The following is a 144,179-nucleotide window of genomic DNA, read 5'->3' on the forward strand; positions in this document are numbered from 1 at the left end:
CTAAGCGTTTTACATTGCCGTTTGAAAGAGTTAACAGAGGTGGCATTTCGGATGAACTGCCATTCTGATAATCTCTGAAGCATTATCCTTATGTGGGGTCAAAAAATCGGCGTTAAGTACTAATCGAGCGAATCTGTTCTGTAGCTTCTGTAACCTCGTTATGTAACAACTGGCTGCACTTCCCCATACAACATTGCAGTAATCGAAGTGAGGTAAAATCATGCTATAGTATAACATTTGAAGTATTTCACCCGGAAAATAACTCTTTGTCCTTGAGAGGTATCAGATCGTCCTAGAAATTTTCTGCACTGTGTAGTCAACGTGCTTGGCCCAATTCAAATGACTGTCTATTATCACACCAAGGTACTTAAAATCATGCACTTGTTCAATGGGTTCGTTTCCATGCATCACTGAAAGTGAAATGCTCTTTGTTTTCCGTTTGGAACCTATTAACATAACTTTTGTTTTCTTTGTATTTAATGAAAGAGCATTAATTTTTATCCAACCACTTAGACTTTTCTCATTTCCGTTTGAAGCAGCTCTGAGATAACATTGCCATTCTTCGAGCGGACAAACATGGCTGTGTCGTCGGAATACAAACATACTTTGGTATTACAATCGAAAGGCAATTGACACATATCGTTGATGAAGACGGAAAACAACATCGGGCCCAGGAGTGACCCCTGTGGTACACCTGTTTGAACAGACTTAAAATCCGACAGTACCCCATTGACAGATACGCAGTGTTCCCTTTCGGTAAAGTAACTGGTGAACCATGAGAGCGCACTCTCTGTAAAACCATACCGTCACAGTTTATCAAGCAAAATACTATGACTCACCGAGTCAAAAGCACGTTTAAGGTCAAGAAAACCTGCACCGGTCAGATACCTCTCATCTATATTTCTCAGAAAATAATCATACAGATCAATTAGCGCAGTGTGTGTGTGGAATGCATTGGTCGAAATCCCGACTGCCAGTTACTCAACAGATTATTGTTTTCAAAATAAGTGTACAACTGACCATAAACAAGTTTTTCTAATATTTTCATTACATGAGAGAGAACTGAAATAGGCCAGTAATTAACAACATTCTTTTTGTTTCCACTTTTATAAAGTGGTGTCATCCTTTTTTCCACTCCTTTGGTATACAGCCCGTTCTGAGTGAAATATTAAAAATATACGTCAGGGGTTTGCTTATGAATACTACACCTTCTTTAAGTAGACGTGGGTGAATATCATCAAGTCCTAGGGCTTTATTCTCACTTAGATTTCTCAATGCTTTTATAACATCATCTTCGGAAATATCATCGAGGTGATATTGCGTGTCTGTATATTTTGAACAACTGCTTACAGAAGAAATGGGTCCAGACTCTTTAAGTAAAGAAGTAAAATATTCATTGAATATTATGTTAGCTACATCAACCGGATTGGAGACATCTGTTTCATCCTTTGTCAGTTCAGTCTTGTTTGTTTTCACGTTAGGAATGATCTTTTTCATAACTTCCCAAGTTTTGCTTGAGTTTTCGCTACACAACTTAAACTGTTCATAATAATAACGCTTTTTGAGCTTTCTATTCAATTTGCTCAACAAGTTGCGTTTTCTTCGATATTCTTCCCAGTCATTTGGGTCACCTGTAGCATTAAATGTATTTTTCAAGAAATTTCTCTCTCTTGCGAGATCTATATATTCGTGATTTATCCATGGTGCACTTTTTTTTTGTGAACTGATATTCTAGGGGCATTATCATCACATATGCCTACAAAAGCATCTTTGAAAAATTTCCACAGAAACTCAACATCATTACTATCGTAAAACACGCTCCAGTCAATGCGAGATCCTTCATTGATAAACTTTTCTCTATCGAAACGTTTGAATGAACGAAAGGTGTGAATTTCCGGTACATTCCGGGGCACCTGAGCTTTCAACTGTACATATGTCAAAGAATGATCGCTTAACCCACATGACATTACACCTGAGTTGACATTACTCGATTCTGTGGGCATGAATATCAGGGCAATACATGTTCGACTACTTTTTGTGATACTAGTTGGGGACTTGTAATTGTGTCAGCTGAAGAGAAGAACAAAGACGGGTCATCTTCCTTGACAGCGTGTTCTCGGTAAGCATATTGCAATTAAAATCTCCGAGCAGAACTACATTCCGAGAAATATCAGTTACCTGTTCCAAATTACTTTCTATTTCATCGAATAACTCAATGTCACTGTTCGGAGGACGATAAATAACACCAACAAACCATGACTTATTCGTAATTTTTACTTCAAGCCACATAATCTCAAGTGTGTCAGCCTCTAAATCAGATCGTCTGGCGTACGATATGTTAGATCGAATATAACATCCAATACCACCTCCACTGGAGTTCCGATCTCTCCTTTCAAATATGTAATTGTTTACATCAATTTCAGAATTTGATATAAATTCGTCTAACCATGTTTCGGACATGCAGAATAAATCAAATGGGTTTTCATAAAGATGATGTCTTAAATTATCTATATATTCCCCCTTACACTTCTAATATAGGTTTTCCCGGTCAATTTCATACTTTTGTCATTCAAGTTCCTATTCCGAGCATTCGATTTCACGCATTCCACGCTCGCAGCACTGAATCAGCAATCAAATTCAAAATCCGGTCATTCGAATTCACTATCCGAGCATTCAAATTCACTGTCGGAGCATTCAAATTCACTATCGGAGCATTCAAATTCACTATCGGAACATTCAAATTCACTATCGGAGCATTCAAATTTAAGAGAGGAGCACGCATTTCATCAACGAGCAGTCAAATTCATGTCAAGCTGGCGACGGAATCTCGTCGGTCATTCAAATTCGTAAATAGGCAACCATGTTCCAAATAACTGCATTCAATTTAAAAGAAGTCCTGAATTTAGTTAGTTTGGGGTCGTGTATGCATGTGCTTCTCATTTGGCTTTGAATATATTGGGATTTATGATGATTATCTATTTTGCAGTAGAGGTCCACCTGTTCATTGACAATTTTGAACTCGCACTTAGCAAATAGGAATATACAGGCACATGTCCCTCGGATTGGACATAAAATGGAGGTCCCACGTGCAAGAGAGTACGTAAAAGATCACACTTCATTTATTCATCGCAAAGAGCAGAACATCAAACTGGACCCCATATTATGGAAGACCACCTCTTGCAGCTGAATATGGGTTATCCAGCCATCTTGTTTGATAGAAAACGAAACAAACAAACAAAAATTAGGCACTGTATAGGCCTACAGACGAGCATAATGCGGATGGTTGGTTGACACTTTCGAGGAAAAAAAAACAATTTCGGCTATATTGAAACTGATACTTTAACATTTTATACGGGCTGTTTGTTGTGTATTGCTGTCTTATTGGTTTACTTTTGCGGGACTATGTGAGATCACTGTGTGTCAGTTTGTCTTTAAATTGATGAATTGTCATTATCACGATTATGTGGTTGGTGTTGGGGCGTTGTCAGCATTCAGTATCACCAAGAAATATGATTACTAGTCGTTGTGTTGTTTGGATGCACTGATGATGGCTGATTGGACATTGCAATTTGAAATTTATTGAGATGAAAAACAAAGAATACATGAACAGAGAACAACGTAGAACCTGTAAACAACCATAATTACACTATATGCAAGCCTTTATTGATTGTGTTGGCCCTTTTCCCTTTCTTAAAAGTCTACTTCATTTTCCTCGTGAAATTGATTGCACGAAGTAGGAACTTGATCGCCTAAAAATGAATTTGAACGCTCCAAACAAGCTCATTGGGACTATCACGTGACTATCGCATGAATTTGAATGCACGAGTAGGAAAGTCGGTGCTCGCATTTTGAAATTGAATGCCCAATCGTGAATTTGATTTCACGAAAACGAAATAGAACCCCCATAAATGAAATTGATCGCTCGGATTCTGAATTTGAATGCCCGAATATTTTCGCGTGCGTGCGCTGCGTGAATTTGAATGCACATTAATGAATTTGAGTGACAAAAGTATGAAATTGACCGGGAAAACCTATATTTAAATGGGCGAGTTTCAAACCATTTCCTTTAATCTCAGAAAATAATATATTAGGTTGTATATCTTCACTAAAAATGGGTGATTTACCGTAGTCAGCAGGTTGACAGTCTCTCACAGAGTCATTATCACCATTGTAAAAGGGTAATTCTCGAAAAATACAAATATCACAAATCCAGTCATTATTACTTTGGAATATTTCAAATGGAACACCGCATCCTACATGACACCACTGTGTGCATTGCACGCATAGTATAGCATTCTGGTTGTTTTTAACAGATGATTTGCAAATAATACATGGGAAACGAATTGACATAGTCAAATGATACCTATACAATGATATATGGCTAGCAAAGACGCTCGATGTCACTCAGCGATCGGATGACGACTTTCTTGTTTTCTCTCGCTGTCACTCCGAAGATCTTTCCGTCCTGGGACCAGGTCCACGCTATGCCTTTGCTCTTTCTGGCCGCGAACATGAGCTCCTGACGCTTGTACGTGAGATCTTCGTTGATGAAGATTGAGGTTCCCTTCAGCTTCGATCTCGCCTGGTACACTTTTTGACGTACGTTGTACGTAGAAAACTTGACGATGATGCTTTTCTCCTTCACCGCTCCGCTTGGTGTTTTGTATCTCGGCATGATTCTGTGGCTGCGGTCGATGTCGGCGGGGGAGAAGTTGACGCCCAGACGATCACGGACAAAGTCGCTCACCAATGTGTCTGTGTTTTCTCCTCGATGCTCCTTTATGCCATGGAACCTCAAACAATTTCGGCGACTGTATTTCTCCTGTTCGTCTATGTTTCTGTTGATGTCTGACAAGTCTTTCCTGAGTTGACTCACTTGCTTTTCTAGCTCTCTCACTTTGCTGTCATTTTGCTGAGCGTCCATTTTGATGGCCTCGTACACTTGTTGCGTCACACGTTCAAGTATGGAGTCTGTCACCGCTTTCACTAAGGCCTTCAGCACTTCTTCCGAACAAAGGGCCTCCTTTATCTTTGACTCAATGGTCGACGCGAGTTCAGAGTCCTTGCCCATTGACAATCTTTCGGTCGGCTGACCAGCAGGCACAGCTCTCTCACTTGACGTGGACGTTTGGCCCCTGCTGCCCCGTGCACCCCGCGACCGAGTTGCTGGGCCTCCGTTCTCATCGTCTTTCTTCACAGTGCTCATTTGGTCAATCAGTTTGTCACAAGATATTTCACAAATTTCCTCCTGTAGATAGTCAAATTCAGCTTCAATCATAATGACCATAACAGTCTTATCATGACACCTCACCTGCTTGTGTAATTCCTCAAGGTGTACAGTCTCATAAATATGAAAATAACTCAGGTTTTTTTTTTTTTTGCAGCCTGTGTCACTCGTGTCACTCGCATCTCGTCTTCGAGTGGACTCAAACTCTTCTCCGAGGAATGGCCTTTTGCAAAAATCACCAGAATGATACTTGCGCCCTGAGATAAATACTAAACTTATGTTCCTTTTGTCGGCTTGCATGCACGATATTCTGCTTTGATTAGCTTGTGTTCACGAACTCCAGTGAACAACTAGTCTTCAATTTAAACATCAGTAAGAATTGACATTATGGGCCAATAATGAGATACTATTCCAACATTATTGTGCATCTGCGATCGTTCCATTCGTGCTTATTTTCAACCTCATCCACTCGTTTTGTTGTTGTACTTTTGATTACTTTTGATTTGATTTTTTTTTTCTGTCCGATCAAATATTTAATGGGACCTGCAATTAGACAAGCGTACTTTTACGTAGGCTTCATGTTTCTTTGTCTTCCTTTGGTACCCGAACATAATTGTACCATTGACCATTTTGGTCATTGCATTGATGCTTTTTAGTAAGAGTATTCGTTGCATTGCATTCGTTATTTTGTCACCTTCGTTTCAGAATTATGAAAACAGGTTGAATTAATTAAATCACATGACACGAATTTAGAAAATAACACTACTTGTCTCCAACAGACACATAGATGGTACATGGTAACAACCAATTAACTGGTAGGCCAGTAAGGTTTGTTATTGCGTGTATTCTCTTAAAAATTCTTTTTTGATTTTGATTTCATTAACATCGTGCATTAGTATTCTTTCCAATATAGCACCATCGTTATTTTTATGTATCTTTATGCATAGGCATCTGAATCAATTTGCGATGTATACATGTACCCTCTGATTTGATACAGTTGAGGATATGACAACCTCATGTTAATCTTATGTACAAATTCTCTGTACCGTTATAAAACTTTCATGAAACGCACAATCATCTTGTACTTCAATATTGTCGTTATGCATCATCATATGACGAAGGGCCTGGGATCCGCGGAAGCTTTAAACGGGTAAATACAAACGACGTCCATTGGCGTCATATCTATCTCTTGTCAACACATAAAGCTATAGACATCATCCCCGCTATCATAAGCGTGAGCTCCCTGCTGTTTTTTATACATACATAATATATATATATATATATATATATATATATATATATATATAAGTAACAAAACTGGAACAAAGTTCATGCTGTATTCACCAACGGTTTATTTCTGCCCTTATTCCGCCCTTACTCAAGTGTTGATACTGAGAGAACAATAACAAAATTAAGCCATAACAAATTGCAACCGCTTTATGCATCAATGCTAGGCATCCTAGCACCAGCGCGCATCCTGGCAACAGTGCAATGTTACGTCATAATGAAATGACAATGAGTATAAAGCATACATAAAAAAACAAAACTTGGCACGACTGATACAGAAGTAATTCCTCTGAGGACGAAGCAGTACATTATTCCTTACAAAATTCAACATACACATAAATCAACCTTAATTCTAGTGTATAGATAATCTTTGCATAATCTGAAATTATCATTAATGTAAACATTCGATTTTTTTTTTTACAAATCAAACTGAATCGTCACGCTGTGATGGTAATGTAAAATTTGTACAAGCAGTTTATTGTTCCTTTCAAACTTCCGCATACACATACATTAACTTCCAAATTCTGGTGAATAATCTTTAAATAATCTGAGACTAGCATGACTATGAAACATGTGAAAAATCAATTATTTGTAATTAAACAGATACGTCACAATACGTCTCGGAGTGAAAACAAAACTGGTTCCAAGTAAAAAGAGAGCGTGTTTTGTATATTCAGCATTATATTACTCAATTATAGTGATAAGACCCATTGCACCGGGGTAAACGGGGGAACATACAACAGTAAGCGGCGCACCTACTTGTAAAAAGTTTAGTTCGTGAGCCATGATAGATCTATGTCCATGCCCTGTCCCTGGAAGCTCCTTGTGCGGATGATTGTTTTTAGTTCTTTCATGTGTCTTTCTTCAAAGGCTTCCATGTCCTTGTATAAAATGCAACATTGCAAATCTGTTAGTGTGTGATTTGTGTTGTTGAAATGTTGTGCGACTGGATGTTGTGTTTGACTTCTGATTATGGTGCTTTTGTGGTTGTTGAATCGTTGTCTGAAGTTTGTTGTTTCTCCGATGTAGACAGCCAGGGGACATTGCTTGCATGTAAGGCTGTACACTACGTTCTTGCTGTTGCAGTCCCCTGACGTCGGACGGAGGGTGTGGCCGGATCCAAGTTTGATATCTGCATCTGTGATTAGGTGATCGCATATTTGACATCGATTGTTTCCACATTTATGATTTCCAGTTGGTCTGATTGTTTTGTTGACTTGTGATCGTGTAAGCAAACTTTTCAGGTTGCGTGGCTGTCGTTGTGCATGTAGGGGATGTGCTGTTACCTCGGGGCTAGTGATTGGACTTGTTTGAGCGTTGGCCATTCCTTCCTAACTTCCTTCATGAACTGTTGTGATGTGGGATGATATGTTGTTACAAAAACTTTGTGTGCGAGTCTTCGGGTTTGAGATTATCGTGATGTAGTAAGGATGAGCGTCTTTTTGCTATCGCGCGGTCCCTCCCTGCTTGCACAATGTCTAACGGGTACCCCGCTGCAACGAATTTTTGCCCCAGCTTCAAAGACGCATCCAGAAATTCCTTGTGATCAGAAATGATTCGTCTGTAGCGGAGCATTTGACTGTACACAATTGACCTCTTAGTATGATTAGGATGGAAGCTGTTGTACTTAAGATACGTCTGTCTGTCTATAGGTTTGTGGTAAACTGACGTGTTCAGCTTCCCTCCTTCTTTGCGGGTAGTCACATCAAGAAAGTGTACTTCTGACCTAGAGCTGTCCATAGTAAATTTGATGTCGGGGTGAACCATGTTGAGTTTGGAGTTGAACTCCGACAGCTGTTCGTCAGTATGGGGCCAAAATGGGCGGTCGTCGATGTAGCGGACGAACATGCTAGGTTTTAGAGTTTCTTTCGAGAGGAATTCTTCCTTGAGTACGGCCACAAAAATACTGGCATATGCTGGCGCAAATTTTGTACCCATGGCAGTACCCTGAGCTTGTAGAAAGTATTCATCATCAAATGTGAAGTAATTATGATTCAAGATGAACTGGGCAAGACGACAAATGTCTTCTATGGGCATGTCAGAAGAAGGGTCGTGTTTGGTCAAAAATCTACGCAGTGCATTAACCCCATCGGAGTGAGGTATGTTTGTGTACAGACTGACGACATCCAAAGTGACTAAAGTGCAATTTGGAGGAAGCTGAATGTTGTCGAGTCTATTAAGAAAATCATTGGTATATTTTACATAGCTCTCGATGTTATGTAAGACCCCTTGTAGATAATTATCAATGAAAGTTTTTTTTTTTTTTTTTTTTAATGTATGCTTTATACTCATTGTCATTTCATTATGACGTAACATTGCACTGTTGCCAGGATGCGCGCTGGGTGCTAGGATGCCTAGCATTGATGCATTAAAGCAGTTGCAATATATATTGTTATGGCTTAATTTTGTTATTGTTCTCTCAGTATCAACACTTGAGAAAGGGCGGCGAGACGCTCGAAAATTTGTGTGCAGAAATAAACCGTTGGTGAATACAGCATGAACTTTGTTCCAGTTTTGTTACTTAATAATATATATATATATATATCTATATATATATATATATATATATATATATACATACATATATATATATATATATATATATATATTATGTATGTATAAAAAACAGCATGGAGCTCACACTTATGATCTTTTTATCTTGCCAACACGTGGACAACCTAATTAATATATATATATATATATATATATATATATATATATATGCAGTGTGCATGTGTGTGTATTGGATTGATCTTGCGTCATTTCAAACCAAACACAGCTGTTCAAAGAATTACGAAAAGTTCTTTTTATGTATTTTCATATATTTATTTGCAAGTCGAGGGTCTGAGGTTGTTACCATTTCGAGTTGTACAGATTTATTTGAGGAATTTGCGTACTAAAGCGACTTTGTTTGCAATATCCATCGAGTCTAAGGGTAAGATGTATACTTGTTTAATCTTGAATCCACTATGATTCTGACACAAAGCGCAGGATCTGTCTACATACTCGCTCCAAACAGGCATTAAAAAAAATTCGTCATTCATCTCTTATCCGCTATATCGTCAGAGGCAGGTAAATATTTGAACAAAATGCGTCTTTTCTATGTCCCTCTTTGCTTTTGTTTGTCTCTGAGACGCGGAAGTTCTTACAAACTTGTCCCTATAACCATGGTAACCCTGCTAGTGTCAATCATAAAGGGCAGCTTCTCCTTTTGAGAACTTGCCCTGTCCTATGCAGACTTTTATGATACTGTTTATACGATCTACACATTCCACGCCTTCTCTCTATCTTTATCTAGAAGTGTCAATCAAGCGTCCAAGAATACGTTAGAGACAGTTCTTATTTTCTTTCTATCATGTTCTCCTTATTCTTGTCGTCTTCAGAGTAATCAAAATCCAATGTTTAGAATCGTCTTAGAAACGAAGTGACTAACAGTCACCGTGTGATGAGGTCACGATAACATTCCATTTCGATTGACATTCCCAAAAGGACTTGTACTATCAGTGGATCATACACTTGCAGTAACGTGAGTTAACTTTGCCTATAAGATATAAAGTTCTGACTATACCTCCGTGAATGGCTGGCAATTACGCTATATGATTATTATTTAAGTTAATGTTTGTGGTATTTCCCTCGAGAAGATTAAGTATGCGATACTGAAAAGACTAGACAGAGTATGGATCTATCAACGACGTTTGAGCATGTGTTTTTTGTTCTTCTTAGCTTGTACTGTGTGGTGCTTGAATCTTCGAAGAGTTTGCGGCTGTGAAGGTAATGATGCTTTACTATTCTCCAGCTACATGGTATTTACTAACATTATTTCCCGTTAATTGAGTTCACTGATACATTTGAACAGTCTGCTCGACGGATATCGAAACCTCAAGCTTCTTTACTGTTCCCCAGGAAGGTGTGGTAGGGGTCAAGGGATTGCTTATGTCAATTTAATGCAATCCTTTCTAAAATGCCTTATTGGTAATTCTTCTAAGCATCAGAATAGTGACTAACTCTTCTGACATGCTATTCCATGGACAATCATATCAGCTGAAAATAACTCGGAACAAGTAGTTTAGAAAACAATTTCTCCAGCTTTGAAAAGCAACTACGTGTTCTCATTTTTGTTCTGTGGCAAAACGCGTCAATGTTATGACAGCCATGCAAGGATAATTTTTTATGTTATCCCTTTGCAGCCTGTGACAAAGAGGCAGTAAAGATGCACGTCGCAAGAATTATCCAACTGCAGGCTTCTCCGAACATTTTCAACTATCCTTGGTTCACCTAATTTGTATGATAACCATGCAGCCTTGATATAATATTCTAAAATGATTTAATTATTTCACAAAGTGAGTAAACCCAGGTACAATAACGTTACTTTCTTCCATTATTGTATTTCGGCGGGTCTACTACCCCCGGGAAAAACACCCTCAGGATAATTACCACCAGGATAATTACCCCCCGGACAACTACCCTCCTAGGGCAATTATCCTCTAGTCTAGGGCAATTACCCCCTAGGACAACTACCCCCTCCACAACTACCCTCCTAGGGCAATCACCCCCGCCAATTCCCCCCCTTAGGACAACTACCCACTGGATAATTACCCCCGGATAACTATCCCTTGGATAACTACCCCCTGGATAACTACCCCCGGAGAACTACCCCCTGGATAACTACCCCCTGGATACCCTCCGGATAACTACCCCCCAGATAACTACCACCCGGATATAACTACTCCCGGGTTAACTAACCCAGGATTATTACATCCCCCCCTTAATTACCACGAGGAAAATTACCCCAGGACGATGCCCCCAGGTCAATTACACCCTGGATAACTACCAGCCGGGTGATTGCCCCTCCCCCCGTAACTCTTACCTTTAATAGAAAGAATATTACGACAGAAAAAAAAAAGTTATTTGTATTATTTGTCACGAATCATGGAGATGGCATGCCGATGCCATGCTATTTCATGTTAACATCTTAAAGATTTACGATTTGTATCATTTGTATTTAGGACGATTTATAAGCTAATTTCTCCCTTCTGTATATTTGACTCTATGTTCCTCAAAAACGAAACTGTCCCTTCATATCCTACCTGGCAATCCAGTGAATGTCATTTGCCCTTAACCATAACTATTTTCGCTAAATCTGTATTTTCCTTTTGTGTTCTGAAATTTTGAATTTCTCTTGATAGTAGTATAAAAGACGTTTTAAGTTTGAACATCTTCACCCTTAAATTAAAGATTTTTTTTTTTTTTTTTTTTTTTTTTTTTTTACATTTCAGAATGAGTAATACTTTTTGTAAGCTTAAATTTGTAGTCCCAATTTTTTACCACAATAGTCTGTCGTTTACCACAATTCGACTTGACACTTCTTTATATTGAGGAGCTTATATCTCATGCCTCACGTACCCTGATTTTGACCCATCATCTTCCTCTTCCTTCTCCCTTTTCTCTGTCCACTGTGAAGGTAGTCTCTTCCTGTCATTCGTTCCGCCTTTACTTACCTTTCCTCCTTCCCTCATTACAAGGGAGCATTCTCATGTGTGTTAATGTGTCTGTATGTGTGTACTTAGTCTTTGTCTTACGTTACTTTCTTTGCCTCGTTTTATCAATTTTGTAACTAACAGGTTTTTTTTTTTTATTATGGGTCTGCAGACTACAAGCTCTGCTTTTTAGCAGTCCCCTCAATTTCCAACCATTTTTCTGTACTTCCCTTGAAATTATTAGGAAATTGTATTACGTATTATAATCCATTGGTTGTTTTTTTTTTTTCCATTGCATTGTTGCATCATTAGTATACGTGTATTCAAATGTTGTAATTGTATGTGTTGGAAATGAAATAAACAAAACTGAACTTAATCTGAACTAGGGCTATAATTCCCCCAGTACAACTACCCCAAGATAACAATCCTCTTAAGGCAATTATCGTCAAGCCCAATTCCTCCTACAATGTCCTAGGACAATTCCTCATAGGGCAATCCCCCTCCCCCAGACGACTACTCAGGTTGCTAGGAAAAAAGTCACGGAGTAATCGTGTTATCGCCCATGATTATATCTACTTATATATTTTATATTTATTCAATAAATAATTGAATAGATACTGTATTTCGACAATGCCTATCTATGGAACGCCATTAGGGAAACAATACAAAATTCATTTCACTCACCAACATTTATTTTACTTTTCACAAAAATGCATTTCACTTTTAAATAAAAATTCATTTCACTTTTCACAAAAATGCATTTCACTTTTGAATAAAAATTCATTTCACTTTTCACAAAAATACATTTCACTTTTAGATCTATTTATGCATTTAGTTAGTTAGTTATGCATGTACCTTAACTTGGTTTTCAGTGTAGGTCGAGCCGGCACAGTGGTATGTGAACGATTTCAATTCCATTTTGGCAAGCGGCCGAAAGAAGAACACACATTTCCCCCTTTTTTCTTCTCTTTTTCCCTTTTCCCCCTTTCCCCAATCCTTCATTTCCCACAATTCTTTATTTTTTCTTCCTCTTACTTTCCTTTACGTTTTCCCTTATCGTCTTTCTTTCCGTTCTTCTTTTTTTCCCTAGGTTTTCCCTTTTCCTTTTTGTTTATATATTCTATAAGACAATGAATATTCACAATTTTCCAGGTGATTACCATGAAACACAGTATTTTTGCTTCTTTCTTGGTTTAAATTACAAACCCGTAAGGCATGCAGTGAAATATTTGCGAATAATGCGAGCTGCTTTCTTTTTCAAACAATATTCTCTCTATACAGTGGCCTGAAATCACTTAGAAAAACGGTAGAAATCCCCACTCCTGCAAGCATGAGTCTCTTAGCAGTAAACTGCATACCGCCTTTACCGGTAGATCAAGGCTAATTTGAAATAGAACAAACGTACCCATACCGTACGGTACCCGCCTTTGAAAATGAGTATTGCGATAAATCGAACCCTCTATTCTAGTCCAAGATGCATGCATTATTCAGCAAGTCAGGCGAAGATTCAATTCTCGATGTAGTATGCATATAACGGCACGAGCGTGCATGTGGGTGAGGCTGAGGCGAGGGCCGTCGACTGCTAGCTCGCCTCGCGTCGCTGCCGCGCCGGCGTAGCGCGATAAGTCTAGGTACTGCATAGCCAGCCGGCCGGCCGGCCGGCCGGCCACTCACCTCAGCTCAGTGCTAACAAAGTGCCATGGCACTGTGACTCCTCTCAGACTGGCGCCACCTTTTGGCCGGGAAAAAAGAGGAACTTTTTTTTTTTTTTTTTTTTGATCAGAGTGAAATGGTTTTAGTGCAGTGAAATGGTTTTAGTGCAGTGAAATGGTTTCGTCAGAGTGATATGGTACGCCAAAGTGAAATGATTTTTTTACGGAAAAATGAAATGATTTATTTTTTTTTCTTGAAAAGTGTAATGGATTTTTGTGAAAAGTCAAATGTTTTTGGTTAAAAGTGAAATACATTTTGTGAAGAGTGAAATGAATTTTTATTTAAAAGTGAAATGTATTTTTGTGAAAAGTGAAATGAATTTTTATTTAAAAGTGAAATGTATTTTTGTGAAAAGTGAAATGAATTTAAAAGTGAAATGTATTTTTGTAAAAAGTTTGTTAAAAGTGAAATGAATATTGGCTGGAGTGAAATGAATTTTGTATTATTTCCCTAATGGCGTTCCATACCTATCACTGCCACCAGTTGTGTTTAGGCGTTTCTTCGATGCGATTTTACTGTTATACCGTAAACACTCATTTCAGAATTGCCATGCCGCATCATTGGGCATTAACAACTATAGTATAACCAGGGAGGTGGGAAAAGATTCCCACTTCCTTGGTATGATTACCACAGAACATTACTTCCCTTGACAATTACCCCTTGTTAGAATAAGGCCCCAAACAATCACCCCTCTTACAAATACCCTGCCCCAGGAAAATTACGTTTCCCATTATTATTTTCGAACATCTTTTGTTATTTGAATTGAAAACACACACACACATGTACACACACATACGCACACACCTTTTTTCGGATGAAATGGATCGTATGGTTTTTGTGGAGACCTAACTTCAGGTTTCTAACATCTTTTTGGTGAGATAATTAGAAACCTCTTACGAAATATGAAAGAGCATGTAATTCGAAGAGGGATTCAACGTTTATGTGGTAAAAAATGGTCTTGAAATGGCTGAGATAAAACAGAGCAACCCTAATGAAAGGTGGGGCCATGCACCTTAAGTTTATTAGGATCGATTTGTCTTCTTTGTTTCTGGATGTATCAGCCATTCCAAAGCCTCTTTTCATCATATATACTTTGAATTCCTTTTTGAATGGTATGCTCTGAATGCATACGCTCTGGTTTCTTGGTATCTCGCAAAAAGGTAAAAGCCCAATCCTCATTTTCACCATTATTACCCCTTTAAGTATCAACAACTGAGTGTCCGACTGAACTGCATGCTGTATGTGGTACCATGCTTTGCAATACATCTATACACTAGCTGATAACGAAGGTTCCCTGTATTCTCATTATAAGTAGAAAGGGGAGTTTACCCTTTCGTTACACTGGTGGGAGCGGTGGGGTACAGACTTAAAAAACACGAATCGATTTGACGTAAACACAACTCCGAAATGTCACCAAAGAAGAGAAAGAGCCAGCTAGAAGCTGAATTTAAGGAGCTCCATCTACATCTCGAGGAGACGCGTCGACTGCTAAAGGAAGCGACAAAACACACAACAACGGAGGACCTCGAGGAAGGCGACGTCGAAGAAGTATCGCAGCAACCTGGGTATCACATGTCGGTGCAACTCCCACCCCAAGAACATTTCGATGGCAACGGCAGACCATGGGAAAGTTTCATCTCATCTTTCTCTACTCTCGCGTCTGCCTGTTGATGGGATGACAACGAAAAGCGATTTCGACTCCTGGCCTGCTTGAGGGGAGATGCAGCAGACTTTGTGTTTCAGCAACTAAGCCACGAAGTCGGGCAAGATTTTGAACAGTTGGTAACCGCTCTCAGGGGCAGATTTGCCCATCAGCCATCACCATCGACATTTGTGTCTCAACTGGAGTCCCGGCGTCTCTCTCTCTGGAGGGAACTATCGCTGATTACGCCGCCGATATTGGTCGGTTGACGACTTTCGGGTACCCCACGGCTGACCTAGCGACGCGTGAGACTATAGCGACTCGCCATTTTCTCCGCGGCCGCGGGGATGGGAGCATCAACAGGCAGACGCGAGAGTAGAGAAAGATGAGATGAAACTTTCCCATGGTCTGCCGTTGCCATCGAAATGTTCTTGGGGTGGGAGTTGCACCGACATGTAATACCCAGGCTGCTGTGTTACAATCAAACATTACAATGTTATTTGATTTAAACAAAGATTGGAGATACAAAATTAATTGTATTGTCAGCAGTGTCATGTAAAATGCAAGAATGGAAGCATGACCAAAAAAATGATGTACAATTTTACAAAGGCTGTGTGAAGGAAGACCGCTTAAAGACACCCAGTCGCGAGGATACATGGACATATTTCAGCCGCGGGCGGCAGCACGTAAACTCGCTTCCGAAGTTGCTACGAAGCGAAATGTGTGTGTGCGCAAGACATCCCTAAAGCAATGTATCGCGCTATAGTATCTCGTTTGCTCGCTTGATTGATCTGAGCGCGGGGAGTACGTTTTGTGTAATGTGAATTGAATGTATGGTACGGTACTGTGTGATGCAATGTTCGCATGAGCTATAGTAGCTAGCTGCCTATAGGCAACCTACTTGTACGACTACAGTGTACGCCTTCTCTTCATCGCACCGTCGATCGTCGTCAGTCGTTAACTACACTGTAATCGTCAGATCAGATTATATATAGGTAGGGTGGCCATCATGGACGATGACACATCGTCATGGGTAGCGGATATTACCGCCGAGTTGTCCATTCTGAACGCGGACGATTGGGTCGGAGACCCTGTGTCTTGTGTAGCCCTACTACATATCGACCACCCTTATTGAAACCGACCGCGTATAATTCGCGCACTGAACACTTTAGTACGCACTTCTCTGCGCGCAAAGCACATAAAAATGGATTGGCTTTGAATGTAGATGAGGATGGTGTGGGAAAACGCGATAATTCATTGTTCATTAATGGTTTTAATCAAGGACAAAATTTCAAATGAATATTTTCACCGAATCGTAATGACAGCACAATGTAACGTCTATGGAAGTTTCTAAAAGGCTTCTAAAAAGCTTCGTACAACACGGTGTTCAATACAACTCGGTTTGCGTGCATTGTCAATGCAAAAACAGCGGTCGATCCTATTAACGCGATTTACCGCGGGGAGCTGAAACGAGGCCACGCAAGTTCGTCGGCGATATTTTTGCACTGAAACTTCGAATCGAAAACGGAACAACGGCATTTGATAGAGCTGGATTTTCTCAATCACGTAGGTCAAGTTTTTTACGTGAATTTCAGTGTTAAATATTCTTATCAAGCAGATAAACATTAGGCGGTCGATTAGTAGTAGGTCCAACCATACTTGCCCTGGCGTGTGTAAATTCAGGACGGGGACCGGAAGCGACTGGGACCGGAAGCGACTGTGCCCGTGCAGGGCCGACGGCCACAGTTGCACTGCACAGTGTAACTGTGGCCGTGATAACTATACACAGCCCAGTCGCTGTACATGGTACGTCGAGTTTTCGCATAGCGTAACAGTGTCTGGTCGGGCTATGGCCGTGATAGAAGGGGGCCGTGCACCAACCGACATTAAGTCGAAGTAGGGCCTAAACTAGAATCTATTATTGTTAGATCTTTGAACCTTTAGTTCCCCTGTTTAAACGTTAGAGTTCTACCAGATCTATTGGGTTAGACTACATGTATGATGGAGCTTGCGATAGATCTATTCATTTTTTTAAATTTTTTTTTTTTTGCAAATCCTAAATCATATTCTTGGGGAATTTGCATAACATGATTGATATGAAAAACTTCTCATTTAATGGGACTAATGACATTAAACTGACCCAGCAAATGTCATTTCAATTACGGAATTATCATAATTTGACATAAATGAGAACGCGGAATTATACATAGAAAAATAGGCCTACTTGTCGATCAAACGCAAATGCCCTAAAGTTACTGATACTAGATTAGAAAAAGTCATTCCACTTCAATCACTGATTCATGTGTAGACTTCTACTTACACATCATCTGGATCTGGATTCCTTGAAGTTGTTGACTTGGCCAGCTGGGGTTGCTTGATTGGCGTAAGCCGTGGCAACACAATTCCACCGTGCATGTCGTAACACGAATTTGCACATTCTAAATAAAAATTCCTGCAAAACTGTTCATGCAACTCCAGCAAGTGGAAAGCAAAATTTTCATCGGCACGCTGACACTGAAGCCTCCCCCTCTGGTCTCTTACTTGTCCTCCAGCTAAGAAAACGTCTCTCTGCGTTCTCCACTCGTCGATAGCGTCAAACAAGTAGATACGTTGCCTCGAGTTGGACGGCTGTTTGATCTCCATTGTGAGGTTTCATTACTAAGCCAAAGCCAAGGCTAAGCCGAAACAGTACAGCACTTTTTATTGCAAACAGTACTCGCATACCACACACAATATTGATACTGACATACCGGTACCGACGACTTTCTATCAACTTTGTTATGTTACGATCCGGCCCAACGTACTGTAAGCTGTACGTATAACACATGCAGCTGACGCAGCAGACAACATTGCACGATGAGATCATAACAAACTGCCATATGGCCATATGCATTGCAACTTGCTATACATGAAGCTTAGAGTTTTAATATTTCTTCATCAAAGCATATTTATGAATACCAAATATTAAAAAACGTAATATATGAATAATACATAATATTGTTATATAATATTTTCAGACATTTTTGAATATTATTGCCTAGATTGCTGAAATTGGCACCATAGTGCATATAAACAGAGACTGGAGCCAGATACGTACGTACGTACACCCTACAGCTCTCACTACTTGTTGTGTCGCGGACCGGGAGAGATTTTCATGCGCATGGCTGTTGTGCGGTTTTGTGCATGCACCCATTCGGCCCCATTCGGTAGGTATTCGGAATCAGGGTATTAAAGTACCATTCAGTGACCGGTCGACAACTGGTGTCGAAAAATCGAATATTGCGTGGAAATCCCGTCGCCCGTCGCCTATTCCAACGGAAAAATGAATAAAATATCAACATCCTATTTTCAACTGATATGGAACACAGGATAATGGATTTGCTCTTAAATTCTGTTTTTCGCGTTTCATTATAATGAAATATCAAAAAATGACTCAAAATCCTAGTTTCTGAACATTTCAAAAAATAGGAAATGAAAAACAGGATATCGGTTCGATATTCGTTTTTCCATTTTCCATTTGCAACGAGCGACGGGATATTGAAGACCGCCCCCAACGGCCACTTTATTTCAACACATAAATCAGTTGTAGCGGTTCGGTATTATTCAGCGTCTAGATGAAGAAGACTATACCTTGGCTACGATATGCTACACACCTCATCAAACTATCCAGCAGGCACATGGCGTGTAGCTGTAGCGACGTGCTCTGCTGCGAAACGACGAGTTTGTAGAGACTTCCGACCGTAATTATGCGATATTTCCATCTACTGAAAACCTTTTTCTTCTCCGACTGAAACTGAGATGAACTAAGAAAATAGTTTTAGATGAAATCCTCGAATTTCAACAACTTCACCAATCACAATGTCGGTGAAAACCGTGAGAAAGGAGTTGCGTTTCCTTTGTCACTGTACCAGGACAACAGGGAGAATAGTACCAATCGTAGCTTTTCTTGGGGGGGGGGGGGATGGAACTGGTAAATTATTAAAATGTAGGACCTTCTCATTTCCAAACCTATTCAGCAATTCTATATAATCACAGAGACTCTGTTTTGAATTTGTTTATTATTTATGACCAGACCATTGCGCTACATACTTCGTTCTAAGTTTTTTTCTTTCTTATTATGCAAACATCTAAGATTAGTCTAACAAATTTATAATCATATTCTACACAATGTATACACCAATTAAGTGAAATCCTCTGTTGGTTATGATTCACCTCTTTTCTCACCGCATGTTTCTTTAGCTGCCCCTACTTTTCATGCTTCTCTTTGAAAATCAGCCCTAACTTTAGCTGAAAGGGCAATTTCTTCCCATGAGTGGAAAACGAATAAATAAAATAAAAATAATAAAGAGGAAAACTGTCTTTCTTTGATTATGTATGCGCGCTTGTGAGTTGTCTCGAATTCATTGTTGGACATGTATCTTTGATTGAATCATTTAATATTGTTCTATGGGAAGGTGCTATTAACGGTATGTTACACTGAATTTTCTGTCATGACCAGTCAGGTGGACAGTCCATAAAACAAAATAGAGTGTAGTCTCATGGTCCACCTGGTGGTTACTTCTGGACATGCACCATCACATGAAATTGAAATGAAATGATCACATGAAAAAGCAAGAAAAGAAGGGGCACCTAAAGAACTTAATGGTGAGAAAAGGGATAAATCACAACCAACAGAGGGTTTCATTTGGTGTATGTTTTGTGTATAAATTTGTGAATCTAATCTTAGATGTTTGCACATAATAAGAAAAAATACAGGTGAACATAAAACGAAGTTATTATTGTTATCTTTATTATAATTATTTATTCGACATTTGTAATATAATACAAGTGATAACAGATAAACAAACAAAGCAAACAAATTACTTTAAGGATACAAGATGTCAGGTTTTCCCTGATGGTGAGCTTCCCTATGTTGCCGGGTTGGAAAAAAGCAATCAAACTCAACTGAAGGAAGCACGTCAGGAAGTACTTGAAGACACACACATAAAAAATAATAATAGTAGGTAATAATACAAATAATTTCAAATTGAGCATGTACACCAGGTGAATTATTGTACATAAAAACTAGAAATATCATTGTGGGGAATGGTATTCGTCCCTCCCCCCCCCCCCATAAAAAAGGTCACTCCAGTATACAAAAAAAAAGTGTTATCAGAGTACATCTCTGAAAAAAAAAAACACAAAAACAAATACAACTGCACTGCTAATTAACAATATATTCTTAGCATCCAAATCCTATCCGATGACCCAAAACCTCTGCCCCCATCCCCCCCCAAAAAAAAATCACCGTCAGACAACAAATTCACGATACCAGGTATCATCAACATACCCAAACCATCTTAGATACACAATAGAAATAAAAATAAAAAATGATTTCAAAACCTTAGCTTCGTGTATCGTTAACCTGAGACTCCATGACCCAACGTTTTCTCTATGAAAATCCTTATGCGGTAATACATACACCACTGTGCAATTAACAATGTATATGCACCGAAATTCATAAATACTATTGGGTTTTGTGAAGAATGACCAAAAAAACCCAACAACAACCAAAAAAAAAACAAAAACAGTGAAATACTGGATCAATTATATGTATGTCCTACACATAAAGTCTGAAACCCAGGGACAAAAAGGTTGGATCGGAAACAAAACTAAATATAAATCAATCAATCATAAATCAAAATGTATAAAAAAAATAATCTTAAATTCAATTCAGTTGTACCTACGAACTGAAATATATCACAGTGGTGAATGGTGTTCGCCCCCCCCCCCCTCAAAAAAAAAAAATATATATATATATTCTGTGTGTCATAGCAACCAAGAGCAGTCATATAAAGAGTAACAGCAAAAACAAAATCACAATCCTGGTCCTAGCACATTGAAAAGGGAAACACAACTCCATTCTCACGGTTTTCACCGACATTGTGATTGGTGAAGTTGTTGAAATTCGAGGATTTCATCTGAAACTATTTTCTTAGTTCATCTCAGTTTCAGTCGGAGAAGAAGAAGGTTTTCCGTAGATGGAAATATCGCATAATTACGGTCGGAAGTCTCTATAAACTTGTCGTTTCGCAGCAGAGCACGTCGCTACAAAGAGCTACACCCAGGGAGGTGGGAAGAGACCACAGAACTCTTAAGTTCTGTGGAAGAGACCCCTGTACCGGCTGGATAGTTTGATGAGGTGCGTAGCATATCGTAGCCGAGGTATAGTCTTCTTCTTCTAGACGCTGAATAATACCGAACCGCTACCACTGATTTGTGTGTCGAAATAAAGTGGCCGTTGGGGGCGGTCTTCAATATCCCGTCGCTCGTTGCAAATGGAAAATGGAAAAACGAATATCGAACCGATATCCTGTTTTCCATTTCTTATTTTATGAAATATTGAGAAAATAGGATTTTGAGTCATTTTCCGCCATTTCATCATAATGAAACACGGAAAACAGGATTTCAGAGCAAATCCATTATCCCGTGTTCCACTTTCAGTTGAAAATAGGATATTGATATTTTATTCATTTTCCCGTTGAAATAGCAGACGGGCGACGGGATTTCCACGCAATATTCGATTTTCCGTCACCAGTTGTCGACCGATCACTGAATGGTACTTTAATACCCTGATTTAATCCCCTGATTCTGTTCGCATGCATTATTATAGAATGGGTAGCGAGAATCCTGCAATCTGATTGGTCGAGAGCTATGTGTTCATTTTTACTGGCTGCACGCTGAAGGGCTTTTTACACTTGTGTTTCTTAACCCCGGACTTTCTCTGACCCAGGACTATCGTTAGTCCCGTACCAATTTTTTCAGCTTTTTACACTCGCCAATTAGTCCCGTACTATCTCTTGTCCGGGGCTAAGGAGAAAACTGACCTTTTTACACTCGTCTTTCTTAGCCCCGGACTTTCCAAACCACATGAATATTCATAATTACGCTGTGTACTGTACACGTACACGCACGCACCGGCAGCACTTGATTACCTCGTTTCTGATTGGTCAGTGAGGGTCGCACTTCGTCTCCGTCGCTTAGCCCAGGATTATTTTTTCGTTCTGTTTACACTCACTTGCTTGGCACCGCAATTGCGGTGCTAGCACCGCAATTGCGGTGCTAACCCCTGCTATTTTGCAGGGCCAGATAGTACCGTACTATCGGTGGGGCTAGCCCACTTTGGCAAAAACGAGTGTAAACAGAAAGTGGGCTAAGGATAGTCCCGTACTATCGGTGGGGCTAAGGCCCCCCCCTTAGCCCCACCGATAGTCCGGGGCTAAGCAAAAATTTACAAGTGTAAAAAGCCCTTGAGTCACAGTGGTAAACATGTTATCGCGCACTTAGCAAGTAGCACTTACGCGTACTTGTAACAAAGGTTCGCGCACTAAAGCAAGCGTTCGCGCACTCAGCTTGGCCATGCATCCAGTAAAAACTTATGCATGGCTGGCCATGCATCCAGTAAAAACGGTAAGTACGGGTATGCATGCCCTTTACGGAAAGCCAAAAGGAAATGCATCCAGTAATTTTGTCATCGGGTAACACGATAGAAAACTGGGTTTTTGACAAGAAAATTACCCATTCTATAAATCAAATGACGCACATGTCTTTTCGTGCGTCAGTCGGAATATAGTGTGCATGCGGTAACTATGGAATTTAGCCTAAACCCACTCGGCTTCGCCTCGTGGGCTAAGCATTCCATAGTTACCTTATGCACACAATTCCGACTGACGCACTCAGACCTGTGCGTCATTTGTATACTGACCACCCGAGGAGGTCTGCCACGGAACTCTACACGCTCTGTGTGTAGAGTTCTGTGAGGTCTGCGGCAGCGGCGTGCATTCGCTCTATTCAAATCGGGTTCGAGCAGACAGACACGCTGATTGGTCGACTTTTGCTTCCGAAATCGGGGAGCAAAAGTCGGTTATTCAAAGGGCTAACAAAAGGATGCGAAGCAGATCTCAAAAGGCCCTCGCGCAACCCCACTCAGCTGGGCTCTCTTCGCCATACAGCGAGAGGGCCTTGACAAAAGGCTACCCACCTCCCTGCTCTCAGACCTGAACCAAGCAAGACATGTCTGACTCGTCTCTCTCATGCTAGTCCTCTCCATCTACATACATACACAAAAATACCAACGCTCGTCAACACTCCATCGAGGTCGAAATTGTTCCGGACCTCCCCGGATCTCCCCAGATCTCCCCATATTACCGTGTAGATCCTTGAGGATCCGTGTTTATATGTGACTGGGGCCTAAGCAGCAGTCGAGGAAATGATGGAAATCAACCATAAGTGTGTATGTGTGTGTGTGTGTGTGTGTGTGTGTGTGTGTGTAGGTGTGTGTGAGTCTGTGTGTGTGCGTTTTGGGGTGTCATATCATGGACCTACTATACACATGGACTATGAACGGAGGTCTTTCTTTGATCCGACCTGCATCGCCTGATTAGGCTATGTGCATCCTGATGAGTACATTTAGATGTTTTGACAATGACGACTGTGTACTTGTTCATTGTTACTTACCTCATTTCGTTTTATTTCGCTGAGGTGTCTTTTCAGACTTAATTGGCTTTGGAAAGTCGGGGTCATCCCACGAGACCGACACCCACGAGTCATACGGTCCACGAGACCGACATCAACAATAGGTCCATGAGTCATATAGCCCATGAGTTATACGGCTCACTAGTCATACAGCCCATGAGTTCGACACTACGCACAAAAGGCTCACAAGACCGACAGTATGCAAAAGAGGCTCACGAAACCGACACCAGGCAAAGAAAACCCACGAAACTGACACCAGGCAAAGAAGGCTCACGAGACCGACAGCGCCATCTACATGTCAATTACCTGTACAGGGTGTTCCATGAAGGGGAAAATTACATATTGGCGTCACGCTATCGAGCGAGAGATTGTAACTAATTGAACAGCAGCATGTACATATCAACGATATCAAATAACTATATATTTTTACACGTGTGGCTTTTAGAGGGCAGTTCTGTCACGCTACGGGGAGCGACATTATTATCAATTTATCTCTTAAAAAAAAATATTGTCCTCTTCATGGGGACCCCTCAAAAAAAAAGTGTGAAAAAATAACAGAGGACAAGAACGACGTATGGTTGGATTTTAGATGCCATCGTGCTATTTTTAGATAGACGGTGGACAGGATGTAATTTTTTTTTTGCCTTTTCTTTCTCGCTTCACTAGGTAAGTATTCCTTATTATTAGATATCCTATCCCCCTGCTTATACCCGCCTGCTTAGAGTTCAAATTGTTTTTTTTTTCTGTAACTATAGTGCATGACATTTCAAAGGATGAAAACATTTTTTTTTTTTTATCGCAGCGATTCACCTCGATTTGTGGCTTATATTTGTAAAATAATTTTCCTCAAAACGGTACATTTTTTCATGAAATAGAAAAGCTGTCTTTATGGATTCATCTCCTTTTTCCGAATCCTTAAAGCTATTATTTTAAATTATATCATTTTCTGTGAATTTGTACTAAATCAGCACCTTTGCAGATGACTACTCCTCTTCCATATCATGTAAAACAAGTGTAAGACCCAAAATTGTGTCCTTCTCCCCACTCCTCACTTCTCTCAGTAAATGTCCTTGCAGTGCATTATGACGCAGGACGCACTGGTTTATTTGGAAAGTGGTCAGTCCCCACTGACCCATTCTACTCACCTCTATGTGCCCCTTTGTTTTAGACTTCTGCCTAAACACTTGACCAGTACATTCCATTGTGCTGACGACCACTACAACTGAGTAGTGAGTTCATTCATAAAACCTCATGACCAAATATGGTGTAAGAACTTTCCTCTTCCCAAATTTGGATTGTCCTTCTTAGAAATATCCAGCATATGCATTAGTAAATAATAATCTCCTCTTTCATTTTTATCAAAGATAATATATTCACAAGTTTAAGTATAAATGTCCCTGTAAACCTGTATTCTTGGTTCTTGTTCAGCCGAACTACTGGTTCTGCCAGTCCTCTTGCATCCCGGCAGAGGGTTATATCCGCGATACACTCCAGCCCCGATTGGGAGCACAACAGGGAGTGCCAAGTGTTTTTATTGAGATTGTACTTTCACCAAGTTTCTGTATTTCAACAAATAAAATATACACTCTGGCTGAACTGGACTTTCCTTCTTGTCTCTTCGACATTGTTATCGAAGTTGTGTCATCGTAAATTCTACTTAACTGTTATACGTTAGTAACACCCAGCGAAGTGTTACATTCTGGTGACAACGATACAGTAACACTCGCATGCAAGTCCACGCGTTACCACCAATCATATCTAAAATAAGAGTGTTACACAAGTGTGCATTGCAACATTGACCATTTTGTGAAATATTTTCTTGTAAACTTCATTTCATACCTGGGTATTATTCTAGTTGGTTGATCTGAATGTCCACATTATTCTATTTTATTTTATTTTTCTAAGCAGGTGTATACCGGTATATGTTTTGCGGAAAGGGAAAATAGAGTGTTTTGGCATTTTCGAAATTAATGTTGAAACATCTCATGCACTTTTACTGATTTCTTTTTTTTTAACAAACACTCAAACGCGCAAACACAATTAAAAACCTTGAACAGTTCAGGGGGCGAGGGAGAGCAATTAACGGGATAATCCCCTAGCAACTCTCCTTTTCCATCTCTCATATTTTCCTTATGCCATTATCTGGGCACCCTATACGATTAATTGGTCTATAGGTGGCACTGTTCATCCTGTCGGTCTCGTGGGCCTTCTTTGCCTAGTGTCGGTCTCGTGAGCCTCTTTTGCCTAGTGTCGGTCTCGTGAGCCTTTTAAGCGTAGTGTCGGTCTCGTGGGCTTTGTTTGCATAGTGTCGGTCTCGTGAGCCTTTTGTGTTTAGCGTCGAACTCATGGGCTGTATAACTCGTGGGCTTATTTTACTTGATGTCGCACTCGTGGGATTTATTTACTCAGTGTCGAACTCGTGGGCTGTATGACTTGTGAGCTGTATGACTTGTGGGCTGTATGACTCGTGGGTGTCGGTCTCGTGACGTGCACCCGTCGGTGATGCACGATGAAATTTAAAATGTTATTGTGACGCTTTTCACAATAACAATAAAATTCATTTATAAACATAAAAATGATGCTTACAAGCGAAAGCTCGTTTTACAGAGCTTTGAAAATCGAAAGCAATTGCTAGCAAGAAGAAGCAAAGGTCCCCCCCCCCAAAAAAAAAAAAAAAAAAAAAAAGTGAGGGGCGAGCACCTCTCCCTTCCGCCTGTTCCGCCGGCCCTGGCAAAAGCTTTTGCTCCCAAGCAACGGATACAAGCAAAAGGCTATAGCACAAGCAATTGCTAGTTTTTATGCATACGGCCCATTGCCTATTCCTGCACTCCCAGGATATGATTTTTTAGATAACAGCAGAGGTAACAGAATGGGCAGAGGAGTTGCTTTATACGTCAAGCAAACCTTGATTACGTCATTTTATACTAGTGGATTAAATTGTATGAATGGAGTTGTTGAATCACTTCTGATAGAAACTAAGGCCCCCATAATAAAAAAATATAATTGTGTTGATAAGGTATAGACCTCCTAATTCAAATACCCAAGATCTCTTTTTATTACTTACAATCTTTACTACCTAATCCAATAAATGTTAAGATTGCTATATAATGGGAGATGTTAATGTTGACTTACCTAAGTTTCAAAACACAAATACTGCTCAATCTTTTCTTGATGTTATGATGTCTACATCTTTTTTACACCTTAATAACCAAACCTACTCGAGTAAGCAATCATTCAGCAACTGTCATTGATAACATATTTTGCAATGTTAATCATTTCACGTTTCTGGTATTTTTTTTATCAAGTTTGTCAGATCAGTATCCCATTTTCATTTACATTACTCTTAACCATGAGATTATTTCAAATGCCCCTGTGTTAACTTTCAGGAAGAACGCTTCATAATAAAGCTAGATTACCAGAGCAAATTGGTCTGATATGTATAATATATATATATATATATATATATATATATATATATAAATATATATTACCAACTCCTAATCCTAATTCTTGTTTTGTTTTGTTTTTGTTTTTTGCTCTCTTACATAGAAATTAATTAATGGATATCGTTCAGAATTTGAAAAAAAAAACAACAAAAAAAAAACGATGGGAATGATGGCATTGATATATATATTTTTTTTTTGGGAAAAAATATTTTTGATTATATTGTTGACCCGCTGGTACATTTGATCAATCTATCCTTAAAGGGAAGATAAACCCTAAGAGCAATGTGGATTGAGTGAAAGCAGCAACATTAGTAGAACGCATCAGTGAAAGTTTGAAGAAAATCGGACAATCGATGCAAAAGTTATGAATTTTTTTGGTGTTGGAACCGCTGGATGAGGAGACTACTAGAAGTTATGACGTATGAGTGGACAACAATACAAAGAAAATATAAAGAAAATGCTACAAAAATCAATTTTTCATGAAAATTACAAATTCCGTCAACTTGATACTGACATATGTTAAGGGTAGCAATTATTCCCCCTGCTTTCTGAAAGCGGTTAGTCAAGTGCTCTTCCATAATGCTAGAAAAATGAATTTTTGTTGAATTTCCTTTATATTTTCTTTGTATTATTGTCCTCTGATACGTCATAACCTCTAGTAGTCTCCTCATCCAGCGGTTCCAACATTAAAACTTTAAAAATTCATAACTTTTGCAACGATTGTCCGATTTTCCTAAAACTTTCACCGATGTGTTCTACTACTGTTGCTGCTTTTACTCAATCCACATTGCTCTTTGGGTTTATCTTCCCTTTAAGTAATGGAATTGTCCCAATGGCTATATGACATTTTCTAAGGTAATTCCAGTTTATAAGAAAGTGGATAGGGGATATGTTTGTCATTATAGGCCTATATCCTTACTTCTATTTCGAAATTGTTAGAAACATTGTTTATTCAAGGGGTAGGTGTTCAAGACTTTTGGAGTTTTTAGATACTCATAAAATCATTTCTGATTATCAATTTGGTTTTCTACCAAAATCTCAATGCATCCCATGAAATCCTTACCTTCCCTGACAAAGTTTCAAAAGCCATTGATAAATTTTACCACACTATTAGAGTTTTCCTGGACTTCTCCAAAGCCTTTGATACCATCGACCATAATATACTTCTCCATAAATTACTTTATTATGGTATCAGGGGAAAGGCATTGGAGTGATTTAAGAGTTACCTTATACTAATCGCAAGCAATATGTACTTATCAATAGTTATACATGTGTTTTGTAAACCGTCAGTTATGGTGTTCCTCAAGGAAGTGATGAAATTGCTATACCCATCATGAATATTGTAGAATGCGGCAGACAGTTGAAACTGAAGTTGGAAAGACATTCTTGTTTTGTTTTATTTTCTATCTGTAGGACTATATTTCGACAAATTTCAAGGGGTATATAACAGAAATGTATTAATGTGAGATCAAATCTTGCGAATGCCAGTTATCATATAACCGGAATTAAATGGAACTGCACAACATCACAAAAATGCAAACGGATGCTAGCTAGACCAAACGTTATCAACAACACTCATCATGATGCTAGCCAGCTCCAGGCCATACCCAGTTACGAAAACATCTCGGTATACCACGCAAAGTAGACGGATACAATGTATTTGGACAAATCTATTTGCAATTCAATTTTATATAACATAATTCTGCTTTATACGCAATTACACAGATGTAATTTCCCGATTTTTGGAGACCGTTATCCCGCTTTCCCCATCAAGTCAGGTCATCATTATGAAGTGTAAATAATGCTATTAACTCGGACATCGAGCGAGGCTCAGGGTTCGATATTGCCCAAGGCCCCCATGTACATCGCTAATCCGATATCGGTAATTTTCGTTTTCAAGCAAAGTGTAGAAGTTCTGAGAACGGCGTAGAAAAACAGTTGTTTATCGCGTTTCATCGACATGTAGAGGATAGACATATGCAACGAAGACGGATTGCTTTGACTGATAATTTCGCCATGTGTGTATCTGGATAATGTTTAATTTGCTGTAAAATCAAATTGAGTCTCAAATAAACGCATATACGGCCCACTACAAACTGAGCGTACAGCACACATAATTCTTATCTTCATTTTATGCTATCCATGCGCCAGGTCCCGACTTTACTAGCCACTAGAAGAATCATCTGCTTCCTCAATTTTCACTGACACTGATCTACTTCAAGTTGTGGTCTACTGCAGACTGTCATCATGGCAAGCTCCGGCTCCTTGGTATTTTTCTGCAACGGTATAAAGGTAAGCTTTTGTATTATTCAGTGTTGTATTGCTGATACGTTTTGCTGTACAATGTGTAAAGGCAATGTAGAAAAAAAATACTCTGTTAACAACTTATGTTTATGTATATTATGTATGGCACGAACAGTGTATGTATATGTGCATGTACATGTACAATGATAATCAAGATACCAATAAATCAAATCAAATCAAATCAAATCAAATCAAATTCTGACATTCGGAATGATAAAGACAAAGATGCTCTATAGTAGAGGGTCTTTTTTGTTGCAGTTTTATTGGTCGGGTAAGGAGTTCCTGGAGTGCTGGCGGGCAAAAATAGCTATACAAACTCCCTGCCCAACAGCCGAACTGGCTATATATATATATATATATATATATATATATATATATGTATATATGAATTTATTTATTTATTATTATTATTATTTATTTATTTATTTATTTATTTTTTTTTTTTTTTGGGGGGGGGGGGTTGTTACCATATATATTTGGTAGACCCAAGTATAAAGATTGCATATGTGAATACCCGGATTTAAATATGTGAATACCCGGATTTAAATCGCCGTTATTTGAGGGTCAGCCAGCGTTACACGATGCGCTGATTTGTCTTCTTTGAATGAATTTTCGGTGTGGTAGGTATGCTATTTTTTAGGACCGGAAAGCAGCGGCGTTGAGAGGGAAGTAATATATAGGTGCATAAAATATTGGGAGTACCGAGTTACGATTACTGTAGGTCAGTTCATATAAGTAGTCTACGCATGATTAAAGTCACATAATAGACATGACACGTAGACGTGTGTTGAGAGGAGGGGGAACATTTTTCGTATTGTGTGCCCACCAGTGGTGATGATAGTAGTACATTCGTGCAAACCGGACTTTACCATGCTGTTATCGAAGGAACAAGTTCCCACCCTTTTTCCGTTATTTTAGATTAATTAAACTCACGCTTTGTGAAAGATTGAGTATAGGTGGAGGAGAAGTTGGGTAAAACGAACGCTCTAACTTTTAGAATAAAAAGAAATTCCCTACTGAGTCTTCCTCCCCCGCCCCCCCCCCCAAACTAAAAAATAGGAATTTGCTAAAAATACGAATACCTTTCTCTACAAATCATATTTATTAAACCAGATATGCTACCAAACTTTATATTTTTGTCATTCATCAAGTAAGTGCTACATTATTTTTGATCAAATTGATTTTGGGTAAAGATAGTGGTATAGTCAAAGTACGATTGGAGACACATGTATCAACGATATTCTTGTTAAAACTGGAAGGAAGTAATATTAGGAAATCCTGGTATCTCATAGTTATTCAATAGATATCATTAATGGTGGCAGTACCGACTTGTGTTCATTATATACAAAAGAAATAGATACTATATTATGTATAAATCATTATCATTCATGTAAATATTCTGGTGCGCCTGCAGATAACTGAGGAAAGCGTCGACCCGGAAATGTCGTTGCTGACGTATCTTCGAACAAAACGTATCCTTTTGAATTCTTGAGTAAATACGTGCACTGTGCATTAAAATCATGTAGCCGCAGTTTTCCTAGTCGGCCATTTATTTCCCTCGACAACTCTCCAATATTCTGCCCGTGAAATTGCTTATATTTCATCAGTAAGCGCAAAATAGACGCAATTGTCAATTATCCTAACATTGTTACTTTGACACTTTGCAATCTTCATTTTGATCGTTCACGCAATCTAATATGATATGAATATAATTATGATACAACATGACATGGCAACATACGTTATGATCCCGCACTGTCATTTAATTGAGCCAACTTACTTTCGCCTGAAAGAGAAATCTAGTCATTGGTTTAGTATATAACATCAAGAGTGATCTTGTCAACGTTGCTCCCATGCTGTGAATGTGCTACTGTTAAAGTTCGGGTCAGTACCGTTTGTGGTATAAAAATGTCATGGGTATAAATGTCAGGGGTAAAAAGGTCAAGGATGAAACTGTCAGGGGTTATATCAGGGGAAATGTCGGGCGCATAAAATGTGGCCGGTAGAAAGTTCAAGGGTAAAAATATAGTGGAAACTGTCAAAGGTAAAAATGACAGCGGATAAAGTGTTAAGGGGAAAATGTCACACACAAATAATAGCAAAGGTAACATTGCCAGGGGTACAAAATATCATGGTAAAAAGTCAGGGATAAAATGCTGAGGATCACATGACAATCATGCATCAAGGGAGACCACGTCTCACATTAAGCAGAGATCACTGAAGTTTACGCTTATACCTTGATATACCGGAAATATTACTTCCCCGACGACAGTGTGCTATCATATTTTTAATGTTTATTCCACAGCTTCATCATTTTTTTTTTGTTTAAATAATGACTTGCTGTCAGATCTCATCTCAAAAGACTATAGGTTTCATGAGGCTTGCAAACAAACAAGTTTGCTTTTATTTGAATATTAATGTATGTAGGCCTATATGTATATATCTGTATATTATATCTTGTGGGGCCACTAAACGTTGATCACGGGCCACTAAACTTTCTCAGATTTACATATCGTATTTGCTATCTTGATAATTGTGTCTTCATTCAAGAAATATGAAAACAAAATGAAATGAAATAGAAAATGCCCACAGTGCGCTCAGTCATTGAACAAAGCAAATTTGTGGAAAGCATTCTTGGAAGCAATTAAACAATAAAGACATCGAAAATAGCCTTTTCATTTGTTTATTTTGCAATCACCGTCCTGTTTTGCAATAACTATACAACAAGAAAAGTTCATTATGTTTGCAGTCCTGGGCTAAGTAAAATGTTGTGGCGTTAGGAATTTGAACAATTTGCAAGAATATCCACTTGATACACTTTAGGTCTATTTCATCTTCTTTGAATAAAAACAATGAAACATAAAGAAGGGCTTAAAGAGTTTCCATAACGACTGCACCGGGCCTTCTTAACAGTACGACTAACGGGATCCCACGCCGGGTGCGGACAGGGCGGCTGCGGTGCATGCACAGTGATGGTGTCTTCTGTTCATCCCAAGACAAAAGTCATAAAGTAAGCAAACTGATGTTAATATCAAAACAATACGAATCAACACAGAATACGGTTTTCCTTGATAGATGGTTGCGTTTGGCATCTATGTTTAAGGTTTCCGCATGCGATGGCCTAATGAGTTTTCGCAACGTTGTTGATATTCATTCTATAACATTATTGTTTAAATGTTGAAGTCCATTCTGTCAGAGTGTCACATGCATTCTGGTATCAGGAAATAAATTTAGATGGCCCAGAGTTCTCTTGGATTGTGTCATTCTTTCTTCACTTTAAAGCCGGAGATTAGAGTAAAAAAAAATCACTGACCAAGAAATGAATTTCATTTAGGTTTTCAGTTCAAACGAATGGAAAAGTGCGATGCTTCACGTCATCTCACTTGCATAATGTGGTAGCGACAGCTTTCCGTGTTACCTGAAAACCTTTCAATCTTAGTTCTCCATGATATTTCTTCCATTGTCAGATTAAACATTTCGAGCGGCGTTTGATTCATGTAAATTTGTATGCAATGTATGTACTAACTGGGTGTGAGGATGGTGATTTTGTATTATGTATTGTGATGGTTTATATAAGGTGTTTTTCTTGTGGAGTTGCTGTCTGATATATTTTTCTATTTGTTTACTATTCTTTGATTTACTTGTTGCAATCAGAAATATAGAAACGAGCAGTCCAATAAGGCGATTTATTAACACATCGATTGTGACCTGCAAGTATGTTAAAATGAGTCATATGCAATCGGTGGTAGAAGGCTTAACAGTGCACCACGTATTCTTTCTAGGGTATGTGCGTAGCCCTGAAAGGGCCTACCCAATCCCGACGTTTCGGTAAGAACTGACAGTACTATACAGCTGCAGAGACTGCCGTAAGCCTCTCTTAAAAAGGAGATTTTTTCCAGCTGACCCATGTTTCAAACTGAAATTTACAAGATGAATCATGACTGTGCGGCGGCGCTCGATTATGAACGCGTGATTCAGTAACGTACCCCTATACATGTTACTTCATTCTGCAATGAGACGCGAGTCCATTCAATTCAATTCAATTATTCACTGAAAACCAGACATAATCACAGTGATGAATGAACATGAAGCAAATGAACATGAGTTCCCAAGAAGCAGGGCTTGTGAGTGGGGCCCATTATGAATGGACTTCTCGATCCCAGCTGAGCAGCAAAGAGACCCGCAACACGTAAACATGCAATTATAAAAAAAAAAAAAAAGAAAAAAAAATCCAACTACCGCGCAGAGTTCCAAGAATAAGCAGATCACAGGGCCAGCCAGCCGAGCTCGAGAAGTATACATGAACAACATGGCAATATACAAAGCTTAAAAAAAAAAAAAAGTAGCAAGGTTTAATGTGCAGTGCGACCCAATAGAAAGGAAACTTGATTTATAGATGATACATACCAGTTACCTCCTGACATCATGAAGATCACCAGTTATTTTCCTCTTCCGTCACATTATGTACCAGAAACGAGTTTTGAACAATGTAAATCCTCCCCAGTAAAGAAATAAAGTTCCTTGGCAAGATATATCAATGCATGAGTTTCCCTCTTCATGGGACACAACATAATACATTTATATACAGATGTACGAGGGGAAAAAACCCCCTGAAACTTTGAAGATAACATGAGTCCCCCCTCCCCGCTGAGATTATCAATAATATAAGTCTTAAAACTGTTACCCCATGCAACATTACAAGTATAGGTAAGGTAAGGGAGAACAATACTGTTAAAAAGCTTAATTAAGACCTTCCGAGTTATTACTTATTACTTACCACACCAACACCTCGAGAAATTTTAGTGCATATAGCATCTGTATTGGGTTTTCAGGTCGACATTCGTCAATAATAACACCAGGAATTTCACATGCTCACTTCGTGCAACACTGTGATCACCCACCTTCAGGAGATCAACATTGTTAGGAATTTTCTTACCTCTGGATCTAAAAATAACACAATTTGTCTATTGAACATTGAGCAACAGCTTGTTTACAACAGCAGTCAAATATTTTTTTTTTTTGATTTCAGCATTTGCAATGGCCATTAGAGTATATTTCTACGGGATAACAAGAAACTATAGTATCATCCGCAAGTAGTGAATAAGAAAATACATTAGATGAATTGATATGAATTAAGAATAACAAAGGGCCAAGCACTGACCCTTGTGGTACACCATACTGGGTGACAGTAGTCTGGGATTTGACACCATTAACCACAACAAATTGAGTTCGATGAGACAAATGATTTTCAAACAATGATAATGCTACTCAACGAACACCATAGTGCTCAAGTTTACTCAGATGGATAGAGTGGTCAATGTGTCAAATGCCTTTAATAAGTCCAAAAAATTCCTAAGCAATACTTATGTTCATCAATGGACTTTACAAGAGAATTTAACAGATTAAAAACACTCATGCTTGTAGAAAAGTGTTTCCGAAAACCAAACTGCTGAGGAATTAAAACATCTTGTTTTAACAAGAGATCATTTAAACGTTGGTAAACTATTTTCTCCAAGATCTTGGAAAAGATTGGTAAAAGGGCTGTCGGTCTATAATTACAAAATATTCTTATTATCATCCTTTTTGTACACAGGTACTACCTTGGCTACTTTAAGCTTCTTGGGAACAACTCCCTGCGATGTATCAGTGATTTGTCTATATATCACACAGGGGCACCGCAAAAAAAAAAAAAAAAAAAAATGAAAGCATTCTTTGACTAACTACCCTAGGGGCAATATCATCAGACCCACTTAACTTTCCTGGCTTAAGGTTGAAACAAGTTTTGAGATTTCAAAAATGGATGTATGGACGGAAGGAATTTCACTGCCCATTTTAACTGGCACCCCAATAAAATATTCATTAAAGCAGTCAGCCTTCTCCTTGTTTGTAGCCAATAAACTACCTTCATGGAACATAAAATTTATCTTGGGGAAACATTTCTTTTTTTAGCTCGCCCTAATATAATATCATTAATGTGCGACCATGTCTTTTTTATATCTCTCACAGCTTCCCGAAACAAGTTCTTATTTTTATAATCGACATACTTTTTCTTGTTATCATCAGTCGGTCTTTTAGTCTAAATGCTATAAAGCTTGTGTTTACGATTTATTAACTTTATACAGTGATTTTCTTCCTATCTGATTCAGTTTGGCACATGCAAAATAATGTTTGTGAGTGGTGGCATTGAACATGAAATCAAAGGCAATACGACTGCTGTGACTCTATCTTTTGACCTCCATGTGTACCCCCAAAAAGGTACAAGAACTGGAGTTATTCAAGCAGCTGCTAGTTTTCTGTGGATCCACAAAAGAATGCCACGGGTGCATTATTGCCTCTGATAATCGGGTTCGGCCATCATTCTGAACAATTTCGAGATAAAAATAAACGCTAACATCGGGTGCATTTTGCTTGTTTGTATTCATTATATTAAATGAAACTTTACTTAATCATAATGCATTTACAACAAAAGTCTATCCCGTTCAAAAATAATAATTATGTACAAAAGAGTAAATCTGAGCTGTGTGTTGTTAAGGTGTTTGAAATTGTACCATCCTGGAAAGTTAATCTTATCAATTTTCCAAAAATTTCGTACAAATGAAACTGATATGGTATCATGCTCAAGTACAGTTCCTTAAAAATTGATACGTCAGATAAGTGTCTAGACATGTCATCTTTCGTAAGGAGGGATGATGAAACGTAATAGTTATCATCATGAAACAGCTTCCTTTGAGAGTGGCTGGTTATTATGCAATCTGTTATCTTCCTACCTGTGAGGCAGATCCAGTTTGGCACGTACTGCAAATATCATATATATATATATATATATATATATATATATATATATATATAGTGTGATGATGCTGATATTCCTACCGTGCGCCTCTGTCATCTTAAATGAAATTATAGTTGAGACAATGTAGATAACAGAAGATGTCGCATGAAACCGGCAGAGTTGTGAAGCTTTCGACCGTGGTCTTCCTCAGCTTTAATATCTGTTTGTGAAACGAATTATATGTTTTTGAGAATAACAAATCTGGAGTCATAAATACAATATATCAAATATAAGTTGAGCATGAGTTGATAGTTACATGGCATACTTGGCAATATTTTTTGGCACTTTGCAACACATTCAACAATGTGTAACTGTAAATAAGTATATAGTGAGTATATGTAGCATACAAACATATCATACAATAACAATTATCAAACATATATCATAAATAAACTAAATAAAATAATTACCTACATCCAGGCAACTCAAACGTCTGCTTAGCAGGTAATTATTTTATTTAGTTTATTTATGATATACGTTTGATAATTTTTATTGTATGATATGTTTGTATGCTACATATACTCACTATATACTTATTTACAGTTACACATTGTTGAATGTGTTGCAAAGTGCCAAAAAATATTGCCAAGTATGCCATGTAACTATCAACTCATGCTCAACCTATATTTGATATATTGTATTTATGACTCCAGATTTGTTATTCTCAAAAACATATAATTCGTTTCACAAACAGATATTAAAGCTGAGGAAGACCACGGTCGAAAGCTTCACAACTCTGCCGGTTTCATGCGACATCTTCTGTTATCTACATTGTCTCAACTATATATATATATATATATATGTGTAGTGGCTGCATCGAACATGGTATCAAAGGGAACAAGGAAAAGTAGAAATTACGCGGTGCGTAATATATGTCCCCGCCGGAAGTAGCATTTAGTAGCAAAATGTACAATATAGGTAAAAAGATCAAGGTCAAAGGTCAAAGAAGTCAAAGGTCAAAATTCTATGTAGAAGTTTTGAAGCCCTCACCTAGTGCCATCACATAAAGCAAACGGAATCGAAATCGGGTTAGAAATGGCGAAGGAGTAGCATTTTGTAGCCAATGTACAATATAGGTAAAAAATCAAGGTCAAAGGTCAAAGAAGTCAAAGGACAAAATTCTGTGTAGAAGTTTTGAAGCCCTCACCTAGTGCCACCACATAAAGCAAACGGAATCGAAATCGGGTTAGAAATGGCGAAGGAGTAGCATTTAATAGCAAAATGTACAATACAGGTCAAAAATCAAGGTCAGAGGTCAAAGAAGTCAAAGGTCAAAATTCTGTGTAGAAGTTTTGAAGCCCTCACCAAGTGCCATCACTTAAAGCAAACGGAATTGAAATCGCGTTACAAATGGCGAAGGAGTAGCATTTTGTAGCAAAATGTACAATTTAGGTCAAAAATCAAGGTCAAAGGTCAAAGAAGTCAAAGGTCAAAATTCTGTGTAGAAGTTTTGAAGCCCTCACCTAGTGCCATCATATAAAGCAAACGGAATCGAAATCGGGTTAGAAATGGCGAAGGAGTAGCATTTTGTAGCCAATGTACAATATAGGCAAAAAATCAAGGTCAAAGGTCAAAGAAGTCAAAGGTCAAAATTCTGTGTAGAAGTTTTGAAGCCCTCACCTAGTGCCATCATATAAAGCAAACGGAATCAAAATCGGGTTAGAAATGGCGAAGGAGTAGCATTTTGAAGCAAAATGTACAATATAGGTCAAAGGTCAAGGTCAAAGGTCACAACTGAAATTCTTTATAGAAGTTTCAAAGCTCCCATGTAGTGCTATCATATAAAGCAAACAGAATCAAAATCGGGTTAGAAATGGCGAAGGAGTAGCATTTTGAACATTTTGATCACACACGGACGCACGGACGGACGCACGGACGGACACACGGACGGACACACGGACACACGGACACACACACATACGGAGCCCGTTTCATAGTCCCCTGCTCGAACTCGTTCGGCGGGGACAATAAGACTATATGCGACTTCTATCTCTTGAACCTCCTTCACTCTAAAAAAAAAAATCCGGGTCAGAACTGACCCGAAACTGGGTCCGTTGGGGTCACACACCGTTCCGGGTCAAAAATGACTTGGAATTTGGTCATGAAGAATGGGGTCACCCTGACCCAATTCATGACTGGATGGGGTCATATCTGACCCAATTCTTTGTCATTTCTGCCCCTGTGTAGTAGGCGATTATGTCCCCCCTGGAGAAACACTCCGGGGGACCAAATCTCCGTGTCAGATTTCAGGATTTTATGTCCTAGGATGAAATATCCTGCTTTCAACCGCCGATAATGTCCTACTTCTTTTTAACACTGTCAGGCGATAGTGTCCCTACTCCCATACAATTAAATCTGCCAGCAGCGACAGCGCCAGCGACCGATATTTACTGCGACAGTACAGGACATTAAGTCGAAATTTAATCATTTTAAATCTACAGATCAAGTGTTGTCTGTTTGATATCCATAATCGTATCTATTAATAGTTGAGTGAGAGTTCTGATGTAATTTGGATAACAGAATTACACTTTAAAACCAAATATTAGTGTTTGATTCCAGACATACGTGGTGACTAAGTTGCTACGTTCTACATAATACTCAGTCCCATACATTCCTATTTTTGTAGGGCAAGAAAATCGGGTGCACGTCACGAGACCGACACCCACGAGTCATACAGCCCACAAGTCATACAGCTCACAAGTCATACAGCCCATGAGTTCGACACTAAGCCGACAAGGCCCACGAGACCGACACATTACGCGCCGTGTTGTATCTGTCGAACTCGTGGGCTGTTTTTACCTAGTGTCGAACTTATGGGCTTTATTTGCCTAGTGTCGAACTCGTGGACTGTATGACTCGTGGGTATCGGTCTAGTGGGATAACCCCAAGAAAATCGTCCTGTTATTAGTATGTACACGTGGTATCACTTGAGTATGTTTGTGTGTTAGTAACTGCACTGTCTGATGCTTACACTTGGGGGAGGGGGTGGGGATGGGGGTGGGCTCAAAGTTAACCCCAACCCCCACCCCACTACCACGCGAATACAGTTCTAGCGTATCAACTGCAGTGTTTCACAAGTTCTATGTCTGCATTCTCTGAATCCCACCATGGGTATACCTTTCGTGAACTTCTTTTTCTTATTCTTTTTGATAATAATGAGAATATAGTGACTATTTTATATAACGCACATATTCACCTTTCGGTGACAAAGGTGCTTCAAACAAGAAAGAAAGAAAGAAAAAATATACAAAGCCTACGTGTACACAACATGACAACAGGGAAGTAAATGACAACCAAATAAGGAAATATACCTGATAAAGAACACAATTTCCTATTTATCATAGATTGAAGTTATAATGTATAATCCTCAATGTGAGAGGAACATTAATTTGAATGCTCCTGTAGATGAAAGTTGGCGCAGTGGAATATGTCACTGATTCCATAGTTTGCATGATCCCATAACTGAGAAAGCACATTCCCTACCCATGTTGAATTCTGGGATTTTGAATGGACAGTGCATCTAACATATACGCTTCATCTCCGCTTCGGTGTATTTGGGAATCCATATGAATCCATATAGGTATATGCGGGGAAAGAGAGTGAACTGAATTATGCACTAACAACAGAATCTTAGAAACTAATTATCATTCTTTTCTTTTTTTTTAAACTGGCAGCCAATTAAAGAACGGAAGATTGGTGATATAACTATGGAATCATCTTTTTTTTTCTTTTGTTTTCAGTGAAAGTTAAAAGGCGGAAGGCATAATTTTGGAATTCTTGAAGATTAAAAAAGAAGATTGTGACATCTTTCGATATTACAAAGCAGCGAATTCGAAAAATCTAAACGAGAAAATATATTTAAAGTCAAAAGAAAAGCATACCACCTGCGGATTAAGACAAAATTTTTCTTTATGAAACTTGAATTATGCATCTGCATGTATTATCTAACATTACGCTGAACTTAAATTATATGACTTCGAAAAGACACCTCCTGGTCTCTCACTCTCTTATAACACCTTTAGATTACGGACTGTTTTTGACGGAATGATGTAAAATTGCTACCGATATGAATATGACATAATTGAAAATCGATCTTACTTTGCATGTCATTTCAATCTATTATGAAAAATTAAGATTCACCATCATTCAGCTTAAGATCATTGGATGCAAACTAGATTTTCAGGTCTTGGAAACATTCTTCAAGTTTTGCAATGGCGGATGACACGGTAATTGTAGTAGTTTTAAAGACACCAAAAATTTTACAAGCATGTATATCATCTGCATAACAAGTATAACTAATACAATGTTTGCGAAATATAATTTACTGATTTATTGCCTATAGGTAAAAAGCATAACGAACCTCCCAACAATACCCTTTGGTACAGCAAACTTGTGCAGTGGCTTTATGACCAGAGGTAAAATCACCAATTATTTTCATTCTGACGTACCACTGAGATCGTTCAGAGAAATGGGACTAACCAATCAGGGACGGTTCCCTCAATACCCAAATATTTCAGCCTTTGAGTCTGAATAGTGTAATTTACTGTGCCATGAGCTAAGCTCATGCCAAGCATGATAACAGCAGTGACATTCCCATTATCCAATTCTCTGCACACAATAATGTATGTTAAATTGACTAACAGTGTTTCCACATTATTTGACCAAGCTTGTAAGCAGATTTAAATGGATTAATAAAATAAAAATCAATCTTGCAGATATGTTGTCAATTCTGAGAAAACAACCTTTTCAAGCAGTTTACTCAAGAAGAATAAAAGTGAAAGTAGACGGTAATCTTTGAGAAACTCCAAATCTAAACCTTTTTTTTTTCCAAAGTTTGACAAATAGTAACTCTTTTACAATCCGGTGGGACTACAACTTATCTCAGGCTAGCATGTATGATTCTTATGATAACGGGTATATCAAAACTGTGCTACACTTCTTTACACTACACCAAATTTGTTGGGATTGGATCGATTTCACATGATTTGTTTGGTGAGTTCTATCTCATTAGTAGTGACATACTGTAACTCACCCAATTCTGACTTGGTCTCACAGATAATGTCATCTGACTGTACAACGGAAGTTTGGAAACATTGTTGAATTGCTAGGATTTTATCAACAAAATAATGATTCTCAGGCTCAGTCTAATCACCACGAATGAGGTATTTTGGTAAAGGAAGTCGCTGTTTTCTGTGAAGTTAAGCTATAACAACTTTATACAATTTCTTTAGGTCTTTCCCACAATCCGTAATTTTTTTGAATGACAATTTGACAAAGCAGCCTCAATGAAGGCATTTACACATTGTTTTTGAGTATGATACATCCACTTGTGAATTTCCAGTTGTGTGGACCGTTACTTTCTTTTTATTGTCTGCGAAGTTTTACTTGAACTCTTTCTGGGGTATGGCACCATTCAGCGTTGGTAAATTGTAACCCTGAGCCATTTCTCAGCAGTACGGTACTGTTATTGTTATAGGGTACAATCGTCGACAACCAATGGCTAGTAATTGCTGCATGGGTATAGACATAGGTCCCCGTTTTTCGCTCAGTGCATATTGATATTTCACTTCATTTCATTTTACTTCAGTCTCATGACAATGTATCGTTACTGTAAATATACAGTTATTGTAGTTCACTCTGTTCAATCCATGATTGTTTTGTTTACATGATTCTGTCACTAAAGAGAGTGAAATGTACATTATGTTATTGTCGAAAAACGGAAATACATTTGAATTGAATTTAATTGATTTAAAAATGGATAGCATGCATGCTCATAACGGAGAAGAAACAAGGGATAACTAATCTTCCCGAATTCTGAGAACAAGGCCATATTCAGCTCAATCCTTTGTCATTGCCATGTATCACATAAGACAAAGATTGGGACTGTACAGTATGTAAAGAAAAAAAAATACAGTCAAATTTTTGCATCGATAACACACAATACAGGTGTATGTTAAAATACAACATTTTAGCTCTATTTTGCTGAAAACCCCGTTCAGTTTGGTTAAGCGGTCACAGAGAAATGTAGATTGTTGTAAAGCATGTCGTGAGTCTGATTCTTCCAAGTTTAGCACTCGATGCTGTTGGAACTGCATGTGTAAACACAATGGACAGAACTTGGAGGGAAGGGATTCCTGACACGCTCTACAAACAAAAAGGAAAAAAAAATCTTCATTTCTCTTTGATCACTGAAGCAAATTGAATTGAGGTTTCTGTCAGATGAGAGCAACGAGATATAGTTTCATACCTTGAAATTGTGTTTGGATTGATTCACTATTTTTAAAGTTGCGGAGGGTGTATACCGTTGTAATTTTTTGGGTGACATAACGGTATGTGTAATTGTCATTGTTACACTGCGATTCGCAATGCAGTGGAGCAAATACGACATATAACCCTCATCTGGACAAAAATCAGATCTATGAGCTAAGTCACTATAGCTAAGATACTCATAGGCTACTTATCTTCCTTACCATGCTGGATCATGTATATTGTAGGTGACGCAATGGGCATGAAGGGATATTTACTTGTTTTCATCAAGGCATTTGGTGAAAATGATATGCCAAATATTTGAAGGCACAAGATACAAAATGAGAAAATTGCTGATTATCTGCAATTTGAAGGATATATTTATTGTGTATCATAATATTATGACGATTTTTAAGAACTGGCATTGGCGGTATGTCCTAATAGACCGATTCCGTAATGTATTCATGCATGTTTTGATTAAAATAAACGCAAGATATATATACCCCAACCACAGAGCTTGCCAGAGACTTTCCCTACCTCGCAAAAACTTATTGAATTCCTCCCTATGGGACTTCATGGAAGGTAACAGACGAATGAAAATTCATGTTTCGTTGGATGTAGGAAAGAAACATCGTTGATTATAAAACATTACATGCAGGAACGGTCTGTTGATACACAGGGAGGCCCTACTAGATAGTGGCTCCTTAATTTTTGCTGGCAATACTGTGACTGCTTTATACTTAAAACACTTTTTTATTTTTATTTATATGTTTTATTAAATCAAAACAAAAATCACATTATTTACACACAATTGGCAACAATTTGAAAAAAGAAAGAAAGAAAGAAAGAAATAAAAAGAGATAAGAGAAACATTTGGGATAATCATACACATAAGAACGCTTAACCTATGGAAACACCAGGGTAACTACCTTCCATAGTGACTAAATATGATACATAATTATTCAAACTCATATGATTTATGAACATGACATACACTGCATGTAATACACTTTGCGTACGCTAATAGAGAGCTAGTACATGTATCAAGGTACTGTCACTAGCAGCATGAATCTTGATAAGTACACTGACCACCAATAGAGTTTATCTACCTGTATCAAATTCAAACCTCCATTTTTTAAAATGAATGGGGAGCTTATTTCTTTTCTTAGCCAAATGGTATTCTATTTCTTTCTGTTTTTGAACAAATGATTTAAATGCATTTATATTTGGAATGTTATTTTTGAATTTACAAATAATTGTAAAATATTTTACCACTAAGATTAAATATGTTACGAATTTGTCAGATAATACACCAAACAACTTGTTAAAATTTGTAAAATTAAAGTTAGAATCATACTTTTGCACTAATATACCTCGTAAAAATTCCCAAATTGGAGTGACCTTCTCACATTCACAAAATAAATGAATTATTGTCTCTTCAAATCTATCACAAAAAGAACAGTTTGGAGAATCTCTTCTTTTAATCATATACAAAAATTCGTTTAGGGCTATTGTTTTATGAAAAATTTTAAAATAAAACGAGCGTAGTTTAGTATCAATAGTGCATGTAAAATTTGTAAGATGTACTTTTTCGCAATCCAGATTGACCGGTACTAAAACCTTGTTATCCCAATATTCATAACGCTTGTTGGGAACTTGTTTGGAGTTCAGCAAATGGTATGCAAGACTGGGTATTTTCTTTGAACTCTTCAACTTAACAATGAGAGCTTCATGTACATCAACATCTTGCATATTGGGTTTTTCCAGCCAGTCATTTGGAATATTCTTCATTAAAAAAAATTATACTTTCTTCTTTGTGACTGAGGGATATCAAAATCAAGGACTAATTCTTCGAATAATTTATGGCCAGGAAAGGGAGGATTCAGCAAGTCAGAGATTACAGATACATTCTTTATATTCCACAACTCATAATAATAATATTTCTTAGATTTTGAATGTATCAATCGATTAAACCACAATGACTGACATGCACCGATTTCTGAGAATTTGCATTGAAATTGCTCTACAGTTGCATACTCCCTGTACATGTACCAAGTACGCAAGGAATCTGCTAACTGTGTATTACCTAAAGAGTTCAAGATTTTTTCAGGCGCGTATGATTTCCAAAGAATATTAGGGTCTATATGAAATTTTTCCAAGGCTGATAATTCAATCGATTTCCAAACAGATTCAAAGCTATCATCAAGTAAACATTTCACCCATGCCATTTTTTGAGCAAGAGCAAAAGCATAAGGGTCGGTCATCTTGAGACCACATTGAGCGTAATCATTGTACATAAATGTCCTTTTGACCCTATCTTGGCCACCACTCCAAATAAACCTAAAAAACAGCTTATTTAACTCGTTGAAAAATTTTTGTGGTATCTTGATACTTAAAACAGAGAAAAGATATAATAACTGTGGGAGAACAAGAGACTTAATTACACAAATTTTACCAATTAAAGAGAGGGATCTCATTCTCCAGCAGTTGATAGTCTGGGTAATGCTTTTTAATTTTTCCTTATAATTTAAATCAAATATTAAGCCCAAATTGAGTGAAAAATAGATTCCCAAACTTTTAAATGTAGAATTTTTCCAAGTAATACCCTGGTTGATAAAAGGAAATTTTTGGCAACCTCTTTTAGCTCCAATCCAAATTGCTTCTGTTTTAGTTAAGTTAATTTTACATCCGGAATATTTACCGAATATGTTCAAAATGTCAAACAAATGTTTAAAGGAATTTATTGACCCATCTATAAAACAAAGTGAATCATCCGCAAATAAAGACATTTTCAGCTCTTGATTTTTGATAACTATCCCCTTGACCTGTTTGTTCTGTCTTATTGACAGGGCCATAACCTCAATAACCAATAAAAACAAGTAAGGTGAAATCGGACATCCCTGAAAGATGCCCCTTTGGATAGAAATACGCTCAGTTAAAAAAACCATTGTTCATTACATAGGTCTGACGTGCTGAATACAAAGTTCTTATCCAATCAATAAATTTAGCACCAAAATTAAACTTTTGTAGGGTGTGAAACAAAAAATTATGACTGACACTGTCAAATGCCTTTTCAATATCCAGTAAAAGAATAGCTCCAGGAATTTCATTAGTGTGGGAGTATTCAATCAAATCCAAAATCAGGCGTACATTATTACCAATACTTCTACCTTTTAAAAATCCAGATTGATCAGGATGGATAAGACCATATATAACACGTTTTATACGGTTAGCTAAACACTTTGCCAAGATCTTATAATCTACAGTCAATAGTGTAATAGGACGGTAGTTCTTAATCAACAAATGGTCTTTGTCTTTTTTTTGTAGAAGTGTAATAACACCATTTCTCTGTGATACCGACATTGTACCATTTTGTAAGAAAAAGTTAAAAGAATTCATTAACAAATCACAAATATCTGGTCAGAAAACTAAATAGAATTCAATGGGTAGTCCATCAAATCCAGGGGTCTTGTTTAATTTCATAGATCTGATAACATTAAATATTTCCTGTTTAGAAAGGGGACTTTCTATAGTTTGCTTTTCATCATCAGTTAAATTAGGAATATCAATATCATCAAACAATTCTTTATCAATATTTCCATTAGAATTGTATTGGATATCATCAGGATTAGAATATAGTTTGCTATAGAATTGATGTATTTCCTTTAAAATTTTATTTGGGTCAGAAGTTAGACCTCCTGTATCATCCTGCAGTCTACTGATAGTTTTCCTTTGATAGGATCTATTTTCCAGATTACAAAAATATTTAGAGTTTTTTTTCTCCCTCTTCAAGCCACCTTACTCCAGATCTTATTATCAAACCTTTAATTTCAAAGTCATAAATTTTGTTCAGTTTGTCTTCCAACTGTTCCAGCTTTTGTAACAAAGAATCATTTGTAATTACATTATTACTTAACTGTGATTTAATTTTATCAATTTCGTTCAAGAGCTGATCTTTTTCTTTTTTCCTCTCCTTGTTCTTTCTGGCTGAATACTCAATACTGATTCCAGTAATAAAACATTTCATAGAGTCCCATAAAGTGTTGGGATTACAGTCTGAGTATTTATGTACTTGTTTAAACTCCTTTATCTTTCCTTGATCAAATTAACAAAATCTGTATCATGATGAAGATAAGAACAATTAAGTTTCCAATAATCTCTGCCTCTTGAAGGTTGATTATCATTAAACTGCACCGAAACGATAGAATGGTCTGATTGGATTCCAGGTGAAATTTTGGATTTCACACAGTTACATAAAAATTCACTAGAAACCAAAATGTAATCCAACCTAGATAAAACTTGAGGGGATTTTTGATGTCTTGTATATTGTCTTAGGGTTGGATGAAAATTCCGCCAAACATTAATTAAATTGTACTCTTCCATAATAACTGAAAGCATTTCTCTGACCTTGCTGTTACAATGTTGTTGTCTAGTACCTTGATAATCTAAGAAACCAATTACAGCATTAAAATCACCGCCTATAATTAGAGAAGAATTATCAAATTTCTCAATTTCAGCAAAAACTTCCAATAAAAACTCTGGATCGTCATTATTTGGGGCATAAATATTAACGAGGGTTACAGATATATCATTTAACATAACATTTAGAATAAAAAATCTGCCATTGGGATCATAAAATGAAGAATTTACTTCGACTGTGCCTGACTTCCTGATAAGTATAACGACCCTGCGGCTATTTGAAGAGTAACTTGCAAACCAAGATGATTCACCCCACTGAGACTTCCAAAAAACATTCATCTTCTTTGTTTGAGTGGGTTTCTTGTAAAAAAATGATATCGCTTTCAGTATTTCTTAGATAATGAAAAACTTTTCTTCGTTTAACATAGTCCTGTAATCCTCGACAGTTAAAAGTACTCAATTTTAATAACATTATTTATTGATTGTATCACTGTGAAAGTACCACCCCATATAACAAATCAAAATTGCAGTGCATTGTTTGATACATAAGTATACACACATAGTTTTCATATCTGAACATGTATAAACTACAACATTTACTTTGGTGTCAAAGATCACATACAACCAGTTTCTCTTGTCATAAAATGAACAAAAAAAAAAACAAAAACACAAAATAAATTAAGACTAAAAGCATTACAGGCAAAAGTTGTAGAGCGCAAGAGCACAAGAAAATTCAGGACTTCAAATCAAAAAACAGTCCTGACAGCAAGTGCAAAAAGAATATACAGGTACCAAATTTAGCTGGTGACTTACAGCATAATTATGTCTTCAGAATTGTCCCACAACGTGACCCAAAATAGGCCTACTATTCAATCACTAACCAATATAAAGAACAAATCAGCAATAAACTTACAAAACGTAAAGTCTACGTTACATGTACAATGAAAATGAGAGCAAGTACAGACTGTAGTATTCAGGCCCCCATAGGCCTCACAGACCAAACATCTAAGTATTAGTTGCTGCACCTACTAACCTTATTCAAATCATAAAAATAAAATAAATCCCGAACAAGGAATGCAGGCCTAGTACACCACAAAAACCACACATGCCAGCCTGCACCTGCTATCTGAAAACAATGTTGGTGCTTCAGAAGAACATCATGGGTTATAACAAAACAGAGATCTCATTTACTCTCAGGCAATTCAAAGAAACCTGGGTTGGGTTGAATTACAAACTAATGACCTGCTTGTACATTAAACTGTAAACAATTATCATGTGTGTAGAGGAAACAAGAAGGAATCCTGAAGAAAACGTGCATTAACTAATCTAATTTATAATTTGCTCAGATACTATAATAAGGGTCACACCGTCATAGAAAATGGTGATAATAATAGATAGTTTATCTAGTGAAGGAATGAAACAGGGTACCAAAAAAAAAAAAAAGCAGAAAAATTGTATAACCTGAAAATGTCATATAATATCCACTGTGTTTAAGTCTTGTCTTGAGATCGTTACTAGGCCACAATGTTCAACTTCCCATCCTTGTTTCTGAAGGCAAGCCTGGCAGGGTATATGAAAAAGGGCTTCTTGCCCTCTTCATTGAGACGTTTTAGCTCATCCATCTTCTCTTTCCTGAGCTGAAGAATGCGTCTGGAAAAATCTTCAGACACAAACACTTTCCTTCCCTTGTATGTGCTTTCCTTCTTGAGTTTGGCGATACAGTCTTTACGTACCAGCTCCTTGGACACATAGGTGGAAAAGGCGATGTGGATGATCCTAGGTTTGTCCCTCTCAGCTAGCCTTCTCTCGACACCTTGGCGGTGGGCGTGCGGTGGCACCTTTCTATGAAATATTTAGAGGACTCGATGCCAACAAAATTGGAGAGAAAATCCCCAACCAGTTCCTGGCAATTCTCCCTGGGCTTCTCAATGATGCCGTGTAGTACCAAGTTGTTTCTCCTGGCTCTGTTTTCCAAATCGTCTACCTTGAGCAGGAGATCCTCTTTCTCATGCTTGAGCTTCTTCATCTCGGACACTACTTCATCCATCTGAACACAACACGGATCGATTTTCTCTTCATTTTCCTTGGTTTTGAGTGTTAGTTCCTCCAATCCGTTTATTATGAGCGAGTCAATCCGCTCTTCTAGTTTGTTGAACCTCTCTAAGTAGCTGACGAACCAAGCGGGTGGAAGTGAAGAGTCGCCGCCGAGCCTGTCGGCCTGGGAATCCAGCTCTACCGGCGCATCAACAATCAACTTTTTCGAGATTGATTTTGACTTATCTGGAGTGTCCAGTGTTCTCTTAGACGCCATGATTTCAGTCCACAGTAGTGCCCGAACCAAAAGGGGCAATTCAAAGTAGATTTTACAACCCTAAAACTTCTCACCAAGCTGAAATTTGGTCCAAAATCGCGTGGTAGAACAATCACATGTTCTCACAATGGAGGGTGGGGGCGCTCTCCTATACTTAAAACACTTGAAAGCAGACGTGAATATGTTGTTATGTACATATGGACTTCACATAGTATTGCTCATAAGACACTATTTTTTATTTATTTATTTATTTATTTTTTAAAGATTGATCAGACTTGTGCAAACGCCGTCCGTCTAGGAACCAGACACTGAGGAACACTACACAATGTACTGTTAAGTTATTTTGTTTATTTAGATAAAAATCGTAAGTACAGGTTTGGAAGTACAATCTTATAGTCATGTATCAACATAGCATAATTAGGCCTAAATCCAGATTCACTTGTCACTTCAAGATACAAGAATTTTGAAAAATAAAGAAGAAGAGTGAGTGAAAAAGAAATGCTTGCAATAGAATTGTCATTGCTTCAGTTTTGAGGGACACGGTAGAGTGCCTTCTACGTCGGCAACTGGTCGGAGAAAGCTGACTAATAAGGCCATTAAACAAACCATCAACTCCCCCCAACTGCGAATTCATCCTCTTGAACAAAAAAAAAAAAAAAAAAAATGTGTCAGCTGAATCTAAGAATATCCTTTCAAAATTGATGCTTACGTGGAGAGTTTATGTACACAATTTACTAGTAAATTAAAGCAGAAGTATGGAAACAATCGCCATAATGAGCATCGTGATTGTGACTGCACGCACGTGGGCATTGCAATCTTTACTGGGAGCTCTATTTGGCTCTGGCAACATTATATCTAATTTCAGCGTCCTCAGTCGTTACTAACATCACTACTCGATCACAGACCTACAAAGTCGCACTCCTCAGCAGCAGAAGAAGCATTTTCTCATGCCTCAAAAAAAAAAAAAAAAGAAAGAAAGAAAAGAAAAAAAAGAAGAAAACAAAACAAAACAAAACCCCAAAACAACAAACAAAATGTGGCAGGAAAATCCATAATTTCTTATCAAACGTACTGGATGAGAAGCCCGCCTATTCCGAGTTAAATAATTAAATATGTTAAACTTTTTATCTTGTTCTTTGTTTAGTTTTTGGTTGGCTATACTTACACGAAAATTCTGCGGATTATGTATGTCATAATTATATTCATTCAACACTCATCTCTCCGTTCATTGACAATTATATATTGTATGAATTGTAAATAGTTTGGAAGGTTGAAACATGTAATAATTAAATCCAAATTCTCTTGTCCTTTCAATTCAAAGATAAAAAACAACAACACGAGAGCATGTACAGTGGGTGAAAAGGGGCACAAGAAATAGTTAGACTCTCTATAAGCCTATCATTGTCATTGCTGGTATGCTTCAGTTCAGAGGGACACATCCGAAAACTTGGTGCCACTAAACAAATCAAACAACAACCCCTCAGCCGTGTCAGCGGCAAATCATCTTTCTGACCACTTTGGTGTTGCCGAATTCACAGTTGTAGGTTTGTTCTTCTAAACCCCCCGATCCAGTCCTTTCTCGGCGGCGATTTGGTCCCCCCGAATTTGCTTCTTGATCGTATAAACCCGGCGATTCGACCCCCCTCAGCGGCGATTTGGTCCCCCGAATAGGCCTCTTCGTATAAACCCGGCGATTCGATCCCCCCTCAGCGCCGATTTGGTACCCCCGTATAGGCTTCTTCGTATTAACCCGGCGATTCGATCCCCCCTCAGCGGCGATTAGGTCCTTGCGAAACGGATATTCGGTCCTAGGATACTATTTCCTAAATTCGAACCCGGAAATAAGGTCCCCCGGAGTGTTTCTCCGGACGGACATTATCGCTTACCACACCTGATCCCAACGGACCCAGTTCCGGGTCAGTTCTGACCCGGATTTTTTTTAGAGTGTTGGCTAGACGTAGCTCTATATTCTGGAATGGCACTCTTATTTACGTACAGCATATATAGAGTAGGCGCTGATCACATGTTCGTGTGTTTTTTTTTTTTTTTTTTTCTAATCCCAATAAATATTGTATTATGATTCCGTTCCATAGTCACGTGGCCGTTATGGCGTGTTTGTTTCCCCTCTGCCGGATCGAAGGGAAGGCAGTGACAACTATCGAGGGAATCGGAAATGTGCGAATGAGGTTACATGTCTTGCAGGTGAGCAGTATGAAAACATATAGAAATATACAACTCCGTTATCATAAGTTAATCGCAGATGCTCTATGATTTATATGTGGCTTACTAGCTTTTCTCTCTGCTGTTACCATTCCTTACCACTATTTGATATCTTGCTTCTGGTCATACAGGGTGCGATAGGCACTGCATTTTCGTTTGCCCCTATCTCCAATCGGGAAAAGATTTCGTTGATACTTTGAAGAGGTATGCTACCTGACGCGAAGATGCACTGAATAGAGCAATATCCCTGTCTATGAACTCTCGCTGTGCAGTCATACGATATACACTGTTACTTTCAAATATAATCTTGGCCAGTCATGATTGTAACATCAACAGCAGCTGAAGCATTAGTGCTGACCTGAAAAGAAGGATCAATCCAAATGTATGCGCGAATATTCGATACAGGGCAGCCAAATGATTTTGTTTATGCAGTATTAGGCAGGAACTGGAATGCGATGTTCAGATAAAAATAGTTTTATCTTACACTAATTGCTGCTCTCGATGACATCATCATTAAAGAAGTGGGGTGAAGGTTGGATTACCATAGAGTGTCGGGGGTTGCACGTAATATTATACAGAAAGCAGGCGATCGCTTTCGCGCTACCTTAAAAATCTGCGATCAAAACAGGGTAAAATTCAAATGTAACATAATTCACAAGAGTTTTTGACGAAGATTTGAATTGACAATATCTTTTTCATAAAAATCGCCAATAAATCTGAAATTTAGCTTTAAAAACTGACTACCCGAACAGTTCTGAAAAAAAAGAAAGAAAAACGAATCGGAGTAATCGTTGCGCAGAGAGGTTTGGCTTCAAAAGTCAACAGGCATACGAACGAACGCATGCAGCTGTGTAAGAGCCTATAGGCTATTTAACTGCGCAGGCACTCAGTATTGCATAAATGTTTGATATATATATATATATATATATATATATTTTTTTTTTTTTTTATTAGGGTCAAGCATTACTGAGATTCCTTGACGCTCTTTGAATGCAATACGATACCTCATTTTGGAAGTTGACCTATCAGTTTTCTAGCACCAAAAAGTTAGATGCTTGTGCAGCCGTAAATGCTACAAGTTGCTTTATATTACTTTTTTCACCATTATATATCAAAATTCATTCATGGGGTATGTGTGCACACGAAGAGGCGCACGTCTCCTTGGGGTCACTTGCCTATCTCAGTTGGTCCACTCTTTATGGTCCACAAGTATATCCGTATGACCTAAAAAAATCAACGCTTTCTGATTGTGTTAATATTTGTTCTTATATATTCCACATACTAAGAATCTTGCTTTAGGATTGGTCAAGAGCTGATCACGTGATAAAGCGTAGTTTTGCCCATCACATCACCTGAGAAGAAAAGTTCGTTACACTCTATGATGATAGTCATTTTGTTTCGCTGATCTCTTTATGCACATAGTCCTAACGCGTGATACAACTTACAATTTTGAGTACGCGCGAAACAAAAGTCGCGCGAAATAAAAGTGCGTTGCACTGTGGTCTATCATTTGACCTGGGTCAAGCGATAGACCACAGTGCAACGCACTTTTATTTCGGTGCCACGCGCGGGGCGCGGAGAAAATTCGTTGCTTTGTCATCTACGCGCTGTAAACTCGGTAGCGTAAGCCCTGAGGATACCATAAGACAGCTAAAACTGGGCGCGTTCGAGCGCTCTCCTAAAGTGAACTGTACCGTACCGTACCGCGCTAGAGGAGCGTTCGAACGCTCCTAAAGTGTACCGTACCGTACTGTACCGAGCCAAAAGTGGATCACTTCCCGATGTGCTCCAAAAGCGTACCAAAGCGTACCAAAAGTTCGTTGTAAAGCATGAGCGTATCATGCGCATACGTCACAATGCAAAAACATCATTCTCTTTGTTCGGGGCAGCTGTAAGTAGGTCAAGCGCAAGGTGAATGACCTTCTCGCTACAAACAAGCGTGACCTTTTCTAAAAATAACTCGAGAGGTACGCTTTCTCCACAGAGCTTTCGAACGCTCCCAAACTGGCACAGTACGGTACGGTACGCTTTAGTTCAGTTCGCTTTGGTTCGCTTTAGAGCGCTCGAACGCACCCACTGTTTCAGATGTAGACTAAAATGGGAATATCTAGGACCCAATATGTGGGATATAAAGCAAATAATCAACTTTTAGTTTCAGGCAATGAGACATAACTATCACTTCCTCGGCGATCTGAATGTGTACGCTATCTTTCCTCAGCTGCGCTTCGGAAAGATAGCTACATCCAGATCGCCTCGGAAGTGATAGTTTGTCCCATCACCTTCCCCAACGTTGATTATTTGCTTAATAACTTTTGATACCGTTTGATCTGCATATGTGATCTGCTTAATGCAACAGGAATCTCTTGCTAGGAACCATGGTACCCAGTGCGGCTTTTGCAGTCCTGGTATGGTTATGTCAATGTATTCTCTTCTCCGCACCAATCCCAAGCCGTGCATGGATGAGGTTCTTAAGGCGATGGAGGGAAATCTCTGCCGCTGCACGGGCTACAGACCTATTCTGGACTCGTTTAAGATTTTCTGTGGGGTGAGTGCATCACACACACACGCACAAACATGTACACACTTACCTTGGAAAGTGGGCGTCATCGCAGATGTCAACATACCTGTTGAAATTAAAAAAAGTTCTGCGGATTACACTTAGCTGCACAGTTGACCACTTTCAAGTTCATACACCTTACGGTCTATTTCTTTTTTCCAGGGAAAGTCTCACTACGCTCACGGCACACGACTCATTAAAGAGCAACTACATGATCACCTGTCACTAATGTACATACGTAAACATACACGTGCAAAGAGAAGGTGACTTGTTGAAACTCACATGGGACCGTGTTCTCGACGATACGGAGAGAACATGATTAATGTTGATATTTGAAAAGTCGTCAAGTTTAGACAAGTTTCAACAAGTGGCCTGAATTCTCGTCGCACATAAAGCTTCTTCCATTACAACAACTGTCTAGGTCATGTTACTCTCTATGTACTTGTTGTCCTTGCTAATTAACGCAACACTTCAAGTATCTACCAAAACTAAATTTCATGCCCTTTTGGGTGTCAATGCCAAGCACTGACCACGTCAAAATGAGGATATCCTGTCAATTCATTCGGAGAGCCAAGTAAACTGAAAACAGGAACGGATAAACTTGCCACGAAGATTCTTCCGACTAGTGCACCTTCAACATCATCTTGAAGTTCTCAGAGATTTGTGTAATGCACCAGAATCTTTATCTGCAGCATTCCTCACTCATTGCAAGAAGAAAATGCGGAATATGTGATCCCAACCTGAGAGAAAGTCAGTGAGACCAACAAACGGACAGATCATGAATGCCTGTCAACATAAAAACTTCACGACATAAAACACAACAATGTTCTCTTGTGAGCAATTATACCGAGACTCCACTTCCATGTAATGAGCTAAGTCATCGAAACAAATGTAACAGTACAGCGATGGAACGAAATAATGTGTCGTTATTTTATCATATTTATTCTATTATAGGCATTTTCTACCAGACAATAATTGTTTGCTATTTGCAGGAAAACTGCTGCTGTGCAGGACAAGCCAGAGGGTCATGCAGCGATTCTAAAGCCGTTCAGCAGGTATGAGAAGAATACATCCTCTTTCTATTTCATCTTTATTTTCGCAAGCAGTGATAGGCATGTTCACATTTTTATGGCGTTATGATTCTTCCGTCGAGTACATGTTCCTGCGAACACTGTTCTCTGTAAAGACTTCCTCGATTAATTTTGTTTGCCATTATTCACTTTCCCTAACTCATGGTTACGAAAGGAAAACTTTATAATTTGAAGTAACACCTTATTCAAGCATGAACAGTAAGATATAAATTTGAGCTCCAGTTGTGTTTTCCCTTCTCGAATTATATTTTTGCAGAATACATTGCATGACAGTCCAAACCATATTCTGTACGACCAGACACAGGAGCCCATCTTTCCTCCAGAGTTGTTGGTATGTCACTCATTTTTTGTGTACGCTTGAAAGCGTTGGTCTTGCGTCATGAGGTAAAAACAAACAAAGATACACTCATATGGTGTGTATAAATGTTTAAGCCTCTTTCACAAGTCGTCGGTGTTACCACGAACCGACGCTATTTCGTTTTTGAGCGAAAATGCAATTCTGAGAAAATCGCATTTAAAGATCTCACAAGTTTTAGACAACGTTTTCAATGACTTTTCCTGTCTTGTGTGTGAAAATTTTGACAGGGTGATGAGAGTGGAAGTTGTTCTTCCTATCCATAGTGTAATTTTAGTGTGAATTCAAAAGAATTACGATATTTCTGTCTTCAAACTCACTGCGTCGGTTCGTAAATCCATCGTTTCTTGCGCGCACCATAGGTTATGTACTTAAGCGCGGGTCTCACGAACCGACGTAACTTGTATTACGCCGGTTCGTGGGACCCGCGCTGTAGGGCCTGCACAATAGGTAACGTGCAATACGCGTGTATTTACGAACCGTCGCTATTTCATTTTCGTATGTGTTTACATACAAATACTATTAGGGCTATACCTGCTTATCAACAATAACCTTATTAATTGAAATTGATTGTCATGTAATGATTATTGTGATGATTATAATACATTAGGTGATAATTAAGATGATAATATAAGCCAGTTTCTCTTAATTGTTCTAAAAAGCGTGTTGTCCTTGTTTTCATCTTCATTTAGCATTGTTATTAGAGCTGTCGTTGATCGCTCCAAAGATTTCTTTGCCCTCCCCCCTCCTTTTTTGTGTGGATATATTATTCAACACTTTTGCATGTGGACATTTATCATTTGGTAATTAATATGTACTCGGTATACTGTGTTTCATATTTTTTTACTTTTTACTGTTTTTTTTTTTTTTACTTTTTTAACTTACTTTCTTTATTTTTCACATAATTTTTAATTCAAATTCAGTTCACTTCTTTCATAATAATTATGAATGTTTGTTCTAAGATGAAGGATACCGCTAAATATAGGGAAAAAGATGTGCCAGTCAGTAATGATTACTTGCATTTACTCATCTTTCATACTCATGCACTCTGTTATTTCTTTCTCTGAAATAATCTATTAATTTCTTTATTTCTTATTATTCCACATTATTTGTGACTTTTACTTTGTCACAATTTTTATCGGTGTCATTATTGTCATTTGGCTTGCATGCGAATTCACTCATAATTCCTCATTTTCCATCTTTCTCTTTCCTGCTCAACAGATTCTTTGATAGCTGCACTTGATCATATAAAAACATAAAACTCATCCTGCATGCACTCTTCGAAACTGATAAACTCCTAAAAATACATAAATATCAAAATTATCAGAATTTCAAGCTTCATTTTAAATATATAACAATGGTCATGTTTTATTATGCCTTTTGCAGCAATACATGTGTATATTGAAGAGGTACATTATGTAATCGAAGAAACATAGGTTCTCAATAAAGTATCAAATTTGAATTATTCAGAGATGAGTAATGACAATGGGAAGGATAACAATTGTGGAAGAGCTCCATAAATCAATAAATATCTAATGGCAAATGGAGATGGAATCAATATTAAAGAATATGCGTAATTCAAGTTCATTATTACATCAGTTCTTGTGTGTTCACAAAAAGAGAAATACAGGTCGAACATGCGCACCAAATCTTACAATGTACATTTACATTTATAGAGTGCGGACGGAACATATACAAAAGAAAGAATAACATTCTCAAATTAATATATCAAGCATAATTATGTATATGAACATAAAAAGATGTTGCTGCATATGCATGAAGCTTGAGAGTGCTGCAACACACATTATGCTCAGATGGAAACTTGATGTATATCATACAAAAGAGAAGAGGTACTGCATGTACATGTAGTTACACTATTCACAGGACAGTAGAGAAAAAGCAAGAGAGAGAGAAGGAAATGGGTGTCTAAAATAGGTCGATGTAAGGAGTGCCAAGCCAATTAAGTCTCTAATAGAAGTCATACATATATGAAAAGGAAACAAATTAATCACAACATAAATGATCGTGCTCATATTAACCAATAATTAGCATCTAAAAATGTGTGTAGAAAGCCCATAATATCAGCCTTTCGCCCCGTAGGCTTGTTACATATGAGAAAAGAGAAATTTTGGCCGACCCCCCCCCCTCCGAATCCTTAATCCACCAGTACTATAAACACATGTGCTAGCAAATTCACAAGAGGGGTGGGGAAATTCGGCCAAAATTGTGTGTGGTTAAGATAATTAAAAAGAAAGGTCATCAGCAAAACTACGGGGTGGATGCAGACGAATTTTCATGTGATGACTAAAAAAAAAATGCAGCCAAAGGGGGGAAAAAAAAAAAGGACGGTGGAGAGGGGCCAAGGCTAATTTGACTCCCCTTCCCCCCCCCCCCCAAAAAAAAAAAAACCACACCACTGTTCTACAGCACCTTTAAAGGACTCTTAATTTTCTTTTGTAAAAAACAAACGTCTCGAAGTAAAGAATTCCATATTGTAGGCGAAATGTAGACCGATACAGTGTACATCCCAAGCTATTAAAGAAAAAAAAACAGATTATGAATATTATTCAAAGTAAGAATTTCAGTGCGTTTAATCATCTTTAGTCGAGTTGCAAATGACATGTGCATATTCAATAAGAGCAGTTAACTTCGAAGCGCCCCCAAGCCCTTCTATATTTAATCATTCATGTCTAAAGGTAGTGCTAGGGCATCCCGGTGGTCTAGTGGTTATGGTGCGGTCTAGTAATCCGGAGGTCGTGGGTTCGAATCCCGCTTGGGCTGCCTGTGATTTTTTTTTTTTTTTTTCACAGCAGCCCACAAACTGCACACTGCAGTTGCATGTGTTACTACGGATGGAGACAAATGAATAATCTATTATTTTAATATACAATGTTTGACATCCTTTTTGTAATCACTTTCTTTAATTGTACATTTAGAGACATAATGAATTATTATTAAAAGAAATCATATTTCTGTATTTTGTTGTGAGTTTGCATGGGAGCATACACGTATCATAATTTACAATTTTAGTTAAATAAAGAACATCTCATAACAGAACTGTCTAGTGATGGTTGAATGATTATGTCAATTTGTTATAAGTCCTATCAGTTATATGGAGTGCATTTCCCATGTTTATAAGAATCATAGTAACACATTCAAAGTGGGTTGAAGACAACAAAATAATAAATAAAAGAATAAAGGAGAATAGAATGAATTACAGTTTGAGGTGAGTTTGACATGTCATTAACTGGATTAATATTATCATCTAGCAGAGATGCATATTTGATTATTTGTTGCATTAATTTCATAAAAATACATACATGTATAACATGTCTCAATCAACATTCAGAATGTTTGCAAAATGTAGATGAACATGTATCATGAACATGGTTGAAGATGAAGCTGGAACTTTTTGTTAATGGGTCTAAGCTACCATTTGTGACTCTCATAAATCTGTTTTCTGTGAAAATTCGTACAGCGAGCTAAAAGTTTCTGATATACACATTTTGACAGTGTGACACATTTGGTTATGCCCCCGACAATTTAGATTGACTCTCGCAATTATCACCGTTTACGAAAAATAAATCAGTGAAGGGCATGTTAATCCTCAGTCGATAACTATTACAACTATGCAATGATTATTCAACCATCTAACTTCATCTGATTACAGCATCATCTGAATATTGCCAATGTGCACTTAGAAATTTATCAAGATGTATCACAAGGTTATGATTACCACACAAAACCTTCAAGATTTATTATCATGAAATACATACCAATGAACACTTAAAGAAAATCTAACATTCCATATCCACATGAAGCTTGCCTTGATATAAATGTCTCTCAGTAGTGTTATTAAAGTGTAGCAAAATTGTAATTACGACATCACAGAATGGAATGCATGTTTTCACCTTCAATCTTAGAATCTTCTTTCATGTTTCCACTTTACAATCACATTTTAATGTAGATATACCGTCCTTATGTTGTCGCCCTTTATCCCAAGTTCTCCCTTCTATCCTATCTGTAGATTGTCTTCTTTCCTAAGCCATTGTATTCACATTCCTTGATGATAAGCACGATGCTGTACTTTTTTTCTTCTCTGAAACAGTCCAGCTCTTCGCTACTGCATGGCATCAGTCATGTGAAAGAAAAGACAGAAATTAAGAACTTTCGATTAAAATCAAACATCATGATACAAGATACAACTTTCATTTTGAGAAAAAGAAATCAGCCAACTAAGCTGTAGTTGAAATCATTTTGCTCTATTTATATTAAACATAAAACAAAATGGTATACAGGATCAAAGAATGTCAAAAAATACTGCTGTTCGTCTTTGATGCATATTCAAATGGTCTCGCCTTTTACATATTTTAATGATGCAAGATCTTATGTCTAGCACTTAGTAAGTCTCATGTAGAAATTAAATTATCATTCACATGAATAAATCTACATGTCCTTGTAAATAAGGCATTGCTTTGAAAAAGCTGAATATTACTAACTGCATTTGGGAAACGGTCTACGACAATCAAACTTCTTTATTATCAGAGACTTTAACATCTTGATTAGACCTAGACTCTAATTACCATTGTATTCACATCCGTTGATGATGTACACGACCCTGTACTTTTTCTTTTCTTTTCTGAGACAGTCCAGTTCTTCGCTACTACATGGCACCAGTCATCTGAAAGAAAAGAAAGAAATTAAGAACTTTTGATTAAAATCAAACATCATGGTACAAGATACAACTTTAATTTTGAGAAGAAAAAAAAAATCAGCCAACAAAACTGAAGTTGAAATTATTTTGCTCTATTTATATTAAACATAAAACAAAATGGTAGGCCTATGCAGGATCAAAGAATGTCAAAATATACTGCTGTTCGTCTTTGATCCATATTCAAATTGTCTCGTCATTTACACATTTTAATGATGCAAGATCTTATGTCTAGCACTTAGTAAGTCTCATGTAGAAATTGAATTATCATTCACATGAATATAAATCTACATGTACTTGTAAACAAGGCGTTGCATTGAAGTAGCTGAATATTACTACCTGCATTTGGGAAACAGTCTACGACAATCAAACCTGTTTCTTATCAGAGACTGTATCATCTTAATTAGACCTAGACTCTACATTATCATTCAGCTTTTAAAGGTATTAACCATTCACCTATAAAACAGTGGCATTGTCATGTGCATCATATTTCTTTGATACTGCACATATTTTCATGAAGTCTGTGCAAGAATGCAAATGAAACACGTCTGCTGTTTGGTATTTATCAAAAAAAAAATCACTAACCCGGAAGTCCTTGGCCTTAGGAATAACACGTGGCGAGTTAGCAGGAATTGACATTAAAATAGAATAAGAATAGATCTACTAAATAGGCCTTTGCCTCATGAATGTCTGGTCTAATTATAGACTAAGTGAAGTCTAGACCTTTCACTTTTAAGTTACACAGATTTCATATTACTTAGATCTAGACTACATCTAAATCTAGACATCTAATACTATTAGATCTTGGCAACTTTTGTCTTTGTGACACGAAATTAACACGTCACGGATGATATTTCGGCGATGTCCAACAGGATGACAGTACCACTATTACTAAATCAGTAAGTTGACATAGATAACTAACATCAACTTGTTAAAGTACGTTAGAGAAGGCACCATATACAATAACCGGTGACACTGACACTGACAGATCTAGCAACTACGTTTAGACTAACGTTAAAGAGTGAGACTCGCCATCTCAGTAAGTCGGCCAAAGACAAAGTCAATACAGGGCTAAGTCAGTGTTACTGTTATGTTAGGCCTAACAAACGTTAACGGTTACTCGGTAAGGTTAGGTTTACCAGGACTCAAGAGTCCTGGTTAAATCAGTCGAGGGACATTTCTTAGGAAGTCCTTCGATTCCAAGAATAAAAAGAGTGAAAGAACAAAGGGGAAAAAAGGAAAGAAGAAAGGACAAAAGATTATGTATGGCTGCTGTGGAAATCGACAGCGCCACTGTATCACTATCAATCAAGCGTAAATATACAAACGCCATTTGGTTGGGCCACATTCACAAGTTTTAGGGGAAAAAAGCCCCACCGCTGTGCTTAGGTACTCCACTCGAACTAACGTTAGACATACACTACACACAGTACGGTACTAGGGCTGAATTCACAAGTATACTTTAACACTGCACTGTACAGGAAAGCCACCTAACCTGTAGAGTACTCGTAGTGTTTAGGTAGTATCACTAGACCACATACTGTCATAGATGACATCTACACCAACGCTGCACACTGGCACTGGTCCGACGGTCCCTGACCAGGAAAAATCACTGTTGGACACTGACCAGTAACTTTTTCAGGAATGGACCAGTAAAGATTGGGGGAAAAAATGGGTGGACTCTACCTACTATTACCACTAGTCTAGATGTAGATCTAGAGCTAGACTACCGGTATGGCTCTGAACTGTGTTAATTTGACTTGGTCTTAGACTGCAGCTGATCTTAGTTTGAGTAACTGGTATTACAAGTAAAGTCTTAACTTAGACTTAATAGTTAGACTTGAAAGTAAAAGTCTAACATGTCTAACTTTATTCTTTACTCTTCCTTTGAGTTTTACTGTTAGACTTTTAATTCATTTTTTTTTTTAGTTTAGTACGCCTACTTTGTCAATCTCATGATTTCATTTTCAACTCAAAAGTCAAGGCTAGTTTTAGTGTCTTCGAGACTTTGAAATCTTGCAATCTGCATGTCTTGCACACAGACGTTACGACTATAGTACTCAGTAGTCTCAGAAGTAACGTCTAACGACATAAGTTGAAAAGAAACAATAAATAATATGATTTGAGATCTAATTTGAAATTGTATGGCGTTTACAGACTAGGCTTCATAAGCATCACGCGATTGAATACATGGGACTACACACTACCGCAATTAATGGTTATGGTAGTCCAACTGAAACTGTTATTTTGAGCATGATTTTAATAGGATTATAGCTTACCATTCACTTCACTCGTGGACAGTGGGCTGGCTTAGGCCGTCATTCATCTTTCAGAAGGCTTGGTTCTCACTCTGAGATCTGGATTAGGGCCAAAACCTAATTCTAGGCCAGTAAGTTGAACAAAGCTCAAAGTAATGCAACTGCGACGGTTCGTGAAACCCGCATTGCTCTTCACCGTAGCAATTCGGGTTTTACGAACCGGCGTATCTTTCGTGCGTCGGTTCGTGAAACTCCTTTTTCTCAATTTCTCGATATTTCGAGTACCGTCGTTTTTTTCTTTCTTTGATAAAATTAAGAATAATTAATTTTGTGATCTACAATTTTGGGATTTGGTAGAGTTTTGAAAGCACTTTCATTTGGTACCAATATCTCGATTTTGAAAATTTTGACCAAAATCGAAATAGCGTCAGTTCGTGAAAACGCCGACGAAGTGGCGTCCGTAAGTGGCGTACAACCGTTTGCGATCATTTTTGGTCGCACAACAGGTTGCAACAGACTTCCATCGCTATCTATCTTATCTCGTCGCAAAAAAAAACAAACAAACAAAAAACAAAACAAAACAGGCTTTCACAAATGCAACAATCAACAAAAGTGACTAGGAGAGACCGTTGCACTAGTAAGTAACATTTGCTAGTATATGCGCGTGCAATTGGTCGTGCATTCACATTCGAGTGGTGAACGAATGGCTTGACACCTATGAGACAATGCGATCACTGGTGCGATTGAGTGAAACCGGTGCGAGTGGTCGTGCGAGTAGCGTGGGGTACAACTCTTAAGACTGGCCAATATAAGTCACCAGCGCTCGTACGAGTGTCGCACGACCTCCAGCCGACCTACTGCGACCAGCGAGTCGTGCGAACTCTCGTATTAAGTCATGCAACGTTGTGCAACGCTCGTATGACAATCGCACGACTGGACGTACAACTGAATGCAAGTGAATCAATAGCATCTGGTCGCCTGTGGGTTTTGGTTCAGATTTCAGATGCGAGCAGTCACGACCGCCTCAGACTCGTGCGACCTCCTGCGACGAATACGAGTGCTCGCATGACCCCAAGCAATTGTCGCAAACTGGTAAGAGACCAATTGTGAAATGGGCTTTAAACACTGTCTAATTAGCCATTTCGTAATTCGGCTTTGCGCATGAGCAGAAAAAAAAATAATTTACCATAATAGGCATGTTGGTTTATATCAATTGAGATAAGAATCTGTGGTGTAATAGTCATGTGATCCTTTAATAATCGTGTTGTCAGCACATCCACCTCACAATAACAAAGTGTTCATTAAGCCTTGTACTTGGCAATGATAATAGAAATGCATGTAGTTTGTTACTGCAAACAATGCATAATTATGAAATGGTGCTTCCCCCATTGTTGATTTGAGAGGCCTCTCTGGTCACCTGGTCTACCTAAATTCATTATTATTATTATTATTTTTTTGGAACATTACGTCGGGCAACCTTTGTCATTATGTCTTATTTGAAACGAGTAAAGTGCCTAACCAACTGAGAAAAAAGAAAAGTTATTTTTCCGAAATATGCACATAAGCTAATTTAGAAATGGCTTACACCATGGAGCTACAAACGATGTACCTCCATGCCTATACATGTACATTGCAATTATAGCTGATACACAATTTTTCTTGCTTAATGTTAATCAGCTATTCGTCAAGTGCCCCATCAAAATTGGGATCATTTAAGACGCCGATCGTAGTCTGCTGTCAATATTATAATTATATTTAGTTGTTTTTGTTCGTATTAATCTTACAATCATGTATTTTTATCATGAACACTTGTGTAATTGCAATCTTGTGTTGAGATAAACCGGAAATTGTTAATATGTATTCGTGTTTTTCATAGCTATTATCACATTTTTCTCTATAAAGCTGGAGAGTCATAGTTATGCATAATGGATGAATGGATAAATTTTCTTTTCAGTCACTCTATAACAAAGTAATTATAATCCTGCTTGTGTTGTGTAACATACGCACTTTGTATCACAGTCAAATATCTATTGCAGATTATTGAAACAAAGTGCGAGGAACAGTCTGTGGATCTAAAATCTCGTCAGTCTCTAGTTTCTCTAAAATGTTATATCCTGGAGCCAGTCTCATATACACTTCAATTTGTGAAATTATGACTTTGCCACAGAGACTAGATGTATAAATCAAAACTTTCTAGATTACAAGAAACAATCAATTTCTTAAAATTAAACTCAATTACCTTTAGACTTGACAGGCAAACTGCGTATCAACACGATCAATGAATAGACTCCGTCAATAAGATTCCTTGATTCGAAAATGAAAGGATGTGCGTATGTATTAACGAACCTTTTCGTTTTCGGATTAACGAGCCTTCGAAATGCGAGTAACGAACCTTTTTCTTTTTCCAATTTTCGGATTAACGAACCTTTGGAATAACGAATCTTAATTCATTTTTGGGTAAACGAACCTTCGGAATAACACACCTTCGAAATCATGAACTGTAACCCAAAATAAGCCCTTCATGGAAGGAGTTGATGATGTAGGGTAAAAAAGGATCCTTTCAGATTGGCAACATAACTCTTTTATGTCGCGTTTGTAAGAACCACGTTTCATGTCCAACGCATATTTTTCAAATTGCGATTGGTCAGGCGTGGTGCTGAAGATGATTTCCCATCAGGTTTGCTCGATTCTGAGAAATTTTGAGAAATTTGAGAAGTTTTGAGAAATTCTTTAATCTGATTGGCTGATTTCTCTGAACTTGTTGGATATAATTGACTTGTCGGACATTTTATCCGACAAGTTCCTTCATGAAACGCCCCCCAGGTTTGCTCGATTCTGAATGAATTTGTATTCTTAGTGGTTTGACCTTTACAATACGATGTTGAGGGGCTTGGTGGCTTGTGCAGCTAAGGTTTATGCAAATCCGTAAGCGTATCCACATTTGCTCGTTAGATTGGCTAGACCATGACATGTAGTTATGGGATATCTGTTTTGAGGAAAGTCACTCATTTAGAATGGGTAGAAACGCATAGTATTGACGTGATTAAAAAAGAATTTTCATGTTAGTTTGAAACCGTGAAATCTTCTATCATTACAAAAAATGCGGATTACTGTAGAGAGGGGCCGAATGGGGCGGAGAATGAGAGAGAGAAATGTGGAGAAGGGCGAGATGATGTGAAGACGGTGTGGGTGTGTATGTGTGTCTATGATGGAGATGGTTATACGGCACGCGGGTTCGGGTGGGAGGTCGTGCAGTCAATGAAGACAAACACTAGACAGGAGTCCTGTGAACAGCAAGCAGAGAGGTCTCTTTTATTGACTCATAATAAAGTCACAACACAATTACAGCTCCTAAAATGTACTTTAGGAGAACCCTTGAAACACTATATGTGCACATCATCAAGTCCACACATGTTTAACACCAAAACAACTCATTCATTATAACACACAGATACCAAGTGAGTTATTGTCTCTATAGCTATATAAATCCACAATGGAGTATCAATAATAGTATCATAACTAGTGAAAGCATCTGCCATATAATCAGCTGTATGTGACATAACTCTCTCTCTCTGTATTATTTCACTTATCATGACTGTTAAAAAACATTTATAATACATCAAACAGACTGTAAATGGCTGGGTACAAATGTTGTGGAACCATCTGATACAATGTTGTAATGTTGTTACAATGTCTGCTTTTTGAGACTTATGAGTTGCAACACTGTGATGTCTATTCACATAAAGGGCTTACTCTATGGAATAAAATCATACTCTCCACACTTCATGATAAGCAGCCAGTGTCATGTCCACTCTGTTAGTGTAATGTCAGACCCCATATAGTAGGATAAAGGCGTTTTACATGTGTGACTACCAGTCCTTTCATATACATATACAATACATATCTTATTCATCATTATTTGTGAAAAGAATAATACCTGTTTTGTTTTAGAGTCCAGCGAAGATCTGACTCAAACTATGCTATTTTGTTTAAATGATAATAAAAACAAATGAGACAGCAGTTCTCTCTTCAATGATTTGAATTGCTGAACAGTTTACCAGAGCCTGAATGCATCCTATTATTAACACTTCCACATAACCCTTCTATAAGATCACCTTTGCTCTTAGATAAAAGTCACGCGATATCATATGGATAAATCCTCTCTTCCACCAACCATTGATCCTAACATCTACAGATCACTTCATCACAGTTAAATCACCTACCCCTACTCAAAACAATTACAATCACACATCTGATCCATATAAGTCCCACTACATCAAATCTAGAATGTCAACAAGATAAGATGGGGGTATAATAATGCTGAAAATTACATTATACCAAACTACTGCAGATCTTAAAACTTTAAATCACAAGGTACACCAACTATGAAAAACAAATGCAAATCTACACAATGTCTCAACCTAACAAACCTTAAATGATGGCAATGGCAGTGCAATACACCTGTATTCTTAACTCCACCATTGTGTGTGTCAAAACTATTATGATCGATACTCGGGTAGCTTCTTAAATCTCTTGCTAGACGACACACAAGATACCCTTGTCCCTCCTATCAATACAGAATCTTACTCTATTAGGGAGAGCAAAAGGAATAATATTCCCTCTTACAACCTCAGTGGTATTACATCATAAACCCACAACACTGTACCTACACTGCACATCTCTGACTCTATCTCTAAACTCTTCCACCTTAAATGCATTACCAAAATGTAGTATAGGTAAATAGCTTCCATCAAAAACCATCAACTCAGCATCTTATCACACTATCATAGGCGCCCCATACTACACAGCACCATGTAATACCAGAGTACACAGATCACGCTAAACGCCCTATACTGTTACACAGCGCTACATTATACACAGTTCAATACCGTAATTGGTCACGTACACAAACCTACGCAGGCCTGCAGCCCTCGCATTGTACTACTGCACTACGAATACATTGTGCGCACAAGACTACGGCAGCGGCAATTAACTACATACGTCCCGTACACACAACATACGTCCGTAGACTGACTTAACACAGGTACGTACATACATAAGTTACCGTGCATTCAGTGCCACTGAACAAAACCACCATCAACCAAGACAAATAGAATGGCTTCATGTAAATTCTGACAAACACTCTCACTCCACATAATATGCCTGTTTGGCCCTTAAAACTCTTCATAACAATTACCCATAATGATAATACAGCACCATAACATATAAGCACTGAAATTCTTGAGTAATTTGTGACGTTCTCATTTTCATCAACTCACCTGTGAACAGCAAGCAGAGAGGTGCCTGCCACATGGGGGCGCCCCTCTGTTGCTGATGTCTCTACATACTCTAGTAATTAGTATATACATCCCCACAACTCTTCCCCGCTTAGAGGTCATCGTCCCTGATGACCATATTATGTATGTACGTACACACACATGTACTTCATGGGATAACTATGGACGCAGAGTTACTCCACTTGTAGGCCTAAGTACCTCACATATTTAACACTTCAAGAAACAATGCTGCTTCCTACAATAAAGGAACATTATTAAACCAACTGAACATAAGCTAAATGCTTTAACCTCGGGCTTTCACAATAACTACTTTATGTATACCACTGTGATCCTGTAATTTGAATGCACACAAATTTGCATTCATAAGTCCTAACCATACTCTGGACTTCAGCAGCCACAACAAAATTCATGAATAGCAAATGCAATAACTACGCCTTAAAACAATAGCCAACGTAATTGTTATCCAAACTGGATAAACTTCACAAACGTATAAAACTTCTTAGGGAGATCAACTCCTCCTAAAACATACGACTGCGCACCACGGTGAGCTCCCTGCTTCACTTCCCCGCTTAAGCTCAGATCACGTGGGAAGTGTCCATTCCTTCCAAACAGGAGGCTTGCTAACAGCACAGCGCTTACACTTGGCGCACCATTGTTTCACCGACTCCTCCATCCCATGCCAGAAGAATCTGTCTCCAACCAGCCGATAGGCACGTCTGAACCCGAAATGCCCTGCCTCGTCATGAAACCGGGTGATAGCCTCCTCTTGAATGCTCTGCGGGGCAATGACCTGCAGGTGCTCTGTACCATCGTTCGGGCGGCGCCTCCTCCGCAAAAGAACACCATTTCGGATGAAGAGCCTCTTCCAGTCTCGCAGGAGAGCCAGACTTCCTGGTAAACAACTGCCCTTCTCCTCACGCGAGGGTGGTGTACCCCTTGACACAAAGGAGCGCACTTGATTGACAAGATCATCCCTCTCTTGAGCCTCCTGTAGATACTCAGCTGAGAACCCAGGCATGCACGCTTCTCCACCTAGACGTCTCTCCTCAATGCAGGTACTCAAAACTGGTATGTCTGTTCCTTGAGAAACTAAGTCAAACTGGGCACGGATTGTGTCACTACTCACAATCATCTGTCCTTCTCCATCAGGAGGATCCAGACGGGATAGGGCATCGGGGGCTTGATTCTGCTTACCGGGCCCGTGTCTCTGCCTGTTCGGTGACGCACCACCAGTCTCTATGCGATGAGTGATACGCTCAGTGTAACCGAAGTCCATGTCACCATGAGAAAAGGCATCATGATGCTTTTCAAGAAGGTCTCTTTGGTTGTTTGCCTTATCCTGATCCTCCCTCTGTCGGGTATGAATAGCTTGTAGCGCCTCTTGCCAAACTGGATCTGGGGTGGGCCAGAGTATCTTGCTCATGTGTTCCTGCCCGACACCTACTAACTGATTCCACACCTCCTGCAGTACGTTCATTCCTAGTATCCCTTGCATGGAACTCTGACCACGCCTCATGGCCATGTCATCTTTCAACACCAAGACAATCCTGGCTCCGATCGGATGTCCCAAGACCTTGACATCGACCTCAAAACACCCCACATATGGGATATCATCCCCACTTGCTGAGACCAAGGAGGACACTGGGACATCCTTCATCTGAATACCCGCCGGTTCTAACTTTTCTCTGAAGTACGTCTCTCCTATGGTTGTTACTTGGGAGCCAGGATCCAGGAGACAGGGCACGGTGACACCCCCAATCTCAACGTCAACAGAATAGCACTCTCCAATGGCCCTGGACACGAACCCGTCATCTCCTCTAGTACCGTTGGGGACCACCTCCACCTCTGACATACGTCCGACTAGGGCACCTGATCCATGTGGTCCTGCGGAGGGACTCCCTTGTCTGGTGGTTCCACCACCTGTACGATCTGGTGGACTCACATTCTTCTGGGAATTTGGGGTATGGGATGCCTGGGGGGCTTCCTGTCTACTGGAATCGGGTTGATGTCTAGGCATGTCTTGCCTTTGTGAACTTCCCCTCTGCTCTACAAAATCAGGATGACCCCGATTCCCATCTGGTCCTCCCTGGAGGTATGTCATTCCTATTCTCGGTGGAAAATCCTGGCCTCTATCTCTGCCATTGGTCCAATGAGGATTGGGAGAGTAATTCCTGTTCCTGTACAACTCGTTGAAATGAGGCGCACCAGGCTGTGGAAATCCATGCTGCCAACTCTGATAAGCAGGCTGAAACTGTGTTCCATAGTCTCTGCTGGGACAGTCTCTAGCAAAGTGTCCAAAATTCCCACATGAAAAGCAGGCACCTCTCTGCCGACTCACACGAGGGTTCCATGTTCGCACGGCTGGTGGTGCCGAGGGGGCCACAGGCATCGCATCTCGGACGGCTTGTACTATCTTGTCACCCATCTCCTGAATTGTCAAGAGGACGTCTGATGGTTGAGTTGGGTGCTCGTCCCCCTGTCGAGCCCACACAGCAGCCTGGCGTGCACCCTCGTGGCCTTGTGTGCGACTCTCCTCTTGCCCTGACCTACGGATGGCAAACTCACGCAAGACCCTGAAGTTTGTATTACCATCCCGCTCATACCGATCCCTGCAAGCACTTCGCAGGACAGGGTCCTCTAATCCTTCAATGAACTGTTCGACTAGGATCCCGTTGGGGTCAGCGTACAGCTTGGCCTCACGACCACACAAATTGTTGAACCTCCGTTCTAGATCTACCGCAAAATCACGAAGTGGTTCCCCTCTCCTCTGCCTTCGCTCCAGAAAAAGCCGCTGCAGCTCACCCAGATTTTGCACACCTGCGTACGAATCTCTCAGAAATTGCAATATTTCCTCCGCTTGCTTCCCCTCTTTGATCAGGGCCCTCACCTCCATCTTTGGCACTCCTCGAATGTAGTCTAGCAAGTAGGAAGCCTGTTCCTCCTCCGGTACCCCATAGCGGGAAAAGGCTGACTTCACACCGGAAATAAACTCCTCTACATCTCCTGCCTTCCCATCGAACACTGGCATTTTCCTCTCGGGCGCCATCACCAATTTGGGGGGCCTCATCGTCAGTTCCCTGATCTGCGTCTTCAGGTCCGACAGCTCCTGGTTCACATCATTTTGATCTGCCGCTGGAGTGGAGGGCGAATACACCACTCTGTCGTCCCAGCCATCAGGTGGTGGCCGGATATGTCCCTGTATGGCAACTGTCCTTCTCTTCCTTCCATCCTCTGCCATGTAGACAAGGCCATTTGCACGAGGATGTACCGCTTGTAGCACTTCCAGCAAGAGATGACCTTCCTTCTCCAAAGGATATTCTGTGACATCCCCTGGGCCATCTTCAATCTGTAAAAATAACATCTTTGCCATATCCTGAATATATATCAATGTATCACAAATATCTCAAGCCAGACAGCTTTCACTTAAACCATATGATCACAAGTTAAAACAATGCAAGCAATATGTCTCAAATATCCACTCACATTGCAAAGAAAAAAATTACTAAGGCATCAGTGTGTACGAAGGAATACACCTCGGAAACACTATTGAAGTCAGCATATACAAATAAATGCCAAATATCTCTGAAATACAACTTAAGTTCCCAAAAGATTATACAGTCCTATCTAAGAAGGATCAGTAATAAAGGGAAACCAGCTCTATAACCAAATCCTAATGAGTGGTGTCCAACATTAACACTCCACTGAATGGAAAGGACACTAATACTACACCTTGAAAAAGATGTTTCAATACACTTATATCGCTGGTTGCATTTAAATACAGGCACAAATACCCACATCAAAGCAGTACAACACTACCACATGACCTACTGCAATGATACACAATGTATTTAAAAAAAATAGCAAACCTGCCCAAAACATGACAGGTCTAACTTCAATAGCCCTTCACAGTATAATCACTACAGTCAGTCCCACATTCATAAAAAATCCCCTGTGTATACTCGCAGTGTCTGCAATACTCTGTACACTCCGTATCAATACCGTACCAAATAGTTTAAATCTCAAGGCTGACACTTCAAAGCTGAATCCATCGACCAATTACCTATTTACCCTTGCCCTTAAATCCGGTAATAACTCTATCCACACATGATAGGGCAAAACCGTATGTAAATCACACAAAAACGTCTACTAACTCAGCAGGTTACATCAACCTCAAATCACACCATGTCCTTTCTCCATGAAAGGTGGTAAAAACTACCTAAACAGACTATCTACCAGTCCAAACAGGGATAATATCAATTACATCATCCCTTCTAGTATCTAATAATGTCAGACTGCACCAGTTCAAATTCACATCCGTCTACTCGAAATTGCCTGTCTGCCGCTACTTCATCCACTGCAGCTGAACTTCGAGTCCTCTACATCACCACCTCGTCATCCGCAAACAGTCCTGCAGCTACCTGGAACCATCTCCTGTCCATCTCTGGATCCCCTTCACCACCAGTTCTTCCTGTCTACCCGTCCTAGAAGCCAAGGAGCACATCACCACTCAATCTTCAGAAAGGACCCCGATGCACTGGAACTCGATCCCCCTTTATGTCCTATACTTCCCGCTGCATCTTTCACTAAGCCGTCTAGGAGCATCCAGGCCGCATTAACTCAGCCCAAGTCCTCTCAGTAGTGACTTCCAACTATGCTGTATCCTCCCATCCCATCCTCGTCGCCAGTTGTAGAGAGGGGCCGAATGGGGCGGAGAATGAGAGAGAGAAATGTGGAGAAGGGCGAGATGATGTGAAGACGGTGTGGGTGTGTATGTGTGTCTATGATGGAGATGGTTATACGGCACGCGGGTTCGGGTGGGAGGTCGTGCAGTCAATGAAGACAAACACTAGACAGGAGTCCTGTGAACAGCAAGCAGAGAGGTCTCTTTTATTGACTCATAATAAAGTCACAACACAATTACAGCTCCTAAAATGTACTTTAGGAGAACCCTTGAAACACTATATGTGCACATCATCAAGTCCACACATGTTTAACACCAAAACAACTCATTCATTATAACACACAGATACCAAGTGAGTTATTGTCTCTATAGCTATATAAATCCACAATGGAGTATCAATAATAGTATCATAACTAGTGAAAGCATCTGCCATATAATCAGCTGTATGTGACATAACTCTCTCTCTCTGTATTATTTCACTTATCATGACTGTTAAAAAACATTTATAATACATCAAACAGACTGTAAATGGCTGGGTACAAATGTTGTGGAGCCATCTGATACAATGTTGTAATGTTGTTACAATGTCTGCTTTTTGAGACTTATGAGTTGCAACACTGTGATGTCTATTCACATAAAGGGCTTACTCTATGGAATAAAATCATACTCTCCACACTTCATGATAAGCAGCCAGTGTCATGTCCACTCTGTTAGTGTAATGTCAGACCCCATATAGTAGGATAAAGGCGTTTTACATGTGTGACTACCAGTCCTTTCATATACATATACAATACATATCTTATTCATCATTATTTGTGAAAAGAATAATACCTGTTTTGTTTTAGAGTCCAGCGAAGATCTGACTCAAACTATGCTATTTTGTTTAAATGATAATAAAAACAAATGAGACAGCAGTTCTCTCTTCAATGATTTGAATTGCTGAACAGTTTACCAGAGCCTGAATGCATCCTATTATTAACACTTCCACATAACCCTTCTATAAGATCACCTTTGCTCTTAGATAAAAGTCACGCGATATCATATGGATAAATCCTCTCTTCCACCAACCATTGATCCTAACATCTACAGATCACTTCATCACAGTTAAATCACCTACCCCTACTCAAAACAATTACAATCACACATCTGATCCATATAAGTCCCACTACATCAAATCTAGAATGTCAACAAGATAAGATGGGGGTATAATAATGCTGAAAATTACATTATACCAAACTACTGCAGATCTTAAAACTTTAAATCACAAGGTACACCAACTATGAAAAACAAATGCAAATCTACACAATGTCTCAACCTAACAAACCTTAAATGATGGCAATGGCAGTGCAATACACCTGTATTCTTAACTCCACCATTGTGTGTGTCAAAACTATTATGATCGATACTCGGGTAGCTTCTTAAATCTCTTGCTAGACGACACACAAGATACCCTTGTCCCTCCTATCAATACAGAATCTTACTCTATTAGGGAGAGCAAAAGGAATAATATTCCCTCTTACAACCTCAGTGGTATTACATCATAAACCCACAACACTGTACCTACACTGCACATCTCTGACTCTATCTCTAAACTCTTCCACCTTAAATGCATTACCAAAATGTAGTATAGGTAAATAGCTTCCATCAAAAACCATCAACTCAGCATCTTATCACACTATCATAGGCGCCCCATACTACACAGCACCATGTAATCCCAGAGTACACAGATCACGCTAAACGCCCTATACTGTTACACAGCGCTACATTATACACTGTTCAATACCGTAATTGGTCACGTACACAAACCTACGCAGGCCTGCAGCCCTCGCATTGTACTACTGCACTACGAATACATTGTGCGCACAAGACTACGGCAGCGGCAATTAACTACATACGTCCCGTACACACAACATACGTCCGTAGACTGACTTAACACAGGTACGTACATACATAAGTTACCGTGCATTCAGTGCCACTGAACAAAACCACCATCAACCAAGACAAATAGAATGGCTTCATGTAAATTCTGACAAACACTCTCACTCCACATAATATGCCTGTTTGGCCCTTAAAACTCTTCATAACAATTACCCATAATGATAATACAGCACCATAACATAAGCACTGAAATTCTTGAGTAATTTGTGACGTTCTCATTTTCATCAACTCACCTGTGAACAGCAAGCAGAGAGGTGCCTGCCACATGGGGGCGCCCCTCTGTTGCTGATGTCTCTACATACTCTAGTAATTAGTATATACATCCCCACATTACATTACTTGCCAAACGTTGCCGCGCACGTTTCAGATGCAGAAGAGCGAGCGTACAAGGGCAATGACATTTGGAAAGGGTCGTGTCAGATGGGTCGTCACCTCTTCGCTGCAGGAACTTCTTCAGCACAAGGAACAGTTCCCATCTGCCCAAATCATATTTGGTAACACTTTACGAGGTGAGTGTCCTGTCATATTTCTTCTGCAAGTCATGTATATATATATATATATATATATATATATATATATATATACATAATTATGTATCCAATAGTCTACATTATATAGATGGTGACTGGTGGGGGAGGGAATATACCGAATGGTGCCTCCCTTTTACGGAATTCCAGGATCCGCCCTGTAATGTAAGCAATAGTTTTTGACAGTCGCAGATCTAGAGGGGGGTGCAGCACCCCTTCCCCGACTCTCTCTCTATTTTTCTTTTCTTTTTCTTTCTTTTTTTTTTTTTACAAAAGAAAGCAAAAAAGAAGGGGGTTGCGCCAGCCTTTGATTTTACGGAATTCCTGGATCCGCCCCTGTGACGCGTTATGAAATTTGCAGTAAAGTTTGGAAATTTTGACATTTGTGCTTAATCCGAATTCGACATTTGTGGTTGACGCAATCGCGGATCGAGAGGGGGCGCATCACCCTCTGGTGCCCACTCTCTCTACTTTGTGAATAACAACAGAAATAAAAAGAAGAAAATTGGGGGGGGGGGGGGTCGCGCCAGCCTTTGACTTTGTAAAGGCGCCTCCCATTTACGGAATTCCTGGATCCGCCCCTGTAATACCAGCAATGAGTTTTGACATTTGTGGTTGACACAATCATGGATCTCTGGTGCCCCCCTTTCTTTTTTTGTTGTTGTTGTTAAAACAAAAGAAATAAAAAAAATGGGGTGAGGTGTGGAAACCTTTGATTTTGTAAAGGCGCCTCCCTTTTACGGAATTCCTGGATCCGCCCCTGTAATGCAAACAATGGGTTTTGATATTAACTTGTGGTTGACGCAATCTCGGATGAGGGGGGGGGGGGGCGCACCCCCCTCTAGTGCCCCTATCTATTTTCTGTTAAAGCAACAGAAATGAAAAGAAAAATGGGGTAGGGTTGCGGCAGCTTTAATTTTGTAAAGGCGCCTCTCCTTTACGGAATTCCTGGATCCGCCCCTGTAATGCAAGCAATGAGTTTTGACATTTGTGGTTTACGCAATCATGGATCGTGAGGAGACGCATCCCTTTCTGGTGCCCCCCCTTTTTTTTAAACAGCAGGGGGAAAAAATGGGAGTGGAAGCCCCCATTTGGGTTTTGGTTGCCGCAGTCGCGGATATAGAGGGGGGCGCGGCGGCCCTTCACCTTCTCTATTTTTGGTTTAAAAAAAAAGAAAAAAAAGGAGGGGGTTGCGCCGGCGTTTGATTTTGTAAAGGCGACTTCCCTTTACGGAACTCCCGGATCCGCCCCTGTGACGCGATATGATATTTGCAGTAAGTTTGAAAATGTTGACATTTATGGTCGACGTGTTATGACATTAATTTTGTGGTTAATCCGATTTTGACATTTGCGGTTGACGCAATCGCGAATCGAGAGGGGGCGCATCCCCCTTTGGTGCCCCCTCTCTATATTTTGTTAAAATATATTTTGAAGATAATGGGGGGGGGGGGAGGAGGGTCGCACGAGCCTTTGATTTTGTAAAGGTGCCTCCCCTCTACGGAAACCCTGGATCCGCCCCTGTGACGCGTTATGACATTTGCAGTAAATTTGGAAATTTTGACATTTGTCGTCGACGTGTTATGACATTTGCATTAAAAATGGAAATTTTGACATTTGTCGTCGACGTGTTATGACATTAGTGGTTGTTATGACATTTGTCGTCGACGTGTTATGACATTCGTGGTTGTTATGACATTTGTCGTCGACGTGTTATGACATTAGTGGTTGTTGTGACATTTTTCGTCGACGTGTTATGACATTAGTGGTTGTTTTGACATTAGTGGTCGATTTTGACATTAGTGGGCTCTACAACCCTCTTGTGTGCTTGTAATCCCCTCTGCACTACATATAATACTCTTTGTGCCTTTCTTTAAAAATATGTTTGCAGGTTTTACGGACTGCGTCATTCACATTGTATTCTGCAATAATTTACAGTGAAATCTTAAGTAATGATCAAATTCTCTAGGTATCCAGAAAAGCAAAGATGACACTAAGGACTCGATAATGCTGTCTCTCGGCCCGTTAGTCACTGAGCTTACTCAAGTGACGTCTTCAAAAACGGGAGTCACATTTGGAAGTGGGGTGACAATGACACAATTGGAAAGCGAACTCGACAAGCTGATCGAGGAGCTACCAGGTATTGGACTGACAATAATTTTATGATGATTATTATTATTATCATTATTATTTCTGAAACTGCACTGGTCTTGCGATCAATGATGATAATAGGCCCAAGAAAGAGAAAGATACGAGGATTTTAAAACCATTAATAGCAACACATATGTATTGTCAAAAATTGATGCACAAAACCGACAACAAAAGCAAACTTTGAAAGATCATCAATGTCAACAGATAAGTAATGTCATAAGTTCAAATTTGTAGAATGTATACAAGGATAATCACAAGTTAGATATCCCGTATTTATGCACACTTTTTACCGTCGTTTGATATGTAGCATTATGGTGAAACTGAAATCAATTTCTTCTAAATTGAATATGCAGAAGTAATGTTACTTGCCCGAATTTTGAATTGATGCACGCCATCAATATTTCAAGCTAAATATTAAAGAGTAACTAAAGAATACACAAGAAAATATTATATTAAGAATGTAATTTTTATTACATTTAAGAGCATCAAACAAGGACACTATCGGCGCTGAAGAAAATGTTGCAACAGCATTCGAATCAACAAATCAGAAATGTGGCGGTGAGTAAAAATAAAGTGTTGTCTTTATTCGCTTATGATACATTATATCCAACTGGAAGAGGGAACGAGACTGAAGGTACAAAACTTTGGAAAGGTACTTGCAAACATTAGATTAATCGAACATGTTTCGTGAATATGAGAGCGATTCACACACACACACACACACACACACACACACACACACACTGTGACACACACATATTCAGCAAGTCGCAATGTCCCAACTGGCTCACAGAAAGGTACACTGCAACGGCAGAGACCTTTTCTTAAAAAAAAAAGACAAATTTTCTCAAAGCCTGTTTTAGAAAATAGATGAACATCTAGGAAAACCCTTTTTTTCTTTGTATGGCACGATAAGAATATCAGTTTAATGCAGATTTCATGTTAAACTACATTTCTATTTCCTCCCATTGTTTTTTACAAAGCAGACAGTGTATCCTATCACGTTTAGTATGATGTGACCGCGCATCACAAAATCAACAAAAAGTCGTACGCCCCGTTTTTATCAGGTGAAATGGATCAGTCAGGTCAATCTTTAATTGTTTATAACTTCTGAAAGAGCAATTTTTCTACATTATGCTTAAATATGTAGGGTCTTGAAAAGAATGGCAACTGTGTTTTTGCAGTTTTCCTAGAACACATTTTTCGTAGAACATTTTAGCTGTGTCTAACAGGCCCCTTTCAACTGTAATAACTTTTGATAGGAGGGTGCTGCTGTTTTGAAATTTAGTATAAGTCATAAACGAGATGTTCATATGTATTAAGTGTGCGAAATTTCAGCTTAATCTCATAATCCTTCATTGTGTTTGCTGTGGAGTTTTACCTCGTGCGTTTTTTTTTTTTTGTTCCCTTAATTCATTGTACATAACACAGCTTTGTGAGATTAATCGCTTGAATAGACCCTTACCTTCAAAGCCTCTTTTCCCAGTAAACAGTCTTTCAGAGTGTGCTTTCTTTCCGTTAATTAGATAGGTTTGGAAAGTCCATTTGTACCGAGTTACTGTTTACATCATTCTAAAGCTTATAGAGTCTGCATGCTCTTTCAGAATATAAAAACCCATGTCGGGCGACTTTTTGGTGGTTTTGTGTGCAGGGTCACATATGCATCGCATATTAGCCATGATATCTAAATATTTGTGTTGCTTCTCGCGCCTCTACAATCGGTTTACAGTAATGGCCTTTGTGTGTGTGTGTGTGTGTGTGTGTGTGTGTGCGTGTGCGTATGTGTGTGTGTGTGTGTGAGTGTGAGTGTGTGAGGGTGGGTGTCATGTGTCTCCGTGTGAGGCGTTTCAACATCTTTTCACTCGATGGTTGGACGTCGTCTGTTAAAGTGAACGAACGAAACATATATAGCCGCGATAGGCCAAGAAGTCCTAAGGCTCGGCAAATTAAGTACGGTATAAAGTGACATCAGTAGATATACCGTCCTGTTTCATACATTCACTGTTCCTTCTTTTTTTCAACAAAAAATGTTTTTGCTCTTGTACTCTCGGGATTTTGTTTTTGTTTTTGTTTGATCTAATCTTTCAGACGCTAGGCGGAACGATTGCCGGCTTCTTCAAACGTGCAGATCATGTGCCTGTACTGAGGCTTTGTGGAACGACAGTGACGCTAGCAGAAGTAGGAGGTAATACATTCTGAAGATGAAAGCTGCTTGAATATCATAGTGCTTCAGCTTGTTTATTTGTATATACTGAGCATCTCCTTTGTGCTCTGATGGCTCTCTAAAAGATTTCAAGAAAAAAAAAAATCCACTTACAATGAGATTCGCCAGAAAACGTTGCTGTATTGTAGTTCCGTAGTACATGACTTTGGCCAACCCATTTTCACCAGAATATTTTGCCACGATGCAGCTACCTTGGTGTTTCAGAACTGTTTTCTTTCTCGCCAAGACCAAGGTAGAAAGACGAGTCTGTTGCCTAAGATCACTTCGGGCACCATTTTTATATTTTTGTGCAACATGTCCTTAACAGAAAAATTCCAGCCCAGTTATAATTTATTCTGATAGGAAAAAGTACAATATTATGAGCGCAACAGTGAAAATTTGATCAAAATCGGAAAAATGATAGGGAAGTTATGAAATTGTGAAGTTTCTCTAATTTCTGCAGAACAGTTCTTGTACATTTGATATAGATATGCACATGAGTGAGCTGGTGATGTCATCACCTCACAATTATCGTGTTACAGAAAAAAAAAATAGCGAGAATCAAGTGCTTCTGTTATTGAAGTGTAAAAGATGATGTTATTCCCGGTTGAATAACTTCTGAGTATATAATGATCAGTTACATGTACATGTATCAGAATTTGAGACTGGGGTGTAATTGCCTTTAAAACCAGAAATGTAGTGATTATGATTATGTATGGCGAATTGTCAGGGGATGACATCGTCACTTCATTATTTGCATATTCATATTGATTGTTCAAGAACTGTTTCCTGAAAAATTAGCAAAACTTCAAAATGTCACAGCTTCCTTATTTTTCATCCGATTTTGATCGAATTTTCATTGTTGTGCTAAGAAAATTTAACTCCTTTTAGATTAAGTTTAGAATGTACTAGAATTCCCCATAGACTGGCATAACAAGTATGTCGTTAAGCGCTGTTAACGATGAACTGCGGAGAAAATAATGTCTTTCATGCATTTGTCGTTTACGTGTTTGCAGGTGAAAGGATACTACAGCTTGACGAGATGTGCGATACCGAATCGGAGATCATTATGAAAAACACGGAAGTGATCAAGGAAATTTTTATTCCCTTTACCAAGGAGGTTCGTTATTGTCCGAAAAAAAAAGAAGAAGAAAAAGATGAAAATTATGCTTCGTTTTTGACAATGTACAAATAAAGTGTTCAGGAAAACCTGATTAATTTATTTGAAGCATAGATTATTTCGTGCATATTCTTCTATGGGGTAGAAACACATGACCTTAGCCAAAAGGCCGAGAAGTGATTAGGGTAGCGTGGTTTGGAAATGTTGTATAAGGTGAATAACGAAGCTTGAGAAAAAGGAAATATGATCACTAGGGTACTTTTTTTTTCTAATGAGTTGACCATAGAAAAGCCATAATCAGTTGGATTTTTTTTTTCTGTTTGGCGTCTTCACAATGCAAAAGTTTGTATCTTCAAAATGAGAAAGTTTGTTCGTTGTTGTTGTTGTTTTCACAATGAGGAGTATGCTTGTTGTCGAATCGAGAAACGACTTGATGTAGATAGCTGACGGGTGATGTGTTGCGAAGCTATCTGCAGTGGACTCATCGACTTAACGGACATAGGGCCTACGTATAGGTAATAAACTTTCCTGTGCTATATAAGCCATTCGTCTTGTAATCCAAGACCACTGATGTGATAGTGTGATGATACAATAATTGATTTTTCGTGTCTTTCGGATGCAGAACGAATTTTCCTATGCACACAAAATCAGTCAGAGACGAAGACATTGCTTGGCAACCGTCAACTCTGGATGCTTCGTTGTCATGGATACCGCAGACAACACCAAAATCAGGAAAATTTCTGTACTTTTCGGAGGGGAAAACTCACTCGGTCCACTAGAATTCAAAGAAAGGTATAGCCTAAAAATACATTTTAAAACAATTTTTTATTATCAAAAAAGAACACAAAATGTATAATTGGTTCTTCCTTTCATTTGATATTTTGTCCGCATATTATTGACTTAAATTTTTCCTGCCTTCCTTCCTCAGCTATCTTGCGTATCAGCTTTTAACTCGAATGTTATTACTTTTGTGATAATTGTCATAAAATTGTAATTCTGACACTGTCATGGTATCCATGCTCTACACAGTGAGACTTGACACTTGTTGCACTAAATTGTGCGTTTGCTTGCAGGTCTCTTGATCAAAACTTCCTTGGCGAGGCGCTGGCTACACTGTCAAGCAGAGTGACACAAGAAGTACTTCCTTCTGATAGTGACCTAAACAGCGTTGAATTCAAGAGTTCACTTATGAGCGCGTGTCTCTTCAGAAGTCTTGTGACTCTGTGTAAAGATACACACAACATAAAGGTACACACAAAATGAACAAGTCCAAGTTGGCATTTTTTCCAAAAAAAAAAAAAAGAAGAAGATCTTATTCATTGTTATAGTGTTCAGTAATGTGACACCACGCATTTGATATGAACCACTTTCTATTAATGCGCAATATTCATATAGGGCCTACTCCGATTTTAGCTCACTGAGCCAAAGGCTCAAGGTGAGCGATTGCGTTTATTTATTGTACCGGCGTTCTTCTTGCGTCATACGTTGTGCGTCGTGTGTAAACTGTTTACATTTTCAGCTACTACATCAAACAGACACATTTTCACAAAAATTGGCGAGAAGCATTCCTAGGGACGATAGGATCCTAATTGGTTCAAATGGGCACCCCAAAAGTCCCCAAATTAAAGCATCTTTAAAAACATTCTTCTTATAAACCAGACGGGATAGAGTTTAGTTAGTGCTCTGAGTTAAGTACATTGTTGACTGTATTTTCAATCCGGAGTGCCCTCCTCTGGACCCGAAAAGGAGGAAGGGGGGGGGGGGGCAAATTGTTTCCCAGTTTTCATATTTCATCTGCTTTAAAATGCATGGTCGAATTTTCATCAAACGTGGCAGGTATTTTCACTAGAATGATAAAATACATATTTTTACAAAGAAAAAAAAAAGTGCACCATGCGCCACTTGGGGGCTCCCAGGTGGCCCAGAACCCCTAAATTAGAGAAACTTTAAAGCAAGAAAAAAAAAAATCTTTTAGAAAACCACAAATATTCTGAGTAAATGTAATGTCGTAGGTGAGTTTTAAAATTGTTTGTGGCAGATACAGCATTGCTGGGACCAATTCGTGGACATTTTAACATTTTAATCTTCTTTTTAAAACTCATGCTCAAATTCTCAACATACGTTTTGGTATAATTGCCATTGTGATAGAATAGAGTGTACGAATGGATACCATGCCCTCCTGGAGGTCCCCAAAGCCAGTGGCGTATCTAGGGAAAACGGCGCACGGGGCAAGCGAAAATTGCGCCCCTAATTTCTGAAAAAGTGTTCAACCCCAACCCCATGCCGGTAGGGACTTTAAAAAAAGTCCACATGATATGCTTTTTTAAGCACTTAAAAGCGGTCTTTTGAGGGTGATTTAAATGTAATAAATTTCGATCAATTTTGGCGAGCGAGCGCACCGAGCGAGCCGAAAATTGTTGTATTTCAGCTTACAAAACATGGAATTCTTGTCATTTTTTGCTTATCAAATCTTATTACAATTCTAATCAAGATAATAGTGACGGCCTTATAGATAACGATTTATACCAACAAACTGAGGACTTGAAAAAATACTCTCAATAGTTACGTTCAGACGGCAGGCCCTAACCTCGAGGTTAGGAAACCTCGATGTTTAGCTCTTGCCCCCTAACTACGACGTGTGTCCACACAACGAATCTTAACCTCGAGGTTACGAAACCTCGAGGTAAAGCTTCTGCCCCCCGTAACTACGAGTGGGTCCCACTCGATGTTAAAACCACAAAACCGGAAGTTTCAGCCCACACTGCTAACAAGACGTCTATTTATTCTTTAGTCTAACCCTGTCGGACTCGCTTACAGGTACTCTTGTTCTCTGTCATGGTATGCAGAGATAGCACTGCACTGATGACTTTATGCCTTTATGAAGATATTCGTCGAAAACATTTTTTTAGCGTCGGAGAAGAATATAGAATACAGTAGCGAATTCGATGTGTTCAGTTTCAGAGATCAAGCGCATGGGAAGAAAAGATGATATTGTTGTGTCGTGCGTCATAGGTTTTTCACGTGTAGTGTATTTGTGGTGTACGTTTGGGAGGTTGACCCGGAAGCAGAGGGAAATTGTGGGGGCTGGAGTTTACGGCGAGGTCACTCTTAACTTCGAGTTCGTTGTTTTTTGTGTCCACACGGTGCCTAACTACGAGTGGGGACCCCCCGCGGCTCGTGGTTAGAGCGCTAACCATAAGATTTCTCGTGGCTCGAAACATCGAGCAAACCTCGAGGTTTGCTAACTACGAGTGCGTCTTCACGGTCCCTAACTACAAGCTCTAACCTCGAAGTTTCCTAACTTCGAGGTTAAGGGCTCCCGTCTGAACGTAACTAATTAGTACGAGCGAGTGAGCAGAAATTTGTATATTTCCGCGTCATCATCATGTTTTGTTCTTATCTTTTTTTTTGACAAATTTTGGCGAGAGAGCGCAGCGAGCGAGCGGAAAATTTTTGTATTTCAGCTTACAAAACATGGAATTCTTGTCATTTTAAATCTTATTACAATTCTAATCAAGATATAGTGACGGCCTTAGATAACGATTTCTACCAACAAACTGAGGACTTGAAAAAATACTCTCAAATAGTACGAGCGAGTCAGCCGAAATTTGTATATTTCCGCGTCATCAATACGTTTTGTTTTTATCTTGTTTGATTTGGATTTTTGCGCCCCCCCCCCCATGTTCGAAACCGTTGGCGCTCTCTTTTGATCCAATCGGCGATCGCTTCAGAACGACAGAAATTGCAGCCGCTGCTCCGTGCAACATTTTGCCTGCTAAATATAAGATGACATGTGTGAACACAATAGACATTGTCATTTTGCCGCGTCATCATCACGTTTTGTTCCATCTTTCTTTCTTTTGATAAATTTTGGCGAGCGAGCGCAGCGAGCGAGCCGAAAATTTTGTATTTCAGCTTACAAAACATTGAATTCTTGTCATTTTTTGCTTATTAGATCTTACAATTCTAATCAAGATATAGTGACGGCCTTGTAGATAACGATTGATATATAAAAATGACATGTGTGATTGATAGATAAAATGACAAGTGTGAACACAATAGACATTGCCATTTTGTCCGCGTCATCATCACGTTTTGTTCTTATCTTCTTCTTTTTTTTTTTTGGATAAATTTTGGCGAGCGCAGCGAGCGAGCTGAAATTTTTTGTATTTCAGCTTACAAAACATGGAATTATTGTTGTGTGAACACAATAAACATTGTCAATTTGTCCGCGTCATCATCATGTTTTGTTTTTATCTTGTTTAATTTAGTTTTCTGCCCCCCCCCCCCCCCATTCTCCCTCCCCCGTCCTGGCGATTTTTTTTTCCTTTTTTTCTTCTTCGTTTTTTCCCCCGTTTTTTCGTTTTTGGCGCCTCCTAAGGAATGGCGCCCGGGGCACGTGCCCCCCTTGCCCCCCCCCCCCCCCCTAGATACGCCACTGCCCAAAGCTTTCCAACTTTGCTATGTTCTTCTTGGGTAATAGACTGCAAGAACGTGTGGACGTTAAACTCACAATTTATTCTCAAGTCAGCAAGTCATGATGGCAGCAAGTGTGTCTCTTCAGTCCATTTATAGTCCAGTCAATCTAGCGCTTTTTAGGGGATAACCCACCACTAATTGCAACAGTAGGAATTTCACTGCAGTGCAAGTCTTTGAGGCCTCCTGAACACCATACTAAAAGTCCCAAAAAATCCAGTTGGGCAAAATAGTAAAATTTGCATAATATGCAAATTAGCACCTGTAATGAGAGAAAATTGAAAGATCTGACCTTCCCGTTATCCAATTTTAAAGATTTAAATGTATAAACTTATATTTTGTAGGTCAATGAACACGATGGATGCCTTTTCGCATTGGTCATACAAAAATAATCTACATAAAATGCAAATTAGCGGTAGCTGTAAGAGTACATTCATAACAACAGTACTCACGTTGGCATAACACACGTTTTGCATATGGGGACGCGGGGTTGAGGGGGTAACTTTGGGCGCCTCCCAAGGGGCCGCTTTAAATGTGCACCCCTTTTTACTATATAAGTATTGTAAAGCAATGTATCCTGTATTGATTACATTGCATTTCTTGGAAACAAAAGTTCCCTTGCTATAAGGCACGATCGAATTTTGACAGCATGTACGTTTGGAACATATATATTTGGGTTATATGATATTACATGCTTTCTATATTGCCAAGTGAATAAAGGGCATTTTGGGGGCACACGCCACAGGATCGCCCTTTAATAAACACCCTCTTTATTGTGTAGATCTTGTAAAGCAAATCTTCTTCTATAATTTTCGTGACTCTTGATTTATATAAGAGTGTATTTGCTACATTGCCGGACCTACTTTTAAAACTATTCACGCTAGAACAACTGTATTTGAATTGCTAATATCTGTATTTTGTAATAAAGGGCGTGTGCGTTGGTGTAAATTTAGACACTTCCCCAGAGATTACCTTTGAATGTTCACCTTTTTGACAATGTAGTTCTTGTAGAGCAATGTTTCCTCTATTAGTTAGTTGCATTTTTTGGAAACAAAAGTGCCTTTGTTATAAGGCACGATGGAATTTCGAAAACATGTACGTTTGGAACATATATATATTCGCCTTATATGATATCATATGTTTTCTATATTGCTGTGAGGGTGGATTATTATTTGGCACATCCCACAGGGCTGCCGTTTAATGCGCACCCTCTTCACTGTATAGATCTTGTAAAGTTAAGTCTCTTCTATCATTTCCATTACTTGTCATCGATGAATTGTATTTGCTGTATTGCCGGGACTACTTCTACAACCATTCACGCTAGAACAACAGTATTCGCGTTGCTAATATCTGTGTTTTGCAATATGGGGGCGTGAGCGTTTGTGTAAATTTGGACACTTCCCAATGGATTACTTTTGAATGTTCACCCTCTTGACAATACAGTTATTGTAGAGCAATGTTTTCTCTATTAATTAGTTGTATTTCTTGGAAACAAATGTGCCTTCGCTATACGGCACGACGGAATTTTAAAGACATGTACGTTTGGAACATATATATATATTCGCATTATTATGATATTATAAGTTTTCTATATTGCCGTGAGGGTGAAATATTTTTTGGCACATCCACAGGGTTGCCATCTAATGTGCATCCTCTTCACTGTATAGATCTTGTAAAGTTAAGTCTCTTCTATCATTTCCATGACTTTTCATTGATAAAAAGTGTATTTCTTGTATTGCTGGGACTACTTTTAAAACCATCCATGCTTTATAGAACAATGGTGTTTGCGTTGCTAATATATGTGTTTTTTCTTAAAGGGGCGTGAGCGTAGGTGTAACTTTGGACCATTCCCAAGGGATTGTCTTTTAATTTTCACCCTTTTGACAATATGGATATTGTAGAGCAATGTCTCCTCTATGAACTGCTATGTATTTTTGAAAACAAAAGTGCCCTTGATGTACGGCACGATCGAAGTTTGAAAACATGTACGTTTGGAACATATAGTATATTCGCATTAATGATATTCAATGTTTTCTATATTGCCATGAGGGTGGTGTACTTTGGGGCACATCCCACAGGATTGACATTTAATGTGCATCCTCTCACTGCATAGATATTGTGAAGCAATGCTTCTTCTTTCATTTCCACGACAGTCATTGATATAAAAATGTGTAGCTGTAACAGTATTGCCGGAACTACTTCTAAAACCATGCACGAAAGAACGTCGGTATTCGCGTTCATAGTATCCGTGCGTTGTAATTACGGGGCTTGAGCGGAGGTGTAATTTTGGACACTTCCTAAGAGATTGCTTTTGAATGTTCACTCTTTTGACAATATAGTTAATGTAATTCATTTTTCTTCTTGTAATCATATTGCATTTCTTGAAAACAAAAGGGCAATTGCTGTACAACTGTAACGACTATATGAAGGCATGGAAAATTGGAACATATTCGTGCTATATGGGAGTGCATGTTTTTCTATTATACTGCCCTGGGAGTTGGATGATTTTGAACCCATCCCACTCAGTTGCCTTTGAATGTGCATCCCTTTGACTATATGATTATTGTAAAGCAGTGTCTCTACCATTTAAAAATCATGAAAAGTAAAGTATCTCATTTACCACCCGGCAAAACGACTTTCTACATGCATGTTCAACTGAGTTTACTTTGGCATATAATGCACGTTTTGTTAACCTGTTTTGGGACCACGACGGTCAGGGTAGGGATGATCTGGGCACTTCCCAAGGGCTTGCCTTTGAATGTCCATCTTTTTGACAAAATAAATATTGTAAAGCAACGTCTCCTTTATTACCTTAATTGCATTTTAACGAAAATTAAAGCGTATGCGCTATACAGGCGGAAGAACTTTTCAGAGGCATGTACCTATGGAACATTTTTCGCGGTTCACTGCCTTTAAAGGATGCATGGGGTTACTTGGAGCACCTCCCACAAGGTGGTCTCTGCAAGTGAACCCTTTGTACTGTATAGATATTGTAGATCAATGTTGTTATTTTATCTTTACCCCGGCAATGTTTATAGAAATAAAAGTGTTTTGATATGGCAGGAATGAAATTCAATACAATAAAATCATTATTCAATTCAATTTTTATTTCATTTTTCTACAAGAACATTATAGACATCATTTTTTTTTTGACAGAAAATGAGGTGCGTAAAACTATGTAGGATGAAAAGAATGTACAATGATTTTATAGCACCTTACAAAATTTATACATAGTCATAAAACTCAAGTGATAGTCATAAAACTTTTTGAGACATGCACTTTTGGAACGACTGTAAATGCGTTCGTATTTGCGTTATAAGAGTCATGTATGAGGCAATTTATGTGGGCACTTCCCATATAGTACTAGTAGGCTCCCTTCGAATGATCGCCACTTTAACTATGTCAGCGTAAGTCAAAATTGCAGAGCAATATATCTTCTGCTAACCTCATTGAATTTCATTAAATAAAAGTTTCTTTGCTGGAGGACCAGAAGGACTGTTTAAAGGCATGTACCCATAGAACATAATTATGTATTTGCGTCAGTACATGATTATTGCATGTCTTAGACTGCCTTTGGAAGGGGGTAATTTTGGGTACCCTCCACGTGGTTGCCTTCGTATGAGAACTATTTTCACCTTATAGATATTGTGAAACAATAATTCTTCTATAACTTTCACTGAATTTTAAAGGAAATGAAACGAAAAGGACGTTATAGAGGTTTTTCGTTTCAAACAGCTGTATTCACGTGCGTATAATGATTATGTTTTGTACCGGGCCGTGAGGGTCTATAGGGATCAATTCAGGTACCTCCCTGCGAGTCGCTTTGACTGTGCACCACCTTTTATCTAAAAAGATATACACATTGTAGAAAAATGTCTCCGCTGTCAGTGCCAATTCAATTTCATGGAAATAAAAAAGTCTTTGCTAGACGGCCGAACGACTTTTAAAAAAATCTTGTACGCTTAGAACAACGGAAATAGTGTTGGTTGATGCATGTTCTGTAAATGGTCGTGGGGATAATATGATCGATAGAGGTAACTTTTGGCACTACGCACAGGGTTTCCTAACGTTGACTATGCCATCTTCAATATCTCAAACCCTCAAGGATGCAAGAGCTGAATCATCAAGATTCGAATAAACCACCCTCCGAATAGAGTTCATTCATTACAAAATTGGACAAGTTATAGAATGTTGACACTGGTTCTGTTTAATTTCGTACTTTCATTCTACGTAATTGATGGATAAGCTATCATTATCTGTCTGATAACAAACTCTAATTTGCATAATATTATTCATGCTAGGTTACTCATGCTGTAGAATTTTTTTTTTGTGCAGAGAAACTGAAATATCATATTTGAACACTCTTAATTTTCTTCATATCGGGCGCTTTGAAGCATTTGAATATTCCGTTGGCTCATATCATGCAAATGAGGCCCAGATTATGTACATGGAAATGTTTGCATCGCACTAACTGACATTGCAAACAAAGGTTTCAACACTTTCGGTGTTCCAATCTGAAACCTAGAAGCATAGTTTTCATGGAAACACTATATTTTTATCATTATGGGAGCTAATTTGCATATTATGCAAATGAGGTCCAGACTATGTGCATGGAAATGTTTGCATCGCACTAACTGACATTGTAGACATAGGTTTCAACACTTTCGGTGTTCCAATCTGAAACCTAGAAGCCTAGTTTTCATGGAAACACTGCATTTTTATCATTATGGGAGCTAATTTGCATATTATGCAAATTTAGCCAATTTGCCCCACTGGATTTCTTGGGACTTTTAGTATGGTATTTAGGAGCCCATAACAAGTTGCACTGCAGTGGTATTCCTACTGTTGCAATTAGTGGTGGGTGAAACCCTATTTTGACTGGACTATTAGAAGATAATTCGCTTTGAAGCGCGAGTTGGTTTTCGAGACGATGTGGTGTATGACTGATAAAGTCGGATCCTCGGAAGTTGTTTGAAACACAGTATGTTTAGGGTAAATAATCATAAGCCCATCTGTTATCTCTGTGGTAGTATACGCCATTAATTTAAGAAAGCAAAAACAAAAACAAAAAATCATTGTACCTTTTCATTCTGCTCATCTATCGATCTGGAATAAACACTGTCAATCTTACCCAACTGTTTTTATGCCTCCGCTACGAAGTGGTGCCGGAGGCATTATGTTTTCGGGTTGTCCGTCCGTCCGTCCGTACGTCCGTACGTCCGTCCGTCCGCATTCGTTTACGCGATAACTTGAGTAATGTTGACTTGAATTTTACCAAACTTGGTCCATGTATAAAGTATGATTACTTGATCAGATTTTGGGTGAAATCGGCCTAAGGCCAAAGGTCAAAGGTCAAGGTCAAATCATGAAATTGTATCCGTTTACGCGATAACTCAAGACTGGATCAAGCAAATTTCACCAAACTTTGTCCGAGGATGATGTATGATGAGACAATTACTTGATTCTGTTATTTCTTTGTGTGTGAAATTGAACAGAGGTCAAAGGTCAAAGATCAAGGTTAAATCCCAAAATTTATCTGTTTACGTGATAACTCAAAATTGGATGAAGCAGCTTTCACCAAACTTGGTCTAAGGATGATGTATGATGGGGCAATTAGTTGAGTAGATTTTAGTGACATTGGTATGAGGTCAAAGGTCAAAAGGTCAAGGTCAAATGCTAAAAATGTTGTTATTTCCCCTATATCTATGCAATGCCCAAATTTATTTTCTTGAAACTTAAAGTAAACATGTACTCCTGCGTAGAGATTCTCCAGAGAGAGTTTCATGTCATAAGGTCAAAGGTTAAAAGGTCAAAGGTTAGGTGAAAATGTTATAATCACTTTTCTCGCTAATGTTTCAATGTATCTTCATGGAACTTGGTACATACGCATGTACTGACTGGCAGGGATTATCTAGGGAATTTAGGGGTCATCCTCCTTATTGTTCACAAGATATGTAATAATCTTGCTCCATCTTACCTTAAAGACTTTTCTTAAAGACTTTTCTTTCCGCTCCTCCACTTCAACCCGTTCTCTTCGTTCTTCCTCCACTCTCCAACTATCACACGGTCCCCGCACCTGCACCCGCTATGGTGATAGGGCTTTTTCTGTTATTTCTCCGTCTCTCTGGAACAAACTTCCTCTCTATATTCGTAATGCTGAAAATGTTGATAAGTTCAAGTCATTGTTGAAAACTTATCTGTTTACTCAACTTTAATTCTGTTGTTTTGTTGCTGTTGTTATATTGTAATATGTACATGTATATAATGCTGTATTTTATTTCAATGTCATCCTTTTTTTTCCGGATGCGCTTAGAAACATCAGTATTAAGCGCTACATAAATGTTATTCATTATCATTATCATTATCATGGGTCAATAGTCAGAGGGTCAAAGGTCAAGGTGAACTCCTCAAAATTTTACAATTTCCCTCATATACTAGTATATGCAATGCTTGCATTATTAGTTTTAAAACTTGATATATACATGTATTACCTAATGGAGATTCTCTGGGAAATTTCCAGCCAGAAGGTCAAAGGTTAAGGGTCAAAGGCCAGGTTTAAATGCAAAAAAAAAAAAATTATTTTGTACCGTAATTACACTCTTTCTTCATACCTTGAAAATTACACAATGCATAAACTTATAAAAGGGTTGGTCAGAAGTCGAGTAAAAATCCTCAATTCCCCAATATACGTGTACCTGCACTCTTAGACAATTGTAGCAAACCCAGTTCAAGGAAAGTGAAAATTCAAGATATTTCTGACAAACCTGTCATTTCAATATTTCGCCAGTTATGTGAAACTGTCATCACACATTGTGAAGACATTGTACCATACACCTATTGGGAGAATCATGCATTATGGCGGAGGCATCAGTCGCCATAGCGATATTTCTAGGTTTTCTTCTCTCTCTCAATTTGCTCCCTACTTGCCATTCTGTTTTATACAGGGAATCCCAACCGATGCTCCCTTTGGCTCTTACCTCAGTGACGACAGCTTAACTTCAGATTTGACGAAGTCCACGCTTTCAAGCACGCAGTTATTTCAGGTGAAACAAAGGTTTCTTTATCAGCAGTCGAATAGTTTTCATGTCAATGTCTGTGCATCTGTCTTATTGTTATACGTGGCACTTAATCTAAAATGACCATTGTAAGGTCTGAATGGCTGAAAAAAAGTGCTCCTAATAAAAGGTGGGTCCCACCTTTAAATGCGACGACTTTGTTTTACATTGTTTTTGAATGTCAGCTATTTCAATACCGATTTTCATCAAGTAGACTTTTAATTCCTCTTAGAATATTGTATGATTTTTAATATCTCATATAAGGGGTTTGTAATTATATTGCCAAAAGTTAAAACACAAATCCCCATCTAAACCAGAACTATTTAATATTTTGATTGTCAGAGCATGTTATCGGATGTAGCACGACGGGATGTATCTGTTTTTAGTTTGTTTTGATGCTGCTTTTCCTTTTCTTTATTCATTTTTCATTTATTTTCATTTCCAAAAAATCAATATGTAAATCACAAACGTCAAAACAATGGTATATTCCATGTAACATGGAAACACATCTTGTTTCCTTAAAGACAAGAAATGTAAGATTCAGGGGCTCCTAAAAAGAGAGCTTGTATAAACAGAACATTTATACAAATTTACAAAATGACTAAACATAAAGCAAATTAACCAGTGCAAATATGCTCTTGTCATTATATCACTTTGTCTGCAGCCAGCTCCTCCAGATCAACCCGACATGAACCCTGTGGGACGCCCCTTATTGCATATGTCCGCTTTCGAACAGTGTACTGGAGAAGCTACGTATGTTGACGATATTCCGCCGGTCGATGGTAAGGGTGGTCAGGGTTTGTTTGTTTGTTGTTTTTCAGCCTAGTATAGGCACGACACTGACTGGATACAAAGGGTGTGTTTATGCTCAATTTGCGAAGGCAGAATCAGCGTTTTGAAACGCCGATTCAAAACGCCGTTCACAGGAGCACTGTTTATGCTCACTTTCTTCGAGTCTTGGAAAGAGCGTTTGCGATTGCTTCGCTGACCTCAGCAGAGGCAGGTCAAATTGGGGCGCGCGCTGCGATCGGTGGCCTGGCCTGGGAGAGCAACTGGGAAAGACATGCGTATGCACAGTACAAGGGAAAACTGCACAGGCAAGGGTAGCTGGCTGCCGGGGCGCGCGCTTTTTCACGTGAACCGGAAAGGCGTTTAGATGACGTCACTCTAAACGCGTTTAGAAACGCTATTGCGTTTATGCTTCCCCGTCAAACGTGATTAGTCAGAAACGCCGATCGTAAACGCACCTTTTTGTGCGTTTTGGATCGGCGTTTTGAATCAGCGTTTCTATCGAAGTGAGCATGAACGCAACAGCGTTTTGCACTCATCACGTTTCAAAATGCTGATTCTGGCCCGAAAAGGGGAAGCATAAACACGGCCAAAGAATAACTGCATCGTCTGATGCGAAAACAAAAACAAAAAACAACTACAGAAAAGGAGGGGAAAGATATTCTACACAAAAAATGCTCGAAACATTTGCAAAACCAATACACGAAATACAATTGCTATACTCTCGCCGACTACTGCACCTCGCTGTCTCACACCATGAGGGACCCTGCCCCGTCTCACTCACGAGATGCAACCCTCTGTGCAAGGCGCGACTAGTTTTCCAGTCAACAATTTCGACATCCCATTAATTTTGAAGACGACCTGCATCGCGGGCTCCTACCCTCGACCTAGTCCGGCCGAACACCCAATGTCTCATGCTGACGACCCCCTTTAGCGACTCATCACTTATTACACTAAAATAACAACCGTAAAATGCACAACTCATGTCGCAATAGCTAGAAACCGCACTAATACATTAGCGCTACAACACTGACTGACTTTAAGGAAAGCTGAATTACAACTGGCGCACAATACAACTTAAAGCTCGTGGCAGTTAAGAAACACATCATTGCGAGAAGATCAGTTTGCTTCTCGTTTGTCCTGCGTCGTCGTCCTTGGAAGGGTGGGCTCACGTGTTCACCGTCGCGGTTCGACCAGTGGATTGGAGCCGTGTCCTGCCATAGCTTACGTGCCAGCTGTAATTAAACAAGGCACGGCCCACTGCGTGACTCTCATCAGCTGTTCTCGTGTACCCCTTTGCGTCGCTTGGCGTATTGTTACGTCGGCTAGTGTAGTCCCTGCGTAGGTTATGTATAGGCTGGCGTATGATGGCGTACGGTAGCGTAGTGTTGCCTACTTGCCTGCCTACTTTCTGCGTTTAAAGTGCTCTACGCCGAAAGTATGCGAAAAGAGTAAACATACTTATTCATTTATTTTATTGCGCCTATCTTTGGTACCCTTTTTAGTCCCTCCCACGTATAGGCAAGCGTAGGCACAGGGTATGGCAATCCATGCTCGACGTAGCATAGGGAAGCAGCGATAGACGCAACTCTGCGTTCACTCGGGTGTGAAAAAGTTTACACGCCATCTTTTTTTTTTTTTTTTTTTTTTTTTTTTTTAAAGAGCGCTTCAGGAGCGCTCTAAATACAGTGTTACTGCTAAAGAATTTGTGGTTTGTAGACATATCCAAACCAGGCAGAAGTCAACCTTCGATTGTATCAGATAGGGATTTGTATCTCATTGAAAGTGGAATGAACATTGACGTTTGACACAATCATTCAATCAAACGTGCTAGCAGGTAGTATAATAGCTTCCGACTAGGCTTGGCGTCCACTAGAGCGCCGACAAGAGTAGGAAAGGTTGCAGGTGCCAATTATGCCACTTCGGCATTCTTTCCGCGTCAGACGCGGTAAAGGTGTGTGAACCATCGTTTCCTGGGACATTACCGCGAATGTGTACGTATTGACTACAGATAATATACCTGGGAGTGTCCTAGGAATCAAAAGGGAAGGACGCAGAATGTTGATCGTAGTAGGACAGTGCATCGAGGGTCACACCAGGAAAGGTATAGTCGTGGACTAGGACAATCAGGTTGACTGTCCAGCAACCGTTTGGATAATTGAGTTTTGTCATATGCCTGCTAGTCATCACTTCTGGGTTTTCTATACCTCCTCCTCCTCCTCCTCTTTCTCCTTGCCAGACTCGGACGAATCTGACATCGAGGCCTCCGTCACATCCACGGAATTGCCTCATCCGGAGTCAATTTTGCTGGTTTCTGCCCCTCGGTAGGGAATGCAAATGTAGACTGCAATTAGGATGATTTAAAAAAAAAATGTAACAATGAAACAGATAAAAAAGAAGAAAAAAAGAAGATAGGACCCCGATAAGATGTGGAACGCAACTTTAGTGGATCCGCATTCATTCTTTTTGAAAGATTCCGTTCACTGTCTTTATCATTCTTAAACTCTTTCACGCTTCCGCAACTTTGGGAGTGGGCAAAATTTCTGTCCGCGTCCTGAAAGCCTCCGCGATGTGGGCAGATTCAGACATGCGGTAATCATCCGGAATGTTTTAGGAAATCGCAGACCTCATGGGGATCTGTATAAGAAATAGCGCAATGCCGCTGCGAACATTCACGGTAGAGATAGGAAGAGCTAAAGGTTGCAACGCGTCGGGTTTTGTCGGAAAAGAGAGTCAAGGATCTCATCCGACAGCTATCTTGTTCTTGTTCTTCTTCTTCTTATTATTATTATTATCATTTATTCGGCTTTCAATCACAAATATATTACATTTTTCGAAATCAGAACATACAATGGAGTGGTAAGGGTGCACCAGGTTGGGCAGCCGAGGTCTGGAAAGAGCCAACTAAATGACTTGGGCCCTCAGGCCATCCTCCCCAACCCACCTGGTGCACCCAAAACAGTCAGTTTACAATATAAAACATACAAATTTCATTAAGAGGCATACATAAAAAAAAAACAACAACACAAAAACAAGACAACTGTTTCTTTGTAAGTGTCAGTTAAAGATATGTGTAACTACCAATCTTCCTTACTCCATTCAAATATCAGAGGTCATTTTCTACATAAGAAAACTAACTACTGTCAGTATCGACATCAAAACCTGACTCACTTAAAAATACATGCAGTTAATACACAATGTGTAAATTTAAAGTTTCCATGTAACCCATATTCCCTTGCAGCATTTCATTTTAACTTCATATATATTTACAATTAACAAAACAGAACTGCAAAGAGAGAGAGAAAGAGAGCGAGAGAGAGCGAGAGAGAGAGAAAAAAAAATTGTAATGGACTGGTGAAGGTAAACATACCCCAGGGCCCAAGGCCAATATCGCAGACGCCTCGATGCCTGATTCATCCGAGGCTGGTAGCAGTGCCGAGGAGGAGGAGGAGGAGGAGGAGGAGGAGGAGAAGCCTGATATGGCGGCACTGGCGTAGCCGGGGGGGGGGGGGGGGGGCGATGGGGGCGGTCGCCCCCCCCCCTAAGATTTGGACCGGGGATTTGGGAGGCGGAAAAAAAAATGCGTGTATACAGTATGCATGCACATGAAGCGGGTCTCCTTTGCAACCGTTCATCAAATGAGATCATATTTTTTTAATATTTCACTCAAAGTGTGCACCAGATCGTTGAATTTCAATTCAAAATATGCAAAATCTCTCGTGCTTGGGAGGGGGATACCCCCTCCCAAACCCTCCCCCTCTCTGCCTCTTTCCCTAGCTAAGTACACTTTTTAGATTTACAAAAAAATTATGAATAATTCTGAGTGCACAAGACTTATCACTTATATTCCGAAAACTCAAAGTTCCCTCATGGACAAGGGGAATTTCCCCTTTTAGTCGACCCTTTCCTCTCTCAGTCCCCCCCCCCATCATTTTTTTTAATGATTTCCCAAATATTTCATCAAATATGCGTATACGAGATATCTCAATTTCAACCTTAAAAAGGCAAAAGCTCCATCGTACGGGAAGGGTGGAGATAACACTCGCCCACGCCTTCTCCCTGCTCGCCCGCCCCCCCCCCCCCATTCATAGAAATAGACTGTGGCTACACTTTGAACATAAACAGTTTTCCAAATATGACACAAAATGTGTGCACCACGACGTTTAACTGCAATCAGAAAATTATACAGAATCTCCTTCCACAGACTTGCTACACTTCTCTTCCAGATATTCCAACAAAAGTGAGCGCCAGATTGTTGAATTTCAGTTCTAAAAGCTTAAAACTGAAAAAAAAGAGGCTCCCTTGAATATGGGAGAGGTACCGTGCCACCCTTCCATTGCTTGTTACCCACTATCTAGACTTAGTACATTTTTGGGTATGACAATTTCCGAATTTTCCACAAAAAAGTGTGCTCCAGATCGCTTTATTTCAATTCTAAAAACGCAAAAGCTCTACGAGCGGGAGGGGGAATCCCCCTTCCTCTAAAATCTACCTCACTAGACTTTGTACATGTACATACACACAGATGAGGCACATTCGGAATAAGAGCTAAATTCCGTGATTTTAACACTTCGGTGAAAAAGTATTGCACCAAAAATTTGCACCAGATCACTGAATTTCAGGTCTGAAAATATAAAATCACCTTCGTGTGGGAGGGGATATGCCCCTATCTACACCCTCGTCTTCATGCTTTTTCTGTTTGATTGCTGAACAGACAGCGTTCATGATATTCAGTGTAAGAATTAATACAAGAAGATAATTATTTAAATGACACCATTTTATAGGCAAATTGTTCAATAATAATCTACACTAAAATAGTACTGCAACCTTAAACAAGTGGGACTGTTTCAACTCGTTAAAACGCGCAAAAACATGCATCAAATTGCACCATTTGCAACATCAAAATGCAAAAAGTTCTCACCGTGGCAGGGGGGACACCCCCCTCCCACACCCTCCCCTCTCCCCTCGCTCGCTCCGCTCGCTCGGGTTCAGTCTCGTTCATGATATTCCGTGAAAAGAATTAATACCAAAAGTGTATTTAAGATTATACCATTTTATAGGCAAATTGTTCAATAATAATCTACACTAAAATAATACTGCAACCTTAAACAAGTGGGACTGTTTCAATTCGTTAAAACACGCAAAAACATGCATCAAATTGCACCATTTGCAACATCAAAATGTAAAAAGTTCTCACCGTGGGAGGGGGGACACCCCCCTCCCACACCCTCCCCTCCCCCGTCGCTCGCTCCGCTCGCTCCGCTCGCTCCGCTCGCTCGGGTTCAGTCTTGTTCATGATATTCAGTGAAAAGAATTGATACAAGAAGTTTATCTAAATTAGACCATTTTATAGGCAAATTGTTCAATAATAATCTACATCAAAATATACTGCTATCTTAAACAAGTTGGACTGTTTCACGTCGATAAAACGCGCAAAAACGTGCGTCAAATTGCACCATTTACAACATCAAAATGCAAAAAGTTCTTACCGTGGGAGGGGGGACACCCCCCTCCCACACCCTCCCCCCCCCCCTCGCTCGCTCCGCTCGCTCGGGCTCGGTCGCTTCGCTCCCTCGCAGACTAGCCGCCCCCCCCTAATATCAAATCCTGGCTACGCCGTTGTATGGCGGCAAGCAGGCACTATTATTTTTATGAGAAAAAAAAGTTGGCGCGGCTTTGTAACTTTGCATTTTTCCTCATTGTCCGCGTATGTAAATAATGATTTCCCACTCCTGGCGTCACCTTGTGTTCGTGCTGTCCTGCATGGTACGATCAGCATTTTCCATATCATTTCGCACCATTCCCAATTGATTCCTACTACACCCTCAGGTATGTCTGTAGTCAATAAGCACAGATTCATAGTAACGTCCCAGGAAACTATGATTCACACAGTTTGGGTTTTTTCGCATCTGATTCGGAAAGAATGCCGACATGACATGATTTTCTTCAGCAAACTCTCCTAATCTTGCTGGGGCTTTAGTGGACGCCAGCCCTAAACAACCGCGGGATGAATCCCTTTTAAAAGGGGCGTATCTGTGTAAGCCAATATTGCACATGTTCCTCGTACCCGTAAGAGATAGCAAACAGACTTCACATATGGCAGGAATAACATATGTTGCGATTTCCCTCTATTCATGTCATAATCAACCCCTATATTTCTCCGTATTTATTGAACTGGTACACAATCCAAAACTACTTTTCCATCCGACATTTTTACCTACCGAAGCATGAAAATATTCACTGATGTAGTCTCATCACATATACACGGTTAGCAGCCTAAAAAGGAAGAAAAAGAATGATCAAGACGTGAATTCCTTTTCTTAAGTGATTGATCGAATTTACTCCATCTTGCTTTAAAAGCCCCTGTGAAAATTATAAACTAATATACAATATTGATGTAGTCAGCCACTGTTAAGGTTCACTTTTACAATATTCTTTCAGGTGAACTATCTGCTGCCCCTGTGCTCAGCATCAGACCACATGCCAAACTTGTGTAAGTATAGAGTGTAAATATACATCATTTTAAAGAAAGATTTGTCCTGCAACAGAAATGTAACCGCCTATAGTAACAAAAGGGTTATTAGTAATGATGTTATACAGGAAGTTTCCACAGAAAAAGCAGGAGAATCAGAACAATTGCTACGGCCGAACACTGTACTGCCAATATTTGATGGTGTCCAAGTGATCTATAGGTGTGTGCAGCGTTATGACCCTGGATGTTAGGCTTATGTTTTCCTCCTTGTTGATGATTTGTTTAGCAGTGGTGGTTGTTTGTTTCTTTTGCCCTTTGATATTGTTTTCACTGTACTACTTTATGATGAATGTGTTGCTTGACCGCTAGGTCTGTGGACCCCGCTCGTGCTTTGGCTCTTCCTGGAGTGGTAGACTTCATATCTCACAAAGACGTACCAGCCTCTAATTGTCAGATCCTAGATCCTCTGGAAGAATGTTTCGTGTCTTCAGAGGTGTGTATCTACAGGTTTTGGGGACGAGGTTTTCGTTTTTATGAAAATGTTTAATGAAGACCATGTACCTTTTAAGCGAGTTAGAGTTGAAATATGCATCAACATAATTATGTGATAAGAAAAAAAAATGACGAATATTAGAAATGCATATATGCAAGCAAACAAAATATGCAAATAATACATGCATTTATTTATCGATTATTGCGCATTTCGTAGTAATGCTGGAAAAAAAATGCGAAACTAAAAATGTAGTTTTATCCCTCAGTATAAAACCACTACAGTGACAAATACTGTTTAAATGTTTCCAGGTAAGAAAGAACTACCGGTAAAATGTTTGTGGATGTAATAGAATGCACTGAGCTTAGCTTCTCCTCGCCTGTAAGATTATAGCGGCAGTGAAGACATGCAGATATTGGTGGTGGCATTTAAATATACTATTTTAACTGATAGCTAATGTTTAATGCAAATTGAAATTCAATCTTTGACATATATCTTTCCCTCTGGCATTACTCCTGACAAGTTTACTGGGGACGTTCAACGTATTGCATTTTAACAGACCTTGATGCATGCTACCCAGTTTTATATTTCTTTGATAACAATATGATTGCCAAAAAGACTTAAAGAAATAAGAAACTTTGATAACTTAACAAAGTATTACGAAAAGAATACTGAATGTCGAGTAAGCACAAAGATGTCGGAAGTATTTTACCTCAGTGTCACGCAGTGATTCCTGAAGACATTTCATCTCTTTATTGCAGGAGTCTTACAGTATTGTTTATTTGTTGTCAATTGCAGGTTCATGCAATGGGGCAAACTATAGGACTAGTGATAGCTCGGGATCGTCACACCGCCCTGAAGGCAGCTACCTTAGTACAAGTCGAATACCAAGAGCTGGATCAAGTTATTACGACCCTTGAGGTGATATTTGTGTGTCTCTTTGTTCATGGAAAATCATTTCATCTAAAAGAATGTGCGAATGAGAGCCCTTATATAGGTATACACCTCGGTAATGATTCACACTTCCAATAATGCACTAAACTTCATCTCGCGAAGTGTTACAAAATTAGTGCCAATAAATACCATAAAGAGAATTAAGACAACCCAGCTTGTATCAATTTCTCACTGTGCCACTCTGTTCTGGGGTATTTCGACCTATACATCGGATTTTAGCTGGTAGACATAAACAAAACACGTTCGTAAAAGTCATCAACGTGTATGTAAACGCTCCATTTCACTCAGGGCCATCTAATGCTCATCCTGATCCCCGAAATATCAAAACTGCGGCGTTCCTATGAGTTCCGATGAAATCTGAGCCGACAAGCGGAATTAGGGGGTCCTGATTTTTAGCAAATCCTACAAAGATCTGACGTTGATCGGAATAATCGGATCGAGGACTGATAACCACCGGATACCGGTAATCTGATACTGAACCAACACTTTCGACAATCGTAGGACACCAGTGCGACTAATCGGTCAGTAATCGCATAGTTATCAGACTCAGACCAGACACTGGGCTGATTTGCGCCAAACTCGGAAGCAGGTCAAACGGACTCTCCCAAACAGTACGCCTCCTGAGGATAGTTTAAGTGAATGTATCTCTGAAGTCTTTAGGTAAGAAGGAAGTTAAAACAATTCAAAACAACAATGCTTGTACCATAAACATTTGAGCATTTAATCAAAGTGGAGAACGGCGCTATAGAAATTGTATGTATTATTATTATTATTATTATTATTATTACTTCTTGTTTTAGTTCCGAAAACTCAACTGTAATTCCCAATTATGAGTTATCCCTGGGTCTCAACACTAGCACGAGGGGTGACGGGGACCAGAGTATCCTCTGTCGTTGAATCCTCAGGAACCGTATATAGGCGTAAAATTGCATAAATACGATATAGTCCACTGGCATTTTAGGTTTATAGGGGCACAGTATGGTCTGCTGGCACTTAAAGAAGAATAAATTGAAATGTACGCATGAATTAAGTACTATAGTACATGCAGCAACATTAGTAGAACACGTTAGTGAAATAATTTTGAGAAAAGAAAAACGGTCAATTCGTTGAAAAGTTGTGAATCCTACAGTTTCGGTGGTGCCATCGCAGGATGAGAGGTCTACAAAATGAGAATGGAAAAGGACGTCAGGAAAATATAGGAAAAAATATAACATAGTTGTTTCACTTTTCCGGTAACTAACAATATAACTTTAGGCGGGGGGATTTTCTCTTACCATCAGTGCCAAGTCGAGGGAATGTGAACTTTTCACTGAATAAAAGTTCAATTTTGTGGAATTCGTTTTCGTCTTCTATACGTGACTTTACAAATGGTGTAGTCCTCTTGTCCAGCAGCTACATTCACTCAATCCACATTTTTATTTACTGAAGTTGTCATTCCACTTTAATACGCAAAAGGGTACTTAGTCGTCGACTCCCAATCTTCACAATCAGGATGTAGCTAAGGGTTATTGTCTGTCAAGGAGCCCGTGTTGGCTGACCGTCGGATCACCCTCCTTTTATAGACCGTTGGCCATCGGATGTCACCAGGTCTATACGATGAGTGTACGATGAGTGTCAGGTGACTGTTGAGTTGATGAGGTATGTACCCTTAAATATTGCGACGGATAGTAAACGGACAGTGCAGAATATCGTTAACCCTCCGATGAGTGACGTATCTGTGCTGGGCGGCTCTCGAACACGTCGGGCAGATAGCAGATTGGAATCAGATAATCATCAGGCACAGATTGTTGCCGGACGTCGGCCAGGCACGCCCGATATAGCTAAGCAATACAAATCTAACACACAACAGACTGACTCGACACTCATCCGACACTAATTCGACTTGCGATCGGGAAAGGCATCCGATGACGAACTAAGTTCTGAGCTTAGTTCCTTCACTTGACGATCTCGCCTCAACGGATATGTCTGACACTGACTTGATAGTCGCCCAACACAAGCCGTATTTATCGGGCTGTTATCCGATACGCTTTGGTCAGTGGGCGGAAGCAACAAACCTTGCTTCCGATGAGTGAGCGATGAGAAAAAAATATCTTTTTAATGGGGGTATTACGGGATGTGAACCATGAAATACTGCTGGTAACTAGGTTCTTTCATTATTTCAGGACGCCATCAAATTCAAATCGTACCTGACGGCAGAACCCAGGGTATTAACGAGGGGAGACCTCGACGCCGGAATGCAAAATGCCTCTAGTATACTCGAAGGTGAGTTCCATATCGGAGGCCAGGACCACGTTTATATGGAGCCCCGAGTGTGCATCGCAAAGCCTATGGAGCGCGATGGAATGGATATCACGGCCACGTCACAGAATTTGCACCACGTGCAGGTATGTTTACCTTATACGGTAAATATAATCGGAGCTACATGCTTGCTGCTTGTCGAGGTTCTCAATACGCGATACCTCTGTTACTGATCGGATTACTATCGAATTAAAGGTCTATAATTTCTCATTAACGTTCTACAAGCGTTTTTTCTTTTTTTGATAAATCTCGAATAGTTAACATCAACTTTCAAACGGGATTTTCATTTTGTGACATGAATATTTTTCTCGGACCATGTATTATCAACATTCTAACCTAAATTCATTGCAGCTTACTTCATTGATTGATTATGAAGTTCATACCACGAATGCCAACAAATTCATTCATTTTGTTTGCAGATGAATGTAGCCCATTGTCTTGGGGTACCAGAAAGTCGAGTCGTATGTCGCACCCCCAGACTTGGTGGAGGATTTGGAGGGAAGGACCACAGAATACAGTATGCCCTCGTGACTGCAGTTGCTGCGCAGAAGTACATAATTTACTTATCTTATGAATAGAGCATTTTCAACTAAATCGTGAATGTTTCATCGATGGCTTAGTTATTGATGAAGAATGCTTGTATTCTTTCGTGATTTACGTCCAAGATTTTCCAAACATGGACCAACATAGTTCATAATCTCTGTGTCGGTTTTCATCGAAGAAAAGAAGGTGCGATGTATCTAAAGTTAAAAGGCAGAGCATGTAAGTGACAACCTGCCGATAGCGCTTATTTGGCGCGTGTTTTGTCCTAGCTGGAAATGGGATACAACGCATCCCACTGGAAGTTATTTCCGTTTTTGGATTTCCTCAACGTTTGCACTGTCATTGATCAGGGTCGTCAATCTGATTGGCAACCACTGTTGATATTTTCCATTATTGTTAATACGTAGTGTCAAAGTTTTGAGTGTAGATAGAGCGTTAAGTGGCACTGATATCAGTTGAGATTTGTGTAAATGATGTGTTGAGAACTAGTTGATATATACCAAATCCGGGATCTTTGTGGCGCCGTCTATACGTGGTCATGTGATTACCAATGTTGGCACAGTATAGTCAGCCGATGTTTAATGGAACCAAATGCTTGAGACTTGGGGCGTCCTTGTTTTGAAAGGACGTGTCTGTAGATGGCATACGGTATCAGAACCCGAACCGCCTTTAAAACTATATCTCTCTTTTGTTTATGCCAGTATGGTATGTCAACAGACCCTATCGCGTCCAGATACACGATACAGCGTCATGATGCTTAACGTTATAATCATTAATTAAACAATTGAATTAAAAGAAAATAATCTTTCGTAAATCGTGCAGTATCTTGGCACCTCTTCTATGTCTTATTGATCATTTCAATGACAACTTGAATGAGAGGCAATGCCATGAGCTGTGAAGAGTTTGTACGCAAAGGCTCCACCCTGACATAATATCATGATACAATCTTCAATTTGCTTTCTTTAAATTTATGTGGTACAAGAACTGGCAAACCAGTGAGGCTGTGTCTGGAGCGTAAAGACGACACGCTGATGAAAGGATTCCGAACTCCGTTCCTGGCTAAATATCGAGCTGGATTCACCACAAATGGTCGCATCACTGCACTGGACCTCGAACTATTTGCTGACTGTGGGTGGAGCTTGGATCTGTCAGACTGTGTAATGTTATTGTTTTATTTGATATCATCGTCATTTGTTTACGCATATATAGGACAGACAGATGATACGAGAGGACTGTGACGTGGTGACGTGATATTGCAAGCCCGTGCATTCATCGGGTCTCTTACATTGTCCACTGAAGCAATGAATACGTGCAATGGAACAAAAGTTCCCAATTTAGGGCGCAAGAGAATAAGTAAGTGAAATCAAACGTGCTAAGACTGTTAGCAGACTTTGTTTTGCCTTAGCCTGAAGAATAGACCTGATGGCTAAAATAGAGCCTGTATAAGAGATCAGAGACTGGCATTTTGTGCTTTTGAAATGAATGATTATAAGCGTTAGGCAGTAACTTCACATCTTATTTTGATACACTGACACACTTCCCCAGAACTAATAGAATGCATTCTTTACATCTCATTCAGAGGAAAATCGGCACATTGAGGCCCAGGACTGAGGAAGCCGCCAACTATTTCTGCCTCCGAAAAAGACGTCTAAATTGAAGACATGAAAATTGTCAAGGTTAATTTCTGTTTTGGATGTGACATGAGAACTTCTTGACTATTGCTTCAAATGATCTGATAAAGCTATCCTGTATTATGCATTTGATTCAGCCTATATAGATACACGTGGTTTCCGTGATAGTCATGTTCTTTGTGTGTGTAATGTACTCACTTAACCCTAACTAGGCCGACACAATTGTGTACAATTTCAATGCAAACTGTGCTTCAAGCAAATTTCATAAAAGCATGATTATTTGGGGTTTTATTGATTGAAATCAATTAATAATATATTTTCTTGTTTGGAACAATGTCGCGGACAAATTTCGTAAAAAAAAAACAATGAAAAACAAAGTTGAAAAACAAAGAAATACCCTACATAAGAAATTCAAAAAACAATAAAATACTTGAGAAATTTTTTCTGATGGCACATTTTTTCCTCTTACATTTGCTAAGGACACTAAAAAGAATATTTACACAAAAAATGTGCCTGTTTTGAGCTTTGTTTAGTGATTTATACCAAATTGTCTGCGGATTTCATGCATCATTATGCATAAATTAGCATAATTCAGCATAAATGAAAATTTTTGAAAAATTAACTTCATGGTACTTTAGATTACATCATGGGCAATGTGTGTGCCAATTTTCGTCGCGATCGCGCTGTCGACAGCCGAGACCTGGGGGGGGGGGGGTCCTGGGAGCCCCCCCCCCCCCCCCACCGGCTCTATCATCTACGTAAATAGCCCGGCCTAGTTAGGGTTAAGTCTGTATAATAATGACCAAACGAAAGATAGTTGTTATGTTGGTCTTGATTCCGCACAACGGGAGTCTATCTTTTCTCTCTCTCTCTTCCTGTCTGTAAAAGAAGTAAAAGCTACTTTTTCTTGCACCCTTCTATAGATTCTAATGAACGCACTTGTACAGTTGGACAGCGTCTATTCTTTGGAAAATTTCCGTGTAACGGGGCGCCTATGCAAGACCAACAAACCATCCTCTACCGCGATGCGAGGTTTCGGTTTGCCGCAAGGACAGGCCTGTGTTGAACATGTCATTTCGGATATTGCGCTTGCGTGTGACATTTCGCCAAGAAAGGTAACCTTTACAGAGAGCAATCAGATTAGCTATCTTTTTAAAGTTCTGTAAAGACAGTAATTCCAGCTTGCGAATAATGTAAAATACTCAACTTACAAAATGTGCCAAGGCCAAGTGAGCTATTGCGATTAATAGTATTCATCGCTCGTCGCGCGTAAACTAAACTTTGTACATTTTCAGCCTCTTCTTGAAAACCTCAAGACGTATTTTCACCAAACATGGTAGGTACATTCCTAGGGTAATTTGATCTCAGTTTCTCTAAATGGGCACCATGTCCCTCTGGGAGGCCCCCAGAGGCCCCCAAAATTACGGAATCTTTTAAATTCTTCGTCTTCCATGGAGACCCAGGCATGATAGAGCTTTGTTAATGTTAGTGCTATGAGGGTAAAGTATATTGGTGATAGACGTTCTAAGTTTGTTCATGGCGTCTACGGGGGTGCCCCTTCTGGCCCAGAGGGAAGAAAACCGAATTGGGATCAATTTTCATCGTCTTCTTGAAAACGTCAGTCCAACTCTTCATCAAATTTAGCAAATATCATAGTTTGGATTATAGAATATTTGCACAAAATGGATACCATGCTCCACTTGGGGTCCCAAGGGGCCCCAAAACTCCCATGCAAACCAGAAAAATGGGGGGGGGGGGGAAATCTATGAAACCGAAAATTCTCTGTGAACAGAGTGAGTGTACTCTCAAGTGTGTTTGTGGCGGAAAAAGGGATGGCCCTTTTGAGCCCGAGACTAAACAGGAGACAAGTTTCACATTCTGATCTTCTTTTTTAAAACGCATGGTCATATTTTCCATAAAGTTAAACGGTATTATCGCCCTTGTGAGAGAATTAACAAATATACACTCTGTCCCCACCCCCTTGGTTTGCTATATTCTTCTTAGCCTGCAAGAATACATGTAATTTAGGATTTGTGATAATCGGATGAGCGCTAGAACCGCAGGATCTCTTCAATTGTTTTCTTTCATGTAAATGTATATACTTGCTCAAGAAATAGAACCCTTCGAGTGGGCTTCAATATTTAAGACTTAACTTTGAGGTAAGTAGAAAGGTTACAATGCCATGAAACATGGTTGTTTTATAGAACAAATACTTCAACACCCATTTTGGAAACGTTTAATAGTTGTATTGTTATCTGTATGTGGCTCTTCTAATTCTGATACACACAGTTCACGGATTGTATCAACATCAGATCAAAACATATACGTTATATTACACCTTACTATTTCTTCGTTGCCAGCAACGCATATAGCGGATTCAGTCGTCTTTTTTTCATTTTGATTACGTTCTAACCTCATTCTGTGATGAAATTGATACAGACTATGACGATGTTTCTACAGCCATGAGTTTAGAGCTCTTGTTAGAATATCAGGGAGTTCCACTGCGTGCAAGAATCACAAAGCGTCGTGGGGATTGTGCAAAAACCAGCTATACTGTTAGAATTCGCTTTCTTAGATCATGTACATTACAGTATGTTTGTTGAATTGTGACTCCTAAATCACAACGGGTGATCTATTCATGAGGCCAGTTACCATATTTCTTTTCTCACTGAAAGGCTCGTGAAATCAACTTCAAATGTGACGGAGAGGCTATGTACCCTGGAGAGAAAGGAGCCAACATGACCATCGTGAGGAAATGCTGGGACATGTGTTTACAAAACAGTAACTTTGTAAAGAAGGAAGAAGAAATACTTGCTTTCAACAGGTAATATGACATGTCTGTAAATAGCCAAAGCAGAATATCAGTACAATAAAGAAACCCCGCGAAAGCCATTTACGATTGACTGTGCAATGTGCAATGGACTGCACATGCATAAAGTGCAATGCAACTAATACGCATTTAAATTGACATACATAAAGCGATTGAGATCAATCCGTCATATTGGTCGAAGTTTCAATTATTACCATCAATTATTAAGTAAAAAAGTTATACAATGTTCTCATGTAACAGTCATAATGGTCACAACCACATCAGCAAGTTATAGAAAGAAAGAGGTGATGTCATTACCTAAGGATCTATATATCAGATAATTTCTTCACAAATCTTCATTAAATTTCATGCTTTGAAATGGAATCGGGGGAAAATAATTACAGCGTATCCTTAGTATCAAAAATTTGCAATGGGAGACTTTTGGGAAATGACATAATTGGCTCAATTTAATGTAAATGTCATTTTTTTTTTCATGAAATTGGAAAAAAATCTGAAACTTTAACATCTCATAGCTTTCTTATTTTCTAGTGAAAAGTCGACCATTCTCTTTGTCTGATGTCACCCCATTTAAAAAAAGTCAACTTGAAGACAAAGCGGAATTTCATTCCAAGTTTCTGACAGATGGAACTGTAAATGTACAACATTGTCACTGTTTTACTTCAGGGTTACTTACCCTGAAAATTGTGCAATATCTTAGACTACAGGAGGAGACATGCTAAGCAAGGAAGGTTAAAATTTCTATAGAAGAAGATCCTTGGTATACTGAAGTCGTTTCACGTGTTCAAACGCCGCAAAACTACGGATGATTTATATTCCAATAGCAAGATGTAATTATTTTGACATGTAAGATATTTTCAAATTAGTCCTGACTTAGAGAGGCATAAGAGTAAACTTCCATTTCTGTCATTCATTTTGTGGTCACCAGACAATGTAATGTACCGTATATATCTCGGTGACGGACATTATTTGTGTCTTCTGTTTACATTAAGAACTATATATTATTTTCATCTTATATCAATTATAATGAATTATGTAACATTGTTTGTCATTTCTTTACGGGCAATCCACCGTGATTTGAAAAGAGTAACTTGAACCTGTACACACGTATTTGCATTTCGTATATTTGTTGACATGGCGTGTGTTTCTTCCATAGAGAGAATCGTTGGAAGAAGCGAGGGATAGCAGTAGTTCCGACAAGGCAGGGCATCGGTTATTCGGAGTACATACCACTCAACCAAGTTAGTCTTTAACTATTCTGATCTTTTTTCTGTGTATACAGTTTTCTTTTCTTTTTCATCTCATCTGCGAGAGTTCGATAATATTTTGCGTAAAGAGAGCCTAATTAGTTTTATCTTGATTAGATCTGATACTCGCCATAGATATCTTTTACTTTCTTGGGCCTGTTTATTATAATGATTAATAGACCAGGGGGATTTCATAAGTAAAGTGAATACTTGGCAAATCTTCGAAAACACCTCGTAATATTACATCAGGTGTACGTGCTTCATCAGTTCCGAGCATGATAAAAAAAACCCACACTTTAACAGGTTTATAAGGAACCCAAAAGTGGAATTTTCCAGATTATTCAGTTTTAATATTCTTCGACTCATTAAAACGAGTGCATTCGCTGTTTATCTCTTAACATTACTTAAAAGCTGCTATGGTACGTACTTAAAGGAGAGTGCCAAATATTTCCTTAGACGTATTTAATGCAAAAGATAAGTACCATCTGTCGTATATGAAATTGATGTCCATCATCCCTTCCCCTAATCACAGGGAGCTGCATTGGTGCATATCTATACGGACGGTTCAGTCCTTGTCAACCACGGTGGAGTTGAGATGGGCCAAGGACTCAACACGAAATGTCTCCAGGTCAATACATAATGATTATTTGAATGGTGGTTTATAGAAATATTAATGTTGATTGTCTTGTCGTTAGTAAAGAGTGATGAAGTTCTTTAGAACCGATTAAAACAATCTGAGACGGACAAAACTCGATGAGGACCTGGAAATAATTGTGAAGACCACAACATACCTGTCGGCCTCAGGTGGCCGCAACAGCGATTGCATTGCAATTAGTCAATGTGAAATCGAAAATCAGATTAAAGTCGAAATTCCTCGAATTTTTACGAAGCTACCGATTTTCTCTAACGTGAAGAATATGCTTTAAACACATGGCGTAATCTTTATACACTTTGAAAATAATGACATTTTATTCACAAATAAAGGGCACGCAACTACGTATTCATGAAACATATTCTCTCATTATTGTTCCTTTCCGCTCAAACATTTATGTGTTTATTCGTTGCGCTCATAAAATGAAAAGAAAAAGGACAGTGGAAAAGTCCTCAATGCGACATGCCATTTTATAAATTTAATATTGAGAGAGAAAAATCAAACAGAACAATGAGCTTCATCAAGATTTTCTTTTTTTTCAAACAGAGATGTTGTTACCAGTCACATTGGCAAATAACACCAGGTGATGATGTCATCTCGTCACTCATCACCAGTCTAAATTTCACTAAATGCAAAGGTAGATATTGAGGGGAGGTTGTTATTGCTACATTATCAACCACGCCAAACTCGTGATGAACTCTGTTTTGCCTTACTAAGCTATGAAAGAGGATTCGTGAGGTTGTGACCGATGTCACTGTTTCTGAAAGAAAATAATGTGAAACTTTCGCGTTCTTTTGTTTTAATCCGACTTTAGTAACACAACTATGCCGTCTATTTGATTCGACACTTTTTGTCAAGGTTAATGTAAATGTGGAATGGAGAAGTGAGGAGGCATAAATATGATGAGAACAAAAGGATGATCTGTAAGTGAAGACACAATGCTCTCTTTATTTCTTTATTTTCATCTTCTTATCTATCGATTTAATGAATTGTCATCTCTTTGTGTGATCTCTTTATTTGAATTTTGGCTGATAACTCACAGATTGCCAGTGGGACATTAGGCATACCGGCCAGCAAGATAAACATTATCGATGCATCAACTGACCGTACACCAAATACTACCCCCACCTCAGCAAGTACCGGGACCCAGTTATTCGGAAGCGCTGTTAAGGTCGTACATCGTTATATTATATATATATATATATATTTTTTTTTTTTTTTTTGGGGGGGGGGGAGGCTTAAGAAACGTAATGTTAGGGCAACAAGATCATGGTTCGTATAACTACATAATCATTATGACACATAATGGATTAAATCGATTAGGCCAAGCGCAAACATATTGCATGTAACACTTCACACTCATTATGTAGGCCTGTATGCATGTATCAAGGACGTACAAATAAAGGCGAAAGAGGAAAACAGTTATTTGTTATTCACTTCATTTCAGATCGCATGTGATAAGTTACTCAAGAGACTACAGCCGTTCAAAGAGATCAATGCTAATGGAACTTGGGAAGAATGGGTAAGCTACGAAGACCTCTATCTTCTTTAATGTGGACTCTACCGTGATTTTGCATTTCACCTATAACTGAATAACCGTCATCGGGTGTTGGTAGAAAATAAGATATCATTGTGGCTTTGCTTGGCAACTGATGGTATGTAATGGGTTTTGTATTGGCTTATACGGATTTTTATCGCAATTTCAGTTATTTGTATAAGTCTGCTATCCGAAAGAAAACAGGAGAAATCCATGGGGTCTGTCCTGTAGCAACTCATCGCTTCTTTCATATGCAATCTAATGTACAGGTTAATACTGCAGTAGTACCTGGATATAGCTACTACTAATAGTCAACGAATCAAATGTCCGGTGGATACCTGAGCTGATCTCAGACCACGAATTTATCTCATAAACAGCCATAGGAAATCCTTACTAGTATGTGCAAGATAATTATATTTCGCACGCACGCACGCACACACACACACACACACACACATATATATATATGTATAAATCTTTGAGTGGTTCATTGTTGCTATGATATGCGTTGGTATCAAGGCTATAATTATGCGATATTTGATGCGAATAAACCGATTAAAAGGTGCTACACACCGTATTCTGACAAAGATGCAACAGGAAGTAAGGGGTCCAGTAATGCGTACATATTTCTTTTTTTTTTTCTATCATGGGTGAACATGACATGTCTTCATGTACATTTTGAGCACACAGTCATGTAATCCGACATCACAAAACCTAATTAGGCATACTATCTGTATTGAAAAAAACAACAACAAAAAAACAAAACTATTTCAAAGCTGGAGTCAAATTGTATCACCGAAAATAGTCTAAATCTGCTGTGATGGCGTATCATGTTGTAAGGCTTAATTTAGCTAGAAATTCTGTGGAATAATGAAAGATTTTTTTCAATAATTTTGATCGTGCGCCAGATTCATGCTTGGGCTAGTGCAAAGTGCATCGTAAAAACTCCCAGCCATCCTATTTAGCAGCGTTTTATCATGGTTTGTGTAAAATATCAACTCAATCTTACAAAGCGCTATTAATAAACCCATAACCTAATAATCATCTGAAAACAAAATTTTGAGAAAACACAGGAAATAAAAAGATTTCACAACTCGGGCCCACTTGGGCCCACTGCACACAGAGTATGTTGAAAATATGTGTTTGCGGAACTACAGACAGGTTAGAAGCTGTGCATTGTCTTACCCCTGGATGGCAGCAGATCAAAAGTGAGTTAGTCTGATAGCTCAGATCCTGCTTTGCGATTTGATACCCTATGTAATGGAGTTGAATGAATAATAATTATTTAATTATTCTAGAGCTTTTTGAATGCCTTGTTATTCTTCTTGTTTAAGTTGATTTTGGAGTCGAGAAACAATAAGAAATACAAATTTTTGATTAACTTTTGTATCACATGTACTTTGAATTTTGAAATGATTTTTTTTTTTTTTGGACAGATCTATCAATATATAGTTGATGGATTGATTTCTAGTAAAATCTCGAATTTTATATTTTGATAAAAGTAATATCTGTGGCACCAAACTTAAGTCACCTTAACCTTCCTTTAAGGTTTATTTTGATGAAACCTCTGTTTATAGTTTATTTGATTTCACTGTATTTATTGTTGTGGTAACACTCAGACTAAAAAATACGGTGCTCGAACAGACTTCATTGTCGCTTTGGCAGCAAGTAAAAGAACTGCTAATTTTGATCAAACTACGTCGTTATGAGTATACAGTTATAATACAGCCACTGACCCAGTGGCGTATAGCAGGTCCTTGTTCGTGGAGCGGGGGTTGAGGAGGTAGACGGTTGAATGGTATGCAGCACTATTTGATACAGTTCTTGTTTTTCTTAAGATGCCCTATCTCATCTTTTTTTCCAAATCCAATGTTGCACATTATGCAAATATCATATATCTAATATTGTTATCTAATTACAGGTGTTTGCTGCCTACTCTGCGAGAGTCAATCTATCAGCCACAGGATTTTACAAGTAGGTCACTTTTTTTTTTCAGCGATGACTTCGTATATTTGACAGTATTATGATGTACTTCATATTTTGATATGTTCATTTCATACTTTATTGCAAGAAAATGCTGCTGCTGCCAATCAATTCTTACTGCCGGCTACTTCATTTTCTCATCAGAGAGCCGGACATAACCTGGAGCTGGGACACGAAGTCAGGAAACCCATTCAACCATTACACCTATGGAGCAGCTGTCTCCGAAGTTGAGGTGGATGTCCTTACTGGAGAGCATTGTGTCCTCCGCACGGACATTGTCATGGAGATTGGAAGAAGCATCAATCCCGCCTTGGATATAGGACAGGTCGCTGACAATGATTTTGGTCTATCAGATAATTCATTTTAGCATGTCAACTTATTTTCCGTGTAATAAGCTTGACTTGCTCTTCCAGATATCTTAATGTGCTATATTTGTAGAGCCCTGAAAGTTATCATCTACCTGCCGAAATCAAAATAACTTGAAAGCTTAGTTAGTCATGTTAAATAAGGCACAATTAAAGTTGTTTTCATGTCACAACCACGAAAATCAAAGATGAAAGTCAGAAAGGTTTGTCATGAATATGCAAAAATTTATGCAAATAACATAGGGCCAATGCACGCGGAGCCCATGCCGTGGTGGAAGCTTCGAGAGTTTCGAGAGACGCACATGGTGCGTGTGGGAAATAAAGTCGATTTGACGATTCCTCATAAACTCCATCGTCATGACCGTGATGCAGCCTTGTTTTGTCTGAGTTTTGTCCGAAATGAAAGATGTGCAGAGTCATGGGGACTCCCTTCTTCTCCCCCGAGGTTTATACGGGTGTTACCAATATCCAGATAAATAGTTGTCTTGAATTGGTAAATTTTGCAGAAGAAGCTGGAAAACTGTGCGGATTCTCATCTGCCGCTTTTTCCTACAATAACAAATAATACAACAACTAAGTTACTATAAGGTGGAACAGGCATGTGGTACGTTGATACGTATTGCTTAACTACTTTTCTGTGAAGGGCATGCAAATTTTTCGTAACATTAAAACTTACTTCTTTTACATGTCAAGCGTGCATGCGAGAATATTTGGTCCTTGTTTATAGAAATTGAACCTCCATAATGCTAGTGCATAACACCGTCTTCAAGCAACGACTGGTCAGGTGTAAGTGCGCATGTGCATGCGTGAATTATATCACATGACCATACTTTTAGGTCAGCTTTTGGTCAGCTTTCGTCAGTTTGACAAAACATTGTTTCTCCTTTAAAGAATTTGCCAGACTGATATTTGGAGCTTGAAGATTTTATTTTTTTTTTTAAAAATCATCTTAAGTCCATAATGCCACAGACAGCAATGGATATATTGTATTTCTATGTACATTATAATTACATATGCATGCATGTGTACGTGTGTAGTCGTAGTACACTGTATATCTCGATTAAAGATCTGGCGCAAGTCTCGGTAGCCATTGGAGAATTGAAATGCATACAATACAATCTTTGCCTGGCACAATGAGTCTAATAAAAAAAAAAATCACGAGCGAGAGAGGGGTGGGGACATCCATTCAATTAAAGAAATATTTAATCTCACTACAATAACTGACGATTCGAGGGTCGGCTAAGATTCCTGAAAAGGGAATAACGGTTGCCTTTGAACCCCATCAGGAGTACTTATGGTTTTTTTTTCTCTCTCTCTCTCTCTCTCGTCCTGACATGATTTAAAGATCGAAGGGGCATTCGTTCAAGGATATGGCTACTTCGTCATGGAACGTCTGAAGTTTTCTCCAGAAGGTGCCCTACTATCTCCTGCTCCAAATGCGTACAAGATCCCTCTGGCGTCAGACATTCCCGCCAAATTCAACGTGACCCTTCTGCGAGACACTGAAGAAAGGATCAACACCATCTACTCTAGTAAAGTAAGGTCAAATCCTACCATTTACCAGCCAGGCAATCATGTGTACCTGTTTGAAAATGTCACCACAAAATTTCTGTTGAATAATGTACTTTTTGGCCAGTTTTTCGTTGTTCTCAATTATCTTCCACCGACAGGTTGACTTGTGCACCATATACTAGTTAGTAGCCAATATTTTCATTAATGTTATTATCGTCATTATGGGGATATCATCGGTCTTAGGAAAGATTCTTTATATAAACAGTGTTCTCCGTTATAATATGAAAATTGCTTTCTTGTATATTGCTTCATGGTAGTTGCATTTATTGTAATTTCTTTTCTTGTTCCATCAGGCGATCGGGGAACCCCCACTCTTCCTAGCGATATCTGTCTTCTTCGCTATCAAGGAAGCCATACTCTCTGCCCGTTCCCACTTGGGTCTATCAGGACCATTTCGCTTTGATATACCAGCTGATGTCGAAGCAGTCCGAACGGCATACGGATTTGCGTTTGCACAGTAAAAAGCTAACACAGCGATGACAGTTACCGAGTGATAAGGGTTTCTGGGACTTGAGTGATGCCAAAAAACAACATTACGGAAGTATTTTGATCCAAAAAGGTTGGAATAATAATTGTGCATGAGGAATACTCTTCTACACGGCTTTGTGTATACAAGGCTGAATTCTTACCAGATGGTACTCGGTATTGCATGCTTGACGTATAAGATTTCAAGTACGCCCAACATATTCTTTTGATTGAGAGAAATAAAATGAGATATTATGATCTTCATTTGACACTCTTTCAATAAATGTGTCTTGTTCGCTCTTTGATACGAGGACCTCTTATCAGGTCCTGATGTGAATGTCTTCATGTCATTGCATCCCGTCTTGTGAGCCTTCATAGACCGTATTACGTATTTTGCACATATTTGCTGTACTCTATTCACAAATATTACATATTGTAGTTTAAGCTAAATGATCATAGCTATTGAAATGTTAAGTATGTATTCCCACCATTATCATGTTGCTCAGAACACTAATCGTTTTACGTATCGTATCGTGAGATATAACAAATCAAGTGATTATGGATGACTTCATTTTAAATAGTGTGTTGGACTTGTGTATTGATATTGCACATCGTATGTATTGTTGGTGAAGATGACTCTATGGGGTATACCATTTCTAGAATTTCTTCTGGTGGGCAATAACGTCGTGTTCACAATGGGATTGAATAGTTCTTGTACATACATATATCAAGAGGGTGGTGGAACTTCGTTGTAATTTGGGGCCACGAATGTTTATAACATGGGCTGGGCATTGTGTTGTTTTGAATTGAATGACCACTGTGAATGTAATCTGTTTAACATAGTGGGAGTTAACTATTTGGTTTATGGGGATAACTGTTGTTTGTAGAATCTTTTGTTTCAAGTTGTGGAGGGTTAGCTTTCTTGTTATTGATGTCAATAATACATTGTATCATGACAATAATATACATGTCGATGATAGATCGCTGACTGCTTATACTTGTGTACCAGGGAATATGTGGAATTGGGAATCATTCACAGAATAAACGTTAACGCAAGTAATGATTATCAACCTGGTTGTTACTCGACATGCAAGTGAGAATTAAGTCTTTGCAAATAAGATATCAGAATAGTGATATTTATAACAGAATTTGAAATGTTTGGAAAGACCAAGTTATTGATAGTGAAAGATCAAAGGTAGGATTGGAATCGTTCTGTGTAAAAATGAATGTCATTTCTCCCTGACAATTAACAGGTGATCAGTGTTTAACGGACTTGAGGTGTGATTGGTAAAGAATTCAAGCTTGTGACTGTCTTTTTTATGAAGTTTTGTCAGCAGACGATTTGTTGACAGGGATAGGATTTCTCTAGCGCGTGGTGTGCTGAGGAGGATCTGTTTATAAATATGATCACTGTCAATCCGTGCTGACAGGTTTTACAAGAATTTGACGACAAATTTACTGATATAAATTGTTAGTGCTTGGTATTTTGGTTAATATATGCAATAACAACTGACTTAACATCTTGTCGTGCTTGTGGTATCTATACAATTGCAGTTGTCGATTGTTGAAATCCTAAAATTAGGTTGTTCTTAATGGCAATGAAGAGGATAAATCTTTGCCGACCATATGTTATTTTTGATTGGTTGCGTAAGGATGGTATTGGGTGACACTATTGATCTAATGCATTTTGATATATTCATATAATTATATCATTCGAATATAAATTGGATAAGTGACATTCATTGGGATAAAACATACAAATCTGTTTTGTTGAGTGAGTTCTGCTGTTTGAAGTATTCGTAGCACCATTAACTTCTTTTGTTGCTTGATGGATAGATTGCTATGTTAGTTTTCATCTAAAAAAAATGCATGTATTGACATTAAAAGAGGGGAACATGTATTTATCACAATTTTGTGGGAGACGGGTGGAGATTCAATGTTGTCAATTGCATTCTTGACTGGGTAAGTTTTCCACAGGAAAATAAGATATTGAAGTTTTAGTGCAAGTGGGAAAGTTAACTCTGGGTGCGCACCATTTCATGGATTTGTTCTGGTTGTTCACATAGGGATTGAATAGCTGTTGTATATATAATATTATGTATATATATATATATATATATATATATATATATATATAGGTTTTCCCGTTCATTTTCAAACTTTTTTCATTCAGTTTAATGGACTTTTAGTTTAATTTTTTCCCGAAAAATCTGGAAAATGCCAGTCCTAGTTTCAAAATCGTCCTTTGTCAATCATTTCGAACAAAGTCCATTCAACTAAAAAGTCATTTGTCACACATTCTTGTCAGTTACATTTCAAATTCATCCGTTACACTCACTCGCTGCACACATAGCAGCAAAAGCAATTTCGTCTTTTAGTGATAGTTTTCGTCAAACTTTCCTTCCAGTCAATCTCATATCTTCTCTGTTGTGATTTCTTGGTCATTTCGTTCTTGTTTTGTTTTTTACCGTTGACTTTTTCATTACACATTTGGGAGTAACATACACCCACGTGTTATCTCTCTTTAATGAAGGGGTAGTCTGAAATTGGAGTTCAAGAAGTGCAGACATTGGATAGGTAGCTCTCATTCTACATTGTATTGCTGAATGGAAGTGATGTCATATACACGAGAAAAAATCTCCAGAATGTTTTGATGCCTGTGAGGACACTATGAACAGCTTAAAGGAAAAACGCTGCGCGGTATATCAAAACAGGTATGATTTATACAGAAGTTAGTAACTATTCCATCATTACAGTGAGGATGTAATGTGCAGATAAGACGATACATTCTCGTATATAATGATTTTCATAATTTGCGACAGTGAGGCTATAGTCCTATATCAATGAGACTAGATGGAATTTCTACACTCTACAAGTCACAATACTTTGTTAATGTTTTTTTTTTGGTAATCATTAAACAAGCTATTTTTGTTCTCTTTCTCATATCTGTTTGACTTTTCCGTGTATCTATTCACTGTAATTCTTTTTTCACCGTCCTCCATCAAAATCATTCGTCAAGTTGATATAGTTATTATATGAAATCGTTCCCATCTGACATTAAATCGACCTCGGATATTAAACAATGAAATAACTATGGATTTTGATACAATATTGACAACATATAAACGCATATGTCATGAGACTCGCGCCTCGGGGGTCTTTCTCAAGCTCCCACATTAAATTGGCAAGCTAACAAAAAATATATCATATTCATGTAATGCCTGCAGGATTTTTCTTGAAACTATAGCGTATATGCATGCATTACCCAATAGAGATTCCGTGGGAAAGTTTTTTTTTTTTTTTTTTTGGGGGGGGGGGACAAAAGGTTAAAGGTCAAGTGAAACACATTTGAGACATGTCATTTTAATATTTTGCTAATCATATGAAACTTTCATCACACATTGTCAAGACGTACCATAGACATAATTTGGAGAACCATGCACTATGGCGGAGACCGGCATACCAGTCGACATAGCGACATTTCTAGTTAAATTTACGTCTTTTTTTTAGTCAAATTAGAGTGTACAAAAATACAGTGAACTAATACTTGGCAGGCATTTCTGCCAATGTGATGAAATATGAAAATAGACACCATGCCCGCATAGAAGCTCCCAAAGCTAATCCCCGCCACCAAGTTTGCAATGTTCTCAGGTATTTAAGAGTCTGCAAGAATGCGTGGAAGGTGAACTTGCGTTACCTGGGTGAGCGCGAGACCCTTTCCTCCCCCCCCCCCCCAGTCTGTGTTTCGTCTCCTAGTCCTTTTTAATTTGTACATGTCTTGGGTTGTTGTTTTTTTCCTTTTCAGCTCACCTGAAATGGGGAGCCAAGATTTGACAGGTCACGTGAGCTATTGCGACCATTCATCTTCTGGCGTCCGTCGTGCTTGAACATTTTTATCAAACTTTGCAGGTTCATAGCATTCCTAGGGAGGCATGGATCTCACTTTATTCAAATGGTCACCAAATTATACATTTTTTTTTTCTTTTACCGATCTTATAGAACCAGAAGTGATAAAGCTAAGTTAATGCAATTAGTAAGTACGTTATTGACTGTATCTCAGTTAGTTCATGGCATATCCGAGGGTGCCCCCTTGGGGCCGGGAAGGGGGGGGGGGGGAGTGTCCAAATTTGGGCTTAAATTGTATACATTTTCATCTTCTCCTTGAAAACGCATGGTCAATTTTTCACCAAACTATGGCAGATATGACTGCAAGAGTGATGGAATACACACAATGTGCACCTCTTTCCCCATTTTGATAGGGGCCCTCAGGGGCATAATGTGTGTGTGTGTGTGTGTGGGGGGGGGGAGGGTGACAGGGTCCCGAAATTAAGGAATCTAGGGTGACAGAATATTTATTTATGCAAATGGGCACCATCACCTCATCCCCTGGACCCCCTTAGGGACCCCCAGAACCCCAAAATTACAGAATCTGAAAAACCACCCAACTAACCAACAAACAACAACAACTTTTTTTTTTTTTTTTTTTTTAAACTAGAAATAATTTCTGTATATACGTACTCTAACGGTATGGTAAATCCAGGGATGGTCCCATCGGGGCTGGGGCCGCATTGGCTACATTAAGTTTTTGCATTGTAATCTTCCTTCTGAACATGCATATACGGTAGATTGTTCGGTGTATTATGTTAACGTAACGTAGTGTCCATCCTTATTTTGTTTTAACTTATTCGCAGACTTTAAAAAAAAATCTAACCTACCTTAAGTATTTGGGTGTCATTAAAGTGGATACTGGGCAAAACATATCTCACAAAAAGAATATTGATAAATGCATTGTGATCAAAATAATCTTAGGAAGTGTCACTACGAAATGTGAACGATTATGAATAGTATTAGAGTAGAAACTCATCTGTACTGGAAGTTTAACATCAATTTAAGATTATGAATGGTATATTTTTTATTCAAAGATTGACCTCTAAACCCAGTCAACTTAAGACAATAAAGTAATTAGATTTAATAGACTATTAATTTATGTTTTGTCTGATGTTGATTTAAAGAGTATTTCACGTAGTGAATTGAAAGAAAAAAAAGTTTTCAAGTACCTCGTATGCCATAAGCAAAATAAACCCCAGTAACTAAACGAAATTTATGCTTGCCATACCTTAGTCTAGCGGGCGACGTATTTTTAGCCTGAATCAGTCCTTGATTGGCAGTCAATAGAGGGCGCGACGATGTGGAAGTCAAGTTGACTAAAAATACGTCTAGCAAGAAACCTCCGAATAGAGGCGTGGAACAGGGCGTGGCATGACAGTTGCCAGTCTTCAATATCCAGGTTTCGTTGGCTGAGTACCAATGTCAATCAAACCATATTGCAGAACCCAAAGGAGCTCTAGTCTACTCTCCTAGGTATAATGCATATTGTCTTTCAGTGAAAACACAATTTCCCTGTCTCTTTCACACTATCATAGTATTTTGCCATTCTTTCCCATTCATTTTGATGTGTATAACATCTTACCTTACTTCAAATAAGAGAATGATAGCAGTAAATGACCACATGCATTTGAAAATTCATGAGGGTTCTGCACATGGAAACTACTCCAAAATTACTGCCGAATGCAAACCTCTCACTGTTGTTGTAAAGTCTACGAGATATTCACTGTCATTGTCAGTTTTGAAAGTGTGATTTATGAATTTTTCCCATTGGCATTTCTTTATTCTAAAATACTTTATATTATTTTCATATCAAATCTATTAAGATAGTTGCTCAACATCAATTAAATCTGCCATCGAGATAGCTAATCACTATTGCCAAGCACATCTACATTAAACAGGCATTTCGTGGGTGATCACACTGTCATGGGAAAATCCGTCCGTGGTACATTTTCTGTGAAAGGAGAAAGAAAGGACCTGCGACACAAAAGGATTCCTGCAAAGCCAAAGTGCCAGGGAAATATGGTGCATTCTTTGCAATCATGAAATTACGAGACGCCAGTCTCACAGAAGACTTGTAAGTACTGATTAACATTTTCAACTCAAATGTAGATAAGGACATCTCTCCTGGCAATTCGAAATGCATGCCTATGTAGAAAATGTGAAGCTGAAAAAATGAAATAACATTAACGAGCTAACCTATGTGGATGGTGTACACACACACACACAGCACACACACACACAATGGGCAGAAACACGATATGTTACGAAACTAGAGCACAACGCACAAAATCCATGATCACGTCAAAAGCGCCAGAAAAGACCCATGTGGCTCAAATGAAGTGTCTGATACCATTTTCAAGAGAAACATCTCGTTTAGAAGAAACCCATGAATTGTTTATTACGTATATTATACAAATTAGTTTAGATCTGTCTGAGATAAACACTGTCTGCCTTTTTTTGCCAAGATTCTAGAATTGTGAATTAAGAATTGTGTTCCTTGATGTCCTTTCCGAAGTTGTTCGAAGGATCGTTGATCCGAAGACAAAATAGGGTTCGTAATTCCGATGATGAAGTAAACTAAGCTGTCTGTAGTGAAAAAATGTGGCGATATAACAAAGTAGTAGGATATTACGCAGTGAAAATTGAACAAAAACATGCACAATTCCCCCCCACACACACACACACGCATACACACACGCACACGTACTTAAAAACATACAAACACTACCGATACATACACTCACTGGCGAACCGGAATACGATCGTATTTGTAAATTGTATTATTAATAAAAAAAAAAATAGGTACTTTTTTTCCTCTCCTCTGTATACTCATAATCAGGACGAGCCATATGTGACGAAGAAACAATAATTGCACTAAGAGGCCACTTAAAACAAAACAAAACAAAACAAAACACACACACACACACACACACACCCACACACACATAAACACACACACATAGAAATGCCGCTATGACGACTGGTATGTTTCCGCCATAATGCATGGTTCACCTTGTAGGTTTATAGTACAATGTCTTGACGTGTGATGACAGTTTCACATAATACTTATCAGAAAAATATTAAAATGACAGGTTTGTCACAAATGTGCTGAATGCTCACTTTCGTTAAAGTAGGTTTAATTGGGTGAATGACTATATTGTCTAAAAGTGCGTGTATTTGAAGATTTGAGGATTTTTACTTAACTTTTGACCCTTTCATAAGTTAAGGGAAGAAGTGAAATTTAGTACTTTCACTAGACCTTGAGCCTTTTGACCTTTGACCTCATGGCAAGGTACTTCCAAAAGAATCTCATTGGGTAATACTTGCATACATACAAGTTTAAAGAAAAATTCTGCAAGCATCGCATCTAGATAAGAAGAAAATAGTGAAATTTGGACTATTTGACCTTGACCTTTGATCCATGACCCATGCATTCCCTATATAATCACTGCCAGTCAGTGCATGCATATGTACTAAGTTCCATGAAGATATTTTGAACTATTTGTGAGATATGTGAGATTTGTGAGATAGTAACACTTATTTGATTTGATCTTTCTTCGTTTTAATCGGATCCCCCAGTTATAGTATGGTCTAAAAAATATCTGTACTTATGATTCCCCTGATCTGATTTTATCACGGGACCTGCGGCTCTATATAAGCTTGCTTTCCCGCAGGCCCCATCATATTTTTCGCATTATATGCTCAGTTTAACTCGCATATTTATATACAGATCTTATGTATACCAAGACAAACTTTGAACATTCCGGTGAAGTTCTATTTTGTACTGTGTTCTGTATAAATTTCGTATCAATTTACTTTATATTGTGATATATGTGAGAAATATGAAAATAAATTGAAATGAATGAAATGAAATATGGAGAGAAAGTAAAATTCAACATTTTCACTTGAACTTTGACCTTTGACCTCACGACACAAAACTCTCTCTGGAGAATCTTCATTTGGTATAGTTCATGTATACACAAAGTTTCAAGAAATACCTTCAGGCATTGCGTAGATATGGGGGAAATAGTGAAATTTTGGACATTTGACCTTTTTGACCTTTTGACTTTGAGCATGTGTGCCCAAAAGTTGACAGTTGATAGGCATAACGTCACCAACTCGTACATATACATGGCTGCCAAGTTTCATTAAAGGCATAATTTACCATTTGCAGATGAAAAAATAACCTAGCATTAGTGCTTAAAATAGTTCTAGAATGTGAGTTAAGGATAGAAACAACGACAGTAAAAATTTGAATCAGTAAAATCGAAGTTAAGTACTGTTAAACATACGAAACGTGAACAGTAGTTATAATAGAAATGTTTCCAGACTTTAGGAGAAATTTTCCGAAGAATAAGGTTTCCCAGATTATGGCGAAATAAAGGATTTTTGTCATTCCTCCAAGGATGTACGGTTTTGAATAGGTAATAATAAGAAATAATCTCCATTCGATAAATCATTTCATCAACGCTCAGAATTGACAGTTCCCATTGGGTAGCAGAAGGTCTTGCAGCTTTAGACTTTCGAGAGCAGGCCGGCAAGGATGACGAAAGCAGTTTCGCCCTTTATATTGGTGCACTAACATTTATATCAGATTTCCACTCTTCCTAATGAGCGATGGTAACAAATAACCTCGAATTAACATGAAATTTATGTTACGGATCTGACGTCACCGTTTTCACCATTTTCGTGTCTCATGCATTTGATTCCTCTCACCCATAACACAAGTCTCTTGGTGGAAACTTCGTGATATCGCTCATTGAGAACGTGCAATAATTAACTGGTATGCAAGTTATATTACTTGAGCATTGTTCTAGACCAAATCAATGTCGTAAAAGTATACTTTTGGGATCTTGCCCTGTTTGAACTCAAACCCTGCACATAAGGCTGACAAAATCAGTTTCATCCAGAATATTGCTGTAATAAAGGGTCTATAGACCATTTCGATATTCCGAAAATGAAATAAGGCTCATAATTCCTAAAGTTTGTTGATGGCCTGAAAATGAAATTGCGTTCGTTTTCTCGAAGGTTCGTTAATACGAAAATGAAACAAGGTCCTGTTTTCCAGTGATTCATTAATTCAACATGTAATAAGGTTTGTTAATCCCAGCATGAATCAAGCTTCGTCAATCCAACAATGAAGGTTCGTTAATCCGAACACTATTTCTATTCGTGGAGAAGCTGGTACTGTCGAGAAGAGGGATGGTCATCGTTTCTGTAGATTAGTTATAATGATGGAAAGGGGTGATAATGATCAAGGGTGCACACAGTATTCTTTCAGAGGGTATCATCAGTACACGCATGCATGACCTTTTTTTTTTTTTTTTTTTTGGGGGGGGGGGGGGAGCCCTAAGGTGGCCTCTTGTAATATTTGTTCTACGTCACGCATGGCCCATCATAATGATGCCATAGATGACTATGGGAGCATACGGCGGAGAGGGAGAAATTGTTCATGTTTCCATGAAAAATGCAATTTGCAAATTGTACGATTGCATTCCAGTTCGCCAGTGAGTGTATTGGGGAGTTTGTGTATTTTCCACATTCCTCTCTCTCTCTCTCTCTCTGTGTTCTCGTTCAATTTTCATTGCGTAATAGGCCTATCATACCTTTTGTTACGTTCAAATTAATTCAAGTTTTATTTCATTTTTTCGAAAAGAAAAAAAAACATTTCACTTTTTTGCTAACAGAAAATAAGGTTGCATAATCAAAACAAAGTAAATTGAGAAATATAATTGTGGAACCTTGGAGTAACAATAACAACATATTACAGTCTTTTGTCTCTAAAACAAGTTCACTTCATTTTCGGAATTTGAACTTTATTTCGTTGTCGAATTACCGATCCTTCGAATACTTTCGACAAAGAAAATGAAAGAACACAGTGTTAATAAAATCATGTCGAGAAAGATGGGAAAAGTTTATTTCTGACAGATCTAAACAAATAAATGTCTCTACATAATCAACAATAGCTTTCCTCTAAACGAGATATTTCTGGTGAAAAAGGTGCCAAACGCTTCAGTTGAGCTACACGGATCTTGACGGGTGCTTTGGACTCACTTTCCCAACATGTCGTTTTTTGTGCATCATCCACAAACTTGTTGGTGTTACTCAATTTAGCTTCACGTTTTTCTGCATAAGCATGCATTCCGAATGGACAAAAAGAGATGTCCTCATCTCCATAATCATTTGTGTAGAAAATGTCAATCAGCATCGACTTCCCTTCACAAGTACACCTGTACCGCCATCTCAGACTGGCGTCTCGTAATTACGGATTGCAAAGAATGCACTATGTTTCCCCGGGCCTTTGGCTTTGCAGGAATCCTTTTGTGTCGCAGATCTTCTCTTTTACCTTTCACAGGAAATGTACCACGGACGGATTTTCCTATGACAGTGTGATCACCCACGAAATGTCTGTTTAATGTAGATGGTGCTTGTCAATAGAGATTGTTATCTTGGCGGCATACTTAATTGATATTTGTCAAATATCTTAGTAGATTTAATATGAAAATATAAAGTACTTTAAAGTGAAAAACATACCAAAATATAACAATGGGAAAATTCATAAATCACACTTTCAAAACCGATAATGACAGTGAATATCTCGTAGACTTTACAACAACAGTGAGAGGTTTGCATTCGGCAGTAATTTTGGAGTAGTTTCCATGTGCAGAACCCTCATGAATTTTCAAATGCATGTGGTCATTTACTGCTATCATTCTCTTATTTGAAGTAAGGTAAGATGCTATACACATCAAAATGAATGGGAAAGAATGGCAAAATACTATGATAGTGTGAAAGAGACAGGGAAATTCTATTTTCACTGAAAGACAATATGTATTATACCTAGAAGAGTAGACTAGAATTCCTTTGGGTTCTGCAATGTGTTTTGATTGACATTGGTGCTCAGCCAATGAAACTTCGATATTGAAGACTGGCAACCACTGGCAACTGTCGTGCCACGCCCGCTTCCACGCCTCGATTCGGAGGTTTCTTGCTAGACGTATTTTTAGTCAACTTGACTTCCACATCGTCGCGCCCTCTATTGACTGCCAATCAAGGACTGATTCAGGCTAAAAATACGTCGGCCGCTAGACTAGCCATACCTCAGTAAGAGTTGAGCGATATCGATTCAAATGCATGTAGGCTAAGTACAGAGAATTAACCATTTGTGGCATACAGTTCTATAACAATTCCAACTTTAGAACATAATTATGGGTATAGATTTTGATTCATCCATGGCAGGTAGTATGCTAAAAGTGTGTAAATCAAATCTGTTCGACTAGCGTGACTTGTGGAAATCACAGAGAGAACAGTTTTGTGACTCGTCCGAGTCACTTCTTAAGCTCTGTCTGGCTGGCGAACATTCACCCATGATGGATGAATGGGCGATGTTACCCCGGCGATGTTATTGCCTTTACGTCGAGGAATTTTCCAGATCACCGACTTGTATGTTGGTGAAAGGTTGTGTTCCCCTGTTCAGTGAAGGAATGTCCACATTCACATACAATTTCATGGACTCTTCTTTCAAACCATCTGGTTTCCATATCAATGATGTCGACTTCTTTATCCTCAAAATGGTGCCCGTGTTCTTCAGGTGGGTAAACATGGCAGACTTGATCGTTCCCAGCTGATCCGGATCTGCGATGTTGGTAAAGACGTTTGTGAAAAGACTGTTTGGTTTCACCAATGTAATTGTCCTTCTAGAGTCCTTTCCTTGACAATGAATCCCAAATATTACATTGTTCCGTTTGTGTTTTGGAATTTGGTCTTTTGGATGTACCAGTCTCTGCTGAAGAGTGTTGGCAGGCTTGAAGTACACAGGAATCCGGTAGGAACTATAACTCCGTTGGATTTTCTCTGACGGTCCTTGGCAATATGGAACCGAAACTCCTTTGCCTCGATCGTTGGTGGGTCCCTAGTGTCTCTGACGTCACGTTTGCGAGGGTAAGGGCTAGGGTGAGGTGCCAGGGCTTTCTCATTGCTCCAGTTTCTGTATCCACTTGCTTTAAAGAAGATGTGTAACCTATAGGTGTTGGTGTTGTTTTTTCTTCGTCTCTTTAGGCGAAGGGAGGTAGGATGCTCTGTGAAACAATCCAGGAGGGAAGATTGTTGTCCTCAATGTACTCCACGGTGAACTTGATGAACGGATCACAGTTGTTGATGTGCTGAAAGAAGCTGTCCAATTCAGCAGACTGCGTCTTGACCCCTGTGTTGTCACCCAGAAGGAAAAACCAGTTACACCAGTTAGAAATTTCAACTGGTACCAGTTGACTTCAACCGGAGCCAGATATCTGCAACTGGTTCCAGTTGACTCTAACTGGTCTCTAATGCATATCAAGTGGACAATCGGTACAAGTACATGGGATTTGATATGATCCAGTCCCCACGACCAGTTGCACCAGTTACACCAGTGCAAACCAGTAAACAATTTTAAGTGGTCTCTACTGGTTTAACTCGTGTTCACTGGTTGCAACTGGTACCAGTTAGACAGTTCTACAACCAGTTGGAAATTTCAACTGGTTCCAGTTGATTTCAACTGCGACCAGTTATCTGCAACTGGTTCCAGTTGACTCTAACTGGTCTCTCCTAATGCATATCAAGTGAACAATCAGTATGGGTACATGGTACATGTACATATGTATTTAATAGGAACCAGTCCCCACAACCAGTTGATAACTGGTCTGTGCCCATGTTTCCAGTTGCACCAGTTGTTACCAGTACCAAAAAAAAAAAAAGAAAAAAAAAAAAGAGAAACCTTTTGAACTGGTCTTCGCTGGTTGCAACTGGTACCAGTTGAAATCAGTTGATACGTTGATGTCATACAAGTACAAGTACAAGTTTAGACCAGTTGAAGTTGCATTGGTTACCAGTTGATACCAGTTGATCAAATCTTATTGTGTACAAGTTGCAATACCAGTTGAGGTCTTGCTGGTACCAGCTAATGCTAGTCCAAGTCTCACTGGGTACCATTCAGTTGATACCAGTTGAAGTCTACTTTTTGGATTCAGTTAACTAAACTGGTATATTATGTGCCAGTTTGCCTCCAGTTGACTGCATTTGAAACAATTGAGTGGAATAAACCAGCACGCACACTAACCTAAAAAGATACTTTTCGCTGTGGTTGAATTCAGCTGAAACTAGTGGATAAACTGCATGGCCAGTTTTACACCAGTCTGAACATACATATTTAATTACCATGCAGTTGACTCAAAAATTACAGTGAAACAAAATTAATAAACTGTCATCCCCACACTTACAAGTTGCCTCTAGAACGCTTTGGACAAAGCTGGGAAATTTCATTCCAGCTGGTATTACTAATAAACGAGCAAAACAAAGAAAAAAAAAAACAAGAAACAAACAAACAAAAGCAATAAAACATGCTTTAAAATGAATCCCTGTCGTAAAAGTGAATTCACTTGGTACAAATTGAAGTGAGTTGATATTTCAACTAGCAAACTACATTTAGACCAGGTATGTATGTGTTCTTGTGTATCTGTGTGTGTGTGTGGTTGTGGGTGTGTGTGTGTCAGTTTGTGTGTAAACAGTTTGTTGACACTTGAAAGCCATGTACCTGACTGGGCTTGCTTATATACCAGTTCATTGAATTCCACATTAAAAACCATTAACCATAATACAAGTTGATTCCAGTTGGTTTCTACTGGTTTCTGCTGGTCATGCACATTCATAAGCTATTCAAATTCTCTTGGAATGGAAATAAATAAAATATAGTTAAAATTGTTTCTATGATTACGATAAACTTTGAATGATGTTAAAAAGTTTCCTCAATATTATTGTTGTGTTTTTCACAATTTCAATTTGTGTTATGAGGAGGCATTTTCATTTTTTAATATTAAATGTGTAATTTACTTGGTAACCACATCTTAAAGTGTTATAACTAAATGACCCTATATAAATGAGTGTGATGTGTCTAGTACCAGCTAGGAATAGGATATAGATACACCTGTAGGTTTAGATTCTATGACTAGCTGTAGGATTATGATTGTGAAAGGTTATGGATATTGATAATGTCTTCACATATATGTTCTATGTGTTCTGGTATATGCTCAAACATCAGCATAACTCAAGAAAATATTAATTTTGTTTATTCCATTTGACTGGAAACCAGTTGAAAGGTAACTGGTTTTGTATACTGGTCCAGTTGGAAGATAACTGGATTCGTTTACTGGTCCAGTTGGAATTCAACTGGACTAGTTAGCCCATTTCAATTTCCAGGGTTACCAGTTGATTTGAACTGGTTCAACTGGTCCAGTTGTAACTGGTATTTCTGTCTGGGCAACGTACCTGTACCAGTGTGAGGGCGCTGTTCCACTAATGAGTCTAGAGCTGTTGTTTCAAACAGACTGTTCCACAGTGCAGATGTCCCTAGGCGAAAATCCAATTGAATATCGTACAGGTTAGCCAGAACTGGAAATATGAGTTAGCCCATGGCACGGTCATTTTTCTGTTTAAACAAAGTACCATTGTTACACAAAATACGTTGTGGATAAACACAGCTTTAACAACTGGCAAATTTGATCCGTGCTGTTTGGTCCTTTGGTGTAGACTTGTGGCACTTCTCAGGCGCTCCCAAACTATGACCTCACGAATGGCTTTGCGGGAAGTAGATCTTGATACACGTGAACAGAGCAGCCACATCAAAGCAGGCAATGGTCTCATTTTCTTCAACTTCATGTCCCGCACTTTTTCGATGAAGTCCCTAGAGTTCTGGATGTGATGTCCCGACATGCCGACTAGTGGGCTCAAGATATGGATATTAGTAGTTCGGCGATGTTGTATGTGACACTGTGAGTCTGAGATGTGTATCCGTCTCATGGATCTTTGGGAGTCCATAAAAAGCTGGGATGTCATCTCCAGGTTAAAATTACAGTACGATGCTTGACGATGTAACCCTCTTGTAGGCTAATCAGTCTTATTCAAAACCACGGTACATCTGCCTTTGCTCGCCAATAAAATAACAGACAGAGCTGAAGAAGACGAGTCAAAGAACTGCATTTTCCCTGTGATTTTCACCAGTGCGTACAGTCGAACAGATTTAATTCACACAATTTTATTACAAAATATAATATTATGAATAAGACTTGCTGAATGATTGGGTTCGAGTTGGTTTTGTTATGAGAGGTAGACAAGATGAAGAAATAATGATATCAAGAAAAATCTTGGCCGCTCTCAAGGTCTGAAACTTAGATAAGTCAACATTAAAATTTTCCATAATATAACAATATTTGTCGTTAGTAATTGGATTTTGTAATAAGGATTGTAAGTAATAATAAAAAAAAAAATCTTGGATATTTGACTTGGGAGGTATGTAACGCATAAGAATAACGCATAGGATGTCAATATAAACCTACTTTTAATCTTTCAATCACCTGTTTAAAAGTTTTCCAGTTGCGATTCAAATTCTCATTATAATATCAATAGTTTTCCGTTAGTTAGGGTGACCGTTCTTGAAGGAAGGAGGTAATATCATATGCTGCAACATTTGGTTTGGTTTGGTGTGGTTTGGTTTTATTTCTGCCTTTTTCCAAATCACACATAACAAAAGAATACTCATATTTAGAAATTAACATTACACGACCCATAATCCAGCATACTCTCTTACAAATTAATCCAATATATACACACACTATGAACATGACAGTATTATGAGACGTGTAGCATAATATCACATACAAAAAAAAAAAATGTTCAGAAGCAAATCGTTGAATTAACAGTTGTAAATTATATAAATAATGATTGATTATTCATTCAGAGTATGTCATGTCGGTACAATAAACGAATTAAAAAAAAATAAAAGAGGGGGATTTAGATAAATTGATTTTAAAATTGAGCATTTATAGCTATTATAATAACAGAAAAGCAGGAGACCGCGATCATAAGCAGCAGCTTGACATGGATTGAGGCCTCGGGGTAAAATTCGAGACTTAAATTCGATTTACATAACTGTATGACGGACGTGTCTACAAAATAGAATCAATAATCAAATCCAAAATATCGTAGTAATTTGTGAGGTCAAAATAGACGGAAAATTCAAAATATAGGTTTTCCCGGCCAATTTCGCACTTTTGTCAGTCCATTTGATAAAACGTTCATTCAATTTAGCGAAAATCCTCGTCACTGCACATTCTGTCATTCAAAATTGCAACTTGTTCGTTCAATTTAGCATTTCGGTCAATGAAATTCGCACATGTGCCTTTCGAATTCGTTAAACGGGCATTCAAATTGGCACGTGCTCTTCAGTCATTCAAATTCGCCAGCACTGGCGGAAAATGGTATTTCAGTCATTCAATTTCGCGTATGGGCAGTCAAATTCCAAACATGTTCATTCAAATTGGCGTAATGTTATTTCTATTTTGAAAAGGTGAGAACCGTGATTTATACGTATTTAAATGTGAATTTTTGTTTCATCCACACACTGTTAAGTATATAGTAAAGGTATCTTTGACCCTAAATAACTCAAGTTTGTTGTTCTGTAACGCCCCTCTTCTTCCATACATGTTATCAGAAGTATACATGCCATGCTTGCACCAGTACCATAGATTCACTTCTCTTTCTTATGTCCAGTCATGGCAGCACGAGTTAGATACAGGCGTATCTCTAAAGAAAACAGGGAAAGAATCATAGAAGCATTTGAGGGTAATAACCCTGACAAATTGATGGCTAGAGTTGATCCAAGAACTTTTATTTATTCCAAATGATAATTAACGCAATCTAGCACACACCAAATGAAAATAATGAAACATGCAGATGAAAGAAATAATCATGTAAATTGAAACCTCCTTCTCCCAATTATTGACAAAACAAACTTAAGATCAATGTATCTGTGAATGAAATAATGCTATCGAACATTATAAACACATACACTTATTTTGAAAGTACTGTTGCAAAGGTGATATCAGAATAAAAGCATAAACGTGTCTGCTAAATTGACTGCAGCAAATGCGAAATTGGATGCCCAAGAATGAATTCGAATGAACGAGCGCAGCGTTTACGTGATCACGTGACTATATCGTGCTAAATTGAATGAACGATTTGCGAAATGGTGCTTGTCTTACGAATTTGAACTGAAAAAGTGCTGATTCGAATGATGTAAAAGGTAATTTGAATGCTCCAAAATGGATCTGAATGAAAAGATTATAAAATTGAAATACCGAACATGCCGTCTAGTCTAAATTGTGCTAAATTGAATGCAGCAATTAGGAATTGGAATGAAAAAAGTGCGAAATTGGCCGGGAAACCTATAGTTATCGTTTATTTATTTACAATAGACATTCTTTACTATGATACTGTGCTGTGCTGTGCTGTGCTGTGATGTGCATTCCATGAAATTTAACGTTTGGGTATAAGATTGGGTTTGTTTCTAGTGTATTTTTGTCACATGTATGTCTTACATATTTCTGTTTACAATATCAATTTTGATATGCAGCAAATTACTAAGCTCCTAATATACCGATATCAACTGTTGATGAGTTAACATAAAAACCCTAAAATTTCATGTCACTCATATATCATCATATTTCGATAAAAGATATTTTTCATATGTGCCTAAAAAGAATATAATTCAGTGGTTGCCTTGATTTGCTCAGGGAGATTATTCCAAACGTCTGGTCCATGGTGTCTATAATTGACTTGGCAGCTGTCATTAGCTTGGGATTGTGAAGGTGATAATCTTTGGAATGTCGAGTTGGGTAAGCGTGGACGCTGGAGTTCACAGTGAATAGGCTGTGGAACGAGGAAGGGAGGGTGTTGGATGTGCATTTGTACATGAATATTGCGCATTGTAAAATATGAATATCGTTTATTTTCAGGGTTTTCAGTGTAGAGAATAATGTTTCAGAGTTTGCAAGATAATGTGAGTTAGTGCAAACGCGGAGTGTTCTTTTTTGGAGAAGGTGAACTGACTGAATTTTTGTCTTGTTAGAATATGCCCATACCATATTGCAGTATGTGGTGTATGGTAAAATCATTGCATTATATAAAATAAAAAGAGACTTTTCTATCAAAAGACCTTTCAGTTTGAAAAGTATACCTATATTTCTCGATATAATACTACTTATATTGTTTACATGTTCATTCCAGGTAAGATTAGCATCAATAATTACACCAAGAAATTTGGTAGACTTGTTTTCTATAAGGGGTAACCCATCAATATATAAATTACATTCAATATCAGAAGGGTGAACATTTTTAAAATATATGAAATTGGTTTTCTCAATACATGTATTTAAAAATAATTTATTGCATTTAAACCAAGAAGAAATTTACATAATTCAAAATTAAGTGTGCGGATAGGTATCTGTGGATCTTTATGTGAATAGAATATATTTGTATCATCTGCAAACAAAATGTAAGTTAAAATTCGTGAAGCATTGATTATATCATTAACATAGATAAGAAATAAAAGAGGGCCTAAGATAGACCCTTGTGGTACTCCAGAATCTCCTGGAGTAACATGAATCAAAATCAACATATTGTTCACGGTTAGATAAATAATCGGTGAACCATAGCAAGGGTATTCCTCGAACTCCATAATGTTTTAATTTTCGAATAAGAATTTACTCAGGTCCAAGGGCGCCGGAAGCGGGGGGGGGGGGGGGGGGGGGGGGCATGGGTGGCACTTGCCCCCCAAAACAAAATGTTGTGGGGGGGGGGGGGGGCAAAACGAGTTTTTGCCCCCCCCCCCCCCCAAGTGCCCCCTGTAACAAATAATTAATGACTGATTTAAAGACCAAAATGAACAATAAAGGCATATTTCTTGTGTAATAATGTTGTAATTTCATAACTGAAAATGCAAAAATTTTATGCAAAAAAAATGCGAAAATTATAATACACCAACAACATACATTATTGTATAAGTACACTAATAGTAACTTATGAGTAAATTTAGTGTATAGATGGTAGCCTCGTGTCCTCGAGTGTGCCCGCTGAAACATACCTTTAGTAACCTTACATTTTATTTTTCATTTTCTTCTTTGCTTTCTAGCAGTATAAGAATATTTTTTTTATATTTTTTATTGTTCGAACGATGCGATCATGTTTTATGCTTTTAATGAGTACATTTCAGATGAATTGCAAAGTGAAAGTGGCTCGCTCGTTCTGCCCGTACTTATAGTAAAATGAAAAGTTTTCATAAGTTATTATCATAGTCCTTCGCAGTGATTTCTTTTACTATGTTTAATTCCTCAGAAATTTGATTTAAAATGTTCTATAAAAGCGACTTTTATACTCTGTTTTTACAAAAAAAACCCTACCGTGGGAGGGGGTATCCCCCTCCCACACCCTCCCCCGCTCGGTCGCTTCGCTCCCTCGACGAGGATCTCACACCATCACATAATATACCCCCGTATGTTAAGATCATAGTCCTTCCACCTGATTTCTTTTTTCAATATGTAAATTCCCAAGAAATTTGCTTTTAAATGTTCTAGAAACGCGACTTTTATACTCTGTTTTTACAAAAAGTCCCTACCGTGGGAGGGGGTATCCCCCTTCCCACACCTTCCCCCCGCTCGGTCGCTTCGCTCCCTCGCCGAGGATCTCGCACCATCACATTATTAATGTACTCCCGTATGTTATGATCATAGTCCATCCAACTGATTTTTTCAATATGTGAATTCCCTAGAAATTTGCTTTAAATTCTCTATAAACGCGACTTTTATACTCTGTTTTTACAAAAAGTCCCTACCGTGGGAGGGGTTATCCCCCCTCCCACACCCTCCCCCCGCTCGGTCGCTTCATTCCCTCGCCGAGGATATCACACCACAACACTATTCTGTACTCCCGTATGTAATAATCATAGTCCTTCGCACTGATTATTTTTCACTATGTTTAATTCCTTAGAAATTTGCTTTTAAATGGTCTATAAACGCGACTTTTGTACCCTGTTTTACAAAAGCTCCCTACAGTGGGGGGGGGGGGGGGGGGGGGATCCCCCTCTCCACACCGCCCCCTCGCTCGCTTCGCTCCCGCGCCGAGGATCTCACATCGTCACATAAAAATTAATGTGCCCCCGTTTAGATTTTGCCCCCCCAAAACCAGAAGTGTTCCGGCGCGCTTAGTGAAGACTTGCTGGATTTAAGATCTTCAACAGTGCTAACTATTTCATGGTATGAAGTTGATGAGAAAGAAAGAGAAATACCAAGTGATTCGGAAAAATACTGCATAAAATTACAATCAGTTACAGTTATGGAAGATGCTAAATTTGATCCTATATTAATAAAATACTCATTCAAAGAATTAGCAATAACATTTGGGTCCGTAATTTCATATCCATTTTTAATAATTTTAGGACAGGTGTTATTTTTTGTTTATTTCCCAAAAGATCCTTAATTACCTTCCAAATTGAGGTTGTATTGGATCCTTTATCTTCAATATTTTTTGAATAATAAAATTTACGTGACAATCGTATAATATAGGTTTTCCCGGCCAATTTCGCACGTTTGTCAGTCCATTTGATAAAAGGTTCATTCAATTTAGCAAAAATCCTCGTCACTGCACATTCTGTCATTCAAAATTGCAACTTGTTCGTTCAATTTAGAGTTTCGGTCAATGGAATTCGCACATGTGCCTTTCGAATTCGTAAAACGGGCATTCAAATTGGCATGCACTCTAAGAAAAAAAGGTTCTCAAATGGTTCTCGTCGGCTCCAAAATGGTTCTCATCAGATGGTTCTCGCAAAATGGTTCCGATGAGCACCTGTAAATGGTTCCCAATCGAAATGGTTCCGTTCGTCACCATTTGCTAGTATGCGACCCAGTCCCCGAGTGTTATTTGTGGTACTCCTGCAGGTCAAACAATATCTTTAGGTCCACTTTCATTTTTCCCCTTGCTGTACATTTGAATGCCAGATGTAGGAATCACCAAAAATGTGGTATTGGTACAAAATATTGTATTTGTTTCTACTGCTGTGATAATAAAACGTACATATTGTTTTGTATCGTAGACTAATGACTTCTCTTGGCTGCGTGCCAACTGACAGCTGCCACCATCCAATTTTAGCGCTCGATCAGAATATGCGTACGCGTAAACGCACACATACTAGTACTGTTGCACCACCGCATGGGAATCTTGTGTATGTAACCGCCGCGGCTATGTAGCCCTGTACTGCTAGCTGCCTGCCAGCCTATGCAAACCTACCACCACAGCGGGCAGAGTGATGCATGCGCTGCATAATACAGCTGCAGACGGCTAGTAGACACACGTAGCTAGGTCTATTGTATGCATAACACCCATAACGAACGGCACCCGTTGTTTGTCAAAGTGGACTGGAGACGTGTCACTGATGTCAATTCCATTTTCGCCATGGCAGTCATCACAATTTAGGAGAATAGGTAAGGTTTTTAGTTTTAATGTGGTTTTATCTCATTTTTAGATGACATTCGTTGGTACAAAATCAAGTTAACGCTAGATTCATCACTCAGTTTTCGTTCAGTCAGTGATTAACCTTTAACGGTTAGATCCTAATGTTGCCATTGTTAGATCTAATTTGATCGAAGCTGCTATCCTGTGTAATGTTTACCAGGTACAATAGATCCAGATCTAACAATAACATGTTAGGCCTAACGTTAACACTTTAATACAATTAGAAATTTGGCATAGCAATGGGCTAGACCGAACAGACGCCGTGCGGAGCATGGCTGTCACGTTTTTACAGCGACTGGGCCGGGCTAAGTTATTTACTTAGGCCTGCATGTAACGTTTATGCCTATTAAAAGTAGAGTCTACTAACTCCCAAACACAGCCCGGACGCCGAACGCAAAGATATAACTGTGTGCAAGGAGCGCCGCGGGGTAAGGCCTATACCGGTACATGCAATAAAAATGTGTTCTAGGTAGGCCTAACCTATATAAGTTTAGCCTGACCAGACCGCTGTGCCACGACAGCGGCTGCGTGTAGTAGTTGTTAGTGTTAACGTTTAATAGAGCCTAAGGTCTGTCTATACAGCCCATTACTGTAGGTCTAGGCCAAAATCACTTCAGTATGTTTTCAGGCTTGTTCTAAGTAAGGAGTCACGTCATGTAATGCCGTGTTCTGTTTATCGAATTATAGCAATGACTTTGTTTTATTAACGCGGTGTAGGTCTATTGTATCTTTCAATTCATATGTCAGGGAAGTGGACACACCAACATGCACAGAAACCAGGGAACAAGTAACTCCGGCCGGGACGATAACCAGTACGGACGTGTTTGGGTCGCTGCAAATGGTGCGGTTAGGGAACAAGGTTGACTCTACATGTACATTGATCAGAGAGACAGCCCGTGACAGACCGTTGACAACATCGGCCAGAACCGTAGGCTTTACACTAGCCAAGAATGAGCTGGGCGGCCACAAGAATTCATCGATCAGAATAAGAGCCCGTGAAAGCCCATCCACAGCATCAGCCAGAACCATGGGCTAGTCGAGAATGAGCTGTGTGTCTAAGACAATACATCGATCAGAATGACAGCCCGTGATAGCCCGTTGACAGCATCAGACAGAACCCTGGGATAGTCAAGAATGAGCTGGGTGCCCAAAAGAATACATCGATCAGAATGACAATTTTAGCGCGGATAACCCGTTGACAGCATCAACCAGAAACCTACGCTAGCCAAGAATGAGCTGAGTTAAAGAGAAAACACTGATGCTGCCAGAGAAAACCTTTTAGAAATATGTAGATAGGGTAGGTAAGTCCGTTTGCATTGACTTCTAGTGTATTTTATAGCTGCTCTTTCAGAATCTGCCGTCAACCAAAAATTCATGTCTGGCGACTTTTTGTTGGTTTGTGTGATGGAGAGTCACATTTGTTTTGTTATGAATGATCCCAATACAGTATTTGCAACTTACAATGTACCAGTGATAACGTTTCACTATAATTTGCATTCAACAACTTTGAATCAACTGTATTGGGGGGGGGGGGGGGGGGGTAGACGTAATGAGATCTGACCAGATGCAAATCTGAGAAGTGGAGTCATACATAGTTTTAAACTTTAAAAGCACAAACGGAAAATGCTCTTTATACTTCTCCAGTCATTGTGTGGTCGATTTCTGCACACTTTTAAAGTTTGCACCTAGACTGGTAAAACTTATTGCACTTATACCCACGCAGGAATTACGTAGTGCTTGTAGAGAATTGAAGATTATGTAATTAATTTCAGAGCACTGATGCACCTCTTGTCACCAGTTTGTTTTTGCAAAGATACAAAATGTACATGTACGGGTTGTACGTGGTGGTGGTGTTTAAAAGACTGTTGCCAAATTTGGTGAACAAAATGACAAATGCTAACAACATATTATTGTCATAGGCAGGTTATAGGACAGCAAATTCAAACCTCAGCTTGAGGCCTGCATTGTATATAGTTTACTCTAATGAATTTATGGCTCTGCTTTTAAAAAAGTGTAAATTTTTATTGATTCCCAATGTTATATATCTTAGATCATGGTTGAGGAATTTTGTTCATTCATGCTTGTGAAACTGTGTGGGTGTGGTATCCTAGCTCTTTTCCCCTTGGGAGTCTTATTATTCTTCACATCATAAAACAATGTGTTCTTGTGTGCGTGTGTGTGCGTGTGTGTGTGTGTGTGTGTTTCGTAGGACATGCTGTAAATTGTCAGAGGTCATGATTAACCTGAATTGGTACTCTTCTTGTATTTGCAGTTTTATAAATGTGTCTATGGTGCTTTCAAATTGCAGAACAAAAAAAAAAAAGTCACTCGTATACAAACAAAGATAAGTTAATTCAAGTACTCGACGTTATAAATGTGAAGTGAAGTGAAGTGGAGGATTGTAAAGCTTATTCTCTCCCAAGTATCATACCAGTTATATAATGTATGTTTTCTGTGACAATACCAAAGGTCCTGTTTAATGGAATTGTTTTCCTGTCCTTTGTAGTTGCTTTTAGGACAAATATGCTGTAAAAGAAACAAAAAAAAAAAAAAAAACCAAAACAAACACCAAACAAACTAGCAAATATGTGGAAAAAGTTCCTCATACTACTTAAGTAATGTACTTGACTTCTGTCTTAAGACTGACACAATTACTGTATCTCATCCATGCAGGAATTATTTCACAGAGAATTAGAAATTTTGTTATGTATTTCAAAAGCCTGAGGCACCTCTTGCTATTTCATATCATCTGTACAGAGATGTGTGTTGGTGTTTCAAGAACTGCTCGGTACACAAATGACAAATATTGTGGGGAAAAAAATTAGTGAACAAATGAAAATATTTTGTTAAGAATATTTGACAGATTATAACATGACAAATACAAACCTCACCTTTAGATTGTAAAAGTTCAGGTAAATAAATACATTTCTGCGAATTTGTGAAAGAGCAAGTTTGTATGGTTTTCAGTTATTTAGTGATGTTTCATGAAAAAATAATGGTGAATTTCGTGTACATGTGAAAGTTTGTTTGCAAAATGCGATAAGTCCATTTTTGAAGATTTTGAAGTACGGTCTCTGTCATAAAGTACAAAATAATACCTTTTAAATTTTATATTGGTCACTGTGATATAAAGGTACATTTTTGAAGTTATGGTCAAAAGAAGCAAAAATTTTCTTATTGTTCTCTTTATTTTTCTTGACCTTTAATCGCAAATATCTCTATTTGGCAAATATGGACTTATCGGGTTTTTTTTTTTTTGTGAACAAACTCTTCATGTACACGTTTGTATTCATGCTTGTGAAACTGTGTGTGCATGGGTGTGTTATCCTTGCTTTTTTTTTCAGTGTCAACGATAATGTATGACATGCTTATGTATTGCTAATATGTATGTTTTGTACGTATGTTTGACTGATAAGATGAAATTCAGTTCAATTCATTTCATTTCAAATGAGTTTGTGATGCACATTTTCAATGCAAATATGTACAAATGTACCTTTAAGAATGGTGCCAGTGAAGCAACTTACCAGCACTGGGTGTGAAACACACCAAAAATACACAGATATCCATTCACATACTACATTCTAAGAAAAAAAAAAAAAAGGTTCTTTTGAGCACCATTAAATGGTTCTCAGCACTGTCACAATAGCGACACCTTTTTTGGAGCCTGTGAGAACCTTTTTAAATGGTGCCTGTCAGCACCTTTTAATATTGGTGCCCATTAGAACCTTTTCCAATGAAATGGTTCCCATGAGCACCTTTTGAAAAGAGTCAAAAAGGTGCCCATCTTTAGTCAAAAAGGTGCCCATGAGCACCTTTCAAATGGTACTCACGAGCACCATTTCACCGGAAAAAAGGTTCTCACGGGCACCTTTTGCAAAAGGTGCCGACAAGCACCATTTAAAAAAGGTTCTCACGAGCACCAAAAAGGGTGTCGCTATTGTGACAGTGCTGAGAACCATTTAATGGTGCTCAAAAGAACCTTTTTTTCTTAGAGTGTGTGCTCTTCAGTCATTCAAATTCGCCGGCACTGGCGGAAAATAGTATTTCAGTCATTCAATTTCGTGTATGGGCAGTCAAATTCCAAACATGTTCATTCAAATTGGCGTAATGTTTCTGTTTTGAAAAGGTGAGAACCGTGATTTATACGTATTTAAATGTGACTTTTTGTTTCATCCACACACTGTTAAGTATATAGTAAAGGTAACCTTGACCATAAATAACGCAATTTTGTTGTTCTGTAACGCCCCTCTTCTTTCATACACAGAACTATACATGCACCAGTACCATAGATTCACTTCACTTTTTATGTCTAGTCATGGCAGCACGAGTTAGATACAGGCGTATCTCTCAAGAAGACAGGGAAAGAATCATAGCAGCATTTGAGGGTAATAACCATGACAAATTGATGGCTAGAGCTGATCTAAAAACTTTATTCCTAATGATGATTAACGCAATATAGCACCCACCAAATAAAAATAATGAAACCTGTAGATGAAAATAATCACGATGTAAATTGAAACCTCCTTCTCCCAATTAATGTCAGAACAAACTTAAGATCAATGTATCTGTGAATTAAATAATGCTATCGAACATTATAAACACATACACATAATTTGAAAGTACTGTTGCAATAAAGATGATATCAGAATAAAGAATGAATACGAAAATATGAAATGTTATGATGCTTGCAAACAATACCTATGATGAATGAAAATGAAAAAAAAAAAAAGAATTGAATCCTGAACGTGTCTGCTAAATTGACTGCAGTAAATGCGAAATTGGATGCCCAAGAATGAATTCGAATGAACGAGCGCAGCGTATACGTGATCACGTGACTATATCATGCTAAATTGAATGAACGATTTTCGAAATGGTGCTTGTCTTACGAATTTGAACTAAAAAAGTGCTGATTCGAATGATGTTAAAGCTAATTTGAATGCTCCAAAATGAATTTGAATGAAAAGATTATAAAATTGAAATACCGAACATGCCATCTAGGCTAATTTGTGCTAAATTAAATGCAGCAATTAGGAATTGGACTGAAAAAAGTGCGAAATTGGCCGGGAAAACCTATATTACTAAAACACTGATCAATTCAGTGCTTATTTACGTCGATGTAGGGCAATTTGTCAATCAGTTGCAATGAAAACATCTCGACGGAAGAATTTCATGAATTTGAATAACAAAGCAGTACCCGCTGCATGCTATAAGGATTAGAACCAACACTTGCTGTCGGGCGAAAGCTCGGTGGTCTAGTGGAGATGACGCCTGTCCGGTGATCAGGAGGTCGTAGGTTCGAATCCTGCTCGAGTATGTACGCCCATGATTTTTATCATGGCTACTACTAAAACACTGATCAATTCAGTGCTTATTTACGTCGATGTAGGGCAATTTGTCAATCAGTTGCAATGAAAACATCTCGACGGAAGAATTTCATGAATTTGAATCGTATAATAATTGTTAATATATTTCTGTACTTTTTATATCTATCAAAATCAACATCTAATCGCGTCTGTAACGCTTTCCTGTATAAATTATTGCGTGTTTTTATCGATAACAAAACATCATCCCAAGATTCAACTGCCAAAGCAACAATTAATCTATTACTATGTTGTTGTGTCTCTCTTCTGATATATTCACGTTTATGCTTATTCTTAATACTATCGACCTTATTCCGAGAAATAACAAAAATAGGGAGATGGTCAGATACATCAAAATATAAAATACCATTACAATATTCCGACTCACTGACATTGGAGAATACATGATTTATTAAAGTTTCTGAGTTGTTAACTATTCTGGTTGCTCCATTGATGTGAAGATGAAAACTATACATGGAGAGTGTATTCAATAACTTAAAACTGTTGTTATCTAATTTAGAGGGTAAAATATCAATACTATAATCACCCATAAGATAAATATATTTATTTTCACGTGCCAATTTATTAAGAATATATTCTTATTTTTCCAAAAACAAATCTATTGAGCTGCTAGGGGGTCTATAAACCACTCAAATAATCATACCTTCTTTTTTTTTCTTTAGGTATTGTAAGCTCTACAAATATATTTTTGGTTCCTTCAATGTATATATTATTTCTGTTTTTAAAAGTGAGAGAGTGATGAACATAATCAAGGCGACACCTCCTCCTCATTCATTTCGTAAAATTTTACAATTCATCGATATTAAATACAGGGACAGAGTCTTTATGTAACCAAGTTTCTGTTATTCCCATTACTGAAAATTGAAAATTATTAAGCGAAGATAATAATAAATCAAAAGAATCAAAAATTTTGTTCATACTTCTATAAATGAAGCAGACAGAAGTGATGTTTGACATTTTCAGTACTAACACTCCGTTCAACTGAATCATTATAATGAAAATTAAAATCATTATCATTATCAATCTTAAATTTTTCATTGAATTCTTCAGCCGTATAATAATCAGAATGTTGTACAGCGATATCTCTGTCAATGTCAGATTCAATATCCATAATTAATGAAATTCTTCTTTCTTAAGTAGTGAGTTAGGGTCTGTAAATAAAGGCTGCTGCACGAGTTCGTGGTTGACAAAACGTGAGTACCTGTAGTATGTGTTTGGCCGTGAGATTGGGCGCAGTGAACGAAAATAATAGGTGCGCAAAATACAGTGCTGAGCTACAAAGAAACTGAATAATGAAATACATTTTCTTCATACATGTTGCACGTGTGGGCGGATCTGGTATCCGACCATCGACCGAGTGATGGGAAAGCGTGTGTGTGTGTGTGTGTGCAGTACAGTGTGTGTGTGTGTGTGTGGGGGGGGGTTAAGACAGGGAACAGAAAATTACAGTGGGAGAAATGAGTAGTAGAAAAAACAGGAAACAAACAAAGCAAAAGAACACTGTACTAATTGCTTTGTCGCCGATTGAGACATTCAGTTCAGGCGTTAAGGATACAAGGAAGGAAAAAAAAAAATAACAAGGTGCTGATTGACCAAGTTCAAAGAATGTTGACTGAGGTAAGGTAAAATGTTTAACGTAATAGTAAGATAGAGTAAA

The 144,179-nt window shown here is 38.6% G+C and overlaps 1 protein-coding gene and 1 long non-coding RNA gene across 2 annotated transcripts; one reads left to right on the plus strand and one right to left on the minus strand.

Annotated features, from left to right (window-relative positions):
• The first annotated feature begins 29,553 nt into the window (after window positions 1-29,553).
• Window positions 29,554-115,876, plus strand: LOC140227782 (xanthine dehydrogenase/oxidase-like). Its single transcript, XM_072308180.1, has 32 exons — window positions 29,554-29,598; window positions 31,025-31,082; window positions 32,524-32,620; window positions 51,512-51,620; window positions 53,995-54,183; window positions 55,188-55,250; window positions 55,543-55,617; window positions 74,894-75,035; window positions 77,020-77,190; window positions 77,683-77,759; window positions 79,290-79,386; window positions 80,421-80,524; window positions 81,147-81,316; window positions 81,598-81,772; window positions 91,945-92,043; window positions 92,720-92,837; window positions 99,286-99,337; window positions 99,686-99,809; window positions 100,605-100,727; window positions 102,923-103,144; window positions 103,478-103,608; window positions 104,584-104,758; window positions 106,156-106,347; window positions 107,908-108,056; window positions 109,216-109,300; window positions 109,839-109,934; window positions 111,001-111,129; window positions 111,406-111,480; window positions 113,417-113,469; window positions 113,623-113,803; window positions 115,189-115,380; window positions 115,709-115,876. The coding sequence occupies exons 1-32, from the start codon at window positions 29,554-29,556 to the stop codon at window positions 115,874-115,876; spliced, it is 3,936 nt and encodes a 1,311-aa protein (XP_072164281.1).
• Window positions 58,895-62,910, minus strand: LOC140227993 (uncharacterized). The gene is made up of 3 exons (XR_011901066.1): window positions 62,632-62,910; window positions 60,225-60,322; window positions 58,895-59,764 (listed from the first exon to the last, which is right to left on the minus strand). It is a non-coding gene; the product is annotated as an uncharacterized lncRNA (long non-coding RNA).
• Window positions 115,877-144,179: the final 28,303 nt, after the last annotated feature.

The sequence above is a fragment of the Diadema setosum genome, chromosome 4 (assembly GCF_964275005.1).
Source record: "Diadema setosum chromosome 4, eeDiaSeto1, whole genome shotgun sequence".
NCBI lineage: Eukaryota > Metazoa > Echinodermata > Echinoidea > Diadematoida > Diadematidae > Diadema > Diadema setosum.

Excerpts from the sequence above, each read along its gene's own strand:
- LOC140227782 (XM_072308180.1), top strand. The coding sequence starts at position 29,554 with ATGGCAAGCTCCGGCTCCTTGGTATTTTTCTGCAACGGTATAAAG. Across the intron at positions 55,618-74,893 it reads TCTTTCCTCCAGAGTTGTTG|ATGCAGAAGAGCGAGCGTAC; the intron begins GTATGTCACTCA and ends CGCACGTTTCAG. Across the intron at positions 113,804-115,188 it reads CCGCCTTGGATATAGGACAG|ATCGAAGGGGCATTCGTTCA; the intron begins GTCGCTGACAAT and ends CATGATTTAAAG.